The following is a 144179-nucleotide window of genomic DNA, read 5'->3' on the forward strand; positions in this document are numbered from 1 at the left end:
TCACTTTATTTCAGTTGAAGTGAACGTATGCTTTGCCTCCAATTTCAGGCACTTTGAGTAGGTCATTGACATCTGGCTGGGCCAGCTGACAAATCCTCCATGGATTTACGTGGTCGCTCCTGAACATTTAAAGCAAGGTTCCAACATCCATTTGGCTGGTTCAAGTCCCGTATTCATGTGTATTAACTTGGGTTTGCTCAGTTTCATGTTTTATTAGGCAAATGCTTTGGTGGTCAGCAATTAGTGACTGGTCTTGGGTAAAGAAAAGTATTTAATATTAAACTATTGGTATTTGTTCTTTAGCTGCTCTCTTGTGAGTGGCCTGATTTACTGAGATTCTTCCAAAGAGAGTTAGGAATGGGGGAAAGATGTGGCTGCTTGGATGGATAACTAACTGGCTTGTGTATTGTTGGCTTATAGAAGTTGGATACTCTGAGTTTGACACACACTAATAAACAAATGCAGGGGATAGTGGCACAGGTAGAAAATGCAGTTCTCTTCCCCACATGTCTATTGTAGTTCCACATAATAGTCATTATATCAAATATAGGCAATTCCTATGCTGCTAGATTTTTTTCGTGTTAGCACCATTTCTATAGCAACAGTGCAAACTTCCATATTAAGGCATGATGTAGAGAATGTCGTTGAAATGTTGTCATCACAGGTGTTAAAGACTGTACTCGTCTCTGACAGCTGAATTTTAAATCACGCTAAGATATTGTGTGTCTTGTTCAAGAAAGATCCTCACTGTCTATTAACAGCTTTACAAAAAATATGTTAAAAATGTTCTTCTAACAGTATTTTCTTCTTCCTGAATGAGAAAGTCAGGCATTCAATGTGGGAGGAGTTTTGCCTTATATTCCCCTATATGTAAATCTTAGTATTTACATGTCTTACTGTACAAAGAAAGTGTGCAGTTGAGGCAGGTGTATGTACTGAGTCTTTAATTCTCAGGATTTGGAGGCTGTTAGTCAGCAACAGTTGGTACTTTGTCATCTCTGGCTTGTTAAAAATCTATCCTAGGATGGTTTGATCATCTTGGTTTTGATTTGGCTGTTCACAATTTTGACTCAATACCTACAGAAGATTATTCAATGAGTTGCATGGATATTTGAGTTCTCTTGACATCCACATGTGATGTGTAGGTTAATACAGAACATTCAGTCTAGATCCTCAGTCTCAGTTTTCATCACTGGTGTTTCTTATATGTGCTTTTGGTGCACGAGTTGTGGTGGTTGTTGGTGACAGAGTTCCCGTAGCCTCTTGACAGTAGCAAAGCTCATGCTGTCAGTTGTCATCTGTGTTTCAGAACTTGGAAGTGTGCAGTTACGCATGAAACTTTATTTAAATAATTTTCCCAAATCTTTTTCCTGTGAAGTACTTTTTTCTATTCTGAGAGAAGGTATGCCACCCACAGGGGTCCATTTGTAGATTGTTTTAATAATTGTCTTCAAGTTTGTCTTCTGCTGGAATTTCTAGTGTTGCTTTACTTAAAATAAAAACAAAATTTAAAACTAAGAATATAAAAGGCAGCTTCTAGAGACTTTTCACAGTGAGTGTTGTGATATTTTCGCTGATGTGCAGTCTATAATAATTCTTCCCTATTCATTTGTTGTTTGCAGAAATGAAGCAAAAATGGATGAGAGTCCCTCTGAAAAGAATATTTGGTTTATGCTAGCAGCATTCAGTGCTCCACTGTTGCATGCTCTGAAGTACGACTTGTCTGTTCAGAATGTTGTCCACAGATCTATGCTTTGTTAGTTCCACTGATAATTGTGCCTGCACATCGAACCCATAACAAATATATTTTGCAAACTGAGCATTAATTAATCAACATGACACTAATAATTTACTACTTGTCTTGTTTGCAAACAAAATTGATAGCTACTGATAGGGCCATGTGATGGGGGTCTTGGAAAAGCCAATTGTGGAAAAGTTATTATAGAATGGCCTAATTAATGAAAAGTGCTTCTAGTTTAAGTCATTCTTACTTATTTTTCTTTGCCCTCTTTGTACATTTTGTTCATGGAAACAAAGATCAGTAGTTCCTGTCTTTCAGAAAGGTCTCTAGATTATGATTTCTCCTGTTTTGTGTGTTTGGGATGAGGAGGGATCCTCCTCTGGTTCCTGACTGAACGACCCTGGGTTTCTTCTTCACATATTTGAAGAAATGCTGCACTAAACTGTCAGTAGGCTTGAATTCTGGAGAGAGAGACTGAGGAGGGCAAAACCTTATTATACTTAATGTACTTTCTGTGCTAAAATAATTTGGTTCCCTAATGCTTACCTTTTTGGCGTAGGGAAGGAAAAACAAACCATACATCGTAACTTCAGATGTTCAGTCTGTTCTGACAACAATTGTAAAATAATAGCCGGATCCAGAGGAATAAAACATTCTTCTGTGCAATGTTCTTTTTAAAAAACTACAAAATGGAATAGAGTCTTGTAGGTGATCTCTGAAGAAAGCAGCTCTGGGAACCTGTTAATTTGTGAGCAGTCTGTGAGCAGAAACTTCTTAAGCTCTTGTGCAGTTAAGTTTTTTAGTGAGTCTACATTTTGTCTTTAACACTCCAGCTCTGCTGGAGGGACCTTTTGTTGGAAGAAAGCAAACCTCTTAACAACCCCAGGCTAAACTTAAATAGCATGTACATATGTTCACATTTTTGGCTTACTCCATCTGTTGCCTGCAATGATTTTTTTCCTTATGCTTGATTCATGCCTGCATTGTGTGAGGGCCAGGATCTACTGCTGCTTGCAGCTGTGTATCACTGCTAGCGCTGAAATTTGTTGCCTTCTGCTATGGTATCTACCAGTTAACGCTTGGCTATGAGTCAGTCTGCTGAGTGTAGCTGGCTTTTGAATGGTGGAAGTCAGAACGATAAGGATCTTCTTCCTATTTGTGTGTAACTAATTTTAAAAACCTTCCATTTTGAGCTGCAAGTTGATTACGAACTGAGATGAGAGCTTGATTTTTGCAGGATTTGGTAAACAAGTAGCTTGTGCCCTGGAGAAGGATATTCTGGATTTCTGAGGTTTTTTCATCTCATCTGAGGAAATGGAAACTACAAGTTGCACGAACTCTTGAGATTAAGGAGGAGAGCACTGGGTACTGGCGCACCATGAAGAAGGGATCTTGATAGCTGGAAACTGAGTAAGACATGAGACAGAGCCTCACTATGTATTACCGTAATGTTATACACACCTACTCCCCCCCCCCCCCGCCCAAGTCAGAGAATGAGGTGCATACAAGCAGCAATAAGATGATTTTGTTGTCCAGAATATGAGCATACAGGATAGTAAGAGTGCTCTGTAGGTAGTGTCTTCCTAAATAAGAGCAATTTCAATAATTGTTCAGGTAAAGCCTTTTCTAAGGTAAGAGAAGAGAATCTAAATTAAGGACCATATTTAAGTGAAGGGGGTTTTTTGTATTTAAAACTTCATTGTCAAACCTAATAAAATGATTTTTTTTTTTTTCCCTATTTGTTGTTATTCTGTGGGTTCTAATTTCATCTGTCTTGGAGCTTAAACAACTGATACTACTGTGACTTGTGCAAAAGGTGCTTAGGGAAAGAGTGGATGTGTGATGTAACTTTGGTTGAGTTGTATGAGTATAGAAGTGCTTTGATTTTGCAGCAGGACTAATCAAATCAATTAAAGGAGTCTGTGTTGGGTTAGCTATACTGCTGATGCAGATGCCATATGACATGACTTTTCAGGAAGGAGCCTAGTATAAACTGAAGCAGCTACGTGTTTTTGCTTTTACTACTGTTTTCTGGAAACTGTTCAAGAACTGAATTGCTGTATTCTGATTTTGAGCATAAATTTACATTTTATTCATACTCCTGGTTTGTTCTCCTGATATTTAAACATGGCAAGTGTATCCTGGTGCAGATCTCAGTTTGTTAGCATAAGCAAGCTGATGTCTCCTGGTTTCTGCTCCTGCAGTGGAGTCTTCAGAGAATCTGAAAGCCCTGCTCTGCATATATTTTGTTCAAAAATCTTTTGGAAGCCAGGTGACCAGAACTGCATAGAGTACAGTGTCACTGTCTCTTGTGATATGATTGGTGGTAGTATTTGTCCATAACTAATGCAAACATCTTGATCTCATGTGGCTACTTCATGCTTACAGCATTGGTGGCAATCATTTCCAACTGATGTGCTGAAATTCATAGCAGAGATTTTACAGGGATCAACCCATATGATGCTTTAATGATTGACTTTCATTTTTCATTCTTCTGTCCATCAGGTAGTTTCATTTGTCCTGTATTATGTTGCTTTCCTGTATTTCCAAATGTTTTATCGTTCTAATATTTGTACTGGTACTGCGTATTTAATAACTGTTACTCGTCTCTTCCTACTTGAATATTATGCTCCTCTATCTCTGTTTTCATCATGTCTCTACCCCGTGCATGTTGTCTTCTTGTGTCTCTTACCTCAGTCTTCCCTAGTGGCAGCTTATCTCAAATGCTTTGCCAAGGTTCATGCGTCTGGAGATTTTGTAGTATGTGAAATCTTAGGTCTGGGGTTTGATTATCTTCAAGGACAAATTTACTGCAGGAGGATGGGTTTATATTAAATTGCTTGAGCTTTTATGTCATCTGTATTGTGGAAGTTTCTATTTTTATCATTTTTGCTGTCTTACATTACCTCTTGTTATCATGCTTACTGAAAACTGAATTAAAGCATGTGTTTAGGTGGGTTTAATTTTTCTCTTCTAATGCTGTGTACATACTATCTTCTTGCTGTGCAGTAACCTAGTTGGGTTTCTTTGGTTTGGCAGGTCGAGTGTAAAACTGAAGAATATAGTCTAGAAGGTGTAATTTGCTTTGACTTGACAAAATCTTTCATAGTTGGATGAACATTCTTTGTCTTGTTGCCTATTTCTGGCTGACTTTCTGCTTAATTGTGGAGCTTTTGTGTGTGTTGTTTTTTTGTTTTGGTGTGGGGTGTATGTTTTGTCTTTTTTTAATGTGTTTTGCTTTGTAGCTTTTTTTGTTTGGGTTTTTTTTCAGCAGTTCTCTGCTTTTGCCTGTTAGACAATAAGCTTTCTTCTCATGCTTTAGACGTGTTTGTAGCTTTACTTATCTGTACATAGCTCCTGTGGACTTTCAGAGGTTCTAATGGGAAGTAATTAATAAAGAAAAGTGCCTTCTGGGGCAAAAGGAAGCCATGCATTGCTCTAAGTCAGGAGCATTAAAAGCCTAGTGGTCTGCTCAGACTACCTTGGATTTTTTTTTTCCCACTGCAGTACCTGTAATGATTCTCGTTATCACAGTGCAGCATTGTGCTGCTTCCTGAGTCTTTCCTGTTGCAGAACAGACAACATACAGCCTGGCAAATGAATGATTTTTCTTTAGTATTATGCCTTTAGTAATATTTAGTATTATGTCGTATGTGCCTTTGCTAACACAGTCCTTATGTAACGCAGACCTTACAGGTCGTCTAGGCATATTGAGGTGCATGTGCACCAAACTTCAGGGAAGAACTGTGAGTGTGATGAGCCCTTGCTCTGATGGCAGATGGCATGAGTACTTCTATATGGTGGTGGATGTAGTGCCTGTGTGCTCCGGCGCTTTGTCATCCCTATTTAACCTTCCTTGGTGCCTGCGTATCCCTGGGGCACCTTGAACCGGTTCCAAACAGTTAACTTGGGTGTATGGCAGCTTGTATGCAGCTAGGGTCATACAGCACCACTGTGGAGCTGAACGTCCAGAATTTCCACCTGCCAGCTTGATAACAGGCCAGCGAGAGGTGTGCGAGGCATCCGTGCTGGGGGTTGGGTCAGCAGAATTTCCTGTATCCCCACTTATTCAAGGTGCAACACGTTACTGAAGTCAGTCTCGCAGCATCTATATAGTGATCTTACGGGAAGTACAATCCATATTCTATTCATCTAAAAAACCAAAAAAACCCCAAGAATCAGACCAAAAGGTATTTCATAACTGGGTGCCTTATAAAAGTTAAGGAAAAAGTACTTGGAGAATGCAGTGAAGTGGCAGTATCCTAACATTGTCATATTTTTAGTATTGTTGGATTTATTTTGGCCATGTTGTTGTGAATTTTTAGCAAAGAGACTTTTACCTCAAACCACTGAGGGGGGGAAAGCACACAGGAACCCAACACCCAAAACCATAAGCGTTTCTGGGTGTTCTTCATGTGCAAAATGAGTAATTGTAGTAGAGACTCGCTCTTGTAGCCATGTATGGTAAGGAACTATAGATTAATTGGCTCATTTTGTGCTTAACAAGTTATGATCAAAAGGGCAGTGAGGCATCAGGGATACTGAAGTGTTTCCCCAAAGTACTTCCAGACATAAGGATCCAACATGGTACATATTCAGTAATATGACAGTTCACAGAATCACTAGGTTGGAAAGGACCTTCAAGATCATCAAGTCCAACCATTAATCCAGCGCCACCATGTCCCCTAAACCATGTCCTGAAGCGCCACATCCACACGTTTTTTGAACACTTCCAGAGATGGCGACTCCACCACCTCCCTGGGCAGCCTGTTCCAATGCTTGACCACTCTCTCGGTGAAGAAATTTTTCCTGATATCCAATCTAAACCTCCCCTGGCGCAACTTGAGGCCATTTCCTCTTGTCCTATCGCTAGTTACTTGAGAGAAGAGACCAACACCCTTGTCGCCACAACCCCCTTTCAGGTAGTTGTAGAGAGCGATAAGGTCTCCTCTCAACCTCCTCTTCTCCAGACTAAACACCCCCAGTTCCCTCAGCCGCTCCTCATAAGACTTGTGCTCCAGACCCGTCACCAGCTTCGTTGCCCTTCTCTGGACACGCTCCAGCACCTCAACATCCTTCTTGTAGTGAGGGGCCCAAAACTGAACACAGTATTCAAGGTGTGGCCTCACCAGCGCCGAGTACAGGGGCACGATCACTTCCCTACTCCTGCTGGCCACACTATTGCTGATACAGGCCAGGACGCTGTTGGCCTTCTTGGCCACCTGGGCACACTGCCGGCTCATGTTCAGCCAGCTGTCAACCAGCGCCCCCAGGTCCCTTTCCGCCGGGCAGCTCTCCAGCCACTCCTCCCCAAGCCTGTAGCATTGCATGGGGTGGTTGTGGCCGAAGGGCAGGACCCTGCACTTGGCCTTATTAAACCTCATACAGTTGGCCTCTGCCCATCGATCCAGCCTGTCCAGATCCCTCTGCAGAGCCCTCCTACCCTCCAGCAGATCAACACTCCCACCCAACTTGGTGTCATCTGCAAACTTACTGAGGGAGCACTCAATTCCCTCATCCAGATCATCTATAAAGATATTGAACAAGTTGCTTGAAGAATTTGAATTTCTGTTTCATGGAACATTCTACCTTGTGTTCACTGGTTAGAAGCAATGTTAATTTAGAAAGTGCCAAACAGTGCTGGAAAAAAAAAATACACTCTAAGAACCAAAGGGCTCAGATCCAGAATTAGAGTTCAGTCAGTGGCTCTAGGATTTCACTGAAGTGTCTTGAGGTCCTGGTGTGCGATAGTTGAATCTAGCTAGGCTGTACTATGCATGGGGGAGTGAAGATTTGGTGAAGCCCAATACACTTCTGTTACTCATTTAGAAAGAAATATCTCTTTCTGTATGGTTTGTCAAAATACCAGTGAGAATTTCCACAAGATCAGGAGCTCACGTTGGTTGAATCTGGAACTGGTCTTTTGGTTCTTACAGTCCTTTGATTCCCAAAGTCTTTGGTAGTGGCTTTGCATTCATAGTTGATGATTAATCCATGCAAGGCACTTCTGTTTTCTTCATTGGGATCTGTGATCAAAAGAAATGACATTTTGTACTGACATTATGAATAGGAACAAAGAGGATTATGGTCATCATGACTCCTGAGCCATTCATAAAACCGTACTGTGGTTATGTTTCCGCAAAGCTTTTGTACTGTTCTGGACAGCAAGTTTTTAATGTGATTTTAGGGTCATCTTTTAAAATGCTGTTTGTACAGTGTATTTTTGGGATAGTGTTTGACCCAAGTTGAGACAAGAATATCTCTGGATTTTTTTTTCTGTGGAAGGGATTCGGGCTTAGGCTAGTCAAATACTCTCTGACCAGGTTCTTTTAGATATTCCACACATGGAGAGTGTAATGTTTAATATTAAATTTACTGATTTGAAGATCGTTGCTGTTACACAGGATTTCTGATTTGAAGTGATGCAAAATATACTAAAATCACAGTACAAATGCAAGTTACACTTAGCAAAATACAGCAGTTGCAATAAAAGGTTCAAACATGACACCAATGTGATCCCTGTTTCTGGTCCGTAGAACATGCTCACCATCATGTTGGGTGTCCCCAGTCACCAGGAAGGAACACGTGGGTTGAAGCCAGGTCAAGCCCGTTGCTCTCTTTGAAATTCCTATGTTAGTCGTGTCATTTTTGTACTCAGTGTTGGGCTGAGCCGCATACCCACTGCCCCCATGCTGGTCTGGCTAACTCAGGGAGAGTCACTTTTTTAAATGAACTCAGGGAGAAATATTTACACCGCTGGCTGATTCACTCAACTGTAAGATAGTCAGTTGATCCACTCAACTGACATAGCTGTTTATCTAAAACAAAGACCACCCTCTGGTCCCCTTTGTGCTGAGATAAAGTCAGCTGCTTTGCAACAGCTGTGGTCAGTCACACCCTGCATTATTCCCTGAGCTTCATGGGCATGATGCCCTTGCTCATCTCCACCGAGCTGCCTTCCATTTTGGGGGTTTATAGGTCAGTCACTGTAATGGAATGATCATCTAATACAGCCATAGGTGAATTTGCGGAACTCAGACTCATTGAAGACAGCAGACCCTGCTTATTCTAGATGTTTTCATTCTTTGGGTATGAATCTTTTTACCGGAGATTTTAGTTTGCTTTTTGCTGTACAGCATGCATGGCATGAAGGAGTAGGAAGATACCGCATAGTGCATCCAGGCTTCAGGTTGGCATAAATGCATGCTGAAAGTGTTTCTTTATGACGCATAAAACACTTAAATTCCACATTTAATGCATTTCTGAGCACAAAGACGTTTATTAAATTGAAGAGGAGAAACAGACTCAAGTTCAAATTTCTGAACGTAATTAATTTTTTGTAATTGGATATACAGGGTATGCAGTGAAAACGAATGTGTGATTCACTGTTGCAAGTGTGGCGACAGTCATTTCACATATCCAAGTCTGGTCTGAACAGCTCTGATGTTGATCACTCTCTGATATTGCTGTTTACTACTTATTTTGGTGTTGAGCAGACTCATAGAATAGTTTGGGTTGGAATGGGCCTTTAAAGATCATCTAGTCCAACCCCCCTGCAATGAGCATGGACATTGGTAACTAGAAGGGTAGTATAGCGAGCAAATGATTTAATTATTCCTGTGTTAAGATTTTTTTCAATATTTGTCTTAAATGATACACTGGCCAAAGTGGTTGCTGTGACTTTTCACTGTTATGGGAGTGGCGATGTTCTCATGTCTAATGCAGCTTTCAACAGTGCATTTTAAATGTTGCAAATTCTGGAGCTTTAAAGGTGATAAATGTTAATTTATAGCAGTTCAGTACTAATTCTGCCCCTTACTGTTTCTCTGTGAGGTGGGAAAAAGTAGAAATATATTGGAACATAATATTGTAATGTAGCAATGGGTACAAAATTAACATTGTGTGGACAGCTTTGTTATGATACAGCCTGACTGGCAGATGTTATATTTTGTAATTTCAGTTTCCTTTGCAAACTCTGCCAACTCCATAGGCTTCTATGCTATGTGTAATTTCTTTTAAATAGCACCATCCAAATCCGTCCCGTCCCCGTCGTTCCCCCCCCCCCCACCCCGAAACTTCAGCTTCTACTTTTCCTTGGTCAGAAATAGTTCTCCAATTCTCTCTCTTGCTGTCCCCCATTAGTATGGGGCAGGGGAAGAATGGAAGTATATGTGAGGTAAGGGTCAAATGTATAACCTTTCATTTAAGATTGGCTTTGTATAATACAATTATGGGTGATATAGTATGATGAAATTGTGCAAAGTGTCAATTTTTCTTATAATTACAGTGGTTAAATACTGATTTATAAAGGGTAGTTTTTTCCGCTGAGCAGAAGATTAAATTGTCCAAGAGTACCATTTTGAACATGTGGAGAGCTTGAAACTGGTTTTGGAGATGAGATACCTCTGTCCTCTACTGTCACTACATAAATGAAAATTATGACACATCAGTTAGTTTTATTTTCTTGCTTTTTAGTTCGCTAAATGAAAAGAGTACAGGAGAGAGGCACCGGGGAGCTAAGCATTTGTCTTTATATGGAGTATTTTTCCAATCTGAAGGGTAATTGGGATTAGAAAGGACAGGACAGCAGTGACAGTTGCAAGCCAAAGATGAAATGTTTTTTTCCCCTTACACAGTCTGTTAGTATAATACACTTAACTGCACTTAGGTTTTAGCTGGTGTTTTCAGTGGAGGAAACACAATCTAAATTATAGTGTATGCGCTGGGAGTATAATGTTGAAGTGAAATGTAGTCTTTTCTGTCCTGTGAATGAGACAGTCCCATCAGTTTTTTAAAAAAACAAAACAAGAAAGGGTAGCATGTGAATGGCAGAAGTAGAAGTACAGCCTGACATAGTTCAGAAGGGGACTATTAATACCCAAAAATACCTAGAAGCTATAGTGTTAGGCTTAAACTTGCAATGTGGCTCTCTTTCAGTTGACCTCCTTTTTGTATTGCATTCCTACAATGACACTTTAAAGTTACTGCTTTTTTTTTTTTTTTTTTAGGATATATTATTATTTAAATACTGCAGTTTCTTGCCTTCCAGGCATGTTTGTCCGACATAGCTGGTTTAGGTCACTTGGAGATAGATCTTTTCAGATTACTTTATTTTGTTTATTTTATTATGTAGAGGTCGTTATAGATGGTCGTTATGTAGAGGTCATTATGTAGAGAAGTATGAGATGCTGTAATACTATTCTGTCATGTGGTATTACTCAGTTACCTGTCACCTTCTCTATTTATTTGCAGACTGTGTAGTAGTTCTGAGTTAAACTACAGACCTAAAGGGAATTTCATAAATAATAGCAAATTTGGGAACAGTCGCACTTCTTATAAACATGCACCTATGAAAACTGATTTATTATCTTTTTCACACTAGAGGGCACTAACATGTCATGAAATTTAAGCCCAAACTAATTTTTTATTCTCTCTGTAACACTTGGGTATTGGGTGGTCTTGCTGGTTTTGTAGTGGATGCCAAAGGTTTCCGTTTCTTTGCAGCCTTTTCTCTGTAGAAATGACAACTAAAAGTAGTAGTATTGTTGCAAGGATGCATCGAAAGTTATGTAGGTGTTTTCTTCACTAAACAATAATTTTGGTAATTTGTGGAGAAAAAGGTAAATTCCGCATGTACTTTTATATTGCTTTTAATGTAATTTTCACTTGAAGCTGGTGAATAGGCATACTATAGGAAAATCATTGGAAATAATAGGAAATTATTGGATAGCTTCTTATAAAAATTATCTAATAGAGTTAACATCTGGAATAAAGTTGGTAATCAAAGGAAAAGAATCATACGTGAACTGATACTGCAGGTCTAATGTAATGCATACATTTACATATTGATACTGGGTAGAAAATAGGGTAGAAAAGAATATGAAAACCTATACTGCCAGTAGGTAATGGATCGCAATGGGACCTTGAGTTGTTTCTGTTGATTTTAAGTAGGTAATTTTGGAATATGTGTTTGAGTCTAAAGTTTGGACTTCAAAGTAATGTAGCCATTTTGGAAGTACTTTGTTTTTGTTACAGATTTTAGATACGGAATCTTATTTAAAACATGTGAATAAAACGATTTCTGGTTACTTTTTGCTCTTTGTAGGAATGGTTATTCAGTTGCCTTGGAGATGATCCTGCTGCTGTAAATGTAGGGCCGAAGATTAGTGGTGTGGGCAGTATGGACCTAATGAACGGACAGTCAAGCAGTGTTAATATTACAGCTACTGCTTCAGAGGTAAGGATTACAAATTCAGTTATTGGATACTTAAGACCATAAGTACTCAATTTTTTTAAAATGCACCAAAATGTAAGTTTTTCTTTTAAGAGATCTGGCACAGCAGATTCTTGTTTTGTGTGGTAGTTTCATATGCCTCAGTTTAGATGCAAGTAACTTAATGTTCTGACCTTTGTATACCGAAATAAAGCATGAGCTAGCATTTATAGCCTAGCCATAGCCAAAGCTCCCTTTTTTATGTTCTCTTCCATCATGTCTAGACAAGGAAGCTTTTCTTTTCAAGTGTTAACAATAATGGATACTCTTAGTGCAATAAGCTGGGCTGGCAAGGCCTGTGGGAAATGTTCTCTTCTTTGACAGGTACTTGTGTGTGTCGAAGGGCGGTCTGACACGGTAACACCGGAATAAGGTTGTTCCTTTTGTCTCTTGGACTGTATTCGGGCATTGGTATGGGTCGCCTCCTGCCCACCAAAGCTTCTGCCCTCTAGAAGTGAACAGCTCATGAGTTAAGAGTGTGTGTATCAGCCAAGCAACAGAGATTGGCCTCCTATGCTGTTGCCTCTTGTTTTGAAGTTAATACAGTTTTCCATTTGTCATCTGCTTCTTAAGGAAGAGAAGGGGTAGGGTGAAGTTAGTACCAGAACTTCTTGAGTTCTTTTTGCTAGGATCAAGTGAGGAGCTGTGGAGAGTTGTGACCGATTCCTAAATTCTTAGCAATGTTGGAGGGTTTGCAAGAGCTGGTTGATTTGGTTTTGGTTTTTTTTTCTTCCCAAAACTCTTGCAGATCGCTCCCTCCAAGTTTTTGTTGTGTTTTGTTTGGGTTTTTTTGTTAATGCCTTGTAGTACTGGGATTAAGGGAACTGAAAATCTGTCTTCAGTGTATATTGAATGATCTTTCCAGACACATTGTTTGCCCTTCTCTAGGGTGACTGAATGTATGCTTTGGCTTTTACAGTTGTACAATACTAACCTAAGCTTTCTACTCAGGGGAGACAGTTACTTTATTGCTGATGCATATTATTTTTATTGCTTTTTGTCAGTGTGAAACACTTTTACGATAGTGGATTTCAGTTTTGTCTTTTTTCTTTCATTCTTCATTTGTCTTCTGTTTAAAAGACAAGGTGTTCAAGACCACTGCAAAGTCTGTAGGGATGAGAGCCACAAAGTCCTGAAAACAGTTGCTTCCTTGAATCAATCTTTGGACCTTACCAAAGATGTTTGTTTATGTATTTACACATGTGTTTTGATAGCAGAGCTGCATGTGTGCTATGCACTTGCATGTGCATATGGAAATGGAAAGTACCACAAACAAGGTGAAAGGAAGACTGGAGTGTTCTGTTACTGAAAGGAATCAAATTATCTCCAGCACAATTTCATGAGCATTGTCAGGATTTAAACAAGAAAGCTGGCATCAGCCTCCAAGACTATTGTTTGTTCTTCTACAGATTCTTGTACTTCCCTTATCATTGTTTTATGAATCGTTGACCATTTGTTGGCATGCAACTGAAAAAATCTTCTTGGAGGAAAGCTCACTTTTTACTTAACAAGGTAGTCTTGAATGTTTACATGATGTCTGATAAAATTGAGTAGAACATATTTTGGCAAAGTCACATGGATCTGCTTTCAGCAAGTGGTATTTTTTTATTTCTTTTTCCCCTATCTTGACTAACCGGGAGGAGGGAAGACTTGTAACTGAAATGTTTCTGTAAGTATGTTGGTTACTGAAAATGTGCCTGTCTGGTTTGGAGTTTTTGGTGGCGTTTTCAAAGTCAGGTTTTTCAGAGGAATGGTGCTGTTGGAAGAACCTAACTAAAACTGGACATGATTATTAAATGACTACGATTTTCTTTATATGTCCTTATAACACAAGCGCTTAAAAATGGACAAGAATTTATTTCAGCTGGCTGAATTCACAAGGAGTTCAAATGTTCCTGTTCCTGTGAGTGGGAAGCAAAAGTCAAAAAATACAGTGTAGCCCTAAAATACGGCCTTGCTAGGTTTTCAGGAGAAGACGTTGGCTCGGTAGAACCATTTGCTGGCATCAGTGACTGTGTGCTATCTTCCCTCCTGCGCTGGCATCAGCAGACATGATGCAGGTGTTACTGAAAGTACAGTGTAACGGTGCTGAAATTTGGCTCCCACCAGAAGTGATCTGGTGAAGCGCTCGTTCATGTGCGTGTTGTGTATATGACGCATACCTCTGGTCTTGAAAACTTCTAATGCTAGCAGTAAAATTACACAGACTGTTAGAAAATGCCTTCATTATGTGGGCCGAAGTCTAATCTTCGCAGCTTTCTATGAGGTATCCCCATGGGATGGTGCTTAGGATAGAGTGCTTAAGGATACATCAGTCTCCAACATAAGACTAGGCAGGTCTTGGTTTGTGCTCAGTGTTTTGTCGCTGGTGAGAGTAAGATCACTGCACCAGCACTAGTTCTCTTTCTCTCAAATCTCTACAATCAAAGTATTAGCAGAACTGTTGTGGGAGCTCGGCTAGCACGTACCTCAAGGCTATGCTATTGTTGAAGCATGCAGGTGCCATACTGTACTTCAGGCAAACGTACTTTTTGCTGGAGGAGTTAAACTTGACACAGTTACTGACTGTCGAAACTGGTCCACATGTCTCATCTTATTTCTTACTTTCTAGTTGAGAATTTGCTTTATGCCAGGTTTCTGAAAGTGGGAAGAAACTAAGCAGCAAGAAGCATGCATAGCCTTTCAGGTCTTTGGAGGAGAGTGTGGGGCAGCAAAGTGATTGCATGTTGTATACATATTTCTGAAATAAGTATGCCTTGGGTTCAGATGTGAGGCGTACATCGGGATGTGACATCTCAATCTCCATGTGAAAAAAACCTTCTTTCTTGTAATGACTGAACAGAATCTAGGTTTGCCTCTATATACTAAAGGAAATGATTACTCATAACACGGATGTATTGTTTTCATATGTTCATATGAAACCAATAGGAAGTGTTCATTTCATACAAAGTGTTAATTTTTTGAATCATACTTGTATTTTGCAGGGAAGCTAAATCTTTATGTTGTAGACAAAGATTCAAAGAACAATATTCTAGGATCTGGTATTTCTTGCAAATGTGAATTACTAGTGTTTAAAAAAATGTTTATACTGTGTCTTCAACAGGAACACATACGTAGCTCACAGTGTAATTTTTGTAAGCTTTAATGCTTCCAAGAGAAACAGGAAGGGATTGATACTGCTCTTCGATGTTAACTATTCCTTTGGGGCACACCTAGTCTTTTTCCTCACCATAGTGGTGTTTTTTTTTTCTGCTTGAAATTCAGTGTGACTGTATTGTTACTGTTGTTAATGTTCCTGTCAACAAAATCTGAATTTAATTATGTGTTGAAATGTAGCTCTTGAATTCTGAGGAATATCTTTGGGATCCATTGAAGCCAGTTTTGAGAGTCTCTGGTTTTAGTGGCCTTTGTCAGGAGAAAGTACGTCCTGTGACTGACTTTTAACTGATAATTTTCCCAATAGAAAATTCTGTGAACAGTGATGTTTGAACAGGAATTTTGCTTTTGGGAGTGTAAAAACAAAAAAGAGGAGGTGAGAACCAAAATATCATCAGTGGTTTTGTTTGTTTCTGCAGAAGAGTAGCAGCTCTGAATCCTTGAGTGAGAAAGGTTCAGCTGAACTGAAGAAGAGCTTTGATGCAGTGGTATTTGATGTTCTAAAGGTTACACCAGAAGAATATGCGGTAAGCAATTTAAAGTAATTTTTATTACTTTGTGTGTGAATCCTCCCGGCAGCTTTTCCTCTGCTTCCCCATCTGTGTATTTTTTTGCCGAACTTGTCATCCATGGGTTTCAAAAATGGATCCTGCACTGTAGTTTTTCATTGTCTATATTCTGTTTAATGTTAAGTAATATTTTTGGCCTATGGTGTCCAGGCATTTTTCACACACTTACATGTAACATAGACCAAAGATTCTTAAATCTATATGATCCAGCTTAATTCTGACATACATATTTTAGTTGCAAGAGTGTACTTGTGCTTTTATTTTTTTCTGGAGGTGTTCTAATTTTTAACTCTGTAAATTCTTACATCTAGGGGATGTTTTCTTTTGGGTGCTACGGTACAGTATAATGAGTTGGATATCCTGCAGAACCAAGAACAAATGAGTAAAAATATTTAACCAAAACATTGGGTGGTTTTTAAATTTTTTTACCCTACTTGTAGAGGTTAAAATGACAGGTGGTCCCTCTAAGTGATTCAAGCATATTACTAGAGAGATTGCTAACAAGCTATTGCTCTTACTGCATTTATAATTCAAGTGAGGGGATTCATGATGAGTTGTCCTGGGGAATTTATCGATACACGGCAGTATGTATCACAAAATGTTCCCATTAAGTTTGTTATACTTTTAATCATTAATAATTATTTCAGTTAACTATTAATGGATAAATTGATTGTGGTGAGCACACTGAAAATTTAAAGCATTTGGATTATGAAGTGATACTTACACATTAAATTCTTCTTGGATGGTTAATGGGATTTATTCCTGACTAAGGTTGAAGTCATGTGGTTCGGACCTCTTCCTTGCTCTGTTGTCAGGAGCAGCTGGGCAATGAATCACCTACTTTTCATGGGAAGATGTTTTTGGGGCTGGCTATCCTTTCGGTTTTATCTTACTGTTTCTCTACATAAAGGAAATCTAAGTACTTGGGAAATTTGGGGCTAGGGCCATGAATTCAAGTGGAATTAGGCATTGAGGCCAGAGCAGCTACAGGTTCCTTTGAATGTCTCTGCTATTTAGCCAGTGTTGGATGCTTTTGAGTAGAGAGTAGATCACTTGGTCTCTGTGGAGTTGCTGTCACTCACTTGACAGCAAAATACACAAAGGTGCTTTGTTTTGTATTGCATTTCATAATCCTTTTGCTCTACTGTCTAATCCTTCATCTCTAGTGTGCAGAAACCTTTTACTTTAATGGGTGATATAAATGTTACGTACTTAGTAAATTTTGATTAGATAAAAATCTTTATTTAAATCCGGTAGTTTTACTGTTTTCATATTATGCCTCAAACTGGGTAGAGTTCTACGCTCAAACAGGAATCTTTTAATTAAGCATTTCACATTACAATTGCAAACCTGTGGTTATATTTGTGGTTTATACTACCTGGTATAATTTTCCTGTTTTCTCACTTGCCCAGAAGAAAACTTCTTTACTCTTAGCCTTCTCCCTTCTAAAGTATCTAGTTCTTCATATCAGGTTTCATTTACTGTAAATAGATCTGAAATGTCTTATAGATAGAATTCTGAACAATTGAGCAAAATTGCTGGTAGTCAGTGTTCAGCCCTTTGGCAAGGTTATAATTAATTTCATTTCTTTTCAATGTTTTTGTACACAGCTGCACTTCTTTTTGTTAATGTTTGTTTCCCCAGGCAAGTTTATCTGCTTTTTCAGTAGGGCTTGCTTGCTTTGAATGCTGTCTTTTTCTGATCAGTCTTGCTGAAGGTTGCAGAAATAAGTAAATTTGCCAAAAACTTAGGTACCTGGGAGGTAAAGTACTTTGACCCTTACACTTGTTTTTATTGTATTGGCCATTTCCTTATTCTCCTGGTTTTAGCCCTACCATAGCAGAGAAGTATAAAATCTTCATCTGGGTTTCAGTGTTAACGTGAAGACTACCAGAGTGATGCAGTATGGCCAGGCTCTTGAGAATACCAGCACTGATGAGAATGCAAAACTGTGTTAGTAAGGTTTTCATTATAATACTGCATATGTACCTCTCAGACTGGACATGGATATGCTACCCATTGCTTTTTCACAGTGTGAGAAAACTTCTGGTTTTGTGATAGCTCTTGTAAAACGTATGCAGTGCAGCCTACTGACATCTGTGACTTAGCAAAGGCTGAATTCTATTACCAACTGCAGAAAGAATGCTGGTTAAAAAAAGCAAACAAACAAACTTTTTAAAGTGGTGAACTGAGGAAATAATTTGTGGGCTGTGTAAGTACCATATTCATGGAGAGAAAAGATAATGTGATAAAGCCAGTAAAACAGCAAGTTGCTGCACAAGATCTAGTTAGACAGCTGTCTAATTAATGCTTGGGAAGCCTTGGCTCGAATGAAAAAGAATTCCAGTGCATAGGTAGCATAAAGATGAGAGTTAACTGATACATCAACATCAGCTTGGGGAGATCTCATCCTGTACCTTGTATGATACATGGCATTTTGATCAAAATGGGTTGCTGTGTACAGACTGGACAATTACAATTATGCTGGAGAAAGAAGAGCAAAAATCTGAAAGCTAATTAAGTTTGAGAGATACTGGAAATAAGAGTCATGCTAGTGGTTTCAGTCCCAATATGAGCCACGCAGATGTCTTTTCAGTCCCCAGTCTTAGAGGTATCCCTGTTATTTCAAAACTCAATCTGTTTAGTCGGTTAGTGGGTAAGAGACAAATTGGACTACAAAAGCTATTGCTTGTAATCCTGTATTTTCGAGAAGCTGCTTACCAAGCCAAAGAGAAGCCCAAGTGTAAATAGTTTTGGTGATTTTATTTCCACATTCTTCCCTTTGGCAGTCATCTAATACAATCCCGAATGCACAGTCAGTGTGCCATTTCATGTAATGGTCCTTTGTTCAGTCTCGTGCTAACTCTCTAGCAAAAGTACAGCAGCCCTCCAAGGAGTCTAGTTTGAGCAGTAACGGAAATTATTATTGTAATATATGTGTAATAGTCCTGTTGTACTGTTGTTACCAGCCAGGTGTTTTAAGTTCTTTTAAGGTTGAAGGCTGCTTTAGAAAGGGCCAAGCTATAGCTGAAACAGGTGAGATCATCAGGCGTAGCTGCTGCTGTTGCAAATTTATAGTTTGCTTTATCCCCCTGCAGCTTACAAAAACAAAGTTTCCAGGGGATGTATCGAATGCCTGCATGTTTCATAAAGCTTGGGGAAAAAGAATCTCATTCAATGAGTATGAAGTAGGACACATTTGTTTTCTGCAAAGGATTCTACAGACAGCTTTCTAGCTGTAACTAATAAGGAGACTTGTCTCTGTCTTAAATACCTGCTTTTAGGCTGATCAGTGCTTGCTTCTTTATTAAACGGCTAAAAGCCACAAAACAAGTTGGTGCCAGGATTACCCACTGGTGTCTGGCCCTGCTGATGGAGCCATTCAGTGTGTGTACAGGGTGGACACAGTTGCAGTGAATGCTGCCCATTTTCGTCGAAGGGAGAAGTGTGGTTTCGAGTGTACAGGGCACAATTTGTGGGGGAGGGATATGTTAATGGTGCAGTGGCAGTAGAAAGGGGGGTCTGGTGAGATGGAAAGAAAAAAAGAAAATGCTTTGGGGACATGAGCTCCAAATTAAGATGCTGGCGAACCTCAGGTTGAAGAAATATTTATTTTTTGCTTTACAGTAAATTCTTATTCCTTAGACTGCTACTGTTTAATTATTTGACTGTTTATTACTTTTTGACTCACTTTTCCATTTTATACTTCAACTTAGCTGTGGTGATGTAAATATTTGAGGTAGAATTAAGGGAAGCGCAGCTGTATAAATCCATTGCTTTTTTCCCCACCTAGTTATCTGAGAAGGATTCTTTATTCTTTGCCCTAAGCCTCTGAAAACACTGCAAAGTAAGTTCGCCTTAAGACGTATGTGCATTTCTTTCTTTTTGATTCCAGTTAGGCTTTGTCAAATGGATGTTGGTTAAAAAAGAGTATTGCTTATTTTGGAAGCAATACATAAACTTTATTTTACAAATGCTTAGACAAAACAAGAAGCTTTTTTTCAGAGCTGCTCTTATGGTAGTTAAACATCAAAGTTATCTCTATCTGAAGAAAGAGCATGAGCATGTGGTTTTGTAAATGAGGCGGGTCCCAAAAGTCATGGAGCCACGTTGCCTGTGTAGTAAGTGCAGAAATAAGTTTTGAGGTATGGGAGGGTTCAACAAAGTCATTTTTTGCCCCTTCAGACAGAACAAAAATAACTTAAACTGGCCTGAGACTCCCCCCAGGAGAACTCTCTCTCTTCTGTGGGACTCTGGCAGATTCACAGTCCCCTCTGAGAGTTCCTGCACAGCTACTGGTGTGAGTTGTGCTACGCGGTTCCTGGCAGTAATGTTGGTTTTGGCCTCTCCTGAGGCTGGTTGTCAGTGGATTAGGGAGTTTGAGGCAAGTCTATCTGTCTGCATCTGAGAGCAAGTTTGAATAAAGTGAAGTACTGGGCCCTAGGAGCTTCTGATGAAGAAGGATTTCTGCTTGTATGTGTTCCTCTTAGCTTTATGTTACAGAGGAATATTAAAGACTAAGTATGCTCCCAATGAGAGCATGAAGAAGCAACTTTATTATAACGTGTGGAGGAACTATTAATGATAAAAGTTCTGGAGCAGACTTCGTGAGAGAACAAGTAGAGTTTCAACACAGGAACTTAAATCCCCCAGTGTTCATTTTGGACAGCAGAATTATTCTCCTACTGATGCAGTGCTTAACAGAGGCTTAGCTATTTTTTCAGTGAGGAAAAGTATTCTGGCAGCCCGGAGAGACAGTGCTAAGCCAAGTTGGAAAGCTTAAATATAATTCCTTCTAAAAATTCAGATTAAGGAACAATTTATGAAGTGCTGCTTGAACCAACATGGCTTCAAGGAAAATCAGTTTATGGCCGTATTCTTCAGTAACCAAAGTGTAGACATTTTATTTTTTTCATCTCAGACAGAAGCTCAGTTTTTCTTTTTCACAATGAGAGTCTCTGTCCAGGAGTTCTATGGGAAGTGCACTGTCCTCACAGTAGGTACATGGCAGGAAAACTTGTAGTACAGCAAGTTGCCTGACAGAAGGAGTTCATGCTTGTGAAGGTCTAGGGATGAGAAAGGTGGGATTGTATTCCAGATCAAATGGAAACTTTCGTATAGGGGCATGGAGATGAGCTTGATGCAGTAGTGTTAACTGCACCTGGAAGTTGTTAAGTTACAGGGGTTTATGGAAGGAGGGTAATCCATATGTGTTCACAGAGAAGGAATCGGGGAATATTTTAAAATTTCACTTGATTGAGCTTCTCCATATTCCTCAGAGAAGCTCAGTGAGATGTCGTTCTTAACCATCTGATTGTAAAATTTCTAGCCTGGCAACCTTGCCCAAGAAAGAGGGGTAAATGTCTTTATCTGTATATGAAGCTGTGTGTTAATAAGCTTAGTATTTTGAAGTACTTGTTAATGAGTCCATCATCTCATCACATAGGAGAGCTAAAACATTTTGTGGGGGACTGTCCCCAGGCAAGGTCTTTCAACTACATGCAAAAGCTCCCATGGCTGTGCAGGGGGTAAAAAGTTATCTTCCAACTACCATTCCAGTGTCTTACTTGGAAGATGATCATTCACTGTTTTTAAAAGATGGTTTTCTCTTGTAGGGTTCTTCAAGTGATTGAGGATTGTGAAATGTATTAGTTGTACATTAAAAACATACCTCTTCTAATTATATTCTAGAATTGTTATCTTGGATCTAGGGTAAACATAAAGACAGAACTTCCCTTCAGCTTTTTCATTGCCTGAGCAATGAAGAAGTTCTTTAATATATAAATATTACCTCAACAGACTTCTGGAAAGGTAGAAGATACCAAGTTTCCCTATCTTTGTGTAATCAGGATGCTTATTTAAATGATGAGAATAAGTTCAAGGTTTTGTATTGCACAGGTGATTTTAATTTTTTTTTAGTATATGCAGCTGACAACACAAAAAACAGAGAGGTTATGGTTGGCTTGCTTCATGTAACAAGTTGTTGTGAACACTTACAATTTTTGGTTTGAATATTAAAACATTAAACCACATTTAGGAGAGGGAGCTATCCAGAATTTGTATTGGCTGGGATAAGGAGCTGGAATGAGAAAAGTTAGTGCATTGTATCTCTTCACTGCAGAAACCAAATTAGTGGCTTGTTTATTGGGATTTAAATTGTCCATGATTTGGTCATGGCAGAAGTTACTTTTTTGTAAGAGTTGAGCAATGGCATCAAACACAAGTATCATGATTATTTTCCAAGTTTTGTCATTCCAAGTGCTATTAATTAGAATGCCAACCTTTTGGTTTGCTTTATTTTTTATTTAGCAGTGAGCAAGCACCCTTAAAATGGTAAAATCTCAGTTAACTGTTAGACTTAAAAATGTGAATAAGTTAGGTTTTTAAAATTTGTTAAAGGTATTTTTAAACTCTTACGTGAGGTACACTGTCATATCTACAAACCCAAACGGCTTCTTATCTGTCAGCTTAGGTATTCAGCTATCAGTTGCTTGCCTCTCTTGAACTGTGAACAATTTAAGTGCTTGGAACTCTTAATGGAAATTGCGAGGTCTCTAAGAAAGGAACCTCAATAAGGGATGTTTCTTGAACAAGTGGTAATGTGATATGATGTTACTGAAGATGGATATTAACTTTTGGTGAAAGCAGCAAGATGTGTAAACAAGCAAAAAAAACCCCAACCACTCTAACATCAATGTGATACGAGAAGGAAGAAGTTTCTCTGTTAAAACTTTAACACGGCAGAGAGGAAACAGTCTAGGAGGTTCCTGGAGTGTGTGGAGGATAACTTCCTGATGCAGCTGGTGAGTGAGCCCACGAGGGGAGGTGCCTTGCTGGACCTGCTGTTTACAAACAGAGAAGGACTGGTGAGAGATGTGGTGGTCGGAGGCCGTCTTGGGCTTAGCGACCACGACATGATAGAATTCTCGGTTGTGAGGGAAGTAAGGAGAGGGGTCAGCAAAACTGCTATCATGGACTTCCGGAGGGCAGACTTTGGCCTGTTCAGGTCACTGGTTGAGAGAGTCCCTTGGGAGACAGTCCTGAAGGACAAAGGGGTCCAGGAAGGCTGGACAGTCTTCAAGAAGGAAATCTTAAAGGCGCAGGAGCAGGCGGTCCCCATGTGCCGTAAGAAGAGCTGGCGGGGAAGGCGACCGGCCTGGCTGAACAGGGAGATTTTGCTGGGACTCAGGGAAAAGAGGAGAGTTTATCACCTCTGGAAGAAGGGCCAGGCAACTCACGAAGAGTACAAGGATCTCGTTAGGTCAAGCAGAGGGACAAAATTAGAAAGGCAAAAACCCAGCTAGAGCTCAGTCTGGCCACAGTCGTAAAGGATAATAAAAAATGTTTTTACAAATATATTAACAACAAAAAGAGAGGCAAGGAGAATCTCCATCCCCTACTGGATATGGCGGGGAACATTGTCTCCAAGGACGAGGACAAGGCTGAGGTACTTAATGCCTTCTTCGCCTCAGTCTTTAATAGCCAGTCCAGGTATCCACAGGGTATTCAGCCCCCTGAGCTGGAAGACGGGGATGGAGAGCACAATGTACTCCTCATAATCCAGGAGGAAGCAGTCAAGGACATGCTAAGCCACCTGGACACCCACAAGTCTATGGGGCCTGATGAGATCCACCCGAGAGTACTGAGAGAGCTGGTGGAGGAGCTTGCCAAGCCACTCTCCATCGTTTATCAGCAGTCCTGGTTAACAGGGGAGGTCCCAGAAGACTGGAGGCTTGCCAATGTGACGCCCGTCTACAAGAAAGGCCGGAAGGAGGATCCTGGGAACTACAGGCCTGTCAGCCTGACCTCTGTTCCAGGGAAGATTATGGAGCGGTTGGTCTTGAGAGTGCTCACAGGGCATCTGCAGTACAACCAAAGGATCAGGCCCAGCCAGCATGGGTTCATGAAAGGCAGGTCCTGCTTGACCAACCTGATCTCCTTCTATGACCAGGTGACCCGCCTAGTGGATGAGGGAAAGGCTGTGGACGTTGTCTACCTGGACTTTAGTAAAGCCTTTGACAGCGTCTCCCACAGCATTCTCCTGGAGAAACTGGCGGCTCGTGGCTTAGACGGGTTTACTCTTTGCTGAGTGAGGAACTGGCTGGATGGCCGAGCCCAGAGAGTTGTGGTGAACGGCGTTAAACCCGGCTGGCGGCCAGTCGCAAGCGGTGTTCCCCAGGGCTCGGTTCTGGGGCCGGTCTTGTTCAATATCTTTATTGATGATCTGGATGAGGGAATTGAGTGCTCCCTCAGTAAGTTTGCAGATGATACCAAGCTGAGTGGGAGTGTTGATCTGCTGGAGGGTAGGAGGGCTCTGCAGAGGGATCTGGACAGGCTGGATCGATGGGCAGAGGCCAACTGTATGAGGTTTAATAAGGCCAAGTGCAGGGTCCTGCACTTTGGCCACAACAACCCCATGCAATGCTACAGGCTTGGGGAGGAGTGGCTGGAGAGCAGCCTGGCGGAAAGGGACCTGGGGGTGCTGGTTGACAGCTGGCTGAACATGAGCCGGCAGTGTGCCCAGGTGGCCAAGAAGGCCAACAGCGTCCTGGCCTGTATCAGCAATAGTGTGGCCAGCAGGAGTAGGGAAGTGATCGTGCCCCTGTACTCGGCGCTGGTGAGGCCGCACCTTGAATACTGTGTTCAGTTTTGGGCCCCTCACTACAAGAAGGATGTTGAGGTGCTGGAGCGTGTCCAGAGAAGGGCAACGAAGCTGGTGAGGGGTCTGGAGCACAAGTCTGATGAGGAGCGGCTGAGGGAACTGGGGTTGTTCAGTCTGGAGAAGAGGAGGCTGAGGGGAGACCTTATCGCTCTCTACAACTACCTGAAAGGGGGTTGTGGCGACGAGGGTGTTGGTCTCTTCTCTCAAGTAACTAGTGATAGGACAAGAGGAAATGGCCTCAAGTTGCGCCAGGGGAGGTTTAGATTGGATATTAGGAAAAATTTCTTCACTGAGAGGGTGGTCAGGCATTGGAACAGGCTGCCCAGGGAGGTGGTGGAGTCGCCATCTCTGGAAGTGTTCAAAAAACGTGTGGATGTGGCGCTTCAGGACATGGTTTAGGGGACAGGGTGGCGCTGGATTAATGGTTGGACTTGATGATCTTAAAGGTCCTTTCCAACCTTAGTGATTCTGTGAACTTAGTGGGGTGGGTTTTTTTTGTTCTTAGAGTTGCTTTGTTTATATTGTAATGTTCTTAATAGCAATTTAAAATCTTCTTAATAATGAACATAATCCTGAACTCTGGCATGTGTGGGGTTTGTTTTTTTCGTGTTAATATACCATTTAAAATGTATGCATTTGTCTTGATATGTGAATTCTGGTGTGAAGTTATAATAACAGTCTGTTTCATAAATAGTGGGTATTGATCCTATCTTGAAGTAATAGTTGGTTTCGGAGTCACTACTGAAGCAAGTAATATTCTAATTTAGCTAAGGCAGTTCAGGTTGATTAAGATGACAAATTCTGGAGGGCTGGGAAGAAAGACAACATTTATTTTTAAGCATTCTCTCTTCTGTGCAAACAATGAATCTGTTTTCTGGCTCATTTCTATTGTGCTCTTGTTCTAATCATGTTTTAGTGAGGAGGATTTGCACTGAAATGTTAATAACTATTGAAATGTCTGGGTCCTTTGTAAGGATGTTTTAATATACCCTATATGCAAATTTTATTCAAGTGCCCATTCTTTTGGCTTCACCTTCTCCACCCCACCCCAACCAATTTTCTAATTCTTTTTTTTTTTTTCTTGAGAAGCATAGCGATACATTGACAGGCACATATTTATCTAAAATACTATACTTCTGAGAAAGCTTGGTATACTTTAGCAGATAAATGGGAGACTAGAGATGGGATTCTATGGCTGGTGTTTCAGGACTGGGTTCTTTGCTATGGAAATCAAAAGGAAGAGTTAACTCTCGCTGTAATGAGTGACTGCTCTATGGTCAGGATTGGATGAGGTGAGAAAGATGAATCCACGCTTTCCCTGTGTCTCGTGTTCTTTGCAGGTAAGAAAGTATAATTCACTGCTGCTTTTGCCTGCACAGCCATGGGTATGTGGTTAGATGATTTACAGAACTGAGATAGATGTGCTCTTTCCTAGTGAGTGGGAAGTTTAGAAATGACATGCCCCCCAACCCCCCTCAAATATCAGGCAAGTTTGTCCTACAGAGTAGTACAGACTTTCTGTGCAGTGTTTAGATAAGTGCTGCTGCCCTCACAGGGAAGCCTTTTTCTTAGGCATTCTCAATTTATCATCTTAAACTTTTAAGTAAGACTTAGAAATAAATAAGTGAACTTGTGTCTTTTAGGATAAGTGTTCTCTGAACACATCTTGATTATTAGCTTCAAGTCCATTTTAACTCTAGAAGTTAGCTAACTAGATTTTCCATGCCACCTTCTTAAATTTCCTGCTTTTGGAGAAAAATCTTGTCCTCCTACTTGTCAGATGTCTCTCCCTGCTCCAGTAAAGACATGCCTTGCCTATTTGTTTCCTCAAAAGAACCTTATATCTGGATATCTCAAATAAGAGGGCATACTATTAAATTGTCAATATGATGCAGTATTTGCTTACCCAGGTGCAGTGTAACACAACCCAGAATGACACCTGTGACATGTTTAGAAGTGCAATATAAAGATCCAGCTGTACCTGTCACCTTTAGCAGCGTTTAGTCAAGCATGTTGTGGCTTTCGGCAAGGTGGTACTCCTGTCACTGCCCGAAGATCCTAGTCCTTTCCCAGATAACCTGCTCAGGTTAGGAAAAGGTGGGAAATGGCACAAAAAATTACCAGCATTGTCTGTGCATATGTTTAAAATCCTTAAAAAGCAAAGTTTTATTAACCACATTTAGAGTAGCTTGTCTGGGTGCACTTTCACAAATTTGTCCACTTCCCTTGCCAGAAATGACTTGTTGTTGTCAGTACTTTTTGTGGCAAGATAAAACTACCCCTCTTTAAAAAGGCTTCCATGTGAAGATTTCTGTATTTCTGACCTTGGTGGTCTAAAAAATAATGTTGAAAGAGTCTTTAATTTTAGGAAAAGAAACTACTCCTTCAAGAATGTGTCACTTTTTTGTAGGCCTCAAAAGAATAGAACGGTTTCAGCTAGCAAGGTTGCTTTCAGTTTGAAAGGCATCTTTTGTTTTTGGCAAAAGTTCATGGTATATTTTTACTGTAGCTGCTGTGGGTGCAAGGGAATAGAGAGGTTATGTTGAAGGCAAAGAGTATTCTGGCCTACTGTATTCCTGAATTTCCATTCTTACTAATCACTGCTGCTTAAAACAAACTTTGGGGGGTATGTCTGGCTGATCATTGCCTTCCTCTAGACTTTTAGGGTACGGTGTAATTTGTGCTGCCGAGACAGATGCTGCAGCTGATTGTTAAACCACATTTAAAAATGGTAGTTCAGGGATGCACTTTTAAATTGGCACTTAAATAGTTTATGGATATTAATGAAAGGTAAGTACAGATCATATGCCTCATACCACATGCACAGGACCAAGAATGTCTTGTTTCTGTAAAAGTTTGTACGGGATTTACTGCTACAGAGGGGTTCAGACATGCACATTTGTGAGTCTCTACGGTCTTGGTTGTAATTGAGTATGTGCATTCAGTCAAATTCGTCTGATTTAATATCACTTTAGTCCGAGACTAGAAAAATCTAATATAGCTTTAAAACATCATTGGAAGAAGGAGCAGCTAACTAAAGCAGAGCCCAGGAAAGAAAGTTTGTAAAAAGCAAACTCGTGAAGGGCTTGTTACTTCTATGATGTTGTACTGCAAAATACCAGATGATTGTGTCCAGTGTGTCAGTTACAGAAATTGGAACTGATTTATATAATTTTTTTTATGGTTGTGCTTGCTAGAATTCATAGCTGATTTAGAGGTCAAGGAGATCTGCTTCAAAATGTAGATTCGGTCATCTTTGGCAAAACTTCTCGTCTCATTAGGGCAGGTACTCTCATTAGAGCAGGTGCATCTCTTTGCTCTTGCTTCCTTTCAGCTATAGTATCCTAGTTAAATTTTTTTCTGCAAGGTTGACTTTTTCCAAGAAGCTATTCTGCTATCCAACAATGTAATTCCACGGAAATTACAATTTGTGAGGGTCACAAAGCTGTCAGTGTGTACCATAGTGTGTGTATAAATGGGGGAACTGCTGTTGTCAAGGAAATGGGGATAAAGCTCTGCAGCTTGCATCTGAGCAAACCGAATGAGGTCTCTGGATTCACTGTTAGAAGGGTACTTGTGATATCTAACTCAGATGGCACTGGTATTTCTGGGCTACTTATATACTCTTTGAAAGAGATGGTCTCTTTCTTCTGGATACATAGGCAGACAGCAACCCTGAATTGTATGCTTAAAATAAGGCTCTGTGAATATGTTTCAAAATGCAAAACCTGGTATTTGACTGTGAGTTCTCCTTTACCCTTTTCAAAGCTAAACAGACATCCCAGAATAGAAATGTACTTACTGGCTCTGACTTGCTGGAAGTGAGATGGTTCTATTTTATTTTAACTGTTGCTGTGCAACCGAACAGTTACTTAGCTTGGTTTTTCAAATATGGTTCAAGTATTGATTGAAAAATTTTAGGGATGTTTCAGTAGAATTGCATAAACATCTAGATTGAGATTCAGAGAGTGAAGAGAAACTGCCCTTGAGCAGCTAAATTTAGTTCCTTGTATTTTTGGATAGCTTTGTATATAGTGTTTCGAAGTTCAAGCTCTGACTAGCATACGTAATTTCAGGATTATGCTCCTGAGAATAATTTCTCATAATTTGCTTACTTCATTAAATGCAAAGTTTGGAGCAGTGTTCTCTGGTTTTGCAGGATGGCTCAGTGGTAGGAGCTGAAACCTCAGACGTTAGGTACAAAATGAATGTCAAATAATAAAAGGAAACAGAGCAAATATAGTTCTCATGCAGGACAACAATTTAATGGAATGCAAGGTTAATTTTGAGCTTAACTTATGATATATTTTTAATTTCAGGGTCAGATAACGCTGATGGATGTCCCTGTTTTTAAAGCAATTCAGCCAGAGGTAAGTAGTTCATTGGTTTTGTTTTCAAATTTAAATGAAAAAAAGTTATGCCAGTGTATAAATTCTGGAACTGTGAAGTGTAAGTATGTCAGTAAATCTTAGCTTTTGTCCCAGTTCGTATAGCTTTGAAGCAGATGGTTTTATAACACAAAAATACCTGGAACTAATTGTTTGGGGAATGAAATACTGGAATTTAGAGATATGTTCAGCTAGTGCTAGAGATGAAGTATCTGGGTTTTAATGTTTCTCAATGACAAACATCTTGATTTGACTATTCTGATCATAGTGGTTTAGATTTCAGCTCCTGATAGCTCATGCCATACCTCCTCCTGTCCTGTGTTGCCCTAACTGGTTCTTATCTTTTTGGAAAAAGAAAAAAGGCTGTAACAGCATCTTGTATTCAAGATGGGTGTGATCTGTGGATATATTGGGATAATACACTGATGATTTGTGTTCTCTGTTTTGTTTTTATATAATGCGATATTCTTTTCTGATTGCAGCATTACTTGAACTGATGTTTTCAGAATCTCCACAGTGACAATAATAAATGATTAGTTTGTTTATCCTTATTTCTGTATGATTAGCATTTTCCTGTGGGCATTGTTTTGCATTTTTGAAGGTTTATTTTTCAGTTTATTGTCCACTTTATCAGTAGTGTGGAAGTCTCTTTCAGCTCATCAGTCACCTCTAGACTATCCTAAGCTATTTTATTGGTAGCAGGCTTAAGAATATTTTGCTTCAGGTGGAGAAACCTGCTGAATCTCTTGGTTATGATTATTGATTTCGTCATTTGTGTACCCACAAACCTTTTGAAGGCTTCCTTTTGATCTGTACTTGAAAATGTCATGAGTTAGCTTTCATGATTTCAGCAAGCTATTTCCCAACTTGTGTAGATTTGTGTGGGTTTTTTCGTTGGGGTTTTTTGTTGTTGGGTGGGTAGGTTTTTGGTTTTGGGGGTTTTTTGTTTGTTTTAATCCTTCAAAGAGCTTCCCCTTTGATCTCTGGCTTTTTTTTTTTTTTTCCAGGCATACTTAGAGTCTTTTTGATTGGCAGAATATGTTTATCCTGATCTTCTAATAGGTTATCTTTTTTTTTAAAGTTCGTTTCCAAAACTTTAAAGCATTTTACCCTTTTATTTGATTCTTTTAAATATTTTCCTCATACGTGTTTGTGTGCTTCTTTTTCTGATGTTAAGTGTTACTGCTATGCAGGGTTCCCCCTGCCCCTGAGTGTTGAAGTTGAATAAGCTCTGGGTGCTTTTATGCAGTGCCTCATCTCTAGTTACACTGAGCTTCAAAGGACTGGATACCAGAAAATCAAAACACCAATTTAACTAGTTAGGACTTTTCCTAATGATCTGCTGATAAGGAAATTCTACTGCTTGAGGTTGATGGTAGTTTATTCTTTGCAGTCTGCTTCCAGCACTGCACAGGATGAGCAGTCAGCTATTTAACAACCACAAGGAAGCAAGCAAGTTGTATCTAGTGACAGTGATCCAGTACTCCATACCTCATCAGCTGTTGCTCTTTTAATGCTGCCTCTTGTATCTCAGATTGTTGTGTGAGCAGACCTACAGAAAGTCTCTGGGAGATGAGAAGAAATGTCAAGAGAAAGTACACTTAATGTTGTTGGCTGTTCTAACTCATTATTGTAAAAAATGGAAGAGAAAAGCAGAATAAAATAATGAAACTTAAGATAAAAAAAACCTGTGAGAGATTGGTGAATATATCTAGAAAGTAATTCCTTTGAAAAAAATCGGTATGTACTGCATGAGAAAAATCCCTGTGATGCCTTCACTGGAAAATATCCATATGAGGAAGGGTAGCTGTTTTGACACTTCTCAAATGTTTGCAGAAAAGCAGTTGAAGGCACTGACAGTGTGCAAGCATTATCTGTCCATCAGTGCCCCTTCGCAGGTAGACAGAGGTCTGTCATTTTGTATCTGATGTGCCTCTAAATTGTGTTGATCCCCTATGGAAAAGGGGCATACAGATTAAGTCTCAGGTCAGAAGCAGCTAGATGCAATTAAAATGCTTTTCTCCTGTTTTGCAGGAACACTCAGTTTGCCTAAAGGTGTCTTGACAGCAGATTAATGAAGTGTTGTAGGTTTTCGAGTTTCTTTGAAGTATGTACCAGACTGCGTGCCATATCCATGTTTTGATTCAACTTGTAAATCTTTACATGTACCTTGACATGTGCATTCAAACACTGTTGAATTTGTAATTAAAAGAACAAAATGGTGTTGAGCTGATTTCGCTTGCATAAAAGGGCTTCTAAACTGAGGCTTTAATGAGTGACTAAAAGGCATTGATAGAATTTGATTTTTTTTTTTTAAACCATGCTAGTAAGTACTCTATTTGGAATCAAATTTTGTAGCTCTCATCTGCATGCATGGTGGGAGATGATGAGCAACATCTTTGCCAATGTGCCGAGATTTAAAATCTGGGTGGTTATTATAGATTGTTGTAATTCACCAACAAATCCGTGTTGTACAGGCTGTGAATCTCTGTCTGCTTCCCAAACTCTGTAGAATGGTGTATGAATGAATATTTTTAGCCTTTAATGTGTTTTGATTTGGTTTCCCAAATAAGGGTGCTGCAAGATATATCCCAAGATGCTTAATTTTTAAAATAGCTGGAGATGTTGTCACCATCTTTAGGGTGTGTGAGCAGTATTCTTTAAATACCATAGTTTTTCTTTATCTAAACTGTTGTTTTGCGTCATCTTCATTGCGTTAAAATCTTTTCTTAAACTATTGTAGGTTGGTTTTGTTTTTTTTTAAAGCAACATCATAGTTTCATCTTAGTTACCTTACAAAAAACAGAGCTGAATAACACTTTTTACAGCAATATATAGTAATTTTTTTAGCATCAAAGTCAATGAATGCACTCATAGCACACACTTATATACTTCTGCAGCCTTTTGCCTTTATCTGTAGCAAACGAATTTCCTTCTTTCTGCCTATATTCAAATTTCCTACAGATATTGTGGGTTCATGAGTGTGCTAGAGTTCCTATGCATCGCCCACTACAATTTCGTGTTTCATGTTCTTAGGAAAAAAATGGACGAGGGGCTTAGCGTAGCCCATATAGCTTGGGAATAAGGTACAGTGGGTCACTGCACATTTAGGGCAAGGCAGAAGCATGTGCTTGAACAGCTATTGTGGCTTACACAGTATATAGTGACATGGTCCTCTGCCTGAGCCTTAAGCAGACTGTATCACTCCAAGTGATACTGGAAACCACCTTTCTTGATCATTAAAAATGCCTGCAAGGTGCTTTTGAGGAAAGAAAATAGAAAGAATTACTGTTTCTTTCTTAATTAATAATTAGTGGGCTGCAGTATAAGAAATGAAGGTAATGAAGAACACACCTCTGCTACATAGACTGTCTGCATGAAAGCAGCTGATTTGCATTTTAATTTTTGGGAAGCACAAAAAGGTGAAGTTCCCCAAGTCAATCATCTGATTTCCGTCTGTTCCCTATGAATGACAAGTGGTGTGTTGGTTTTTGTTTTCTTGTAGTAGTTGTGGCTTTCTAGAGAGGGACTATAAAGCAAAAAGGTAGTCATAGACTTGCTCAGTTGTGCTGCTGCTAGCTATGTTAACTAAATGCCAGATGTCCCCTTGCAGAACACATTAACTTGCTTTTATTGGAAAATCTGATTACTTGTTTTACATATTTTAATACAGTCTCCAAAATTATTTACCCATATGTACTCACATTGAAAATCTTTACTGGGTTGTTGTCTTTAACTTCTTTATCCCCTCTGCTTCACTAGGCTAGGCAGTGAAAAAAAAGAAAGAGTTCGCTTATTGAGTGTTCATCTCTACCTGTTGTGAAGTTGTATAATGGTTCCACTATTAATCCTAGCTTTTTTTTCCCTCCTATTTTTGAAACTTTCACTTTGACCCGTATATAAAGATTTTAATGAGAAGCACAGTCTTTCTGCCATGTAGTACAGGTTATAGTTTGAGTGTTCCTGTAGTATTTTGTTAAGGAAAAGAAAATTCTGTAGATTCAAGAAGCAATGAAAACCAAAATGAGTTATGATCCTAAATGTTTCAGTCTTGCACCTCATTTTAAATAAATTACACAAAATAAGAAATTGGTAGTTGTAGTGATGTGGCTCCTGTGCTTGAGTTGACTGGCAGACTAAGGAAATAATCCTTGTGAATACTTCAGGTTTGAAACTTGTGGTGGGAAAAGCGCAATTCTAAGGAAGATCAAAGAAACATGCCTGAATTAGAGTAACGGAATAGGCAGCACAGTCTCTTTAGTGAAGAAATAAGTATTTTTATATAAGAATGGTTTCTGAATTCCAATTCAGCAAATTAGTGTGCTTTATTGCACTAGTGTGTGCAGAGGCAGGTCCACACTCATTAGGACTGTATCCTACTTCTCCCAGCCCAAATGCAGTGAAGGCAAAAACCTTGGTGGCTTCTCTTCTGTTGATGGCACCTTAGGGTGGTGGGATGAGCAGTGTCAAGGGAAAGGAGTTTAGGCAAGCAGGTTCTAGCAACGGGGAAGAGGGTTGTGAGCAACAGTTTCCCCTGAAGCAGCATGATCCGGTAATAATGCTGAGAAACTGTGGGCAGGCAGCAAAGGGAAACTGCTTTTATTTTAGTTTATTTAGTTTATAGCAGCTATTTCTGCTGCCTCATTGTCTAGATTTCCATCTTTTTACCAAAATATTTATTCTCTGCCAGTCATTTCTTTCCCTTTCCATTCAGAATCTCAACAAGATTTTTCTGGAGGGGCAGCTTCGGTTGTCTAAGTCTTCTGTCAAAACAGGGAGACCTCTTCTTTGAAATAGTGATGATAAATATATATATTCATATGTATGGTTCACGGTCTGAGAGTCAGATCTTGCATCTGTGCCCAACTGATATTAGACCTCTAATTTTGAGTGTATAAATACAGATTTGACCTTAACATTAATACTGTTACTTACAGTCTAAACTTTCTTGGTGATGTTTTCTACTTAAAAATTACCATTTCTCTTGATAATCACATCAGTGCCACAAACCTCAGTGCCAGCTAAACCAGGTCTGCCTCTGTATGTAGCACGTCAGCCCTTAGATGTACAGTGCCAGAGCAATGGGTAACTTCTGGCTGGAATCATCATTGTTTTTTTACTCTGAGAATTGAAATAGTATGAGGACATGCCCTGAATTATTAAGAAATTACCATGCTTTCTCTAAACCTGAGACAGCAACTAATTTTTTTTCTGCTGTTAAGGAAGTGTAATCATCAGGTGCCAGTAAGGACGAACCACCTTGTGTTCTCCCAAGGGCAGCTGTGATTGTTACTCCAATGGAAACTGCAGTACTGGGAGATGCTGAGGGATGGAGAATGTAAGCAAGAGTCTCTTGGATGGCTTCCTTCTCCAATACCCTGCTCTCCTTTGCAACAGGAGCAACTCGGGGCTGTGTGGTTGTCTTGCAGATAGGAATGCACACTCCCATCTCCTTCTATGCTGAACATGCCAGCATTTTCCAGGATAGGTTTTGGTGGCAGAACTTCACAGTGAAATTTGAAGGAATGGCCCTAAATACAAAGCTGGAGACTCTGCATTCTTCCCTGCCTGCAGGCAGGAGTGTCTCAGAGTCTTCTCTAACAAATACCAGCATGCCACCAACTTCAAGTGGAAGAATTCAGGGTCTCTCTTAACTCGTATGAGTCTCTTCAGTTTTGGGACACTGGTTGAAAAGATGTTAAGTTCCTGATTTAAAAAAAAAAAAAAAAGCAAAACCCAAACCAAAACACAACCAAACCCCAAAGAACTTTAGAGCTTAGAATATGCAGATACAAAATTCTTTTAAACTATGACTGTCTTAAATGGCACAATTATTGGTGACACGTTGAGTCATCTTACCTGTGTTGTGTGGTAGCTGAATGTATAGTGTGATGCTGGTTTCAGTAAGTAGTTTTCAATACGATGATCAAACTTTAGAGTGGAAGATGTGGAAAGAAAGCATGAATAAATAAAAATGAAAGGCTGTACTTTGCTAGTGTGCTACTTTAATAATTAAGCTGTGTTGATTATTTTTCTTGGTAGCAATGTGGAATAGGTTGTGTGCTGTATGCATTTGCATCTATTCTGTATGCTATTGTATACAAATAGAAGAACAGACTTTGGTACATCTAGTTTTTATGATTTTAATTAAAAACTGCTTTAATGAAATTAAGTAGTAATAAACAACAAGGAAGATGATGTAGGTGCCCAACTGCTGACTAAGTTTTACAGACAATAAGAGGCACTGTAACTTTAGTTATAAAGTAATGCTTTTTCAGGCTTTACAAGTAATTTGTTAGATTGTTGAGGCCTACAGTTTTTAGGGTGACTTAAGTACAGGAACTATGTGATTTTTTTTTTTTTTTTTTTTTTTTAAATCTTTTAAGCAGGTCCTCTCTTTACTTTTACTCCACAAAAATGTTTGTGCTGAGTGTTGTTCAAGTTAAAATGGGCCTTTTGGAAGGGAAAACTGGAAATAGTGTTTCTTCTATTGTTGCTGCAAAAGATGACAATTTTCATATTGCTTTACTGCAACATGCTAAGTTAAAATAATGAGACATGTCTAGATTGAGTTAATGGGGTATATCTTCTCAGTAGACTTAAGTATCTTCAGAAAGCAATTAAAAACAGAAGAACATGCTGCTCTCTCTAGCTCAGATTGACATTTAAAGCAAGATTTTTCTGTGGTAACAAAATGGATTTTGAATTATTTCACTGGTTTCTAGTAAGAGCTGAATTAAAAAAAAAAGTCCCTAATTCAACAAAAGATATATTGTAAAAGTCCAGTAACTCAAGACAATTCAGAAGTTACACTTGTGGAATCTCAATTTACAGAAGAAATCAGAAAAAGGTGTAACTATATATTTATTACTTCAATGTATTATTGCTCTGTTAAGATATTTTGAAACTTAAGATTTGTCTCTCTATACGCTCTTGGCTCTGAGCATATGCTATTCAGTAATTTAAAAGAAAATGCATTTTCATCCTTGTTCTCCCAGGAACTGGCAAGCTGTGGCTGGAATAAAAAAGAGAAATACAGTTCTGCACCAAATGCTGTTGCTTTTACCAGAAGATTCAATCATGTGAGTTTTTTTTTTTTTCCAGTGTCGTCATATGTATGTGTTTTAAAAGTCTGGGGAATTAAGTGTTCTGTCATATCACCTTTATTACTGATTGCAGCTGATTACCTGAAAACTTAAAGTATCTCCTATAAGGAGTTCCTTATCTTCAGGATATACAGAGAGACCAAAACAGTACTATAGAAATAGCTGTATTTTTGTTTTAAATAGCAGTTATTGATGAAATGAGAAAATATTAAGTGGTGTTTTTCCCCGTGAATGCTGGCTGTGCTTTACATAAAGACAGAATCATAATTATAGATTAAAAGCTTACCATACAGGGTTTCTGGAGTAGCAATTAGGTGTAACTTCTTTCTGTGATAGTCGAGTGTCTTTTGTTCCACATAGATGTTTTTGTCCCTAGAAATACAAACCTTTTGTCAGACTGGTCACCTTTTTAAGGTGATCCGGGGCCAACTTCAAAATTTTACTGTACAGAACTTGTTCTTTAACTCTCTATTTGGCATAATATTTTAGGTAGTGTATTTGAGGTTTATGGCTGGCTTCCTTAAAAATTTCTCTGTGTAAAATGAACCTTTTAAATAAGATTGGAATCTTAGCTTTCTCAGCAATGAAAGCTGTAGGATTCCAGCTATGTTGTTAGCCAACCAAATCTAGAAACTGAAATGCTTTTTTTATGTAATGCCATATTTTTTATTTCAGATGAAGTAATTCCATTACTCTCATCTCTCCTCTTGTAAATGTTGAATAATGCAAGCTCTATTGCAGACCTATCTTCTGTACCCAGTCTCAGATCTACAGACATCTTTGTTAATCATCTGAAACTCAGGCCAAACCTCTAAGCTTTTCAGTTTGTCTTTTTCTGTCAGTTGTTGTGTACTTTCTCACTTTTCATTATTGCTCACATTCAGCATATGACCAAATCCTGTTACTTCTCATCGACAACATTTAAAATATTTCTTAACCTTCTAACGACCAAAGTGCTTGTCTGGGCATGGGTTTTGGACGCTTGCCTGGTTCTCATTTTGACTGAAGAGAAAATGTTACACCACAAACTTCTTGTGACCATGCTGTCTATTGAAATCTAGGGGGTTTGGCTTGGGGTTTTGGTTTGGGGGTTGTTTGTGGTGGCTTTTTTTGTTCTTGCTTTTAGTTGAAATTTTCCTGATCTGCCTTTTGAAGTTGCTCCTTTATTGAACTGTATATACAGCCTGAGGCTACTTTTATGCTAATCTCACCGATAGGCCAGCAATTCCAACATTTGCTGTCTTACTCATGTAAGTTATTTCTTCAAAGAAACATTTTGTTTTGCTGACTATTCCAAAATGTTTTTGTAGGAAGGGCCATGTTAGTCAGTGTACCTCATCAAGGACCTCACTCCTCATTTGTTGTTGTATAATATACTAAAGAACTGCAGGAATTGGCTAAGCAGAAAGTGAACTTCAGACATATTAAAGAATTAGTAAAATATGCTTAGCAGCAAGAAGGAAGGAGGGGGAACCTTATCATGGGAATAAGCAATCAGCTGTCTGCAAACTGACAATTTGTCATTACAGAGCTGCTGTTTATCTAAGTTGTAAAACGTTAAGGACAGAGGGAGGGTAGGTTTGCTTTGTACAGCTGGCCAGAACCAGGATACCTGTACTTTAAAAGTAGCTGTTAAAGATCTTAAACGTTGCTAAAATGCCAACTCTGTTGTTAAATAGGGTTTAGAAAAATTCTCAATACAGAGTTTTTAGATTAACATATAGGAATTCCATCATGCCACCAAAATCCCATTAGTTTATTATTGTAATGCTACCTTAAGTCTCCCCTTCTTAGTCATCTTAATGACTTTTTAGTTGGTTTTATGACCATTTTTGATTTTTTTTTTTAAGGATATTTCTTTATTTTACTCTGTGGAACATTTATCAAATCTGTTCACTGGATTATTAATTGATGGGTGATATTCTTGGTTTTGTTCAGTCTCAGTTTGTATAAAACCCCATATAAAACTGGTTATATGCACACAACAAAGGCAATAAGGAGAATAAGATGCTAGAAATACCTGCCTTTGAGTAATACATTTCTTCATAATAGTTGGTAGTCCTGTTTCCCTGGAAAGCATTGCTCCCTGCTAAATGGAACCTTACGTATTTTCATTGCCTTAGAGTGCATGTTAGATAGTTGTTGATAGTCACTATCTTTTTCATCTGTCTTTATTTCCTTTTACTACTATGCTTCATTTGTTTCAAGGAACTAATATTTTTGATTCAAAGACAGGTCCATCTGAAAGAAATTATAAAGCTAGATGACTAGGTCTGTAATGTCTTTGAACTTGTTCAATATGTTTCAATGGACTAAAAGACTTACGTCACTGTTTAAATTTTTTCAGTATGGTAAAGGAGAACCTTGAATAAAATGCAGCGCTCTGACTTTGAACAGTTGTCTGGAATTTATTGTACAGTTTCTCTCCTGCCTCCTTTCCCTTTGGCTTTGCATCTGAAGACCTTGCTAGAAGCGGTGCAGTTCAGAAAGGGACTAAGAATTATTTCTGAACTCTCTGTAGCTTTTTTGGGGGGAACACCCAAAGAGCAATAAACATAAAACCAGAATGTATTAGCTTTAAGATTGATGCCATGAGAAGTGGTCTAGCGTTCTCTTTGGATTGCATTGTGTAGACATTCGATATAGTGATATGTACACAAATACAGCTGCAAACTTTCTTGTCGTTAGGTTTGTGATTAAGCCTCACCCCATTTGTGTGCTTTCTCTGCAGCTGTAAGAGTTGGATGTGCCCCTCTATCAGCTGACAGGTTCCTTCACTGAGAATATCTTTACTAATGATTTGCTAAGACCCTTCTTAAAGTCTTGAAAACTTTGTTTTCTGTCATCCGTAAGCTCCAGTGACGACCTGTCCATCTGACCGGATCTGTCCCTGGTTTTCTTTTCCTTACTGGGTTTCAGATGTTGTGTTGGCTGCTACAGAAGATTCCCTTAGATGCCTGTTATTGCTGCTTTTAATGTCTAGAAGAAATACATTACCAGTAATCTGAATGGTCCTTGGGATACCCCCGAAACAAGAACAGTGGCAAAATCTAGAACATGTCTTTGCTGTGTCAGTGAGTTTTGTGGAGTCACCAGTGCAATCAAGACAGGTCAGTTTGAGGCTCTATTCCATCAGTTATCTCCCAAGAAATGAAAAAAGGTCATCCTTTTAACAGGCAGCCAGTAAGTAACTTGAAGCCATTGCAATTCACCATTCACCAAATCACCTGGAACAGGACAAGTAGGTTCTCTTTCTATTTTTCACATTGTCATCACCATCACATTTGGATGTTGCAGTGCTTAGACCGTCTCTTGGACTGTATTTAGAGCCAAAAGATTTGGAGGCACTTCTAGGTCGTCTTTCCTATTTCTTTTCTTGTTTGTTTCTGCTCTCTTTAAGGTAACATTTGAAAAACGTGGATATAGGAGACATGGTAGCCTGTAGGAGAAACTTTGCCTTGAAGAGTCAAAGAATAGGTAATAAAGAAGAAACAAGTCCAGCTATTTAACATCTACTCAGATGCTGTGTTAGTTTGTCTCTAACCAATTTTCTGAGAAACTGCTGCATGCAGCTTTGGTGGGTGAGGGACATACCATTTGCAAGAAGCTCTTCCAATGAGTTTACATCAGCCTTTATTCTGGCTGGAAAGTCATCAGTCTTACCTTCATATAGTGGGACATGATCTGGGAGGGAAAAGCAGCAAGTATTGTTTCAGTCACAGGTTCCTGTTATTCATGTTAGTACCTCAACTTCTGACTTACTGAGAAAGTACTTTGGATAACTTTGTGGTGTGGGCCTACGGTTCCAAATGTATCATTGCGGAGGACTTACTCCATCAGTAATGTTGTATTTAGATTCACCGTCCTTTTGGGAGCAGTGGAACTCAAGAATTCCTGTGGGATAGACAGTGGCAGCTGGGAATAAGAAGGTGTGGTGGAGTAAGCAGTTTTCATTTTCCTTGCCTGGTTTACATTCTCGGCGTTGAGTTCTACCCCAGGTGCTTGCTCAGCAGAGTGTAGTTCCCACTGGGAACCTACCCCGCTTACCCAGAGTTTCTAATGCTTAGACCTAAAATAAGTAATCAGGAAAATCTTTGCAACTTTTGGCTTTATCAGGCATGAATAAATTTCACCAAACTTTTGTTAACCTTTGAAATTTCACTGGGTTTAAATTATGCATTAGGCATCTGTCTCTCTTTTTTCCCCCAACTTGCCAAAAGAAAACCATGAACAGCTCTCACTTTGTAAGTAAAGAGAATATTAAATCACTAACAGCTGCTTCACAGCAAATTGATCTGCTGATAGCCTTTTGGAAACAGTAATGATTATGTGCAGTTGATTGCAGTCCACTGAGAATGAAGTAGTGCATTTCCAGCATTAGTTATGCGATAATTATATGTGGTGCCTGTAAAAACAGATCAAGTTCAGGGAAGAGAAATCAATTTAATCATTCCATGCCAGGACTCTTTTATTCTTGGAGAATACGTTGCTATGTGGTACTCCATAGATCTACAGATCTACTATTAGGTATTGTTTTTTAAATATCTAACTTCTTTATGTAGTTTAAAAAAAAAATTTGACCTCTGCCTTTTTCAGACTTCTTCTGAAAGTTAGTTGTATACTTGCATACTACTGTTACTGGTAAATCTGTCAGAGCGCAGAATTGTCAAGTTTGCTTACTTACTAAACCATTGTTCTTTACCTTTTGAAAATAAGTAACAAACAATTTCAAACAAACAAGAGGCATTTATTTTTTGAAGATTGCTGCTAGGCATTGATAAAATGTTTCATAGTTTATGTAAAGGTAACTGTTGCTCTCCTGGCTGTAAGATTATCTGTATTAAAAACCTCCTTCTTGAGGTTTTTATTTAAATGGGAGTGGAACTGTGCTGCCACAGAACTTACAATATTAGAGAAACTTGTCAACTAGATTCAATACATTGGAACAATTTGAGGGCAAAAGATCCTATTTAAAAAGGCAAATTTTTTGTTTCACTAACTCTGTGAAACTGTGTTTTAGTTTTTGGGGTTTTTTTAAACCAAATGCAAACATTATGTAGGAGAAGAAATTTGTCCTAAGTATTGTAGTGTTGCTGAGTCACAGTGAAGTGTGATAGTGAAATTTTACTACGGTTATCAGAAATTAAAGAATGGACTGTGGAAGAGGTTAGTGTGCTTCCTTTGAAAACAGAACAGACAGGGATTCTACCTTAGCTGTAATGGTGCAAGGTCAGTACTGTCTGTTTAACATTACGTGCTTTTTGTGTAGCATATCAGAATTTTTTTAACAGATATTTGGAAGAACGATCCGGAAACTCTATTAAAGAGAGGGCCTCAAATTTGCCTGTCTACTAAATAGCACAGAAAGCACAATTAGTTTTGGAACCGACGACTATGAACTTAAAAGCACCAGTATAACAAAATTAGTATTTCAGATAAGGCAAACATGAGATAATTAAAAAGCGTAAGCTGTGACTCAAGAAAAGAGTCATTCAAAAGTTAAGCATGTTTTTCTAGGTTGACCTTAACAGGGAAGAATATAAATACACAAATATATGTCAAGGGCTAAATGCTGTCTTGAACTGGTATCAAAGGCATTGATGCCAAAGGCTGTGGGTCATCCAAGAGATTGATGTTGGTGGGACAGTGTGAGAAATAATAACGTTTAAATGCAGTGAGAGAGGACTTGAGGCAAAATAACAACAACATATGTATGGAACAAATTTGTATTATTTAGGTGAAGAATGAACTTGGATAAAATAAAAAGTGGCCTATTGAAACAAAAGGGTTTATTAAATTGTTTATTTTTTGATATTTGGAATACATTAGATCATAGTGCTGTCTAAAGATAACAGTTAATAGACAAGAACAGCAAAAAACAAATGACAATGGCAGTATAAACACATCAAAGAGCAGTGGAGGTGGTTGGAGTGGAAATAATTAAGTGTGTTTAATTCTTTATCTCCTGCTTACTCTGTTACCGAAAGGACTGGATGGCTCTAAGCTTCGAAGAAAGTTTGCATTTTGTTCTGGTTTGTTTTTCCTGCAAGAGCTTGGAAATGTTGAGACTGGGTCTGGCTGGGACTGGGACGGAAACCAGGCTTCCTTGAGTAAATGAGTACTTGTGCAGCACGGTGCTTATGTCGCTGTGATACTAATGAACTTTCATAGAAGTCAGGGCCAACATAATAAATTATTTGGGTTTTTTTATCCTTATGAAAATGAGCATTGCTCTGTATTGTGAGCAAGTGTTTCATAGCCTGGCCTACCACAAGCAGTCTCCTATTACATCAACACACTGTTAACTTGAGACCGAAGAGATTTGGGATTTTAAGGCATAGAAATATGTGTGTTGTCTCTACCTGATTCTTTATGATACAAAAATCTATGTTAAAAATCAAATTCCCTTGATCTTCAAAGGGAAAGCATCTCCTTAGAAGCTTATTCATCAGTTGAGGGAAAAGTTGATTTTCTCAAGCTGTATAACTACAGCAGAACATCAAACTGAGGTTTAACTTTTTTTGACAGTATTTTGAAGTACTCTCAAATACTTTAGCATTTATGTATTCAGTACTTACGTATTTTATAGTAATGCTGTTTGCACAGAACCATTTTTTATATTTGTCAGGGTAACACAGTTTATCTGGAGATACTTGGCTTAAAAAGAAGAAAAAAAGAAAGGAAAAAGAAAACTGAGCTCCATTGCTAATTCTTTCCTGGCTAATACAGCCTTAGCCAAACAGACCAAAGGAAAGCAGTTGTTATGCAAGATGTTTGTGGGGTTTTTCTTTTATTTCTTCCATTTTCTGGTTCCAAGAGCTGTTGTGTTTTGACATCCCAGTTCTCATCAGATCACTGTAACATCACTGAAATTGTAATAACTTTGGAGGTGCAGGTCTTCCCATGCTATTCTGTATAAAAAGCTGTCATACTGTACAAAGTGAAACAGGATAAACAGGGTATCTCATTTTTTTTTAATTGAAATTTTAGGCAGGAACCTGAATACATGCGCAATGTTAGTTTAGAAGTAGTTTAGTATCATACTTAAAAATCAAAGCCGCATGATGGGTTGAAAGATGTTTATGTATGAGAGCATGCATTTCTTCATACACTGTTTTCAGTAGTTTTGTAAATAGCAGTCATGCTGTGTCTTGCCAGTCATTCGTTTTTTCCGAACCTGTAGTGAATACATGAATAACATCTGCAGTATTTGTTACCATCTGCTAATTCTTTGCTACTGTTTTATTAGTTATGAAGGTGTTTATTTTCTGTCATTCTTTGTGCTAAAGTATGTGAGGGCAGAGGGTGTGGGGGGAGCATAGGAGAGAAAAGATTAGAATTTAGACAAGTTACCAAAACATTTTCTAAGTATAGCTTTTATGAGGCATTCATGTAACTATGAAATGCAGCAACCATCCTTCATACCATACTGAATACAAGAGATTTTTTTACACAGCAGTGAAGTTAGTCCTGTAAAACTTAACTAATTGTTATGGTAGTGTGCTTTATATTAGCAGGTAATTGGCATAGCGAGCAATAGGAGTACATACTATGAACTCTGGATTGTAGCAGAGGCTTCTTATCTTATGTTCCAATTTTGTTCAGATGATATGGCTCTGATTGTTATTATTATTTTGAGGTGTTGAGAACTTGGAAATGTCAGTGAACTGTTGAAGCTGTTCAACTCATCTGAGAACTGGATAGTGCAGCTTTTGAATCTGTGGAAAAGTAAAACCAAAGGATATAACTCAATTTTAGTTTTATGTTCCTTCATTTTGTAGATTTTCTTAATGAAATTTCATCATGATTTTATTTTCTTGGGAGAACTTTGAAGTTTGAGAGTTTTCCCATTTGCTTTATGTTTGTGAGATTGCTGCCTCAAACGTGGCCTGAAAATGAGTCTGTTTGCATAGGTTGTACATCACTTGATTTTGCTGGGGTTTTTTTGAGATGTGCTAGCGGCAGAAGGGTTTTCCTCATTAGAAAAACAGATCCAAATGTCTTTGTATGCAACGAATGGATGCAACAGATTTTACAAAGAGAAATTCTAGCCAGCCACACTCTTACTGAGAAAAGCAGGCACCAGGATGTGCGCTCTCCAACAAGAAGCTGGAGTGCATGGCTACCGGTTATGAAATGGTGAAGGTGAAGAGAGTAACAAGATAATAGATTCAGTTCTTAATATAAGTCGGATTTCTTAATTTGATTTAAGCAACTGCTTGACCATGTAATAATAAAAGGTATCTTGGGTAAGAATGAGCAGAATAACAGAGCAAAACACTTTGAAGAAAGGTGTTTTTTTTAATTAGTATCTGTGTTATATTGTTTGGGATTTTATAGTGTAAGAATTTGCATGTTCTAGTATGTATTCAGCTTTATAGTTGGCAGTTAAATGCTGTGAGACTTTTAATATATTACTAATGAAATAAAAATATTAAAAGTGTAATGTTGAAGCTCTATTTTAAAAAGGCAATTTTTCTTCTTTTTAGGTAAGCTTCTGGGTTGTTAGAGAGATTCTACATGCACAAACTTTAAAAATAAGAGCTGAGGTTTTGAGCCACTATATTAAAACTGCGAAGGTAAGAATTTGGAGGGGGGAGGTGGGATTCACCATGATGAAAATTCTTACACTTAAGTTGGTCAGTTCAAAAATATACATGGGTAAATATTTATCTGATACCTGATTTAGCTGTGGTTCTATCTAATTGACGTGACTAGCTGTTTGGCTTCTGCATGTAACAAAGTTGTCAGAAATAGTGACAGACCAAAGTCCTGAAATGGAAGCCTTTGTTTACAAAAAAATAGCTTAACTAAGGAAATGCAAAAATGCCTTATCTCAGATACTGTTTATTAAATAATGTAATTTACTGGATATGTTTTCTAATGCTGGTTAAACCAAAATGCTGTGTCTAGAATCTGTTCAAATTGCATCAGTGAGAAGAGAAATAGTTTGCTTGCTTTTACTATTGGAAGGAAAGAATCTGTTATCTCTTATTCCAGTTGTGGCATGAATAATATCAACTTAATAAACATTCTTTCAAAAATATACCTGAACTTGGAAAGCATTTTAGAGCTCTCCATCCTGTGATATTTTCCTGAAAGCCTTTAGGACTGATATTTGTACGAAAAGGGTCAGCAAAACTTGACTTATGTGTACGTGAACCAAAGTCCTGGCCGTTGACACAGAATCCAACTTCTTCATTGTAGTGTGAAGAGTTTCAAGTTTTTGCTCTTGGACAGGGCCGACACTTATTACAGCTAACTTCTGTGGCCACCTCAGATTACCTGCAAGAAAAGATGTAAAATTTTCAATTACCTTGGAATTGATTTTGCAAATGCATTTTTTTGTCTTGATATGCACATTTTTAATGAAGTAATATTTTACGCCTATGGGATTTGACTATAAATTTTGGGCAAAGCAAGCTAGTTTTGTAAGATTCGACAGGCTTTGCTCAATAACCATGCTGTGGTCATAAACTGTTAAGGATCTCTTTTAAATATCCTTTGATATCTGGTGGGCTAATGTATGTTCACCTCATGTACTTTTAAAAATCAGTTCCTGGTTTTTTTTTTTTTTTTGAAAAGTTTGCCTCATGATCCATGTCCCTCCATAGGAGAAGGGAGGTTCACCTGTGTGGTCATAGCGCAGACCCGATTTTGGAAGCCAAGCAGGGTCAGACTTGGTTAGTACTTGGGGGGGACTTGCCAGTGCTGGATGTTGTAGTCTCTGTGTTGGACACAGCACCCTGAACGTGCCTGATCTCATCAGGGGACTGCAGACAGCAGTGTCTGCTGAAATGCTGCTGGTTTTGAGACAGTTACGTTCTCTAACGATTAGTTGAGCTTTGCTTACCTATGAGTTGTAAAAATCACAATTACAAAGAGCAAGAAACTATATATGGGACAGTTTTTTATATATCTTAATTTACTTTATCTATTATCTTGGCTTTGCTTACGTATGGTTGCTAATATGAAGTTACCGCAGTTAGTGACATTTGAAGGATTTTCCGTTTACACCAAAACTATTATCAAAGCAGCTTGGTGGCAGAGGTCTCGCTAATTAACTTTTCTTCAGAGAAGCTGTAAATCTACTCTACAGGGAATTCTTTGTGCCGACAGCTATCTATTGCATAGCCTTCAGTCCTTTAATGGTATCTTATGCTATACTGCTTTATGCGTGGACTAATTGGACTTCATAGTTGCATTCCCCTGAAGTTCCCAGGCTATGATGATTGGTTATAACTTCTGTTTCAATGCTGGCAGCGGCTAGGAAAGCCCTGATTTTTTTTTTATTTTTATTTTTTATTTTTCATCATCTACATTGTCCTTTGGGACAGTCAACTTTATTACTTTGTTTGGGGGCACATGGGGGGTTATTTTGGGGGGTTATTGTGTAACTGGAGGGACAAACACCAGCAGTACTATTCAGAAGAATAGTAGGAGTATGGTATATGACAAATGTCCTCACCCCGTGAAATATTGATTGCCCTTTCCACACAGTTAGTAAAGAATCCTCCCAAAAGAGGATTACGAGAAGGAAACACTTCTTCAGCAGATGTGGAAAGACTCTCATTCATCAGTAAGCATGCTGGAACCATAGGGTTCTGGGCACCCAGACTGAAATTGCTACTAGGGTGACCTGACAGTAAGCATTAAATGTGGCATTTCTGAGTAATACCTACGAGGACTTTGTTCTATAAAAGGCTGTTGGTTTTCTGGCAGTGTGTTAAGTGGAGAGAGAATCGTTTGCCCTCCTCCAAAATAATTTGCCAGAAAACCATCCTCGCAGTATTGCTTTCAGCCTTCCCAATATAAGATCTCTTCTGATATTCAGCATTTATTAAGAATCAATTTAGTGTAACTTTTTTGTCCTGTTATCACATGAAAGGCTGCCTAATCAAGAAAACTTGGGTAAGCTGAGTTCCAAGGAGGACAAAAACTTCCACCATTTTTTTGAATAGCAAGAGTTCCTTATATTATTGTATCATGTTTCTCGCTGGAATCCTAACCTACCTTGGTGAATTTTCCAAACGGGTTAAACAGGGTTTGCAATACTGTGATTGAGTATCCATTTCTCTTTATCAGTCTTTTTATTAGGTGTAAAACCTCAGTTTGCATGTGCCACCAAAAATCCTTGCATGTGGTTCAGACCTCCAGGTGCTCATAGCTATTGGAATAATTGATACTGCAGAAGAGCTTAAGGAACAGCTTTTTCTTCCAGACCATTTTTAAGCTTTTATGACAGTAGTACCAGCAGTTAATTGGCCAAGGCAGATTGATGGTTTTGGAGGCAGAGGGAAAGAAAGAAGAGAGGAGGGAAATTCCAAATATGTAAGAAAATGCACTCATACGCAGTGTTTTGTAGAGTTTTAAAGAAAATTCTTTTACTCTGATGTCTTCTGTTTTCAATTTTGATTTCATTGTTCCTTTCCACTAGTTAATTTTAGTGTCATACCCCCAAAATTGTCTTTCAGTGAGACAAATATTCCAGGTATGCGGCTCTGACCATTTACCTGCTTGGTTTCGTCCTGCAACAGTACTTTTTGGGTGCCTTGATGCAGCCTTGGTAGCTACATAATCTTGCAGTGCCAAATGCGTTTACAATATTAAATACTGCCACGATGATATCATTCACAACTGGGTTATCCTTTTTGGCATGTTAAGTTTGAAATTCTCTTGACTGCTATGAAAGGAATTTGTTGGGTTTGAATGTCAGAAGATTTCTGGCACTTTCGATATATGTTCCAAGATGTATGTACATATAGCTTTTTTTTTTTGAAGGGCTCTCTCTGGACTATAAAACAACAACTATAGTCTAAGCCAAAACTGTATACATGCAATAATGAAAAATTAGGCGGTGCCGTAAAAGCAGTATGGGTGCACAGCAGTTCACTGTACCTAACTCTTCCATTTTAGAGCATGCAAGATTTCTTCATTTTTAGATTGCTCTTTATTTTGTATTATTGGCAGCATTTGGAATGTTGCTTATTGTATATACTTTTGTCCTCAGAAACTGTATGAGCTGAATAATCTGCATGCACTTATGGCAGTTGTGTCAGGCCTACAGAGTGCTCCAATCTTCAGGCTGACTAAAACGTGGGCGGTAAGTGAGCAGCGGGACAATGGAGGGTTTTAAATTTATTCTTAGGAAAATACAATATTCTGTAGCTTGTTTTCAAGAATGCAATAATTATTACAGATACTTTTAATCTTCTTGTACTACGTACATAATGTTTCTAGTGTCTCTTAAGTCTATGATTTCCTGTTGAATAATTTTTCCATTCTCGCATAGAAATATTTTCCTTTGAAAAATAGTTCCCTGCAAATTCTGCTAAATGCAGAGGCTTCTAATTTGGCCAGAAGCTATTTTGTATTTAGTTGCTGGAAAATTATGAATGCCAAAGTGGGTCATACTTTAATCGTTTAGGGGTTTATACTGCTGGAATTTTTTTTTTTTGCTATGGAGAGCAGATGTCCAGAAACTCTTGATTCAGTTTCCATAAAGAGATTTGTAGTTTCTCTGACTGATAACTAAATCTAGCAATTTTCCTCACAGTTTTCAGAATTATTTTCGTGGTTAAAACTGCATTACACAACATATTTGCAGGTCTGCTTTTGTACGGTTATGAATGAAGGCAGTCTTTGGAAACACTTTTATTTGACATGTGGTGGTTTTTTTTTTTTTACTGGAATCAATATTATTTTTGTGTAATTGTATCCTTGATCAGAAGAACATTGGGAATGACTTTTGCTCGTTGATACTCCAGAGCTGAGAAAACACAGTGCTTGATTCTGCCATATATTGTGTAGTTATCCATCTGTATAACCAGATGAACTGTGACATTTTCAAGTGTGAAAAAAATAATCAGATGACTGAAATACTCCTGTGCGAGGGATTCGTATAAATAGATCATTAAAAAGAGCTAAAACTTTCGCTGCAGATGTGTCAACGCATCCTCACATGTTACAAAAAGTGTTTCTTTGGTAACTAGATGACAAAGTTTAATTGATAAATGTTACCAAAGTTGTACATAATTCACTCCTGCTGAGATACTCAACTTCTGGCCATATTTTGCAAATGTGCAATTAACTAAGGCATCGTTTCAAAATACCAAAAATCCTCTAAGGATATCTTAATGAAGTTAACACTTCAAAATGATCTCAGGGAGAACTTCTGTTTTTCTAGTTTTGCTGCGTCAATGAATTGATGCCTCAACAGTTTTACATAACTGATGATTGGGGATGGAGGATATTGTGTGACTCGAAACAAATGTCAGCTATAACCATATATTATTACAACCATATTAGTTACTACCGTAATTATGCCATTTGGAACTGGCAGTCCTCAGTTTCTTTTCCTGCTTGGTCAACCAGATGCAGTTTGCACTTACGAGGTTTATTTGTGTGCTGTCGGCATATGTATCAGCTTTTAAAGTTTACCTCTCTTCCAACCTCTGAAATGCCAGGTAACTTCTCCCACATTTCTGCAGGTGTTTAATTTCTCATACATTCCCAAGTGAGTCTGTGCTTTTCATCATCTCATATAAAGCCTTTGCAAACTGAAGTTGCGGGATGGCTCGAGCAATGCACACTGCAAACTAATTTAGATGTCTTTCTCTTGGAAGTTCAGTTTATAAATTCTAGATGTAATTGTAACCCTTTGTCTTTCTGTATATTAAGAGCAAGAAAAGACATATGAGCAGGCACACCAAGGCATTATTTGAATCACCAAGTCGTTTTTGGAAGGTTGCTGTGTAACTTGCTCAACCTTCAGTAAGGAAGGATTTTTTTTCTCCATTTTTGAGATAGTTTGTAGCAGCCCTCAATCAACCAGACTTACGAAGTCAGGAAAATAGCCACAAGCATATTCACTCACTAAAAAAAAAGTCACCTTATATGGTTGGAATCTAGAGTTGAAAGGAGCTATTAAATATTTGCTTGGTAATCTAATGTTCCTAAAAAAGTCAGAATTCATGTCTTCTGACGGTATGTCTGAATATGTCTGAAATTTGTCTCAATTGCCTGCACACCCTCTGAACTCTGGAGAATAATAAATGCTTCTAATGTGTGATTTGCCCCATTCAAAACTTTAAAGAATTGTGAACCTTCCCAAGAAAGTGAATAGAACAGAAAAGAATATTCTGCTTCTCTCTTAATGTAAAGGAAGTCTGGATGACCAGCTAGGACTTGGGGAATGTAAGCAATAATCACTAGACCTCTGAAGTTAGGTGAGTGAATCCTGCCCCACTCTGCCAGCTCCCTGAAACCTCATCTCTCCTTTCTTGCATTTCAAAAAGGTTGTCTTCAGTGCTGGCACACTATAATTAGAAAACAACGAGCAGTCTGGAAGGCTCTGAATCCTTCCCTGCTACTGTAAACTATAAGCCTTAGCTTTTGTTGTCTCTGCATATGTACCTCTCTTTACTGTTCTTTGCATCCTTTGAGCCTAAGAGACAGAGGAATAAAAATTATTTAGAAAAAGAAGTAGCTCCAAAACTGAAGAAATAACAGCTGGGTCCTTCCTTGCCCTCAAAGAAACACTTTTAATACTGTCAGGTTCTCTCTACTTTTCTACATAATGCAGCAAGGGGAGACATGATGTGAATTGCACCATAAGCCCAAGGGAAAGTCATACAGGATCAACTTGTTTAGAGAGTATTCAAAGAGCCTGAAATGATATATCAGACTTGATTGTGCAAATCTGCATGTTTTGAGGAAAATAAAATTCGTTTCATTCAAGTCTAAATTTAGACCATTACTATATCTGTTAGTCTTGTCTTACCTTCCAGTCTGCAAAACTACGAAAGCCTTCCAGGCACCAAGTGGCGGCAGAATATTTTAGAATATTATTAAAGGCAAGCTAATCTAGGCTGATTAAACTAAAACCATCTTTGAGGAGATAAACTTCAAAAGAAAAATGTCATGTTCCAGTGGTTGGGAAGAAGTCATGCCTGTCTACTGTTTCCTTGTTGTGGAATTGGCAGATGTCTGCAGTTTTAATGAACAAGAGATGCTGTTCGTCCAAATATTGGAACCAAAGCTTAAGATGTAAATTAATTGCTGGAATGTCGGAGACCAGTATGTCCTGGGAAACTTTTTAAAAGCGACTGACTTCTGAAAGCCGGTGTTCAGTTTGTTCGTGTGTTAGCTATCCTGATGAAGACTAGATATAGGAAAACTAAGTAAAAAGAGCAATTATTTCAATAGTGAATTTACAGCTTTAGGGAAGGAACATTTCGCTTCAATCATGTTCACATAGTTTGATCTTTAACTGAAAGAGAAAAGGGAATATGCATAAACCTTTAGTGATCTGACCCTTGTATTTTTTACACTGTTGGGTATCTTAAGGGGGAAAAACTGTGATTGGGACTAAAACACTGAGTCATCTGCCAGAATGTTTAGTGGGAGCATCTTACAACCTTCTGGTATAATCCTGGTTCTGAATTAAAATTAAGCCTTTATTGTGGTTTTGCAGCACTAGTTCAGTGGGATGTTTTTAAAATAACTTACTTTCCCAATCCTACAAAGAGATCCTAGTTGCTGTTAATTCCATCAAAGGAAAGGACTTTGGGGCGGGGGAAGAATGGACAATGAAGGAGATCCATGACCTTAAGTTTTGTATTGGAAGTGGACATTCCTGTAATATTAAGAGCCAGTAAAATTGCTAGTTGGCAGAACAATATACACAGCTTGTATTCAAGTGCCTTCTGTGAAGAAAAATGGATTAAATACTTAAGTTTTTTCCAGATATACACAGAGCCCTCTACTTGAACATCTGCATTCCGTGTTTTTAAAATTGCAGTTTAGTTAAAGATATTTATTAGATCTTAATGGTATTGTTTTGCTCTTTGGAAAACTATTTGTTGAGATAGCTCTCAATTCAAGAATAAGAGCATGTTTTGGAATTCAGATTTTTGTGAAGCTAGATTAGTATAAAATTTCTCAGTGTATCTGCCAAATAAATATTAACTTGTGGGTAATTAGAGTGAATAAATTACTGGTTTGAAATATTGTAGATATGGACAGCACATGAAATTGTGATATGTGTTAGCTGGATTAGTCTTTTGATAACTTGTATTATTTCAGAAAGATCCTCCAGGATACCAAAGTTTTGCTTGGTTAATTTTTTAAACGCTTTATTTAAATTTAACAGCCAAAATAGCTCCTTTTCTTTGTAAACTTTCCCAAGTACTTACGCTTAATGAGTAAATGCTGTAGTTTTGAAGCGGTTTTATTTAAAAAAACAATAACAATAATGGAGGGGTAGGGGTGGAAATCCTGTGCTTATAAGGATAAAAGATAAGTCATAATGATTAAACTTAAGCTCATCTGGGTTTGTTTTTTTTTTTTCCCCTCCTAGTTATTGAGTCGGAAGGATAAAGCCACCTTTGAAAAGTTGGAGTATGTTATGAGTAAAGAAGATAATTACAAAAGGCTTAGAGACTATATCAGCAGCTTGAAGATGACTCCTTGTATTCCCTATTTAGGTAAGTTGAAGTATTTCTAGTGGCAAGCACTAATGACAAACATACTTCGCCAGAAATTACACAAATTAACACCATCTTTTAAGCATGCATGAAACTATTTCAATACTTCAGTAAAGAACCATAACTACTGATTGATTCTGGATAGTATGTATATGGCAAAAAATAACTTCACTAGCTTCAGAAAGAAAATATCTATTAAACATCACAAACACTTCAGGTTTTACATACAGTGTCAGTTTTCTAGGAAATTATTTTCCCATATGTTGTATAGATACCCTGATTGACTTCTGGAGAAGTACTTAAACTGTTATGCCTGCTAGCACTCTTAAAGAGCTAAATACTTGACTGTTACAGTAATGATGGCTTTTAATTTATGAGAAGCTATAAATCAGCAGCCTCTGAGATAAATAAGTGTAGATCTTGGGCTTTGCAATACGCTAAAATCTGGAGATATTGCTGCATTTAATTATCCTAAGGTGACAAGAGAAACTGGGTTGTTATGACTGACTCAGCTTTATGGAATAATTATAAGTAAATTATATTCCTGTGTATCTGAAAACTAGATAAATATGTTTAATATGTATTGAGTTTGTTGCCAGGCTAATCTAGAGTAATCTAATGTGTCTCTGTTGGAAGTGATCAGTGTGCTTTTTTATGTAGCTTTTTCCTTGGTATCATAACATGTTGATAGTCACATAAAGGGAATGTTTACCCAGTTTTTTCAATTTCTGGAAAAAAATAGTTGATATTTTTTGCAGATAAGAGTTGATCATAGAATCATTAAGGTTGGAAAAGACCTTTAAGATCGTCAAGTCCAACTGTTAGGTGATTTTACACCTAAAGTCAAGATGACCTCCTGTGGTCACTAAGACTCATTAAACTGTTATCTCTTCCTGAAATTTGGTATTTCCTTTACTCAGCTGGGCAATTAACTTTTTCAAAACTAATAACTTGACAGTCATCTTTATGCTGTTATCTATGTGTCTGTCACAATATTATTCCAGTTGCTTTGTAGGTTGATATGAGCAACACCACCATCAGTGATATTAGAATCTAAAATCATTCTTCTAAAATGCGTATAATCAGGTTTTGTGGAATTGGGTGAATTTTACTCACTTTATACTTAAATAGGAAAAAAAAAATACTTTGCTGTGGAGAGCTAATAATCATTTTAATGACAAGTAGTCTTATAGAGTTCTTCATTCTGTCTTCATTTTTTACTTCCCAATTACATCCATCCCGGTAACATCCGTCATTTCTAACATGATTTTAACAGCTCTTAATTTCCTATATTTTCAAGTATTCAGATGTTTGTGTCTAGAATGGAAGAATCAGCATGAGCCTATTTTGTCTGAAGTGCAGGTGTGGAAATTATTGGTGTGGCATACGGCCACATGTTACCCTGTTTGTTGGCACGGCTATTAAAACTAGGCCTAAAGGGGCAAAGAATAAGCCAAGCATAATGTAATGTGATTAAACGTAACTTTGTAGCTTTCCCATCATATGTACGCTTATAGTATGTGTGTGTGTATATATATGCACTGTGTATGGTTCTGAAATGCAGTTTCTAGCTTTCCACATGCTTTTTACTTATATGCCATGATTTTTGAAACATGAAGCCAGGTTCAAATTGTTTTCTTGCTGATGATAGAAGTCACAATCTGCTGTCAGATTTTTTTAAAATCTCATGGTACTCTGACCCTTGCTGTTATGGTGGTCTTCTAATACTGCTGTACAGAGAAATCTTTATGCTTTGGTGTATTTGTCTGACACTTTAAAAATACTGCCTTACTGTGTGCAAGTGTATATTTAAAAAAGGTGGAATGCTGGAGAATAATGTTTTAAGTTTTGTTCAGTTACAGATGTTTTTCTCAATACATTAGCAACTTCCTGTCTGACTTTTGCATTAGAATAAGCTTTGGGCTTGACTTGATAGTTTTTTGAAGTGAAATGTGTATTTCTTTTCTGTTTGGAAAGAAAGAAATGCTCTTTGCTGTGACCTGCTGTAGCTAAAGAATGTGTCATGACCTGACGTCATATGGTATCGGTTCTTACTAATGATGTGAAGAATGTCCTCAAGCCTTTTTTAATTCTCCAAAGGAATAGCAAATGCCCACTGGCGCATTCCTTCTAAAAGTAATTTTGTAAGGTTTAAGTGGCAAAAAGAATAAAATTGCCTTGAAACTACAGTCATGATAAATCCACATCTATTTGGAAGATCGGCTGTTGAGTACAATTTTTCTCGTTTGATCAAAGCTTTAATCTCCAGTAAGACCCGAGTAGATTTACAGGTGTATTATTTCTTAAATTTCCTTCCCAAGGCATATTTACTAATGCAGGAGTCATACGGAACAGAAGTAACTTAAGTTGCTTGTTTTACTTAGTGTTTTAAGCTTGCCAGCTATAGGTTATAATTCCTAAAAGGATCTTTTTCTGCTGTTACTTCTGGTATAAAATCGTATATGGGAGTCATGCTGCTCCTGGTTTAAAATGTGTAGAACAGTCTACCTAAAAGTCTGCTGTGTGAAATCATGACCTGTGTCGAGGAGGGGGATTAATCGTAAGTTCCATTTCCTTCTGTGGTAAAAGAAGGGGTGGGATGGGGCTTTCTTCGCTGTTGGTGCAGAGTTGTGCAGAGCACAGTTGCTGTGCTCCCCTAAAATGCTCTTTAGAAGAGTGCAGAGAATCAAGCCCGCCACACAGTTACATTTGCCATTGCATATCCCCTCCAGAGGAATACTGGCACTGGTTGTGAAGGACCCTGTTTGGAAGGTCATAGTGAAAGTGAGTATAGAGAGGAATTTTAGTTCCGATTTCAAGGGTGAATGTTTTACCCTTCGGAAGTTATTAGGTTTACCCTTATGCAACTGAATATTGAACGTGGGTGTGTAATTTTTTTCATAACCATCTTAGCATTTATGCTTTATCTTATAATGCTTTTTTTGGTAGTCTTTGCAATGGGAATGGAGACACAGAAGTAGAGATTGTTTTCTTGTAACCACAGCTCACTCACTGTGGACAAGATGAAGATATCCTTCGACATGTAACTGCGGAGGGGGAGGGAATAAAAATGGTTTTCAGCTCCTTGCAGCAATAAGTCTGATGTGATTCCAGAGGTCTAGAAATGTAGGTGAGAGCAGCACATCAACATTGTGGACTCAGTAATGTAAACGTGAGTGCCGAGAGCTATGCAACACCAGTAAAAATGTTCGGCATTAGGCCCTCATGACATGATGCGGGATATGTCATCGCTGTTGCATCACGCGGCCAACTAAAGTAGCCAAACAATGGCTGTATCTGTGATGTTATATTTCACCTTGGGCTAAAAACCCATTCTCAAAGGGAGTCTTATCATGGAGTTCTGATTAATTTCAGATTGTACAATGAAACAATTGAGCCATATCTTGAGAAGCAAGATTTTTTTATTTAACTAAGCAGTACTACCTTGTGAAATATTTTCTTATAGCTGTCTTTCAGGAATTATATCGAGAAATGGGAAAGCTGAAGACAGGTTATTGAAGTATTCCTCTGATGAATATTCAGCTACTGCAGTGATAATGCTTGCAATAGACTTCGGAAATAGATGCGAGAACTGTATTTCAGGTTTAGTACAGGTTAAACTTTTTTTTCAAGGTCTGCTTGGTTAAATTTGGACTGATTAATACAGGAATGGTGAAAGCTATATCCTTCACGGACAGACTGCTTCTGAATATCCAGTGCAATAAGCTTGAGGAATGCTACAGCCTCTTTTGAAAAACTTTTCTAAAAAAAGTGTGACTTCAAAAGGTCAATGTTCTCTCTCATTTACCCTGCTTAGAAAATTCAACCCAAAAGCTAAGAACTGACAGTTAAAAGCATTTGAAAGTAGTAAACTATTGTATGAACAGTTATTATTATCATATCAAATTATTGTGAACCAACCTGAAAAAGAGATGCTATGCTTTTAAATCGGCAACTTAAAATGAAGTCTTTCCTTTCGGAGCAGCACATTTGTACAGTCTGAGCTTTTGTGGGTATATTTTGTAATAATGTTTAGTTAATGTCAACTTGCAGCTTCAAATTGGGGGAGACTCACTTTTTAGATGTCTAATATATAAGATTTAATCTGAAGACTGGGTGCAAGCTAATTCAACTTAGGAGTTTCTGCAAAGTATGCCTTTCACTGACTGCACTGAATAAACAAATGCTGTTTTTGTAGTGGGCAAGAGATTCTTGTGGTAAAATAAGATCTTTTTCCAAAGAGAGGAAATCTGTTGGTTGAATGAACTAAAGCTGTCAGAAGTATTAATTAAAGGAACGTAGTGGAGGGCATTTTCAGCTTTTAAATTTACCTGAACAGTTCTTCTATCCAGCTACCACAGGAAAAAAAAAAAGTAGACTATAGTCTGAATTTCAAGCATTTGTAATTAAAAAGCATGGTATAGAACACTCAGTCAATGAGGTCTGTATGATACTTGTAACAAACAAGTAGTCCTTATTTGAGGAACAATTTCAGAATTGTAATCTTAAACATTTGCGTCAGTTAAAATCCTTGGAGTTCGGGAAAGGAATAGGCTGGGACTGATTTCTCGCCCTACCCCCTGGGCAACCCCAATTAAATATTGTTGAAACTTGTTAGCTTTGATCTCTGACCAAAGATTTAACTACAACCCTTGCAGCCATACCTTATCCATGAAGTTTTATCTACTCCAGAGAATGTGTTTTGAAAGCAGAATTCTGTTTTCTCGCCTCTGAGCTACAAATGATGTTTTGCATTACAATTGGTATTGACTAATTTAACATAGCAAGAATATTAGATTATTCTTTTAGCTATTAGGGTTTCTTACGTTAAATAGGGACTAAGTTCCTTAAAATCCTGAAGGGACATATGAGGTGCCAAACAAATGCATTGGTTACAGTTCAGAACAGCATATTCAGCTTTTGTGTAATATCAAATTAAGTTAGGTAACCTATGTGGCTAAGTACTATTATGAAATACTTCTATATACTAGGAAGAAAGCTTTAGTTTCAGAGGCTCTGGTACCTAAAGTGAACATTTTGTTGTTTCTAATTTTGGAAAGATCTTGTTTTGATGCAGTATGTTTTATGGCATTTTTTTAAAGGTTGGAAAAGTATTTTCTTAAATCACATATTAATTCCAGTGTAAGTCAGATAACCAGAAGGTAAAAAATTTAATGTAGACAATATTGGAGTTGTATACATGTAGGGGAAGGGAAATGTGCATGTCATAAGAGCAGTCCATGTTCGGAGTGGCAGGAAGAATACACTCAGGAATGATTTCTAATCTTGGGTTTACTATGTCAGCAGAAAGCTGTGTTGGAGGAAAACTTCAAATATTCAGAGACTTAGTCCTTCTCTAAATTAGTACGTGTGAACACTTGTTCAGCCAGTGTCACTCCTAATTGGAGCAGGAGAGGGGGTCTCCAAGTGTCAAGTCATGATTTTAATATGAGGACTTCTGTTTTGTCATTTAAGTTCGAAGTATCAAGAACTATTTTTGTTTAGTTAGGATGTTTGAATATGGAGGTAGAAAGTAAACAAAAGTACTGAGCAATTTGGTTGTCTTGAGTTTATCGATCATTGCATACAATTGTTTTTCTTATGTTAGGAACATTTTGCCTAAGTGTTTTACAGAACGTAGGATATGCAGATGTTAAGGAATTCTCTACACCACTAAAATTTTGTATTTTGTGTTTAATTCACCACTTCATGTTGAAATAATTATTTGTTGCAAAAAATTGCTGGTAAAGCTAGAATGTCTTCAATTTTTTGTGTAGCTTGTTGGAGTAAATCTTAAACAGTAATGTGAAGTCAGATTTTCATTGAAAGTAATACCAACATTTTTAAATAAATTGTTAAATAACTAATCAATTTTCACATTAAAGCAAGACAATGTCATTTCACATATTTACATTTAAGGGTTATTAAGAGCTAACCTGAAAAAGCATAAGCTTTTTAAGTGAAAAAGCTTATATCTTGTCATCTATCTGGAATTTTTTACCAGCTTTAATGACTGTTTACATAAAGTATGTTGGACTTGAATGAAGATAAATATGCTTTGCAAGCACAAACATCTGCTTTTGTGAATGTGTGTTTTAAAAAAAACACTGTCTGTCACAGTAGAAGAGGTTTCTAAAAAAAAAAGGAGGGGGGAACACAACAGGGGGGGAAAAAAGACAGGAAAACTGTAGACCTGCTTTTTGCAGGGGCAGATTGTGCAAAATAATGATTAAAAAGTAATATTTTATTTTTCTGGAACTCAAGTGCTGAGAAGTTTATACGTGATCACTTGAGCATTGTGAGATTTTCCTCCTCAGTCTATAGGTCTGATCATCATCTGAACTGCTTTCAAGGAGTAGGAACCTCCCCGGTACTCAGCCCAAAAAATTCCATCCTGATACTTGCTCCTGTAGTGGCCTCCTCTGTACCACACCCCGTTAAGGTTAGAGTGGGCACACGCGTTGTACCACCAGCCGCCTTTGTGAAAATGAGCACAGTTTCCTGTGGAACAGAAAGGAATAGGTGAACTTCAACATTTAAGAGGAGAAATAGAGATTAGCAAACATATTGTTTCATATTCTGGCTTAGTTTTAGAGGGAGCTTTGAAGCACTTCATAGCCTCTTGTGGTCATATCAATTGCTGCTTCTACCTAAATTATAAATTCTGTTATAACAGCAACCATTGCGTGGAGGAGTGATGATTAACACCATATTTAATGTGACACCTGAAAACCGAGGAGACCAACTCTTCTCGGACTACCAGCAGTGCTTGTCTGTGATCTAACATTCAAGGAACTCGGATTATGTACTGTTTAGAAATACTTCAGTGGAAGCAATGTGAGTTGATACAGTCCCAAGCAGCACACAGAGCCACAGTTCCACAAAGAGCTGCTTGTAACTTATGTATTTACTGTTACAGGCTTGTTTGAGTTTGCAAGATTTGTCCAGCTTTATGGTTATTGACAGCTGAGAAAAAATGAGAGGTAAAAAACAAACAAAACTCTCTTGCAATTGAAGTATTACACTCCCCAACCTTTCTCTTATTGCTAAGGCTTTAAGGGAGAAGCTGGAGGGAGAGCGTGGAAATGAAGCGGGGGGGAGGGAAAGGTATCTACTTTAAGGAGAATGAAACAAAGTAATCTGCCTGTTTCTCAAGTGTAGTTCCTTTGATGCTGTTCAGAGGCTTTAGTGCATGGTGATTATTGTTTTGTGGCCACAGCACTACGCTCTGGACAGGTATTCAGACTGCAGAGAGTCCCATGCAAGTGACAAAGATGTCATCTAGCTAAATTTAAAGCTTGCTCAAGAGTGCCTGCAGTGAAAGTGATAGAATTTGAATTTCGGAATGGTGCAGGGGTTTGAAGGGGCTCTGTCAGCGTGACTTTTATCATTATCCATTTGAAGCATCTTTCGATAGTTGTTTTATCAGAATTTACATATCTTTTTTGTATTGTATTCTTTTTTTAAAGGTGGTATCACTAATGGAATCTACAGTATTCACTTTTCACATACATACTAGTTTCCTTACCTGAATACATATCCCTGTCTCTGTCCAGTGTTGTAAATTGCTTTCCGTTATGCCATATCATGGAATCGCCAGCGTTTCCTTGGTATGTTCCTAAGCGTAGCCTGTAGAATTCGCTTTCGGGCTCCAGGCGGAAACTGCTGTATTCTGCATAGACTTTCTTATTGCTCCAGTCCTCTAACTCAATCAATAGTCTGTAATTATCCTGATTGGTAAGCATGTAAATATTTTCTAGTCCCAGCCAGTACTCTCCATCAATGTTTCCAAAGCCTTTCTGTACAAGAGAAGATCGGAAGGAAATGTTAGCTTACTACTACTTCTTTGCGAAAACATAGTATAAACCAGTGGAACTTGGGTACTAAAAAGCTTTACACTTCTGAATGACTGCTCAACCTGTGCATTTAAATGCTTTATTTTGCTGCACTTGGCCATTTACTCAGTTGGACTGCTAGCCGCATGAGGTACAACCAGAATAGATAAAGGTGGCAAAAGTGTCTATTTTCTGTGATGTCCTCTTCTTTTTAAGATAAAGGGAGAGAGAATAGGGAAACTGAAACAATATCTTTCTTGACAAAGCTAAGGGGATCTGTAAGGATGTATGAATAATGGATTTTAAGGGGCTATATTTCCAGGTTGGAAAAGGTATTTATGGTTCAACAGTCTCAGTGTTCTAGGTAAATAACTTTTTGTTGCCTTCTTGTATGCAACTACTGTTGTTTTTCACTGTAAATTTAATCATATAATCCATCTGTGCTCTTTACTAGATTTATTGGAAATTAAATAGAAAGACATCTTTCCTTTCTAATCAGAGACTACTGGTATGGTAGCTGTGAAGTGATGTTTCATGTCTGCTGTCTCCTGTCCCTGAGAACCAGTGTTGTTAATGTTTGGTGTTTTAGCTAAGGTAGGTACATCACCCGCCATAGCTGTCTGTTGTGCTTCCTAGTTTCTGAGGTCTTCCTACCCTCCTTCTCAGGCTGTTGATTATGTAGGACCTACAGGTGATTTCCTGCTTCAGATCACTTTCTAGGGCAATCTCTTTCCAGTAGATAAACAGTCTAGGCTCCTAACTCTAGCTGCAGTTTTACAAGTGGCTTAAGTTGATCCGGCATCATGCTGCTGCTGCCAAAAATGGTAGCAACGCTTTTCTCCTGGCTCATGGCCACATTCGCAGTACTTCCCTGGCATCAGCGTTGTCACTGTGCAGCCACACAGAGATTGGGAACAAAGTAGAAATGTGGGCATGGAAGACATCTCTGTTGTCAGTGGTGCAGCCCTTAGTTTAAAGCCACTCACAGAGGTGCACTGTTCAAATACTTGAAGTTAGGTGACATAAGAATACCATCTTCAGCCATGGCGATTTAATGAGAAGTCTCTTGGGGACAAAGTCTTGCCCAAGATTGAGCCATTATTACATACCATTTTTTCACTCTTCTATATTTTCTTTACTTTATGTTCAAAAATGTTTATGTTGCTATATAAGACACTCTGTAACTACTTTGTAATATTTTTAAAAAAAAAACAACAAACCCAAAACCCAAACCAAAATTAAACAAACAAAAAACCAAACCAGATAACAGCCACCCACTTTTCTGAGAAGACTTTCAATAACAGTTACTAAGGGATGATTAACCTTTGAATGATTCAATTCCAAGAATGCAAAAAGTTAAAATCTTCATAGTAATTTTTTGTCATTTCCTTTGTATATATGGTGTTATTTTTCAATTACTAATTGAGTTAAATGTGTCTCAGTTATCTCTTCAGATACAATGCACATGCAATTCTAGATACGTTTAAAGTGAGCACAGCATCATAGGGAAAAGCTTGTGTCCTATATGTATGAAGTCAGCACATGGTTATTATTTAAAAAACCTAGCAAAACGGATTTTCAGATTTCCTGTCTAACATGTAATTACTCCAAAGCAGCATGCATTTGTCATCCTATGTATCATGCCTGCTAGTGCATAATATCACGGTAACACACAAGAATATGTTTCCCTTCACCAGCCCTACTTCTTCAGATTTCTAACCTGATTTTAAAGGTAGAAATTATTTCTTTTAATTCATTATTAGGAATGTGTTGAAATTTAGGCCCTGATCCTGCAAATCTATTAATGTGCTTAAATGAATAATTCCAGCAGCTGAGATTGCTTATTCATAAGGGAGACAATTAAGCTTTTCAAGTACTTAGTGTAATTCTCAGTGTGTTAATAGAAATCATGTGTTTAGTTAGGTCTTTGTAATACATGACTTCCCAGTCACTTTCTAGAATAAAATGTGTCTCCCCAGTTGTTGTGTTGTGCATTACACTTGCAGGCTATTTCAGCCAATAAGTTCGTTAATAAGTTAAGTAATGCATTGAGTGAAATAAGACATTCCCACTGAAATACGCTTGCCTCTGAAGGATGGCCACTCTTTTCAGTTACCTTTGTTGATAAAATTAATTTCACTGTCCTAACTTGAGCAGCTGTGTATTTCCAACTCTTCAGTGCTTTTCATTCAGTACAAACATTTGCAATGAAGAATTGTACTGGAAGTGTTTGCACCATCTTGATCGCAATAGATAGTGTCACTGCCGCACTGAAATGAAGCAGCTGATTTTCTGCATCCCAGAATTTACCTTGTAACTGTCCCAGTTCCTGAAAAAGTTGACAGATCCATCCGTCCTCTTCTGAATAACTGCCCATCCTCCAGGGTCCAGGCTGTTCTCACACCATAGTTGCATTGGCTCGTTACTGTTTTCAGGTTTGATCATGTAAATCCCGCTGCTGGAATGACCAGCTTCCTTGGCTTGTTGGCAGTCTTTGAATGGACCTTTTTGAAAAGAAGTACTGTAAGCATTCAAGCTTGGCTATGCAGTGCACATTGTTCAAGAGTATTTTGTAATGGTCATGGAAAGTCAGTAAGTCAAGGTAAACCTACCATGGAAAATAGTGTAAAAAAGTTACTGTCTTTAGATTAATTGTGTGTATATAAACAAACATGTCGATATCCTATGTATATATTTTAAAAAACAAAACAAACTTCATTTTGCTACACAGATGATAGACTTCAGTTACCAACACCCAATTTTTAACTTTGTCTGCTGTGTCAAAGATTTATACTGTGACTCTTGATATTCAAGAAGTGCATTATGATTTTCATGAACTATTTTCTCTTGCACCACTTTTACAAAAGGTAGATATCAATTTACTTTGTTGTGCTAGTGCACCCATTTGAAACTGGTGAAAGTTTGAAACAAAACACACACAAGACACCCAAACAACCCCCCCACACATCTGAATACACAAACAGTTTGAGAGCTGCTGTGAGAAATATTTGCTGCCAAAGTCTACAGGTGCAGAATTTAGTGAAAGAGTATTCTTATACCATGTAGCTTTTTTGCCTTTATGTACTTACCCGGTTCTGGGATCAGCCTGTTAACAGTGGATAGGAATGTTTTTAAATTTCATGTGTCAGCCTGGTGTGCCATGTGTAGATGGATACTGATGAAGAAAATGTGCAAGCAAAGAAGGACTTCTGAGCAGCTAAAAAGGCTCACATACTTATTTTCAGGGCTGTGATTCTACAAAAATGCTGTTGCTGTTGACAGTGCTGCTTGAAAGCTCTATTTTAGACCATGTGAATTGTGGTTTTACAAATACTACTTACAGAAGAGCAACTGGTTATTCTGTAAGAAGCATGCAGCTTACAAATCTCTGAAAACTTTGCCTAGTTTGCCTTTCAATTTTTGGTAATGTTTTTATTTTCTACTGTTTCTAAATGGATTTATGTTCATGTATCCTTAATTCAGTTGATTTAAAGAGAGGCTGGTTATTCACTAATGAAAAGGAGGATATGTTCTGATGGCTAGTTAGTGGTGGATGCCCTAAATGTATTTGAGAAGTCATACTCCATAAATCTGAAAATAAATTGCCTACAGCTTTCCTCTCATTTCAGAAGGCTCATTTCCTCCAATCTGTGTGGAAATTCCGAGAAAACTCATCAGTCACAGAAGAAGCTAACGTGCAAAGAAGTATAGGAGGCAGTTGTTCATTAATCAAAAATAGAGGTCGAGTGAAAGTGATTTTTAGTGCAGGTTAAGGTTGCATGAGAAAATCAAATTGAAAGTAGGTCTTTTTTTAGATTTTAAAGTAGTAGTTGCCAGTTGCATAAGTGTGTAACTAGAAGAAATCCATAAAGCATTTTGTATTAAGTAGAGTGCAAAAAGCACTAATGAAGGTGCCTATTGGGAGCACTGGCTGTGACAGTGCTATCAGGAATGCTGCGGACATGGAGCTGTTGTTGTTACTGTACTGTCAGTGTTTGCCAATGTTTTTGTCATTCTTGCAGTGCATGCAGTAGTAGCTTAGGAAAGAAATTCTGTAGCTTTGGTGTATCAGTGGTTTTTCTCTTGTTCACAATTAAAATTTCCACGCAGATTGTGCACATTGCAAAGTTTGCCCAGTGGATGGAGGATTTCCTGCGCTAAGTTGGGTCTCCTTCCCTTTCCTTGAACTGTCTAAAGTAAATTGGGGTGCTGGATAACTGAACAGGGAGGTTGTTCTAGAAGAATTACTGTAAAGCAATTACTGTGTTAGGAAAAGCGTAAGCAGATGAGTAATTTTGTAATGTTAATTGAATATTAAGAATAGCTTAATTAGATCTGCTGTGTATTATTTCACATGATTTCTACTGACGGAGGAATTGAGGACTCATTTTTTCCATGAGAGACCCAAGCAGATGTTTGAAGTGATTTTAAGTAGCTTTTAATGCAGCCAGAATTGTGCTAGTCTGTTTATATAATAGACTTTTTGATCACTTCTGAAATGCAGCTGGCATTAAAAGCACAGGGTGCAACTTGTTTGCTTTTTGATGATCAGATTTATCTGTGTGCTTATCATAAGTTAGTGTTGTAGTAGAGGTAACAGACTTCTGCTCTTGGTGTAAGGAAGTCCAACAAATCCCACCCTTTTGGTGCATAACCTTGAATCTTTTTTGAGAAGTAAATTCCTTGCTATATGTAATTATTTTAAGTTTGTGGTATAGGAACCAATCCATTTCTTGTTCAGTGGAAATGCTGAGACTTGGGAAACAGTGTAAGATTCTTCACAGTGCTGGTGTGAGTGGAGGCTCTCCAGCTAATGAAAAAAACCATAATTATTCTGTTCAAAGTTTTGTTATCTATGTAAGGAATAAGTATCTCACGCATATCTAACACTAAGTTGCTGACACAGTTATAACTTAGAAATAACTCTCTGAGAAGATGATCTGTTAAGAATTTCACTTTTAAATTTGTGGTTTACATGTATGACTTAGTACAAAACATATTCTGTTGTAAATTAGATGTAGTAGAGAAGGTCAGTGATGGAGTATTTTAAGTTGGAAGCTTAATAAAATGATGGCTAAATCCTATTTCAAGATGCCAAATGTTATCTTGAGCGGATGATATAGAAGCTGTGCTTGTGTATGCTTCATATAGAGGATTTTTTGAGCAATGGTAGAGGCAACTTCCAAAATAAATATGTGGGTTTTTTTTTTAAAAGAAGTTACATTGTTAACTGAGCGGTATTGGCAGCAGAGTGAGGGGTGTGGATGTAGGTGTAATTTTCAAGTACTGTTTCTACTTGAAGTTACTTTTTGCAACATAGAGGCACTAAAATTTGGGGACACTGGTTATTATTCCAAGGATTAAGATAATTGTGAAAACTATAATTCACAGGAACATTATTCTTCCTCAACTTTTAGAGACATTTTAATGCAAATTAAACAAAATACTCTTCAGAAAATAAGATCTTGTCGTTCTGTTCCCCATACATTTTGAACTTTACCTGCCACCCACAATATTAAGATGCACATTGACTCTCCTGTAAACTTCTGCTGCACGCAAGTATTAGTTAGGTACAACTTCATCAGATACAATGGGAGAAGGTTTCTACTTGTTTGTCCAGTTGTTTATTCTGTTAAAACAAAGTCTTTGATGAGCCTATTTCTAAATGGGACTGTTTGGTTTTCATTGGTCTTTCTTGACATCTTCATACATTATGAATAGTCATCTTCTTTTAACTGGAAAGTTCATTTTTCTATGTTATAGACAATTTTGGTTCTGTGCACCATTAAATATGCTTACCTTAATTTAAAAAATCAGAGATAATAACTGAGCATTGTGTTGTTAATTTAGAAGTTTGGGTTTTGATGATTGATGCTCTACCAACTGTAGCAATTCTCAACCCTCACTTTCCCAGGACACTGCAAGAAACACTTAAACTTCAAACTCAAGAATCTAGTATTAAATAAAGGAAGTTGAATAATGTTAAAATATGTGAAAATATTCAGTGCTGTTGCTTTATTTTGCATGTACAGCAGGCATATTTTGAGAGAGAAAAAACATGCATTTATAAAAAAAACCACTGAGGCATGAGTTTTCTGGGAAACAGGAAGTCACCATTTTTTAGAATTATACTTTTGCTGTCTGACCAAACATTAATGCAGTGCTTTTATATTAGCTGTTTCCTTTGTGTCATGATGTGCAATTTAAATTCTTATGACATCTGGCATTTTACTTGGGCTTGTGCCTGAATTTTCTGGAGACCCTGAATAAAAATAGTTGTTCTTGACATCAGCAGCTAGTTGTTTGTAATGCTATAGAACAGTCACAAATAAATGTTTGTCTTCATCTTAGGTACCAAGTTAAACTTCTAACTCTGACTAAAGGCAATTTTAAAGCAAAAAAAAGAAACCCCCAACCAAACCCTTTTTCTGTGCAAGCTAACAGAAGCTAAGAGCAAGCACTTTAATGGAAAACAATGACTTGTTTTTCTGGATCCTTTTTTTTAAATTGCAATTCTGTCAAAATTTTAATAAAGTGAGAATCATGATAGAATTCAGGGCAGCTCAGAGGTAGTTAATTTTCTTGACACTAGTTTTGTTTCTAGTGATGAATGAATTTATCTAATGACTTGAAGAATGTAACACGTGAAGATAAGATACAATGTCCTGAATGTATTTTCATAATATTTGTGGTATTAGTTTAATTTACCATCCCCTACTGACATCAAATTACTAGGAATGTAGTTACTCATTTTAAATTTTCAGAGCTGAGTGCATCTAATTGGATCCAGCCTTGATTCAATTATCCTTTCAAACTTACTCTTGAATATTTCCACTTAGAGACTTACTGCAGGACTGTGTTGGTGGATTTAGATGTTTGTTTTAAAGCTGCTCAGAATAGGAGGAGTAAAATTCTTCTAGCAGGATTAAGTTCTGGCAAATGTGTATGTGTAAATATAAAGAACAAAAAAAAATTACTTCATTTATTTAAGATTAATTAGTTTTTCTTATTCACCATTGCTGGTTACTGTAACAGGTAGCTAGTAGGCATCTTCAGAGAAACAGGGCTAAATACTAGAAAGTATGAGCTAATACTGAATTTTCATTCCCACAACCCAAACCCAGCTGGAGACACAAACCCCAATACTTTGTGACTCAAGGGTGTAAATTCTTCAGATTGAATTTCTGAGTATCAGCTATTTCAACAAATGCATCTTATGCAGCTATAGCTTAAGAATTAGACTATCTGGCAAACTAAAGCTTTCCTGGGGCAGGGGGGCAGAGAGAAAATCAGAATTGGGAGCAAGGGCTAGCTGTACCAGATATTTGCAAATTTTTCATTCTGTTTCTATAGCCACAACAGTTTCCCTCTGAAATAGAGAAATCTCAGGTTAGATAAATAGTGATAGGTAACTCACCCTCATTAATTAAAGCCAGTGGTGGTACTCTGAAAGGACTCTTTGTAGGAGAAGTAGCTGGATCAGGTGGTGGCCTCACATCTCTGTCTCTGGGGTAACCCGGGTCTCGCTGTATCTCATTACCTCCCAGAAGAACGGGGGTGTATGGCTGGCTGTTAGGAATGTGCTGTGGCACGACTTGAACAAGAGGTGGAGACCCATGGGTGTCCTGTCGCGAGAAGATCCTCAAGCACTGCTCTTCCAGCAGCGATATAGTCACAGACTGATTATTTACAAGATCAGTTAGTGCTGCATATTTTACTTCGAGCTCCTTGTATTTTGTTGCCATCTTCAACATCTCTGTTGTAACATTAAGGACTTTGTTTTCCAGTTGGGAAAGCTCAAGTGAATTATCACGCTTTCGAATTATCTCATGCAAGAGTTGCATGTAGAGTTGGGTGACCCGAGAGTTCATGTTACGACTTTCTTTCCTCAGTAATTTTACTTCATTCACAATGTTTCCATCCACATCCACTACCAATTGCAAAATGTCAATCTCCCGCTTTTGCTTGGACAGGACATCCTTCAAGTTCTCTATGTCCATTCTTGTGACTTCATCTTTTCTGTTACCAGTTCCTGGTGCGTTAGTATTCACACAAATTGGCCCTGTGATTTTTTGTTCCGGGACCAAGAATGTGTAACCACATTTCTTCCCTTCCTCTCCACCGTCTGCGGAACGAGGGTGCCTCCGTTGGGATGTTTTATTAGGCGTAGATTGTTCTGTACAGCGCCCGATAGACAACAGCAGGAACAACAGTACACCCAAAGTCCACTTAAATAGCTTCATTTTGAAGCAAGTACGATGACTGCGAGAAGAGACTATTGAACAGATAGAAGAGAACATAATTAAATTACAGCCATAACTAAGGCTTCTGTACTGCTTAAAATACCTGAAATGATGGGTTTGCCATGCTTACGTGTATGTAGACAAGTCTTTGGAATCCGTTACTTGAAGATAGCTTTTGTTAGATTAGCTTCAAAGAATAGCTTTCTATTTTGAGCAGCAAACCTTAACATTTATGTATTGGATTTAGTAGAAAAATTGTTGCAATGGATAAACTTTTAGAAACAATGTTCTGCTTAGATTATGTATTATGCTTTCATTAAAAATTTTGCTGCTTAGATCTGTACTCACTGCAATTAAATGCATGAGGTTGTAGAACATACAGAGTGCTTGCTTTCATGGAAGGAAAGTAGGGAGACAGTGATGGCTTGATAGTATTTTCAAAAATATTTATATAGATTTCGGAATTTGGATTATATAAGCCTTTCTGGTCCTCTTTTAGCTTTATATATGTATACATAGATGTATAACTTGTTAAATACTATATACATACCTGTTCTTATATACGCACATACATTTTTCAAATTTATATACACAGGTATAGATATAGTAGACTTGAAAAATACAGACATATCAAACACTATTTTTGGACATTAGTGTTAGGCAGGAGATTAGTGTAACATAGTTGTCTTAAGCATTGCAAGTTACATATTCAAGTAACTTTAAATTTGTAAGGAAAGCCTATAGTGCTGTTTGCTTTGCATTTGTGTCCCTACCTAATTGCCTTTTGGGATAAGCATGTAAAATTGTTGTCACACTATTTTTGTATCTGTGAGATCATTTTTCTCCAAATAACACTGCAATATCAGGTGTGTTATCAACGTAACACCACACTGAAGTGTTTCATTCACCTTTTGAAGAAAATAATGTCTTTCTTTTAACTCTGTGTAAAGAATTAAAACGCCATGTTAGAGTTCCAAGAATGTTTTCAGACACACCTGGGTTTTTAACTTTTTTTAAAAATATTTGAGATGATAAACAAAACTAGCACTTAAATCAGGCAAAGCCCCCTCATTTTTCATGTTTTATTTGCTTTGTCAAGCAGATCACTCTTCCTTCTTATCTCAGCTGTTGATCTGGCTTTCCTTTCCAGGCTACTATTAGTGGTTGTTCAAGGTCTTGCACAGTGGCCTTTGTATAGTTATGAAGAGACATAAAGTAAAACCGGAGAAAGTTGTTAATTTTCATGCTGTTCCTGCCAAGTTCAAGTTTAAGTGCATTTGGCAATCCTGAAACAGTCACCCTGAAGGAGATACAGACTAGTGCTGCTCCCTTTATGTTCACGTTTACATGATAAGGTGACTTTTGTGTCAGGTTACTTCTCCCAGTTCTGTTACTGCCTTTAATATTATTGCTGCAAATGATGTCTGCTCAACCTCAGACTAACAGTATCAAGTCTTTATTTTTTGGCTTCACTAAGAGCAGTGGTTACAAACTTCAAACCATGCTGCACATGCAGTCAGGAATTATATCTAGGAATCTTGATCAAATGTTCCACTGCTGCCTAAAAAAATAACTTTTTTGTTTGGCTAACAGTTGTATTGCAAGCCCTGCTTCTGGGAGGGGAAGAAAACGCTTGCTTTTAACAAATACTGAAAATCATTTCTCACTCTACATAAATGGAGGGAATACATAAAAGTTTTAGAATGTTTATATTAAAAAACTTATTTCTGTATGTTTCACTGTTAATATGTAGTAATAAGTATTTTGGTGTCTACTAGTAAATATTTTTTTCAAAAACAGAACTTGGTTAAAAGTTTTGTTAACATTTCTCTGCTGAAAGTGCAACTTCTGTTTAAAAAAAAAAAAAAAGGTAGGAAAAAGTATCACTTTTCTCCAGAGCTAATTGTGTATTTTTCTTTGGTAATTTCAGCCATTTAAAATATTAATCACTTGAACAGTGCACAAAGTTGGAAGTTCATTAGGTTAAATTTTCACATGAATCATGGTAAACACATGGGAAACGGGTTTGCTTATAGTTTCTAACTTGACAAGGATGAGCTGAACTAATTGTCTGAAGCTTGAAACCTCTTCACATCTATATTATTTTTCAATACTTTACATTCAGAGTTTGTAGATGCAGGGAAAGTGAGTTTATGGCGTATGGTTAAGGATGAAGCCATAGTACGAGTCCAGTATTTTACTGTTTTTACAGTGTATAATAGCTACTTCATAGTCCAAAAAGGTGAATAACACTTTAGTTCTTGGTAGTTTTTAAAGACGCTATACAGTTACTTAAGTAATGAATGGCTGGGGGTTTTCCCCACAGCAGCACATTTTTCCCCTGAAATACATTAAAACTTAAATGAATCCTTTAAAACCAAACATTTTGCAATGCAGCCCTCTTTCTGATCGTGTATTCTGCTGCAGTCTGCTTTCTGCATTTCTTTTAATATTATATGTGTTCATTTTGAATATTTATGCTTAGGTGTTAAAGTTAGAAGATCTGTGTCTTTGTATGTGCTGTCAGACCATAAAATGAATTAAATGGTCTACTATAGCATAACCAAATGCAACAGCTGCATAAGATTATGCCCTAAAACTTGGAAATAATTCAAACGTCTTGTATTAAACTGAGACATTCAGATAAGCATGGATCAGTTCCTTCTGAGAATCTACCTGGTAGGGAACATATATGCTTCCATGGAAATTTTGATGGTGAAAAAATTAAAAGTCTTACCATGTTGCTTGGCGTGTTTGAGCAGCTTAATGCCTAACTTGTTATACAAGAATAGGTTCCGAGTAAGATATTTACCTGGAGTTTTAATCAGCTTAGAAGGAAATGAAAATGCTGTTTCAGAAATTTCCTGATGTTCTGGGCAAGCAGCTTAAAAAAATAGAAACTGTTTATCCAAAATATCACAGAATGATAGCCTAATATGTAAGACCTAAAAATGACAAATATTAGACTTGGGAACTAGTTTTAGGGTTTTTTAATCAGACACGTTATATCGCGGATTCCCAGGTTTAGGTGTTTAGGTAGTGTCATAGCCACTATGAGAGAAAGCGGTTGAGGCTCAGGGATCACTTTAGACAGAACCACAGTCTCAAACCCTTCCTGCAAGCCTAGAGTTGCTTGTAGTGAGTGGGGCTGCTGAGATACCTGAATGCAGAGTTTGGAAAATAAGCGAGAGATTGTGTTTCCAGATATGATTTCTTTAAAATGCGTTATTTAACTCTATGAACTGTTGTGGTTTTTAAATTAGAATAAGCTGTCACTTCACTTGGTTCTGTGGTGTTTCTGTGTCACCCAGTTTTGGGTTTCAGGTTTCTGCAGAAGTGGCATTACGTATGTTCTGGCATGCTGATGTTTTATTGCTTCTGCAGGAGAAAATGTGCACCTATTCATAGCAACACAAACTTCATCATCATCGTGTCAGAAATACTCAGAGCTGTGGATAGGGCTTCGATACCATTTTACATTTAATGCTGTTCCTTTTCTTCTGTTTTTTTTTTTTCTTTTTCCAGACTGGTCCCCATGCAAAAAAACAATCAAAAAACCCAACCCTTGTTTCCAAAATTAGTCTTTGATTCATCACTTTTAAAAGTCTTTAAAGGAATAAAATTCCAATTTAAAAGAGAAAAATAAACCAGTAACTGGTATGTTTAACTTTTGCTGAGAAACTACTGTAATGTGGGCTGTGTCACCCCCAAAAATATTGTATTGCTTACAGGTATTAGAGTTGTAGAGATGAGGAAGTGTGGAAGCTAGTATATATTTGGCATTTTTTACCTTTCTACACAGCAAACTATTTGTTCTTTGTTGTACTGCTGTGGCTCTTGCGTTCAACAGGGTGTAGAGTTTGGAGACCCACAACACAAATTAGAATCTGGTCTTTCAGAGCTGACGAAGACTGCTTCTCCCTGGGCAGGGTAGGTTGTTACAACTGAATGTAAGGGAAGTGTTGCAGGTAAACGTGAATATAGGATTTCCTTTGTATGGAAAACGCCGTATCAGTACATATCTTTTCAGAATATTTATTAAAAGAATATGGTCAAATGATAAATACCAATGGTGCTCTCTCCGATAAACCTCCGTTTATAAACATGTAAAACAGGAAGAGAAATAGGGGTTTTTTTTTTAGAAAATAGATGATAATACTGAGAATAAAGACCCTCTGAACATGGTGCCAGTTCATCTGAAAGCTATGTTATGGATGTTACATGTATTTAATTTTCTGTTAAGCTTTGTCTAAGCAGCTAAAAATAAATAAAATCATTTGTATTCTCCCATCTCAGAATAAGTGGAGATTTGTATGGGTTTTTTTAGCTTAAAACTGGATCCACAACATTAGAGCAGTAATACTGCTATGAGGTAAACCACTGTTATTATAGAAGAAATGTTCACATGGATTTTAGATGTATCTGTGTACTTCTGAAGTTACTTTCCCTGATATAAACAAGTGCTTTTCTGGTAAGTCACTCTGCCTTTGCTGAAATAACAGGATTACTTTCAGTTGTACTGACTGGGATCCAGGAATAATACGTTCTTTGGTTTTGTTAGTCAAGTACATGATGTATTGAGTGACAGAATTCTAATTCTCTGAGATTAACAGGGATCTGAATCATTTGAGAAAAAACAATCTAAAAATCTTCAAGGGTTTTTGGAGTAGTCATTGAAAATGTCACTTCTGCAGAGAATTTCTAAGAATCTATCATTTTTAGGAGAGGTTTCTAAATCTTGTCATATTCATTCTTAAAACACAGCAAAATATTGTAATATTTCCAGATTTTTTGGTGAATTTTTTTTGTGAGGGTTTTTTACATCTGTTTGCAGCCATTGTGTTTGCACCATTTTAACAGGCACGTACAATGGAGTGGTGCATTTTGCATTCGGAAATGTGTTATTTAGGGGTTCCAGAATTTTCTGTAACATAGATACTGAAGATGTGAAGAATCTAGCGATGTTTGCTATAGGAAGTTTTGTTTCATTCATTGGTGTATAAATTTAAAGGACCAGACTAATGGGGCAGGTTACAAACAACTAACTGAGCCCTGTAAAACAATAATGAAAATCTGATAAAGCTGTGTATATACTGGCAGAAGTTTAAAGATTCAGAATTTCCACTCTTTGAAGCTAATTCCTGTAAAATTTTAAATGGCATATTTTTCCATCATACATCAGATCATTCTTGTGGCACTAGCATAATATTAGTAGTTCATTATTTGTTTAAAATAAGCATTTCAAAATTTGACCTCTAAAGTTGGTAGGCAACAGAAAAGAGCGTTAAAACCTTGCATATAAGCCAGTTTATTGCTTTAAAGTTATTGACTCAGCTGTTTTCATTTGTGAAAGATTTAGGAATTGCTGTAAGCAGTGTAAATCAAAACCTTGGCTAATCATGAATGAATGGAGACTGATGTCCAAAGCACACAATGTAGGCTTCGAATGGGGATTTTGTCATTGTTTAGATTGTTCTCTTTAATACGTAAAGAAGCACAAAAGGGTAGTAAGAAGAAGGGCTCAAGAACTTGGAAAGAATCCATCTTTCTTTTGTGTCAAGTCTGCTTCAGACTTTTTTTTTACTCTCATAGCTACTAAACCTGAATTAAGTTAGCTTCTGTAACACTTTGTCTCCTCTTTTAGCATCACCCTTTTCATTCTCTCTTAATGCATCAGACATTTCTGAGAATTTAATGCAAATATGTAACTTAAATTCTTTTTTGTTGTTCTGGATTATTTACTGTATTTTAATTTCCAAGTCAGCATGAAGAAGGGCAAAAAGTAGAAAATTATGTATTAGCAATTCTTAGGGTTTTTTATCTGTACTTTTGTTTTCTGTTTGTAAACAGCTTTCTTGTTTTAATCCTTGACTTGCAACTGCATCCTTCCCCCTTCTTCCCCCCAAGAACAACTGTAACAAAACCCTCTATTTTCTGCTTAATATAGTGTTGCCTTGTATGTTGCATTTCATGTTTATGAAATGAATCTTTTATTTAGAAACAAACAGCTGCTCAACTGAGGTACAATTAAGTTGCCCATTGTTCCACAAATTGTTAAAGGAAGGCATTAGTGACCGTTGCAGCAATGTCTTTGGATTTTCAGCTGCACAATTGTTTGTGCTACAAACTTGATTGTATTCTGAATCCATGTATGACTTTAGTTTCTTGGTTGGTTGTACAATTCAGACTACTTCTACTGCTCAGAAGTACCATAAATAAAAATTTCGTTGAAACGATATACAATGATTGCTACTTACAGATGTGCATTGATTTACTTGACGCTTTTTACAGTGGTTTTATTGAGGTATCCATTTTCTAGTTCTAGCAATGCTAGGTCTATGCTCTGGTGTTGGGTGAAATCCAGCTTCCCTGAAATCGATAGGATTTTTGGCTTTTGCTTTCTGGTAGGATGAGAATTTCACATTAATATGTTCACAATACCCAAAATACATCCTCAGCAAAGAATCAGGTAGTACTAATTTTCTGTAAATCTTCTGTAGATTGTTATCTACAGTTACAACTAAACAACTGAAACTTGTTCATCCTTACAACTGGAATGAGTTAGTCTCTGCTCTTAGGCAGAGCCCTTTTTAATTCTTTCCAAGTTTCCACAGTCTACCAAATGCCACAAAAGTGAGTTTTATATTTTAGTTGTCAAATATTTCTCAGACTGAGAGGGATTTCTTTCTTCACAATTGTATGTTGAGGGAGATGTATGTAGAATTCACAAACTGCTCAAAATTAAACTTGCAAGTAAGAATAACTTTAAAACTTACCAAGAAAAAAAATCTTCCAGCTGTTTTGCTTCTGTGGTAGATGGAAAATCCAGAGGCCAAGTTGCTTTTTCTTCCTATATTACCCGATGCTGTGGATTGTTAATCTGCAGTTGGAGTTCAAAACTGCTTTTGTCTTTCTCTGTTAGATCCAAGCTGTACTGAGGAATTGGGTTTCTCCATGCGATAACCAAGCTAACTAGCTGTTTAAAAAAAAAAAAGTAATGTTCCAGTATGTTTTATTCCAGAGGAGAGAAAGAAATGTTTTTTGAAACTGCTGTGTTTCACTCTTACATGCAGAAGTGCACTAACCAGCTACAGCTGACCCAGATTCCATATACATCACTTCTGGACAGTTTTTTTTAAACAAACACACACTCGACTTAGACGTTCAGCCCACCTATGATGTCACCACGAACACACTGAGAGCAGAAGAAACTCCTCCTTCGGATTTCCTATCCATACCCTCCAGAAAAGGAGGGGGTAGGGAGGCTGAGAAGTTAGGAACAAGGAAAGATTGTTTGCCAGTAGAAGGGAGGGTACCATATGGCAACAGACTGTGCAAGAGTTCAGCAGGCAATTACAAATCAAACATTTTTACTACGCTGCCTAAAGATGCCTTTCAAGTTATTACAGTACTGGGCTTCATTTAGAATAAAGATTCTTTCAGGCTGATAAAACTCAATTTGTGTTGCTGGGAATAAAAGGGGCAGCCTGGCTGGATACAACAGGAAAAATGAACCATTTATAGTCTAGAAGAATGTTCAACAGAATGTCGCATTCAATTCTTGATGTTCGCTTAATAAGAAACAGTTCCAGTTGTTAAACGCATGAAGTCTCCGATACATGTGGAAAATGTTAAAACTGTGTGTGATGGCTTTGGGTAGGTATCAGAATATTTGATAACATCTGACTGGTGTTAGAAGTAGCGAAGGCCACAGAGATTATGCCCTGTGAGGAATGCAGAATACTGCTTTTAGTTTTGTCAATAGTCAGCCAGCACGTAAGTCCATTCAGTTTGCTTTCATTGATCTTTTCCGTTTCTTCACAAAGGATGTGCCAGTTACACTTGAAAGAAAATTACTCTAGTATGCTTTCAAAATTATTTTAGACTTCACATCGAATAAGTTTAGAGAACAGCTCTCTGCAGAAGAGCTCTTGCTTTAGCTAAAAAGACAAAAAAAAAATCAATGTTTAATTGAGCAAGTCATTCAGAAAGATAATCCTACATACACATTGGTTTATAAAATCATGCATAATATTACAGGTGCTTGTTCATAGTGAATTTCCTTAATTACAATTAGTAAACATAATTTACTACTTTCTGTGGAAGGCTGAGCAGGTTTGGGATTTTTAAGGCCTGTTTGTACATTGCTTAGCAAAGTTAGGTTCAGGAGAGCTTATGCAGTCTAGATACTCACATTTATATTGCGATGCTATCTGATGTTTTTTATTATCATTTCTATTTTTTAATAAACTGATGTTAACAGAATAGAAAATTGAGAAATTTAATAGTATATCAGGTCATGTGTAATACCTTTTTATTCACTTTTTTATATGTCACCTTTCAACCACAAGTATTTTAATTTGTTTCTGTGTGTGTGCGCACATGCGTGTGTATGTGTTGATTTTGGAGTAATGCCCAGAGTTTCCCAACTTGCATTTGAGGACTGTACTCGTTAGGTGCTATACAAACACAACTGCTGTTCTTGTGAGGTTGTATTAATAGTCTTCCACCTGTAAAGCCAAACTTCGGGTTATAATTCCGATTATACAAGGCTGGGAGTGAAGCAAAATACAATTTTAGAAATTCCCTGTTACTGCAATAAGTTTCTTTAAAATATTATTTAAGTTTGTGTATTTTTAAATTTTGGTATCTTATGGAAGATGCAAGGGATGAAGAGTAATTCCTTTCAATAGCAAAGTTGGTCAGAATATGTTTCATTCAGTTGACATGAAAATGGCTAGTCTTTGAGTGAAGCTCAAGAAGCTGAGTTGAATTTAGAATTAAAACAAGTGGTTTATCTACAGCATTAATATGTAAGGAGGAGGATTTTCCTGTCTGCGCGATCAAGGATTTGAAAGAGTAGTAAGGTTACAATGGTGGTGGGGAAGAAAGCGGGTAGAAGGGACTTACCTAGAAGGCTGTTGGATCTTTTGGAGTTGCGATTAATACGAACTGCAGGACTTGTACCGTGTTTCAATCTGAGTGTACTTTTTGTCTGGTTAACTTTTCCCATATTGCTGCAAGTTGAGTTTGAGCTTCTATTCAGCTTGAAGAGTTATAGATAATATGATTTTTTTCCTTCTGTTATTTTTTAATTGCTGAATTGGAGGAATGAATAATTAGTAATTCTAGTAATTAGTAAATCCTAAAATAATTAGTAATTTTGATCATGTATTTTAGCCTTGTGTGTTTAGTATGCTTCCTATTTGTCAAGGGAATAATTAATTGGTGATATCGCAGAAGATTAGGTTCATAAGTAGTTGTACATGTCCTTGTAATTACTTTTATTAGATTTAGAAATGATGATACTGTTAAATTCGAAGTCTACTAGTACATCCCTGGTGTGATTCAGGAGGGAAGGATCCTCTCTACCTCCCATTGTGATTTGTCGTATAGAGAAAGAAAACTTGCACACAGAAACTTAGCTGTACTCGTACCCTCAGCATCTGTGAACACAGCTGAGATAAGGTTGACAAACCTACAGATTAAGTGATTGAGGAGGGTGCAAAGTCAATCTCAGACAAGGGTGACACGGTGATGTACTTTCCTATAAGTCCAAGCATTATTGCTGTTCTACTCTGAGGTCTGAAGGCTTCTTGGAGATCTTGTCAAAATGATTTCTCAGGTAAATCCAAAATAATAATCTGAGGCAATGCTATTGTCAGCTGGCATGCACCTTGGTCAATGAAAGCAAGAATTCTGCAAAATATTGTTTGATTCCCACATCACACTCTGCCTCCCGCCAAGTGAGACACTAGATAAAGAAACTTTTCTTTCTAATCTTATTCAGGTATTTATCTGTCGGACTTGACGTATATTGACTCTGCCTACCCATCAACAGGGAGCATTCTGGAAAGCGAGCAAAGAACAAATTTAATGAACAACATTCTTCGAATTATCTCTGATTTACAGCAGTCATGTGAATATGGTAAGCTGTATAAATATTGCAATATTAAAGAGAACAACTTTAAAAGGTTTAATATTTTTCTTCTGTAATACTGTGTAAGAAAGGCCCAACCCATTTGAATGCCATTAACACTCTCCCTCTCAGCCCAAAGGTCCAAGTTTATTCTACTGTTGTTGGTTATGACAGAAAATCAGCATGAGGAGACAGAATAAAGTTGCTCTTTTTTACCTCATGCACATTTTTTAGTCCATATTTTCTGATGAAAAATATGGAATACTTTGTAATTAACAGTAGTTTTACTAGTAATGTTATAAACTTGTATCATTGTGTTTCATAATTTTATGACTACAAATTCTAAAAATAATAGGATTGCTTTTGGAGTAGTACTTTTACTGGAGGTAATAAAATACATTCAGCTTGTCTTTTGGACTTTTATAGTTCTGTTCATAGATCAGATAATGTATTTGTTCTTCAAAGGTGGTCTCCCTCACAGTCCTCTTCGAGTTCTAGTAAAGTCGTAAGGCTGTGTTTGTGACGGTGGAATGTGAATTAGCACAGGATTGTGGCTTCACTGAAAGCTCAATATAATGAGCATGTAGGCTGTGAAGAAGTCTCGGATACAATCCTCCAGGTTCCAGGTTTGGGACTTCAGTTTGACCAGGGGCACTCTCTCGCTTTTCCCTGCTACATCCTCTGATAAGCCTAGCAGCTCTAGGGGGATACAAACCTGGCTTTATGGATGTGGGGAATGTCAGCTGAATGCATGAGAATTGCTATGAAGGACAAAAATTTCAACATCAGTAAGGAATGTAGCTTGTACCTCCCATCTCACATAAAAAGGCGAGAGATCTGATTCTGTTTAAGTAGTTTCTGGAAAATGCTTACCAATGAACGGTACAGTGATAATGAATGTCATCTGTTTTCCAGATATTCCTCTGTTGCCTCATGTCCAAAAATATTTAAACTCAGTTCAGTACATAGAAGAACTACAAAAGTTTGTAGAAGATGACAATTACAAGTGAGTATGAAATCCTATAACTGACTGTAACTCATTAGAAAATAACCTTTATAACACAAAACCTGTCACACTTACGATTGCACTTGTATCGGGGGGATTATGTGTCTCAGATGCACCAATTGCAAGTAGCGAGGCTGCAGCAGGGTCCTGTGCTCAACACAATTTTTAGCACTGGATATCATATCTCCTTCCTTTTCTATGCCTGGCTGCATCAAGCCCTGACTTTCAGGTCTGTCTGTTCTCTTGTTTGATCAGCAGACCTCTCTGAGTGTTCACTAATGAAGACTCCATACTTAGGTCTCACATGTAACACTGTTCAGTCAACAAGATGGATCCCATTGGAGATAGCTAATGTTATTTTTTCATCAGAAGAAAGTCATCTGTGTGTCCAGTCCCAGGTTCTTACCAAGGGTGACTTAAGGCTTTCACTTTCATATATATTTCACTTCCATTTTACATTTTTCTCCTTGATTAGGTTATACAGTGTGAGTAAAATGTAAATACTTGATTTTTGAGAGGCAAGATATTGTCCATCTGTGTCTCCGCCCATTCCTTCCCCAAGGATACTGCCCCAAACAGAGGTTTCTACTTCCTTAATTAAAATATTATTACTGTATTAAGTGATTTGGCATCCAGCAAGACTGGGGGATGGAAATCTCTGCAAGAGACAGGAACAAGCCCTGAGGATAGGAAAAAAACCTAAAGCAAATCTGTTGCATATGAAGAAAGTTTTTGTTCACTGGCTGATCTGCTGGAGGAGGTTCCCCACCCGTTCCCATCCTGCCCGCCCTGGAAGTTTGTCACCTCGGTTGTGTTGAATTGGTTGCTTGTGTAGCTACATTCGAATGGTGGGAGGGGTATGCGCACTAGAGGAACAAACACGGTTTACCATTTAGTAGCCCTAACTTGAATTTACTAAAAGGCAGCAAGTTGGGACCCTTCAGTTTATGTCAAAGAACAGTTAACGAGAGCTCAGACACTTGGCTTCCCTCCATGTGTTACAATCTTTTAAGACTTGTGAATTGTTCTCTGCATTACCATAGGCAAGCATCCAGCTTTACCTTTCCACTGAAATGTTCTGTAGCCTGATTTTGAAAGTATTGCTTGCTTATCACTGAGAGTAAAGTTCTGTGGTCAAACATTTAAAGGAAGAAAAAAAAGAAAGAAAAAAAACCCACCACCCAAAAAACAACACCCAAACTCAAGTTTCTTAACTGCAGTGTCTGCTTCTTAGTGGCATATTGTTTTCATGAATTCCACACTCCGCCTGCCTCTGCCTTCACTGGGTAGGACTCACTACTCGTGGGAATTTTATTGCTGAAGGAGCTACAGTCACTTCATCCTGTACAACCCACGTTTTGATAGCAGGGAAATGAATGGAGACAATTGCGCGTAATGCAGAAGCATGGCTGCTATTCAGAAAGTCTGTTTTTATACCTATGGGTTTTGTATGTCTCCAAACTGAATTTTTTTATGTGGGAGGAATGTACTTTGAAGAACTATTCTTACTATAAGTGACTACTATACTTTTGATCCACTAAGGTGCCTGCAAAAAGGCTGAAGTTAGAGAACAGCCATTGTGACTTGAGTACATGTTTTTTTTTTTTCTTCCTAAAGGATTTTACTTAATTTTACAATTAAATTTTAAAATTGTAATGAATCATTGCTAAAACTGTCTGGAGATGAGAGGGATAGGAGCTGTCAAACTTCAAACTTTTTATCCCCAAAATTTTCCAACCCTGCTAATTTCAAAGATTCTGGGTCTGCAGGCTGTGTGGACAAGATATGTTTAATGATCCTGGAGTTCTTCGCTCCTGGAATCTGCCCTCTTTGTGGTACTGTTGGAAACGGCATTAAAAAGTGCCTTTTATAGAAAAAGCTTGAATTATGGATGTCGTCACGTTGATAATGTATTTTCCAAAATGCGAAAAGAAGTATTTTGGCTTTTAGACCAGTAAAGACAAAAGGCTTGGCCCAGCACACTAGCATACTTCATGGAAAAATTTAAAATATTAAGTGTAGTATGTATGAATATTGTAGCCAAGGTGGGGGGCAGCTGTATACTTTTTGTTCTTCCCAGTTTTTATGCTAGAGTAGTGGTATCGTCACAGAGTTTCACGTATGTGCTAGCGGTCCCAGGGCTGTGTAGGTCCTGGCTTACGTGTGGTAAGCTTTTGTTTGCCCTGGAGGGTGGTGCCAATGCCGAGCAATGGCCTCTTCCCCTGCTCCTTCCACTGGGTGACTTTGCCATAGGTCGCTAACAGCTCAGATTGAGGTTTTTGCTGTCGCAGAGGGTGAAGATGGCAACTGGTGCCTGTTCGGCTGCAGAAGAGATTGCAGGGCTGTGCTGTAGCCAAGCTTTTGTTGTTCAGTATCATCCTCCTTTCTCATCCTCCTTCAGCATGGTATTGTAAACCTGTCCTGCTCTATATGAACTGAAGCAATAGACTCATTTGCTACGTTATGCCCTGGCGTGTCATTTTTTGAACCTGGGCCCTGATGCAATAGTAAGGTTTCCGTTACCCCTACCCAACATCCCCCTCCAGCCCCCGCAGTGTTTGGAAATAATGTGTGCTAAAGATAACTACGCACAGTTGGTATTAACTTCATAATATTTCTTGCAATTGTAGAAACAAGCAGCTTTCAAGTTTTTCAAAACCTTAATTTTATATGCTTCTACTTCCTGATAAAGTAATTGTTCATGTTTCTTTAATGCAGACTTTCATTAAAGATAGAACCAGGGACCAGCACCCCCCACTCTGCTGCTTCCAGAGAAGATTTAGTAGGTAAATGCTTAATAACTGTGAGAAGACTTCAGGTTGTGAAATGCATTATTTTTGAGTTGTGAATGTGGAAAGTATTTGCCTGTGGCTAATAAAGAAGTGTGAAGTATAAACACTGTGTATTTATAATAAAAAGTCTAAAGGTGATCTGTAAAGGAATTCTTTCAGGGAATTGAGTCAGTTTTTTAGGTTCTTGTATGTATTGTGGCACTAACTTGTTAGTGTCATTTGGGGTGAAGAGGAATTAAATATTCATTCTTTGCATCTAGACAGAAAGGCCTTCATCTAAACTTTTCATGGTATAATATGCTTCCAAAAATGTACATTGTTTTTAATCAATGCCGAAAGTGGTTGAAGGTAGCAGTTTCAAAACATAGAATCAGTGGGCCCTGTTTAATGTCAATGTAACTAATGCAGCAACCTTTAGGACTTAGAAAATACTTGTAACTAGATGGTCTATTTGAAATAAGTGTGTTTATTTTTAATCCTGTGCAAAAAAACTAAAGTACAGGGTTTTAATTATCAGTATATCAATGAGTTTTATTACAGGTTATTGCTTACAAATTGAGCTTAGTAAGTTTTGTGCAACTCTTCCACAATTTTCTTACAAGTAACCCTGACAGTAATTCTAAAGTTACTTGGGAGTAATGTCTTTTTTTGTTCCCAGGCTCTGAAGTCGGAGCATCTCCACAAAGTGGACGGAAAAATGTTGCAGCTGAAGGAGCCTTGCTACCACCAACACCCCCTTCGCCTAGGAACCTGATACCACACGGGCATAGGAAATGTCACAGTCTGGGATACAAGTCAGCATTTTATTTAACTTGAAAACCCTAAGCTTTGTGATGTATCACCTTTCAATACAAAAGCTTTGCTTTTTAAAAGTAACATGATTTGTACAAAATACTTCACTTAGAGAGCAATTTGTAACAAGAGAGCAAGCTCAGTAGTGTCCAAAGGGAGGAGAATTGGTCAAAATGGGAAGACTGTGCAGCTGTTGTGATGATAAGAATAGCCAATGAGTTAGCCAAAATAGGCTCTTTCTGAATGACAAAACTATCACTTACAGCAACTCAATGCCAGTGTAATTCTTTCAAACACAAACCGAAATGAGTACTTTATTGGTATTTTTATGATGAGACCTCCTTTATAGGCTTTCGTATAATTTTGTATAGAAATGGCTTCAGCCTTTTTTTTCTACATAGGTGTACTTCTAATTAATATCTTAATCATTGTATCATCAATTCCTTTGTCACCGTTTAAAAATGCAAGATTGTAGCTCTTCAGTAATTCATTTCAACTTATATTGTGTATTTAGCTTTTATCAGCTAAAGTTCAATTATGTAAATGTTATACTAAGACAAAAATATCTTATGATATTGAAAGTAATTTTTAAAGTACTTCTGACTTGCTTTTTGCACAAAGATTGCTGTGCAATTTTAAGACCAGCAATTCCTATAGATAATATAGTTTATGCACAATTGCTTATGACTTGAGCCATGATTTAGTTTGCTATTTGGAACACTGCATGCAATCCTTCAAGATGTTGAAGCAACAGTTCTGAAGGGTATCAAAGATGATGATGTAACAATTTTTATCCTTGCTCATTTCTAGTTTCATACACAAAATGAATACGGCTGAATTTAAAAGCGCAACATTCCCCAACGCAGGACCAAGGCACCTACTGGATGACAGCGTCATGGAGCCTCATGTCCCATCCCGAGGGCAGGCAGAAAGCTCCACCCTTTCTAGCGGAATTTCAATAGGTAGGAACTGTAAACATACCCATGCAGTACATGGTCTTTTAATAAAGGTTTTAGCATGATTAGTTGGCAATTGTACAAGCAGTGGTACTAGTCTAAAATAAAAACTTTATCTTAGAACAAACTGAGAAATGTAGGTGGAGAAGGGCAGCGTAATTTATACAGCATGAACTACAAGCGGACAAATTATAAAAAAGCAGATTTTTGGTTTTTATATCCTCTTTAATGATACAGCTGCTGTTACTCTTCCTTGATGGGCGTGGGGGGAAGCCCAGGGCACCATTTCCTGTTCTCTCTCTCCCCGCCTCCCCAATTCAATCCAAATTAAAAATGTCTTATGGTATGATTTCTGTGTAAAATGCCATGTCAGATTGGCAGTGAGAACTGTAAATTGCTGACAGTCTTTAAGAGCATAATTTCTAATTACTCCTTCCTTTTGTCAGGAATAGATAGCAATTTAACTTTCAGATATTTCAAAATGTCAGAATCTACTTCATTTCAGTAAGTTATTTGTCTTCAAATATTTAGGGTATTCTTTTGAGAACTTTTACTTCCTGAGTTTCTTGCGTGATGGCAGTTGCTCTCTTTTCCTGTTACACACAGATCCCTAAAGTGGAGGGAGGGCAGGCCTCACAGATTCACCTAACTCTGCAGCCAGGGTTGAGAAATGGAACCTCTATCACAGTCCTTTTTCTCAGAATTATTAGCTTGATAGAATTTGATATTCAGTGTTTATGCATTTATGGTAATACAGGATTTTTGTAGTGTTATGCATTTCTTTGAATAACTTAATTCTAAAATACAGGTTTGTTTTTTAGCCTTCATGGAGAGAAGCAAGGTCACACAGTTTTAAATTATGCTGTTTTCAGGAGCTGTTCATGTATTTTCTTGAGGAAAAGGACATATTCTGAGCAAACATTACATACATTTTTCATGTGGAAAAAGCAAAATATCTGGACACAATAATTTAAAAACTTATGTTAATAAGTAAATCTGTGGAACTAGCCTAGACCAAAGTTTGAACCCGTTCAGATCAGGCAGCTTGCACTATTAAATGTGCATGGCCTGTTGCTGTTCTCCACAGGTTCTCTGCTCTGGACATTTCAGTTTTATCCAGCAGGAACGGTGCTTCTCATCAGCGTACAGACTGCTTGCATTCTGAGGGATTGCGCAGTACAGGAGTTTAAAGCTCCTCATGAATACTACCCTCCATGTGCAGTCCTCTTGGCATTATGTTGGATTTAGGGGGGGACAAAAACCCAGACTTTTGTCACCTTTGTTGAGATGTAGCATTGCTCTTTTCTCAGTGCAGTTTTTTGCTGATGTTTTCTGTCTAAATATCTAAGAAACCTTTCTGCTGTTAACCCTTCTTTCCAGGGTAAATTATTTACCTTCATTAGAGCCTAGCAGGGAAGGCTTGCCAGAGCTGATGGGCAGTTTTTCATGAGATGCAATTAAGAACCAGTCACCATCTAGACGTTTTGGAGAATACAGGGTTTTCCTACTTTGTCTCATCTCTGAATTTTTCAGCTCTGTTCTCTTGCTTAGCTCAGGCATGACCTTATTGACTTGATATAGTCACCCTTACAAGTTGGAACAAAATTGCCACTTTAGAAGACTTTTATAAATCGCTTGTAAAACAGCAACCTTATGCATTTTGTGTAAGATCAGCATTCGTGGTTCCACCTCCAACTTCCCCCTACTCAGATAGGGCAGTTTTATCACTCTTTCGACATTCTAGCATCGTTGTTATTTTTGCTGCTTCTTGTTTATGAAAATTTTAATGACACGAAAGATGAGTAGAGGTGCTAGAAGTATGTATGGACGAAGAGAGTAAGTTCTAGAAGCTTGCAGTATCTATTACTAAGGATTTCTTGGACATGTAAGTTGTCTGGCATTCTGTACTGCTGCTTCAGCAGGATTTGAGGAAGTTGATTGAAGCTGCTAAGTTCCTCCATCATGTTTGAAGTAGTCTGTTTACTTAGTACTTGGAAATAGTACAGTCACTGCAGCAGAGAGGAGGTTTACAGTATTCTACAACACAACTTCAAAAGACGGTCAGGAAAACTTCTGAGTATGTGTACTGAAAAGAGTGTTATTCCTCACCTTGCCCATAAATGTGGATTTAAACCTGTTGCTCTAGAAACAGGACGACCTTTTCTTAGATACAAGCCCATGTAAGACTTAACTTTTTGGATAAGTGATCCTTCTTCAAAACATGGATAGCATTTCTAATATGCCAGCAGCTTGAATGTGGCCTCAAAGATGACTGTAATACTACTTTAAATCAGTCCTGCGTTTTGAGGGCTCAGAGGTGGTCAGACTTTTCCAGTCCTTTCGTATTGGAGGATCTGATATAATCTGCCTCTACATCAAATATCAAAAAAGCAGCAATGTAACAACAGTGTAGATGTTTGTGTGCAGCACTGTATTGTTATGATGCTTTTTCTGAATCGTTAAGAGTATGTGAACTCGTACATATTTTTATCAAGCCTAGTGTCTGAGTCTTCTCTTCTTTGCTGTTAAGACATTAGTGTAGACCATTTACAATTCAGTGAAGCTATTTATAGGCATGTTATGAAGATTCTTCAGAGTACTGTTTCTTTTTCCACTGGTGAACACACGGACTTCTTCAGATATATAAGGACTCTTCCACTTGGATTTTTTCAGTTATCTCTGTGATAGAAGCTTTCAATCTGTGATAGAGATCAGTTAGAGCATCACTAGGCTTGAGTTTCATGGCTGGAGGAAATTTTCTTCTCTATATAAACATACTAAAACTGAGCAGTTAATCTGGTGGTGCCTGTGTCTCTAAACTAAAAACACGTATTCAAGTGATGACGGACAATTTTGATTATGTTGTGCTGGGAAAGACTGATGATCCATTCTAGGAATGGTGCATAGCATACCAAAATTTTTACATCAATGTAATTAATGTTTCAGATATAACAGATACACTAAGTTGGTATTTTTCCATGTGGTGAATGATTCCTAAAGTAGCAGCAATGCAGACAGTGAGGCAGGTATGGGACTTCCTGAAAATAGGCCTATCTGTAACATGACAGTCATGTTGCAGAGGTCTTTATCAGATTTTTTTCTTAATTTCAGGTTCTGCAGGCTGATTGTGTACATTCAACTTGTTCTGCAAAAACCTAGAACTCAAAAAAAAAAAAAAAAATTTAAGGATATAGTCCCCGTTATGTTAATTTCTTGTGTTTGGGTCAAAACAGTTCTTGTTCTAGAACTATGCGACTATATTCAGCAGACAGTCATACATTATGCTAGAGTAAGGGGGATGTACATCTGATTCTGTTGCCATTTCATTTTATAACATAGGTGCTTGTTGTCTGAACAAAAGTGAGAAATCTTTTTCCAGCACTGCCAAGGCGATCCTAATTAGAAGGAAGAAACACTTGACCAGTCTTGTATACAATATACGGGAATATGGGAAATGTTCTCTTGAGTTCAGGAATGTAACAAGAGAAAATAGTCTCTTCTAAGTTTTAGACGTTCAGAATTTAGAAAGCTGTGTTTAAGCTAGTCATTTGGAGCTCTTTGTATCACAGAGAGTTAAAATCTTCAAGGATATGATTCATCTCATTCTTAGATGGGTGGCTAAAAAGAGGTTGTATGACTTGTGTCCTTAAAACCTCACTTTATTTCTGTTGACTGCAAAGAGACTTTTGACAGATAACTCATGAGAATACAAACAGATGAATACCACTGAAAACGCGCCCATTTTGTGCAGACAATCCAGAATATCTGCTTTTAGTAAATTGGGACAGATGCTTTTACTTTGCAGTGCAAGTTCATTGAGAACCCCCTCTACTTGCTATCACTAAGTCTTAAAGCGACAAGATAGTTTTGTTCTGCGATCCTTCTGTTCTGGTGAGGTCACTCTAATACAGTCTTTCAAAAGAGTGAGTGAGCTTGCCCTTCGGAGGGCTTAGCATTGCTCTTGGCTGGGTTGGAGGAACCACCTGCACACTCTTATCAGCTGTATGTATTTGCCTGCTGTCACCTCCTCACCTAAAAGTAGGATAAATTAAGGTGCTTTTACTAGATCGTGGTTCCGCTTAGAAATAGCATGAAACTTTCTTTTATTCATAAGAATTTTTTTAAGAATATGTGGGTTTCTGATACTGCCTGCTTTTCTTACACTTTTAAAGTATTTTTTTCTTGCTTTAAGTGTATTCTGAAGTATCTTTGCAGCAATGTTCAGTTCGCTTCATTAATGTTCTCAGAAGTTTTGGATTTCCACCATTTCTTATTATTTGGCTCAGCTGCATTACTGAATTTCTTTTCTGAAGCTGAATTTGTTTACAAAGGCTAATTGTCCAAATAATTCTGTAGGGGTAAAGGGACAGTGTAAAATAGATCCCTCTTTTCATATATTGCTTCTGTGTGGCTTTTCTCCTCTTACAGCACCTAACGTGTGGGATGCAAAGTAATTTTGCTTAGAAGAATTTTTTTAAGGGTGGAGTCTCATATGTGTACCACCTAAGGATAAATGTTGAGGTATGAACACAGAAATACTTATCTGAAATTGAGAATGTAATTTTGGGTGTTTAAAAAAATCAAAGGTGGTCACATTTACAGATTGTGTTTGTAGCAGTGTTGGATGCAAATTCTTTTCTAACTTTGACGTGTTTTCTTTCTCAAACTATTTCTTTTTTTTCCACTTATTTTTCCTAATTACAATGATATGGACGAAAGCTCTGGAAAAACTAAAGCTCTTGAACATTTGCCTTTGTTTGTATGTTGCAATCACTTGAGAGTAATGTGAGCCGTTATTGTAAGGCAGTCAGAGAAATTAATGCTGCAGAGTCAAAGAAAGGTATTTTAAATTAGTGTGAATTAATGTAAGAAAGTGCCTTTGTAAGAACAGTACATTTTTCATACCTAAATTGGCATAAAATGCACACAAGAATATCAGCATCTTAATGAATTCCTCTATTAAGTCACCATCTTGAAGTACTTGAATTCTACAAGGGATTATATTTCTCTTTAAATAAATGAAGTATAGGTGTAGGTATACAGTGTATGCATTTACTTTCAGGTTTTTGGCAGCCTATACAGTAGGGAAGAACTCTGCACAGCCAATGTTTGTTTGATTCCTTACCCTGTAGTATACTGTTCAGGTGTTTAGGAGACTGAGTCAGCAGCAGTCTGCGTCAGAAGATCAAAGTTTGGGTAGGGTTTCAGGCAGAAGAAATATGTTTGGGTTTTTTAATATTCCATTTAAATGAGTATACAGATGCCTGTCTCTTCCCCTAAATGTGGATACCCTGTTCTGCTATTGTGAACTACTACTTTATTAGCGATAGGGTAAATATAAAAGCTGGATACTACTTTAGGTTAAAAATGCACATGTAGGTGCCCAGATTTGAGGGGAGGAGACGGATATACAGGAGTTCTAGCACCCCATTTCCTTCCCAATCCTCATTAGTCCCAAGGCATGTGGTCCAGGTGTTTTGCAACTAATGCACCTGTACAAACCTCCTGTTTCTGTCCCATCTTTATTTGGTTATTTGCTTCTGTTAGCTTTTTACGATGAAACTCATTATCAGTGATGGTATTAGAAGTTTGTGTTGATTCTCTGGCATCATACTGCTTGAGTCGTTTGCCAGTCTTCACACCATTCTTACTTGCTAAACTAGCAAGCCAAAGTTGAGCTATTTAAACTTTACAATAGTGAAATGATAATGAGCTAGTTAAATATATATGAGGATTTTCAGGATGGTCATAGACTGAACAAGACAGAACATAACTTTTAAGGCGTGGAGTCCATCTCCATGATGTTAGGTGGGCTACAGCAATTGATATTCAGGCCTCTTGACCAATTTTTTGTGTTTTCACATTAGAATTTCAAGCTCTACCAGGTCAGTCACCAGCTATAGTGACTAGAGCTCTGGAAACACTGTGTAACCGGAGCCAAGAGACTGTCAGTTGCAGATTTGAGAAGAGGAAAGAATTTTTAGTCTGAATACTTTTTAAACTCCTTGGGGTCGGTTTGTTTATATTAACACCTGTTTAACTTTGGGGACTAACTTCTGGATAAAGGAAGCCTGTGTTAAATGTTCAGTATCCTTGGACTTCCAGCAACGAGTGGATGCTGTGACCGGGGGGAATGGGTATGCAATGGTATAGGCATTCCCTATCGCATAACTAGGAACCTAGCCTTGCGCTGTTTGTGTGGCTGTAGCATAGATGTACATATATGCACACCTATCAATGTGAACAGAAAATTCACATCTGTATTCAGCCGCAGTACTAGAGCTCTGTGTAAACATCTTGAAACTTCTCAGATGATCATCAGCAGAGTTAGTGAAAAAAATATTTTGCTCATTGCTGTTACTCCTAAGGTAGGAAAAAGCCTTGCTGTTATGGGGTGAAGATAAACACAACTCTGATCTATTTATTTTTTAACTCTGTACAAGAAAATTTTAATTTTAATAGCAGTAGAGAAAACTAGAAAGATAGTGGCTTATGTCAAGTGGCTTCTTACATAAAACCAAAATTTGCGTAGACCATTACTTAATAGAAAGGATTTATACTACCTAAGATTTGTTATTAAGTTTAACCTGAAGACCTCTTTGAGGTTGTTGGAAAAACTCAAGTATTGAGTACATACTTGAGAAAGATTTAAGAAGATGATATATTTTTGAAGTAATGAATGAATGAAATATTTCCAGTAGAGGTGATAGTCCAATAGTGAATTTAATATTTAAACAGAATTTGGGTAGGCATCTAACTCTTAGTAAGTTAAAACAGTTCCTTTCACCTCTGTGTTGTTTTGGAGGGAGGGGTGTAATGTATATTCTTTTTTTTTTCAGGAAGGGGTTTTTTTTAGTATCGGAACTTCTGTTGTGAAAAAAAATCTAGAGTTTTTTAGAATCCAAAAAAATCCTGTAAGAGATGTTCTATATAGATGTGAGAGGGCTAGTCAAATGCTAAAATTCAATCTTTTCCAGTTTTTTTTTTTTAAACTTGTTTAAGCATCAATATAAATGTTAAATCGATAGCTGTGGTGTTTGGCACGCTTTTTTCTAAATTAACATTGCTTTTAAAAGTGTAAGTGGTAATTTCTGTATAGATTAAACTTTTTAAATGAAACTGTTTATGAAAGTCCCAAATTCCTTTAACTTTTGTAGCTGTACCGATACTGTAACATGGATTATCACCTTCTGAAAGATGACATTTCTTTCCTTATCTCTTTTGCTCTAGATTGCTTTGCATTTTTAAAAAACGTTAGCTTTTAAATGTTTCTGTGCTTAGTAGTGTGTTTGAAATATAACTTTCGTAGCAAAGCTGTTATAGTTGCCATCAAAATATCATTTCAGTTAAAATTTTGATGTATCAACCTATTTTAAATGTAAAAAAATTACTTGATACAGTATTGTTAGTGGATACTAGTTATGTTGGATTCTATCATGTGGCCTCAACCAAGCAGAGTTCTAGCCATATTGAAGTTGCACTTCTTGTTAATGTAAAGCTAAATCTATGCAGTAATAAGGAAATAGATAAGACTTTAATTGTCCCTAATAAATTCAGTGTTGGCTGGATTACTAGGGCAAATGGAAATTACTGCACCATTTTGCAGGACATACTGCTCCAAGTAGTAACAAGGAAAATTTCGGTTACGTGCAAGGAAAATTTTGTTTCACGTGCAGGTTGTGAAACACAGTAACAGGTTTCTCGGAGAGATTGTAGACACTGCATCCTTGAAGAACGTGACTAGATGAGGCCTTCAGCAATCTGATCACCAGCTTAGATTTGTTTCCAGTAGGACGGTGGACCAGATGACCTCTCAAGGTCCCTTCTGGCCAGTAACCAAACAAACAGGAGAGATTCTCTCTTTGGACAGGTCTGGATCAGGCCACCTTAGAAATGTTCCAGGACCTGCCATTCTGGACCATTACACTCGCTTAGAGTAATGCAGTCTGTGCCTTAGTTTGATGTGAGCGCACTGATAGTAGCAGCAGTTACTCACTTCCTGTTCATGCCATTCTCTTATTTTGTGCTCCTTGCTGTGTAGATAGCTCAAGAAATTCACTCTTGTCTTTGCAACAGTCCAGGATGCTGGATTCCCTTTCTTGAGACATCATCATACTTGAAACCTACCTTCCTAATTGTCATTCCACCTGCTAAAAGGATTTAAGTTCTTACTATAATATGCTCTACTTTAAACAGTCTTCCTCAAAGACAGTCACCTGGGAGGTCTTACCCAAAATACCTGCTTAAAGTTGTCTCTGAATTCTGTTACATCGTATTCTGTCTCTGCATTCCCAAACCACATTACTTGTTTGTTTGAAGGGACTTTGCATATTGCCTTACAAAGAGTGCAGCTGTGTTTTTGTTTGGATGAAATAAATCACTGAGATTTTCACTGTGATGTGGGTGTAGAATTTGCTGAAAATATTAAGTGTTTCTTCCAGGAATCTATAATCTTTGCTTTGGGATTTTGCAAAGACTTCTACTATAACAGCAGGTTCCATCTGGATAAGTTAATCCAACTGGTTCCTCCAGTTTTGCCTGGGATAATTCATGATCTGTCTGGCGGTATTCCTGTATAAAAGTGCGTAGAACAATGTGGACTTCAGTCCACACATTCTCTTACTTCTCAATGGTGCAGGTCAGAAGTAAATTGTGCTGAACACAAAAAACTTGATTATTTTTATAGTCACTTCTTACTCACCTGCTTTGTGGCACCAGAATGACTGTTTGCTGATAGATTAAATTTGTGCAGGCAGTCACTTGAAGTAAGAACACTTACTTCAGTAGTAACTGTGACTCTTTAATATGTTGTCCTTGCAGCTACAGAGGAAGTGTAAGTCACAGAACTGTACTTTTCTTTTATGCGCAAGCTACCTGCTGCTGTAACCTTTTAAGCAGTTAAATCCTTAAGGATCGATGATCTGAGAATGCAAATACTAAAATCTTGACACTTCCAGAAAATAATTAGTCATCTGTTGGGTATTGTACTCCCTTTCTTGCAGACCTTTATACCTAGCTTAGGAGCCAGTAGCTCCATTGGGACAGTGTCGTTTCGTCTATACAAGTCTCTTTTACAATAACTTTAGCGTGAACCAGATTAGGAACTTCCTTTAGGAAAAGTTCAACATAAGCCAAGACCAAATTATCCAGTATCCCTTAGAGATCATGTTAATATGAGGATGTTGAGCTAATGTTTGGAAAAGAGGCATCTAAATTGAATTGGATGGCACATAAAGTGTCTATTTTCTCTTGGATTTTGCAGGGAGAGAACTTTGGTCCATGCTGAGATTTTCATGGCTTTTGCCTAGAATTGCCCCTGCTGTGTGTGAATTTTTATTGCCTTCATCTTTACTCTGTGTTTACTCAGTGGATATCCAGACTTACCTTTGTACAGATCAGCTTTACTCTTCAGGGCACCACTGTTCCCTGCTGGTTTTCTGTGTGAAATTACAGGGAATTTGTTCCCATTTTCAGCCTTTGTTTCTCTGTGGGAACCCTTAAGTAAAGTGCATTGATTCAGATTTTTTTTTCCCCCCCTCCCAATTTGTCTGAAAGTCATTGTAAATCAGTTCTTCCTTTTATATATGGGTATTCAGGAGGCAGAGCAAACAAGCTGTCAAGTTACTGTGCCAGAAGGTGAGCTTTTAGCAATGACTGACATTGAATTAGGCTGAAACTGAGGAGTTGGGATTGTCTAGAGCCAAAAACATGTGTTGGGTTGAAGTGGAGGGCAACGATGGTGGCTGGCATGGGAAGCTGATCTGGTCTGAAATACGAAGAGCTAGTAAGACAGCAGCTTGAACATTGTTTATCCTACAGTTAGGAACTGAAGTTACTGAGTTGCAGATACCAGTACCGTGTGTCTATATTTAAATACTAATTTTCAGTTGATGGGATTTACTGTAATTGCAAAGTTAGTATGTTATTTATGAGCCTGCCATGAATGGACGTGTCAGATACTTGGATTTTGTGTTTTTCTTCTACTTTAAATGTTTAAAATAAAATACTTGCAGTAATGTTGAGTTGCTTTGTGAAGCACAGAAGGAAAAAAATACTGTTGTGATCTGATATAATAAGTTGGGGAGAGCTTTAAAAAGTTGCTTAAGGCTTCTCAGATTGGCAAAGCCTTCTAATATATTGGAGATTCGACAGTGAGTTTGCACTACTGCAAATTTGCACCTCTGTTATGACCATGTATGACTTCATAAGGCATTATTTAAATAAGTGACCTTTCTTTTTAAATGCCTGTTGTGTTAATCAGACAAATCCGTGTTCAGGATATTCTCTAAATTTTGAAAATGCCTTTCCCATGTATTAGTGCTCCTTTGCTTCAGTTTCTTAGTGTGCAACTAGACCCTGTCCCTTCAAATCTCTACCTCAGTTTAGGTGAAATTCCTGAATCAAATCAGAGTATTTTCATTGTAGTATTTTAGTGAAGTATTTTTTACACATTTAATCTTCAGTATTCTGAGGAGGAGAAACAGACATAATTGGAATAGATAGATTGTAGGTGATGAAATAAAGTATGATTCATTTTTATCTTTTTCAAGGTAGCAGTGATGGTTCTGAACTCAGTGAAGAGACTTCCTGGCCAGCATTTGAAAGGTAAGAAAAACTGCCGCACAAAACCTGCATTTCTCTATTCAGACATCACTGCTTACAATCTCTTGCTCAGTCCTGAAACTGATGCTTTATTTTAGTCATCTAGAGATCTTCTGTATGTAAGAATATTAATAAATGGTAGGAAGTTCACAGGATCTGTTAAAGCAACAGAGAAGTACCTTCTGCTCACTAGTAGTTAATAGGGCTTTTGTCTAATTGGGTGCTTACTCACTGCACACATTCTTCTAAATAGCTCAAACAGAGCACCATTAAACCCCTAATTATTCTTCTGGTTTTATATATTTGTATATCCTGTGTATGCTATTCATGTGACCTGTTTTTCACTTTCCTTGAAGATAGCCCTGAGATTTCATCCATTCTTGGACCCTTTGTTCTTGTCATTGACACTGTCACCTGTTTTGTTTCTCTCATCTGCTCCTTCACTTCACTGTTACTTGCCCTTGTGTTACATGGGAAGACATGACAATGCCCCTTGCTAATGTCAGATTTTGTGGTCCAGAATTAACATATTGCTCCTTATCCAGTACCTGCAAATCCTCAGGTGACACTGACCACTTCAATCCTTTTCCATGTTGTATTTGAGAATGTGGAAAAAGACCTGCTGCAATTTAATGTAGTAAAAGTTGGAGATTTCATCTTCCCACAGCTGAGTAAGAGGCCCAATACAGTGCATAGTATGCTTCTATAACTCAATTTCAGGTAATCCATCGGCTTCAGAGTACCAGTGGATGACTTTTTCTACCATGCTTTGAAGACATGTTTTGCAGAAATTATTGTCAAAGAACTTTATAGTCAGGAACTGTTACCACAAAGCTTATCATTGTGGTAACAGTGAATCATTAAGGTTGGAAAAGACCCCGTAGATCATCAAGTCCAACCGTCAGTCCAACACCACCTTGCCCACCACACCATGTCCCAAATTCTGCTTGAATTCATTGAAGCAGTTGAAGTTCTGTGTTACTTTTTGGAAGAGATCTTTGAAAATCTCTCTGTGCCAAAGGTGAACTTTCTGATACTTAATGCTATAAATATGATTACATACATGAGGAAGTGTCCTTAAAATTCTATTATGTAAGCAGTAAAAACATTCCACATGAGCATAGAAAGACAATTGGGTCAGAAAGAAAATGTCTATCTTGCATGTGCTCTGTGATGCAAGATGCAGTAGTCAAAAGGTTTTCTTGCTCTTCCTTCCCTGCTGCTTCATGGAATTAATCAAGTTCAGATTATTTCTCAAAGCTAAGAAGTTATATGGAAAAGCCTTATACAAACTGGTGAACTGAGTGCTTTTACCCCAAGTAGCATGAGAAACTTAAAAATTATAGTAAGCCTCAGGCTTAAGCTCATGGTAACAGTTTCCAGAATTGTTGTGCAGGCTTCTGAGACAAATCAGAGGTTTTTCATCCCTGTCCCAATGAGAGCCAGCTGACCCAGACTCCCCCAAGTTAAAAGGTTTGCTCCATGCATACAGTTATGTAGGAAGATTCCTCCTTCTCCAAATTGCACTTGCCTTCAGTACTTCTTTTTTCTCTTGAGAAAGCTCTTTGAGAACTTTGAAGTTGTATGTTTTTCAGGGTGAGTTCTCTTGCGTGCTTCCAGGGAGAGGAATTGCGTTCCTTAGGGACATTCAAAGCACCATACGTTAAATTCCTGGAGATGTGCTGCAACCTTTTGTCTGCTCCTTGGTTTATAAGATGATGAAACATGTTTTGGAATGTAATAGGTAATACACTGATATGCAAATGTCAAATGTTGAGATAACTAGAGAGGGTGTCTCTCTAGCTTTGATCTGCACAGTAGGTTTCCATTCTTATAAGAGAGTCTTATAAAGTCTTTTCACTCATATAAAAGAGTGAGGGAGAAGCATTTGTTGTCTGAAGCTAACAGCTACTGGAAAAATTGGGGTATATCCACTACTATTAATCATAGAATTGTACAATGGTTTGAGTTGGAAGGGACCTTGAAAACCATCTAGTTCCAACCTCCCTGCCATGGGCAGGGACACCTTCCACTAGACCAGGCTGCTCAAAGCCCCGTCCAGCCTGGCCTTGAACGCTTCCAGGGATGGGGCATCCACAACTTCTCTGAGCAACTTGTTCCAGTGCCTCACCACACTCATAGTGAAGAATTTCTTCCTTATATCTATTCTACCCTCTTTCAGTTTAAAGCCGTTACCCCATGTCCTATCACTACATGCTCTTGTAAAAAGTCCCTCTCCAGCTTTCTTGTAGGCTCCCCTTCACATACTGGAAGGCTGCTATAAGGTGTCCCTGGAGCCTTTTCTTCCCCAGGCTGAACAACCCCAATTCTCTCAGCCTGGCTTCATAGGAGAGGTGCTTCAGTCCTCTGATCATCTTCATGGCCCTCGTCTGGACCTGCTCCAACAGGTCCATGTACTTCTTATGCTGCGGGCCCCAGAGCTGGACTTGGTACTCCAGGGGGGTCTCATCAGAGCAGATTAGAGGGACAGAATCACCTCCCTCGACCTGATGGCCACGCTACTTTGGATGCAGCCCAGGATGTGATTGGCTTTCTGGGCTGCGAGTGCACGTTGTTGGGTCCTGTTGAGTTTCTCATCAACCAACACCACCAAGTTCTCCTCAGGGCTGCTCTCAACCCATTCTCTGCCCAGCTGGTATTTATGCTTGGGATTGCCCCGACCCATGTGCAGGACCCTGCCTTTGCCCTTGTTGAACTTTGAGGTTTGCACAGGCCCACCTCCCAAGCCTGTCAAGGTCCCTCTGGATGGCATCGCTTCCCTCCAGCATGTCGACCACACCACACAGCTTGGTGTCATCGGCAAACTTGCTGAGGGTGCACCTGATCCCACTGCCCCTGTTGCTGACAAAGGTGTTAAACAGCGCCGGTCCCAATACCGACCCCTGAGAAACGTCACTCGTCACTGGTCTTCACTTGGCCATCGAGCTGTTGACCGCAACTCTTTGAGTGCGGCCATCCAACCAATTCCTTACCCACTGAGTAGTTGATCCGTTAAATCCGTGTCTCTCCAATTTAGAGGTGAGGATGTTGTGTGGGATGGTGTCAAATGCTTTGCAGTAGTCCAGGTAGATGATGTCAGTTGCTCTTCCCTTATCCACTAGTGCTGTGACCCCACCATAGGCAGCCACGATTTGCCATTAGTGAAGCTATGTCAGCTGTCACAAATCACCTCCTTATTTTCCATGTGCCTTAGCATGGTTTCCAGGAGGATCTGCGCCATGATCTTGCAGGGCACAGATGTGAGACTGACTGGCCTGTAGTTCCTGGGGTCTTCCTTTTTTTTTCCGCTTTTTAAAAATGGGGGTTATGTTTCCCCTTTTCCAGTCAGTGGGAACTTCACCAGGCTGCCACGACTACTTCCTATGCAGTGAGAATGGGAATTCAGTATTTCCCAGTGATTTAGGAACAGGATCTCTGGGTAGGAGGGCTTAAATCTGCATCATATGCCTAACAGGAAGAAACAAGGTATGCCACACACAGATTCTGCAGGTAACAGAAGGAGTTGTAACAAATGTTCTTGGTTTTCCCGGCCTTCCTGTTTGTTGCTGGGAAATGCAGGAGGCATGAGAACTAGTGTCACTGATTGTTTATAAGTGCAACAGAAACTTAGTTTGAAACTTGAGAAAGAGCTTTCAGCATTGGGGTGTCCCTTTAGGCTAATCAAAATTACGTGAGGAACTTTAATTCTAAGTCCTGACAGTTTTGTAGCATGTACAAAGTGGCACCTCAGTCTTTTTGGTTGTCATTCTGAGTGTCTCTGAATAGATTTCCCTGAAATAGCTCGAATCCAAGAGCGATAGCCTCCTTGTTATGCAAAAAAACAAGCTTAAAGGTAAGAAGAAAACGTATTTCATTTGCATGCAAAATATATGTACACACAAATATACAGCTTACATTACGGGTTTCTTTCCTTCATTTTAGTTATTGTTTTATTTGTCTAAATCTTGAATGTATTTTTAAAAAAATTCATAAACTCAAAGATTTTTGTTATATTGAAAAACAAACTACGGCACATTCTGGGATAGTTTAGTAAATGGTAATTCATTAGTATCTTTCTGATAATTTTTCTTGCAGCAAAAGCAATAGTTCGAGCTGGTTTAAAAAAACAAAGCGACAAAATCAAACCGAAAACCGCCATTCTTCTTGTTTAATGCTGCTGACCTTTTCTGTATCCCTTCTGTGGTATTCGGAGTTCAGACTGAAACATGATAATGCAACTTGTTTAGGTTTCCCATTCTGAAAAATACTGCCCTGTCCATATATAAGCAGCTTTCCAGCTAATGCAAAGCCCCTCTCATAGGTGACAGATTGTTAGATCTATACTAAGGAGGTTGTGCCTGTAAAATTCTCATAGGCCTGCACTTAACTGCCTGCATCTGCAGAATTAGAGGTGATTTTGAATCTTTCAGCATACTACAAACAACTAGAAAAACAGATTAAAAAGCAGGAGGTGAGGACAAAGTGCCTATGTTTCTACTGGCTTAAATGGAATTCAGTTGACGAAGGGGTCTGATCCAGAAAAACAAGGTTCAATGAAGCAAAGCGGTATTCAAAAGGCAGGTCTAGAACACAAGTTGTGACTAGGGGTAACACTATTGATCACGTTAAGGACTCTAAAAAGTGAAGCTTATAGGAGAAGTTTAAAGCTTATATGAACTGGAGAACTGAAATACTGCTTTGCTTATTTCAATATCGCTCAAAACAACAGTATTTTAAACAGTGTCAGGCACATTTTGATAGTGCTTCTGATTCCTTTCAGCTTGGGTGTGTGCATACTCATAGAAGTTGAAACTGTTTTTTGGTAGTAACATCTAAAGTCAGAATTTAAAGCCAAGTTTTATTAAGATGCTTCCTTTACACGGATCTAATCTCTAAGAACTAAATGCAGACTTTGCTCTCAAAATGTATTATTTTTCAGTGCCAATAAAACACTTCAGTATTACGAGTTCTGACAAAGAGAACATCTGATGAAATCAAAAAAACATTATGTCTACCCCTGCATGCATTTTTCTAAATAAAATTATCCTTTGTTTCTTATGTGGAAGAAGTGGCTTTGTGATATGCACACAAAAAAAATTACTGTGCTGTTTTAGCAGTCGTGCTGTTTGTGTGAATAAAAGTATATGTAATACGTACAATTTATAATGGAATCCAACAGGAACAGGTTGTACCATTCTCTCGGTCCGGGGACAAGAGTGTCACGAAATGGCTATCGAGGCCACATGAAGGCCAGCAGGTACAATCCCCACTGCACACAGAGGTGTCAAACTTTCCCTCTGGTGTTGGTGATTTGGTTTGGTTTAATAATTAAGTGGGTGTTTTCTGATGTTCTCTTTCTAACTTACATGTCAAAATAAAGGTAAAGACCTTTTTCTTCAAACTTAAAGCTTTCCTTTTCTGTGACTTAATCTATATCGCCCTAAGGGCTTTTGTTCATTCTGGTCTGCAAAACCAAATTCTGAACCGTTGGATCTTTATCTCAAGGCTTAAAGATGTTTTACCAGAGGTAGCTGTTTAACTGCCTGCCACTGTGTAGCAGTGCTAGTAGTTCTCATGTGGACAACAAAGCTGCTTCTTGTGCTAATGGATGGCATGCAAGATATTTTCTTTGCTGGCAGTTCTGTATTGAATTTCTTTTCCCCTCCTCTCTGAAATCAGAGATATGGCTAAAATAAGTAACACGTTAGATTTGGCCCCAATTTATTATATATATAGTGTTATTTGCAAGCTGACGGAGTAATATAACTGATTATTCTGATTAATTAAAATACAAATTCTGTCTCCAGCTGTGGCACTGTAGTTGGGAAAGAGATGGCCATTAACTATGAAACTTTTTTCATGTTAAGAAGCAAGCATTGTCTCACTGAATTAAACTCATGTTCGCATCTATCAGTGTCCAAAACTGTCTCCATATCATCATCCTCAGTAGGTGCTGCAATGAAAATGTTTCCTAGATTTCCAATTTACTTTGAACGTTCATAAACGTTAGGGTGGATGAAACAGCAAATCCTGGCTTGCTTCAAAACAGGTTTCAAGCGCTGTTCAATGTCTTGCCTTTTCTAGAAAGCTGCTGGGTTCAGCAATTTAGTTACATGACATTGACGGAAATGATCCCTGTTGTAATTCTTTTCTGATTGAAAATGTTTTGTAAGCCAGTCAGCTTTGTAATTTTAATAAAGCTAAGTTTTCTTTTCACAGTGCTGTACCTGGCATTTGTTTTGGCCCATTGCTCATAGATCTATGTAGGGTAGATGATTAGCAGAGCACCAGATGCATTAAAACACCTTAAAGCTGTGGTTTGGGTTTCTACTCTTTATTACTGCTCCTGCCCACTCTTCTTGCTTTCAGATATTTTAAAGATTGTGCATGTTTGAGCTATGCTTTGGTTTTGATGTGCTGATGATTCCAGTGTTTCTAACAAAAAATTAATCTTTCTTACAAGGGCTGGAAGAGAGGTTTTTAACACATACAACAACTGTATGAATGTACTTCAAATGTTTGCTTTTTAAAATTAATTGGTTTTGTATTTCAGTTGTGTCTTGAGGTTTTTTTGTTTGTTTGTTTTTTAATTAAGGATTACCTGCTTGGCTAATTAACTTTTCTGGTCACTTTTGCTTGTGAGTCTAAATTCCACAACAGCAATTCCTTGTAACAGCCAAAGTCTTTTTCCACAATTAAGTCCAATAAATAAAAAGTTGACATTTCTAAATAAAAATACACATTTGTGTTAGTTTGTGGTAATGATTGGAAAACTACTTTAGGAGAAATATTTTTTCACACAAATCTTCACATGCTCCTTTCAGCTCCCTAGAATCTGAAGATTTGGCTGTTCATTTGTATCCAGGAGCAGTTACTATTCAAGGTGTTCTCAGGAGGAAGACTTTGTTGAAAGAAGGCAAAAAACCTACAGTAAGATTTTTTTTTTAATTCATTTTCTCATCGTCTTCCTTTGCCCAGTTATAAATACAAGAAAATGGCCATTGTGCAACTCATTCAAATGTCTTGAGATCTCCTCTGCCTTGCTGATTAAGGTTTAGGATCACTGCCAGAGTTTGCATTCTGCTGTTTGGTGGAATTACTCACTTTATACGGTTATACCCATAATCTAGGGAGTAGAAGAGAAGTGTAATGCTACATAACATTTCTTACAATTACTGATAACTTTAAAAGAGAGGAGCATGTTTTGCCTTCCTGAATGGTAGGTGGATCCTAACAGTTTATCAATAGATAATAACCCTTAACATGTGCATTGCAAATGTTTGATTATGAATTACAAATCGAAAGACATATTTGTGACACTGGGGGAATACCTTCTGGCAGAACATAAAATGGAAAAGGGACAAATGTACTCATAACTCAATGAAGTGTTCAATAAGGGTTGCAGAAAGTATAGAATAAGATGCAGAAAACTTTTGAGATTAGTGGGGAAAGGCACATGTTCTTTCTACTTTCTAGATTTTTAATGCATTCATAGGCCTACACAAATAACTTGATACAGCAACTTTGGGAACGTGGCTGATGGTTTGGCTGGACTTTTAGTGCTGTCATGTTGTTGCAGGATGATGCCTGCTATTTTACAGCTCAATATTATGAAATATTTCACTTCTCAATTGCACTTTTGTTGTTTTTCTCTTTTCTTCTAGGTAGCATCTTGGACGAAATACTGGGTAGCACTGTGTGGAACCCAGCTCTTTTACTATGCTGCAAAATCTCTGAAGGCTACAGAGAGAAAACATGTATGTATAACAGGCATATTCCAATATCATCTGCCAAAATTAAAATGTGATTTCCTGATGTGCATACTGAGAGTAGTTCAGGACTTGCATGATTTCTAGTCAGCACTATCCTGTCTTCTAGTCAGTCAGTCACCTCATACGGATATGCCCTAATGGAAATATCATGCACACGTTTATATGCTACACCAAGAACATCTGCTTTGCATATGCCATGAGTCTCTTTGAATTTGTTGGTCTATAAGGAAGGGAACTATGTCACTGGGTCTGTCTGCTTTTCTAAGGTAGAAGTCGTATCTTTTGATGATCTGAGTCTTGCAACGGTTTGTTGCTACTTGAAATCCAAACAAGCATTGATGTGGAAAGGCTGAGAAGTCACTACATACGACATTAAACATGTACCAATTTCATGTATGTGGTAAAATTAGCCTACGCTCTTTTTCTGTTTAATCCTGTAATCCGTTAACTACAACGGAGTACAAAACACTTCATATGTTAAGCAGAGAGCTAGCATATCATATTATTCTGTCTGTCTTTTTATTTGCTGCAATTTCATTTGAAAGAAGCTAAAAATACTTTGCTTATGTGGGGAAGTAATAAAAGGATTTTCTGTAGATGTTCCAGGGATGTTATGATGTGCGTAGTTCCTGTTTTCATTGGTTAATTATAATGGAACAGGATGCCGCCAGAGATTCTGTTAAGAAACTGAGTAAAATTTGAGATACTTGCATTTTTTTTTCCCATGTTCATTCACTACTTAAAACCACTACTTATAGTTGCCTTGGCCAGTGTTTCAGTTTTTCAGTGACAGTTGTCATAAATTAAACGTTTGCTTTGCATAAAGCTTACATAATTTTACAAACTGAGATGTACTTCTAGAGTCCTTTAACGGGACTATCTTATTTCTTTTTGGTACAAAATACTGTTTTCTTATCCTAACACTTTTATGTTTAGAGGGTAGAGATTTGAAGCTTAAGATTTCGGATTAGTAGACTCCTGGATATTTTAATTTTCTGTGTGGAAAGTTTGTGTGTAATGTTGTGTCAATCTATAAAAACTTGAATACTTTCCAATTCTATTGAAAGTAGTTCATTAGGAAACAGTATTCTAATACTCCAAGTAGTTTAATAGTAGCTAATTACTTGTAGAAATACTTGCACCGTTTCTTTGCCATCATCCCTCTGCCCCACCCCTGCTGGCTTTGATTGCTTAGGTGAAATCAGAACTGATCCTACTTAATTTGTCTTGCCCATTAAAACAACACTAGCCCAGAGCAAAGGCCAGCTAGCCCAGCATCCTGTCTCCTGGGTGTCTTTAGAGAAATGTATGTATTTGGATGCATTCGCTTCTGGTATCAGTGAAAACCTTATGGAAGGAGTCTGCCTCATTAAAAGTAAAGGTAGTTGGAAAGAGCAGACATGTAAACCAATATGAGCAGAAATGCGAAGTATTAAAGAAAAAGAAAAAACCAAGAGAGAACTTGTGCTGGCATTATGTCACTAACAGTTAGTTGCTTGTTTTTTCTGGAAAGATTGAGAAATGGAAAAGAAATTTTTTGTAATGTCAGACTTTGTGCTCCTGTTACTGATGTGTTGCCTTTAGGCTTTATGCCAAAAATGCATTTTGTTTTATTTTAAGAATAGAATATGCATTTGTAAGTCTCTCTTCTCCGCTGTCTATCAAAGTACTGAATGATGGAAGACTTTACCATACTTGTACCTATTCAATCAGAAGCTTTTTCAGTATTGTGAATAAATATTTTAAAACAATCTAAATAACATACAGGTTTAGACAACTTGGGAAGATTGCATAGCTGGTAATTTTAATGTTTGGAAATTAAGTATATTGAATTTTTGTGGTCCATTTGCTTATACGTTTCCTTCAGAATAACAATTTTAATCATTTAAGTGGTCTTGCCCTCTATTTAGGAAAAGTAAATGAAGTAAAAAGGTAACAAATGCTAACGTTCAAGTCTGGTATCTGATCTTCTTGAGTCTCTGTTATTGCAAAAGCCTTTACTTTTGTCTTGAAATGCAGTCATATTTGTTTAGAATGCTCTTTCAAAGATTATTTTCTGCACCTGTTGAATATTCCCCAAGTCACTGATGTGTTGCGATACCTACAACAACTAAAATACTAGTGAACAGGGACTAGTGCCTAAGAAGCTAAAATCTGTCTTTCATCCTTATGTTCTCCTGTGTATTTGTGCAAGGATGTGCCAGCAGACGAATAATGAAGTTTGCAGATGCTAGGAGACATTCAAGTCCATGATGCTGTCTGGGTTGCCCATCAGAAGCCTGCCAGCATTATGGCTTGCAAATAGCAGGCGGAGTTTGAGCATTGCAATGCCCAGGAAAGGGAGATGGAAGAGCAGTAGTAAAAAGCAATGACTGCTAGAGCAGATCCTTTTTTTTTTTTTTTTTTTTTTTTTTTAGCAGTTGACTCTATGAAATTGGACTGAACTATCCAGCAGAACCTTGGATTTGTCTGTACACAGCTGATGTCTTGCTTTTAGCTTTTTAGGACAGCGAACCTATTTTGTTCTCTTTGTGGATGCAAAGCATGTTATGAAGCTCAGACCTCTGATTTGGTTTCCCAGGTGCAGTCATGGTTAAAGTAATGTAATACCTATTAGCTACGGTTTGGGTTGTCTTTTATTTAAACAAATAGTTCACAGTGAATGTACATGTACTCCTGCTCCAAAGGTTATTATAACACAGAGTATAATCTTTATGCTGAAGTTAAGGTGGAAAATAACCTGGTAACTGCTGTGGGAGGCTGAGCTTGGAGGATTAGGGGGAGAGGCTCCAGTTTATTAAACAGCCTAATAGTAGGTGGTCAGTTACTGTTCAGCTAGTCTACTGGTGTACTTCTAGCCTAGCTGTTGATGGCTTAGATATCCATCCATTTCACTACAGGGTTATTGTGCAAAGCATCAGCTTTTGTTCTGGAGTCTGTGAAGATATCTTCTGAAGTGTCATGCTTCAGTGCACATTTGGTTGCATTTTCAGAAAGACAGTTAATCAAGAGAGAATAAACTGTAGATGGTCAGTCGTCTGTAGATAGATATTGCATGAGTGTATGTTTGCTGTACAAATACCATCCAGTGAGATCTCCAGGAGGTCTGTTCTGCAAAATAAGGAGATTTGAGGCTAGATCTAGGTTTTGTTTTGTTATTCTCCAGACTAAATGGATAAAAAGGATGATGCTGTCCACTTGAAACAAGTTTCTTTTTCAAGGATTGGTACATTTGAGATTTACCTAGCTAAAATATTCCAAGCATCTTCTGGAGCCATGTAAATATCTGTCTTTTCAGCTTCCTTTCTCAAGGCCTCTGTGACATGGAAAGGAACGCTGGCAACAAAAAAGTCAGCCTGCTATATAAAGTTTCCTGGCTAGAGCGCTCATGGTAAATGTATCTTGATTACAGGCATGCTTTTGAGCGTGCTGCTGCTGCAATTGCTTCAGGCAGCTGAGACCAAGGACTTGGAATGCGCCGACACTCAAAGCTCTTCCAGGCGTATAATAGACAACCTCTTTGGAAAATTACCTCATAAAAATCACAGTATAATCCAGCAGAAAGGGCAAGAAATCCCCTCCATTTTAGACACGGGCAAGCCAGCTCTTCTTCTTGTGCCAGTGGTCAAAGACAAAGGAGTGCCTCCAGTGGAGTGTGTATTCTAGATGTGAATGTAGTCCAAAGGAAGAGGATGCTGTAGATACCTGGATGTGACAAACTTTGTTGTGCTACGTATACTAGGAAAGACTAGCAAATATAATGAGCTTTGTATTTTAAATAGTGAACAGGTTGTAGTTATTACCATAGTAATTGCAAATTGTCTATAATGAGCACGTTAACTTCAGAGCCCAGAGATGCGGTACAGGGATATCTGGGAGGAATGTGTGTAGAATGCTTAGGGTTTTATCTCATACGCTGAAACAGTACCCACAAGCAAGCTTCTGTGATAAAACTATAGCTCTTGTGCACTTTTAGAAAAGGGCACTATTAAAAATAGCCATCATAAAATTAGTCATAAAGAAAGCATTCAGCCTGAAAAATGTGAATATACCAATAAAAAACTGTTTATAGTGATTGAGCTGGAAGAATCTTGCCAAATTCGGTGACAACATAGCATGCATGAGAGGTTTTTCCCTGTTTGTAGGTGCTTGGAAAAGCAACAGAGACTTTTTAAGTTCATGCCTTGTTCATTCCAAGCCTTCCATTGCATGTTACATTCAGAATTAGACCCATTTATTGGCACTCCAGAAAACTTGGTAGTTGTTGCTCAGGCACTTTCACTGAAATACCCTGATAAAGAATGCTGTCATTCTAGGAAGTATGTTCAGCCACGGAGAAAATGATTTGAATATTAGAAAGCTGTAAAATCTCAACAGGAGATGAGGAGGAGGAAATTTGTAGATGCCAAAAGGTTGGAGTGAAAAGTCTGTTTTTGATTCAAAGATTTTTCTATAAATGCCTTTGAGCTCAGAACAACAACAACAACAAAAAGTTACGTGAAGCCTAGCACTAGAGCTGTGTAGTTTTCTGTGAGTATAATAAGGGTGTCATTCCAATGGCCTGTGTAAAAAAAAAAAAAAAAAAAAAAAAAAGAAAAAAAAAAAGAAAAAAAAAAGGCAAAGAGGAACCAGGAACATTAAATTACAATGGAGCTTTCATTCCCTTCATGTTAACAAAGCAGACTTGCTTTTAGCAAGGCTCTATGCATCAGTGGAGAATGAGCTGCCCTGGGGGACTGTGTAAACATGGAATACAAATCCAGCCGTGCACGGGGATGGAAAACTGACATGTGTTTCAAGTGATGACGGATTGATGCTGGCAGGAGACGCTTTCCTTGTGTGGAGCTTTTTACTTTTTGGAGGAGTACCATGATTAACTAATTGTTTTGAATAAAATGAAAAAACAAGAGAGCTCTGGCAGTTTTGATGGCACGGTAATTTAATGTATTGTATACCTACTGTTATTATGCATAACTGAGACAGGAAAGTGCAAATGTGCTATTTTCATGAAACTCCAGAAATTAGTGCAGTTCAGTTGCTGATGTGTAACCTATTAAAACCACTTTGTGACTCAAATTTCCATGTCTCTAAAAATGCTTTGTAGGAGTGCTTGGAAGTTTGCATTTTGCAGGTCCCTTTTAAGTGTAAGTTGTATCATCTTATTCTTTGACGCCATGTCTTCAGTGGGTCCATAGCAAGTCCTGAAAATATAAATATATATATATATATATATATATAGTATAAGAACTCATGAGCCTTATTTTATTCTCCTTACTTTATTCCTTTTCCCTGTCTTTATTCCTTCTTTCAGATAAAATTTTTTAACTTTTTTCTTCTTAACTGGAATCTTCAAAGAAATTTTAGTTTCTGTTTGGAAAGAAGTTAAGTTATTCAGCACTCCCTGCAATGAAATGTTGTCTGATAGCACTTTATAATTTACTTCCTCTTCTTATGAGGTGTTACCAAATCTGTCCGCCTCCCAAAGGCAGTAGAGTTACTTAATTTTAGTATATGTGATTCTTCAGGTTTTATGAGGAACGATCTTTTCCCACAGTTTTATCTATAGTAATACCAAAAAAAGGGCATCCATTTTGAAGTTTGGCAGGCAGGTCTTTTCCTAAGAAGAGTCATCATCACTTTTACGCTTAAGCTATCTGTACAAGCATCCCTTCAAAGTTTACAGGCTTTTATGTTTCCACTGACGTTACACAAGTATCAGCTGAACATGACTGGTGGGAACTTGTGATGGAATGGTTCCTGCAAGTGTAACTATAGTGACATAAGGAGGGCAGTACACAGATGATCCATTCAAAAGTTTGTAAGGTACAGAGACTACCTTATAAATACTGAATTCTTCTAAGTACTGAATTCCTAAATTATTTTGAACTTGGTTAAAATACTTTTTGTTTCAACTCTTGGTCTAACAGTTGTTCATTTAAAGTTCTAATGTATTTTAAACTGAGGTTTAAAATGTAGCCTGTTGCACAAGTCCCAGACAGATAAACTTTTGTTGATATTCAAAGTCTGCAGTTAATCTATGGCATAGATTATAATAACTGACATTAGACTTGCACTGGAATTTTATAAATAATTATATTCCCATATAGAAAATATTCTTAGAAACTCTTAATGTTGCTTGCAATACCCTCAAACTTACTAGCAGTAACGCTTCCTTTTGCTGAACCAGAGTTCTAGATTTGTAATGGTAAAGCAATATTTCTAAAATGACACAAAAGACATTTGATGCTTAATGTTGTACATCTGCTGTGTGGCTTTAGTGTGAAAAGTATTCTAGAACTATAAATTCATTTTAATGAATAAAATGTCCCTGAGATGGTTTTAGATCTATTGTTTCTAATAATGTGATTGAAGAGAGGTCAAAATTACTGTGCTAGTAAAGAGTTTAGAACAGGGATTTCACAAGACAGGAGGAAGACACATCTGAGATGTACCAGCATATAGCAGAGTTGGACCTTCCGGTCAGAGAAGTGAGGTTAAGCACTGCGGAGGGTAAGAGTGCTAGGACCAATGAAAGAAAGTCTGTGTTGGACCCGTGAATGTGGGAAGAAGAGATCTGGCAACTAAAGACTTGAGAGAAACTGAATTAATTTGGTATTAGGGAGTGAATGGGACTGCCTGAGCAAGTAATGAGAGGTGAAGTGTGAGGGTCTACCAGTAGATAGCAAGGAGACCAGGGAGAATAAAGCTTGTGGTTTGGAAATGAATTAGATTTAATGGGCAAGGAGCCTGGAATGGAAAGGAGAAGCCTGAGAAGCTGAAAATAATACTGATCGGGTGAATGAAAAAGAGAGTGGGGACCAAGGAGCTGTCAGGAGAGGGGCTACTATAGCAGAGACAGGTACTGTGCTTAGAAGAGGCCTAAGTTATATGTCACTGTGTGAGTAACACCTTGAGCAGGAACACCCTGTCATTTTGAACATCTTCTCAATAAATGAGCGTGTTCTGCACACTTGCTTATTGAATCTGCGCCCTCGTTTGATCCATTTCATTCATCAGGTCGTAATATTTGATTACACCGTTGTGTTGTCTTGTCTCATGTTGCGTGTAATTACAGACTATTATAATAATTAATGCATGTTAACTTTGAATAATTATGCCACATACAAGTTTAGTTCTTCTGTTTATTAACAGTGGAGGGATTAGCTTTGCATTTGTTGATACAGGTTTTTTGATCCGTACACATGTGCAGTAATGTGGTGAGGAATGCTGTTGCATTCATACAGTGCAGTTTAGATGTCTGTTGACATGTTTTGAGGGATTGTGATACTAATTGTAATTTATTCTAAATATCATTTGTTGTGCTAAGTTCTGTTTTCACTAATTCCATATAAAATTCATAAACTTTCTTAATTTTATGAAGTGCTATGCTTCCTTTGAAGTTATTCTGTGTCTTTAACAGTGTCACTGAGACGAACTGCCCTTTTGAATACTTAGTCTGTGCAGTGCAGTCAGTCTGGCTGAAGCTTCTTGTTTTACTTCAGTTTACATCTCTGCTTGTATTTTCAGTTCAAATCCACACCGAGTAAGAATGTGTCAGTGGTGGGCTGGATGGTGATGATGGCAGATGACCCTGAGCATCCAGATCTCTTCTTATTGACTGATTCTGAGAAGGGTAAGAATGCTTAGTGCCAAGAGTGCAGTGATACCCGGAGTAAACATTTACTTTGCTGCGGTTTTCATAAGCAACTAAATGAAATTGGAAGGATGTTACCTTTGACTTACTCAGCAGCTCTCCAGCACGTCATGTTTGCCTCTAGAATGCTATGGGAACAATTGTCCATGGAGAATCCTTAGAGTCTTCATTAAGTTCTAAAACTCTCCAAACTAACAATTCCAGTTGTGATTTTTATTGGCAATATTCATCTGCATTCTTTTAAACGATATTTAGACCCCTCAGAGGCATTTTCACATATGTGAAAATGTAAGTAACAATAAAAAAAAAAGGTTCAATATTTAGCTAACACTAAGTGCTTGACCAGTCTCCAAATGAAGAAGAAAACCCAAACCATCTGTTTAAATGTAGCGGTATTACCAGGAAAAAACCTACTAAGAGATCTTGACTCTTCTGCAGAGAAGCCTTGATTTCCTTTACTCCAACATAGTGCCCTGGTTTCAGTTTAAACTGTGAATAAATTGTTAACTGTTCTATAGCACTTCAAACTGTGCAGAAAGAGCATCATAGAAGTTCTGATAAAGGAGTTTAACATTATTTATTGCTTTATCTGCTTCGGGTCTTAGTATATATTTCCAAGCATCTATTCTAGCACCACTGACATGTGGTATAAATTATGAATGCTTGTCAGCTTAAACTTGGCAACAGCAACCTGAAATGTTTTTGTAATACTTGGCCTTTCTGAACCCACACAAGCACTGTATAACACCAGACACTGAAAACAGTAGTCTGAAATGTATCAGTATGTTTAGGAACAATTTTCAGGTATTTTCAAATGCGGCTTTCTAGAGTGCATTTCAGTGCTATCTTGCACTTCATTAACAAATTATGAAATGATATTATAAATGAATTGCAGTAATGGCAATGAAAACAAACATTTTTGTTGTATGATTCTGAGAAATGTTTTGTTCTTTCCTGGTTGACACTGGGGTTAGTTGAAATCTAGAATGTTGGAAGGGAAGACAGGCAAGCTGAAGCTTCTCTCACAATAGGTCAAACAATTAAGTTGCACCTATGCCAGCCAAAGTGTAAAGTTATATGAACCTTCTGCTATTAAATCTTTTCATAATGTTTTAATTTAGAGTTGTTTTAATATGGTGTATATAGTATTGTTTGTGTTTATTTATCCTTTTTTTGTCTACCTTCCTCACTTAGGAAATTCATATAAATTTCAAGCTGGAAACAGAATGAATGCAATGCTCTGGTTTAAACACCTGAGTGCTGCCTGCCAAAGCAACAGACAACAGGTGAGAGTAAGATGTGGAAAAGGAATAGAAGCTGTTAAGAGCTCAGAACTGATAAATCAAGATGACTGAGCTGTGTATGAACAGCAGTCTACTCTGAGCAGCCTGTACATTGATTTCACATGCTTATTGATTTACCTCAGCTTTCCTGTTTGTCCCTTTGCAAACAAGTCCTTGGAGCTTCTGCAGTAATGAAAAAAGTCTTGGGGCTATCTTGAGGCTAATTTAAAGCAATTGGGAAAATCGAAGGAATGCTCTAAAATACCTGTCTGAGTGGCAATTTTTTTGTCATTGTCCATTTTAAAAAGGCTATTTTACAGTTACATAAAAAGCTGTAAACCGTAGCATTCAATGTCAATTCCAGATAACTCTCCTGTAGTGCCATTTTGTCAGGTCTTGGGCATGCATGTTTTCTGTTGTTTGTATGTATTTCTAAAACGTATAAAAAAGATAGTTTAGTCCTGGGTACATTTGGCAGACTTTGAAAGCAAAAGTAGAATTCTCCATGAATCAAAAAGGAAGGTAAGACTACTCCAACCCCTGTTAAATTCTGTTCCCATATAAATTCTTATTCACCTTTTTCATCAGCAAAATCCTTTTTAGGTTACCACTTTGTCTTCCTGAAATCTCCCTTGGCATATTTGTTCATGGAGTTCCCAGAGGAAGAGTACTACTGAATTTCAAGGGGAAACAAAAGGACCTTTACAGATCTTTATGTGTTTTCTTGTTCAGTTCTGCTTCTGAGAGAAATCTAAGGAATGAGGAGGGTTGCAGAAGCTCCCTTGAAAGGATTTGAGACAGTGCAAAGGAGAGAGGAGATTGTGTTCCTGGCTGGAGAACGTGGGAATAGTAGCAAATAGTGGCAAAGAGTTTGCAAGAAAGTGGTGACTTCCAGGCAAGCCTGAAAACTGCCCTCAGAGGACAGCTTTTATTCAATAAGGCTTAACAATGCTATTTAATGCAAACTTGTTTAAAAGATTCAAGCCCTAGCTTGTGCAAAAGCAGCAGGCTTAAGGATCTTGGCAGGGCCTCCTGTGGAAAATATGACAGCAAAGTGAAGATAAGTGTAGGAGATTTTAAAAGCAAAAAAGAAGGGGAGCATTAATGAAAAAAAACCCTACCACTAAGAGGTCAAAACCCTTGCTACCATAATTTGTTGTGTATTTTCTGTTTTCTGTCATGTTGTGTAGTATATGGGCTCTTGCAGCATAGTTGCCCCCAAAAAGCAGCAGTGCTTCACACAAACATTAGGTTACAAGGATTGGTTTACCAAATGATTTAAAAAAAAAAAAAAAAACCCTGTAAAATTTTCCTCTTGATCGTGATGTGACTCTTGAGCAGTGCTTTGCCTAGAGAGCTGTTTAAAATGGCAGATCTTGTTTGCTTGTTAACAGTGTGGCTGCCTAAGAAAGATTGGATGTTTAAACGTGCCTTCAATAGAGTAGAGCCACTTACCCAGTTGAATAATGTTGGGAACTATTTTCATAGATACTATTTTTAATTTTCACGGTGGAACTTTTAGCCCAGTTGATCGCCTTGCTTCTCCAGGTAAATGGTAAATGCAAAGCAAGAAATGCTTGCTTCAAATCTGACCAAACTGTGTATTTATTGACAGTTATCAGGAATGTGGTGGCTCTTTAATAACCTGAGTAAACAAGAGATGTTGCTGTCAGGCAAATTGCTGATGGGGAGAAAATAGGGATATAAACTAATGTAATGCAAACTAGCTTTAATCTTCATGAAAGGGAGTGATGTCTGCAGCAGGCATTCAGGTTTCCTATGGGAAAAGCCCAGGCAAGTGTTTATGCCTCATTTTTTTAAATCAGACTTAAAAATACTAGAGGGCCTACATCAATCACTGACCTGTGTGCCAAGAGTTCTCTATCTGGGAGTCAAGTGAGAAGGTTCTCCTTGTGTATTTTGGTGCTGAGATTTATCAAATTAAGGTTGTTTTGCTGACAACTTAAATGTCATCAAAATTAATAAGATCCATGGCCACATAATAAAGTGATAAACCGTGCAGCAGTTAAATATTTTTGTTATACCTGGGTTTTCTACAGTGCTAAGTATATTTGTACTGCTGAATAATAGACGCATTCCTCCTCTCCTTTTTTGAGACAGAATGAGCATTAACGATGTGCTTTTAAACAGGTGGCTAGTCTGTGAAGCAGTGGAATGTAAGTAGCTACTACCTGAAGTAAAATCTGCTATCATTTATATTTTTGTTTTCAGGTTCCTGCCAACTTGATGACCTTCGAATAATAGGCTAACTCAAAACAAACAAAAAAAAAACACCACAATTGGAACCAGCTTGTAATTGAGAACAAGGTCCTGATGAAAAATGTGCCAGCTGTATTCTGTGCCAGAACAGAGCCTGTCAACTTGATTTCTGAACTCTGGAGCCCTGAACAAAACCACTAATGGTTGGGGAGTAGAGTCCCCCAAATTAAAAATGGAGTTGCAACATGAATTGCCATGGACCATGCTTCGTTATATTCTCTGAACTCACCTGTGGAAACCACTGCCTTAAAGAGTGAAAGGAAAAACAACATGAAACACCAAATAGTGTGTGTGAAACTTCTGGCGGTGCTGTGCTTGAGTTAAATAGATTGTAGCTAGTTTGAGTTTCTTTTAACTTTATACTAATTTTGAAAATAACTCATCTTTTTAGGCATTCTTAAGAAAACAAGTAAACTGGTATTTAAGAGTTGTATTAGAAGCTATGTATGAACCAGGTAAAAGAGGTACTACATGTTCCAGAGATGATGTTTAGACTATACCAGTTCTCCTTGATGGGAGCTTGTCCAAGGCACAGTTAGCCTGGAGCAATGTTACTTCTCTCAGACCTACAAGTACAAGAAATGTAACAACTGCAAGTTTAAAATAGCAGGAAGCTTGCAAACCTTAGTACTGTATGGGAGCCACATTCTCTACGGGTGGCACAAAGGCTGAGCACTTCACACACCAAAAATTTTTTTGGTATGTTGTTACCTAATTCCTGGTTGAAAACGTAGTTCACGTGTTTTGGGTGGTCGGGGGGTGTGTGTGTGGAAGAGACAAAACTGAAAGCACTTGTTGGGTCAGAACTGAGTGTTTTCTTCCCATTTGTTTCTACACCTGTCGCTCTTCTACATACAAAGGTTGAATGACAAAAAGAACCAACACCTGGGTATAGCTCTCTGAGAAACTGTTCTTCTCTGGATATCTGTTAATTATCAGTTAGGGACCACTGTTAGTGTATGGTGTTTCAGAATATCACTTAAGATCTACATTTTAAAAAGATAGAGGCACAATTTCAAGCTTTCATGTTCCCATTTGGCAATAATTGATTTTAGTATCTGTCTTGGTCAAAGTAGTTGACATTGTGTGGTATTGATAACATGGCCTAAAGCAGATCTTACCCACAGAAGCTCTTTTGATATTCAGGCAAATAATTAATTTATTAGAAGGTAGCGTAACCTAAGGAGAGAAAAGGTGTGGGACTATCAAAATTCCATCCTTGACAGGAAGAATTCTTGGTCACTGAAATTACTCGCAGAGAAAAACATTACAGTTGTAAAAAGGGAGCCATGCTTTATATGTGTGTTTTATGCTTAAGACTTTCAATCTTGCTTTATTTGGGTTTCCTTGATGTCACCTAGATACAGTTTTCTGGATGATTAGTTTTTCTTTAATCTTCAAAAATACAGTCTTTGTAAAGCAAGGAAACATTGTCCAAAATATGACTCTGATATCAGAACTCTGAAGTCTGTGAAAAAGCAGTAACTGTTCCATTGATATTGTGGTTTAGTGGCCGTAAATACGCTTGCAGATTCCACCATGAATACTCCTTTTTAAAAAGAAACAAGCTACCTACCAGTCTGTGGCAGAGTTCTCTGACTATCTAATAAAGGTTTCTACTAGTAGTTATTATTTTGAAAATGTACAGTTTGTTTATTGCATCTGAGTAGAAGCCTGTAAATTCACTTATTGGTTGGTTGGTTGGTTTGTTTTTTCCAGAGTCAAATTAACCTCTTAGTGGAAATTATTAATTTTGGGGCAGGGCAAAAAAAAAGATAATACAATCTCACAGTAAAAAACTAAAACAAAACACAAAAACCCCAACTACTTGGTGATGTAGACTAAAGGGTAATAGGCTGTTTTACGTTTCCAAGAATTGTTCTTGTGAATTGGCTCTTGGAAGAGAGAAAACAGGAGAAGGATACTTCTGTCAGAATTACATCATGCGCACTGTGGGAATTTGCGTCCCTTTGCAATTTTTTTCTTGTCGTTGTTTTGATGGGGAATGAATATTCTGTTCTGATCCTGAAGTCACATATCGTGGGAAGGGGTTGCTGCTGCTGAATCCCTCTGCAATTCGCACATCTCCCAAGTTTAGCCGTGTTGGGTGCATAGTAAAGACAACATCTTCATAGCCAGCAGTGTTACTGTAGTAGACTTTGCACAACTTTAGTTTTGGGGTTTTTTTTCATTTTAAGAATTACTTAGTGTGTGTTTCTTCTCAACAGCTAAGTGTTTTTTTAACAATGTGTGTACTTTTTTAAGCTTTGTGGATAATAGCCTGTGGATTTTGAATTTTTAAATAAGCTATTGTAGGTTCATTGCAGCATAACTGTATCTGTTCCTCTGTTAGTGAAAGGAAACATGCAGCTGGGAGCCACAGCCTGACATCACACAGCTTTGCGAAAGACAGTCAGGTTGGAAGGTGTCATTTATTATTGGGTTTTTTTATTTTCCCAGCTGTTTTGAGTTAGGTTTTTATGGTAGAAAGATGGTGGGGAAAACAGTTCACAAATCACCATTTAGTGAATTGTTGCTGTTACCAACTTCCATTGTTCTTAGGCCTCCTACTCTTACTTTTTTTTTACCCTCAGATATGCTGTTTTTCGTGGGGGAAAAATGAATGTTGTGGGAGGATTTTCTTAAAATGTGTAGCCAGAATAGCTGGAGTGGTTAATGGCAACACGGAAAAAATTATTGGCACTTGTTACGATGAGTAGTTCAGTACTTTTCTATTGTTTCTCCTATTTAGCCACATAGCCCTACGGGGCAACACAGAAATACTGAAATGTTACATATTTTGAGATAAATGGTGCTCAGAAAGAGGTGGTGGTTTTGTTCCCTGAGGGAAAGCTGCCTCAGCTAAGCTTTGGAAAGACTCAGACAAGTCAAATACACTGTAAAGAATGTAGTAATGCTCTTTTTTTTTAAAAGGGGCTTAAAAAATTAAATAATTAAAACCAGTGCTGAGAAAACGAGGACAGCAGTGAGCTCATGGTATTCAGGTAAGACTGTCATCCAGACTACTTCAGATAGTTGGCAGTTTCTCTTTTGTTTTTATTTTTAATGTATTGTTCTAATTCTTTCTCTTGTTTATAACTGCTGAAATACTTCAGCTAATATTTGTCACTTTATTTCTTAATATTTTGATTTTGAAACTTAAGATGCCCCTTAAAGCTCCCTGTTTTGGAGGTGTATGAGCAAAAAGTATTCAGAGTAGATCTTCGTAGCAAGACTTCGCATGTAAATGTTAATCACTTGCTGACTGCTTTGTGAGCTAAACTAACAGTGTTGGGAAAGATTGCACAACAGGGAATGTCTGGTTTATGAAGTTGGTGCAGTCCATTAGAAATACATAACATTGCACTGGTTGTTGAATACTTACTGCTGACTTTTATCTTTCTGACTTAATCCATACTACTTTTGGCTAGGTTTTTCAAACCTGATTTTATTCCAGTGTTCTTAGAAAGCAAATAAGGAGATTTATTTTTGAAAAATTCTGATAATTTGAGTAAACGTAACTTATGCCAGACACTTATTTCATTCTGCAGGTATTTCATGCCAGAGGAATATTACTCAGGCTATTTATGATTCATTAAATATTTAGGTGCAAGTTACAGGCATTAAGACTACAAATACTAAATGAATGCACATAAATACTTGATGAATGAGCTTTAGCACCCAGCTTTAAAATTGCCTTACTGTTAGGTCTTTTAAATTACTGTAAAAATCATACCCTACTTAAGAAAGATCTGAAAAGGAAAATACTCTAACAGCAGACATTATTTGTCAACTCTGCAGGTGGCGTATTAAGCAGCTCCCTAGTTATGCAGATGTTTTAGCTTCCTGCTTGAGGAATCGGTGTCTCTTTTGGGGAATCAGCTGATTAACTTTCCTCCTCGTAACTGTAGAGCACCTGAACTTTTACCAAGAAAAGCATTTATAGAAGTATGCATATTTGAAAACATATTGGGAGCAAAAGAAGGCATAAAAAAACCACAGCAGGACTCTATTTGGTATCTTTTCCTTGCTAGGAGTAAATTAATCTAATCTAGTTTTTCTTGCAACAGCCTCCTCCTCTATTTGCATTTATGCATTTTTAACAATAGTCCTCCTCTATTAGTATCAGACATAACAAATGTTAAAAAGAAATGCTTTCCCTTCCAGCAGAATTAATTGCAGGTTTTTGTGCTGCAAAGGCACTCGAGGACGTGAGGTCCCTTTTGATAAAAGGCAAATTGATCTTGTGGTTTTGGTTAACTGTAGCAAATCTTGTCCAAATCAAGATAAGATAAATCATGGGATGTTTGTTTTTTTTGGCTCTGTCAGTGGCATTTTTCTTCATTCTCTGTCCTTTTTTTGGTATGTTAACTCACCAGCATTAGTAGTTCCAATCTTTTCCATGGCCGGCTGTAGTATGCTGCCTGTTGCAAGCATCAAGGCACCTGGGCTGGTACTAAATCCCATCAGTTCGTTGCTTATTCTCCTTACAAGGACAAGTTTTAAAAGTTTTGTTACTATTTAAGTGTTGCCCTTTTTCTTTAATTTTTCTCTGCAAGTGCCTTGTGCATAAGGTGATTTGGCTTGGGAAAGTTGTCATTAAAAGAAATCTGGACTAGTGGACATGGAATTTTTTTGGAAGTGTTATGCTTTTTTTTAAAACCATCATTCTAATTTGTAGTGCATCAAGAGGGTGAGTGCTTGCATTCAAGGAGGACTTTTGTCAGTGCCTTACTATTAACTTGAAGACAAATTCCTTTATTTCAGTGCTGAGACTAGCACAATGGCAGACTTGCATACTGTGTCCTTGATGTACCGAGGGGTAGCGTTCCTTACAGTCATTGCATTTCTGCAGAAATGAGTTGTTTTGCTCAATGTAAAATAGTTGTGGCTTGAGTTGCTTTAGGTTTGGGTTTTTTTCTGTATTTGAATAGCGTCTTTTTAGGAAAAATGCAGAAGTATTTGGTAGCTTCAGCTTGTTCAGCTTTTATTGGAAGTAGCTCAGACTTCTTCAAAATTAATTTATTTTTACTTTAGTATGTCTCTAAATAGATTGGGGGGGTGGAAATTGAAAAGGGTAGTCCAAGTCATGGTATAGACCACATGAACGTAAGAGCTCACATTAGAAAGGAGTTTGCTTTTCTCTCTCGCATTTGAATTTAAACACTGAAGAGCATTCTTATGAGAAGATTTATTTCTCAAAAGCTTTTTGTTAATGTAAAATAAATACTACAGGAAAAATCCGTTTGGGGAAAAAGAAGGCTTGGATAAATTTTACTCAATTCTTAATATCCCACGAGCTCAGTTTTGTATATTGTATTTCCAGTGCCAACACTATGTAGAGTACTGTCCTTCACTGAAACAACTGCTGGAGATTGCTTTAGTAGCAAGACTTATAAACTTTGGAAGGGGAAATGAAGGAATGTGTTGTTCTTAAGCAATTAAATATTTGTTTTCCTGGAACACATCTTTACAAAAACATAGCAGTTGTGCTGTAGTGTTGATAAATTCCAATGCTGGAAAGGGAAGGATAATTTGAAAATTAATCTTATGCTTTCTAAGAATGCTCAAAGACAAGGGAAGGGTTAGGTCAAAGGAGAAAAGACAAATTAGGTTAGTCATGCCTGTTGCAGAACAGAGATGACAAGTTTTCTTGAAGTTACATTGCTAAGAAAAAAAGTGTATGAAATGTAATGAAATGCAAGCTCCTGCAGATCATGGCATGGTTATAGCCTGTCAGCCTGATCCTGCTCTTGAATGACTTAAAAGCATCATAAATACTCCATTTCCTTTGTGTGTTTGATTGGCATATTATTTCTCATTATTTGGGTAGGTTCTGGCCTTCACATGTGTTTCCTGAAGGTGTTTCTTACCATTCCAAAGCTGTTCACAGGTGAAACTGAAAAGCAGTATAAACCAATTAAATGTTGAAATAAAGAGTTCTAGGGTGCCTTGTTTACAGGCACTTCTAGCTCCTTGTATACAGGAGCATATCCATTCAAATACTACTGTACTGAAGTGTGAAAAGCACCAGGAAATCATATATATGTTTTATAATAACCCTGTAAGGACCAACCATCACTGGAAGGGGGATCAAGGTTGTCATGCAGTAAACACAAGCCATTTTTAATATTCCCTGCTGGTGTGAGGCGTTACAGGGGTAGAGGGATTGCACTATGATCTCGCGGAGTGATGTGCAGTTTGGCTGTCCTCTAGCCCTCTCTTCAACTTTTTTAATACTTTATTCTCTGTGTGCGTGTGAAAATTGTGTGTTCGCATAAGCTAGTTTAAATGAAAGTACAGGTTTCAAAAATCTTTCCTACTGAAATAAATGATTTAAAAGATGGCTTGTGTCTGAAGTTTTAATTTCTCATTAAAAAAAATGCATTGATACTGCAACCAGGTTTTGCAATGTGGAATTTGGCTGTCTTTCAGAATGATGCTGAGATCAGCTGGGATTTTAGTAGCTTTTTTCAATGAACTTCTGAAATGTAGCATATAAATAAAATACACCATTGTCTGTTGGTACAAAAAAAATACGAAAACTACCAGGAGGATACAGTTCATTGAAGAGATTTATGTTTGGTTTCAGAGATCATTCTGCTAAATGATGTGTTTTTTCTCTCTCTGGTAGTTTAACAATTTTTTTTCTGTTGTTTCTGTACTTCCAGCTGTGATAAATTTCAACTCACTGAAAGCAGTCATCAGGCAGATTGGTTCTTAACTTAAGGAGCAACTACACTGAAGATAAACTAAAAATGAAGAATGAATGACTAGTATGCAAAGCCTTTTACTGCATTAGCTCTTTGTCTGGTGTTGCTTCTCTACTTTCTATGCCTTTTTAATTCTGTTAAACCTTACTGAACAGGATCATACAGCCCTCAGTGGGAAATGCTGTGGGGTCAGGTTGTGAAATGCTTGTCAGATTGTGAGCCTTGGGCGGCTTCTCTTTTTTTTCCTCCTTAATGGAACAGTTGATTTCAAATGTATTTACAAAGAGAGAAGGGATCAAATAGATTTTTGTAAGCCCCCTCTTTTCTTAATTCCAGATTACTGAGTTTGAAGAAATGCTTTGTGCTCGACAGTGTAAAAAGATAACAGAACTAATTAGCCACTGATTTCTGTTTCCCTTTTTTTGTTCCTTTTCAAAGCTCTTTTTGTTACTCACCAGTTTCTGGCAAACATTTTCTGATGAGCTGCTTTATTAACTCAAATGCTGAATCCATGCTCTCAGGTGGGAGCCTGAGACTGCAAGTTGAGGGGCACAGAGAGAGTGAAGTGATTCTTGGTTCAGATGCCTCTTCTCGGCAAAGACTTTCTCTCCTGTTTCAACTGCATCTCTCTCTGTAACAATGCTAGCGATTCCAAGTCTGGGGCTCTTAGCTCTATCTTTTTCCTGTGACTTCTGTCTTTCATATACTTTCTACCCTTTAAATACTTAAGGGCTATAGCATCTTTTTGCAGTGCCTGTTAGAAGTGGCTGGAGTGAGAGTTCTTTGAAATTTGTTTATTTTTCAAATCAAGGAACATGCCAAGGGGTCCTTTGGCCTCTTTCCAGACGTTCATGTCTCTTGCACTGTTGCTTACAGGAGAGGGCCTCCAATCCACGGAGTGAGAAGACAGATGGAGGGAAGGCACCTAACCTCTTCCTTGCTTCCCAACTGGAATAATTTTCACAGTGGGTATACTTCCTGCTATCTTTCGCCAGGTGCATATGCTAGTAAGTCCATCAACTGAATGTTTCTTTTGAAATTGCAGTATGAACGACTGCCTTGGTTTTGTAACTTCATCTTTGGGGTTTTTTTTTCTTTCCCCATGTGAAGAAACCACAGTGTGGGGAGAGGGAGCTTCGCATCTGCGGGAGAAACAGAGAAACCAAACCACAGATGCATGAAATAAGCAAGTTGAAAAGAGGAGATGATCTTTTCCCTTTTTTGTATTAAGCTTAGTTTTTGTAAGTGAGATTGCTAGGTAAGAAAAACGTAAGCGGATGATATCCAGATATAAGCAGATGATATCATTTTGGCATGAACTATGTGCCTTGATTGAATGGTGGGGAAATAGCTTTGGGGGTTTTTTAATAACTGCAAATAAATTGAATACAGAAGACTGAATCCATGCTTCTAACTTGTAATATTTTTATTAGTTTTCACTTAAATCGAGCATTGTTACTGAACATACATCTTTACATAGGTAATATTTATCTTTGCACTGGTATTTGCCTCTTTCAGTTCCCCATTTTTAATTCAGTTTGGTACTTAAGGACAAAATGCACATCCAAAGTAAAACCTTCTGCTTGTCTCCCTGAACTGGTACAAGAGACTGTTAGTTGCTGCTGTGCAAAACTAGCCTTTACTAAATGTCTTTATCTTGCTCTTTAAAAGAAGCAGTTTGTATGTAACGTGTACAACATGATAGAGTATGTCAGGGACCTGATGAAAAGTTCCAGCATACAAGATGTTGCAGTTTTTATTCTGAAACATTCAAAAGGGCCTGCTCACAGGATATCTGCAAAGGGAAAAATTGAAGTGCATTTTTTTCAGATTTAAAAAAAGGGGGGTGGTTTTATGTGTAGCAAAACACAAAATTAGTCCAAGCCTTTTTTTAAGCTAAAGAGAGACCTCGTACAGGAATACAGCCAGCAGCAAAGTGCTAATGTATCTTTCATTTTCTTTTCAGGTAGGAAAATGTTTTCCTTTCATTATGGAAAAGGGATAAGGAGCCGAACTGTTTTAAGGTCAAATAATATAGCTAAACATTTAAGTAATTCACTGCTTGTTGAAGATATACGTTACAGCCATGGGTAAACCGTGGCTTGTGTTGCTCACTACCTGACTCTGCAGAATTTCTTTAATGTTGTAGAACGACTGTCTGGAATATAGAAAGCGGCTTGTTCTGTAGGCAAAGATGTATGGAAGTACAGTGAGCAAGCGTGAGAAGAGGGAGCCATTGCCTCATACAGGAGCAATCCCAAAGCAGTGGCTTAGAGAAAAATTTATGGTATTGTGAATAGTTCAGTAGCATGTTATGATAGAACTGGGAAAAGCATACGCTTAATTCTCAGTTCCCAATGCTGAAACAGCAGTATGCTCTTCAAAGAGTATCAACGTCTATCTAAGATTTATTCAAAACAAGACAGTTTAAATAGGATAATTGTGATCTATTACATTTCTTGGTTTGGGGATATTTGGTATTAGCAAGCATTTTATGAACGTTTCACTTGCGCTACGTTTCCTATATACTGTGTGTAGACGGTTACTAAACGCGAGTCGCACCCACCTTGGTAATGGGCTCCTCATCAGTGTGAAATCTTAGGATGTTACACCAGCACTGCTTTTGTTCTCATACCCTATATCTGACACCTATATCGGAGGCTTCAGATGAAAGAGTAAACCTGCAGGGTGCAGATGAGGAGTGAACTTTTAGCAAGGTAAGTAACTTCTGACACTTAATGGCTTGCTTATGTATTGAAAGCTTTATAATTTCACTTTCTTAATTTCATCCAATATGATGATGGCTGTAATAATGAAAATGTTTCTGCTAATTTCTTAGTTTCCTTGATGTGATCCATCCAAACATATGCTAATGAAAATTAAAACACTTCTGATGATAAAAATGTTTGAGATCTATGTTGAAAAGTATGTTTAAAATAACCCTCCTCCAGAAGCTTACTTTTTAATGTTGACCATTTCAGTAATCTGGATTACCGAACAGGCCCTCAGTCAGCACAGTTGAGAGCTGTAGGGACTTCTGAGGTAAGATTAAATAATAATTTAAAAAGTAACACATACTAATGCCATTTCTAATCTTGTTTTGACCCAGAAGCCTTTGCTTGACAGCACAAGGGATTACATGGGAGCTCTCAACAGCCCCACCTTCTATTGCAGAATGAATCTCTTAAAGACTGGATAGCAGTTGAATGGCTCAAGAATCATCTTGGTCCTTTTAGAAAGGATCCATTTTTTTTCACTTTCTGAGTCGTCATATATGTTGAGATGCTTCATAGCCATCATGTAGCGTGCCCTGAAATGTATCAGGCGTAATGGCTTGGAGAGACTATATTCAACAGCACATTTGACATTCTTTTGTACTGAACCCCTTCAACACTCACTAGAAAAGTGCCAGATAGTAAGTAAGTATTGTGTTCTCCAGATATGTGCTCAGTTTTAATTTAACCTAGAGGCTTGCTTCTAGTAGTCTCTGAATACCACAGCTATAGAGAAATGAAGAAGATCCATTCGTGATGTCTCTTGCCTGCAGTACTGTACAGTACTGCAAAGCTGTAGGAGAGTTTTGTGACTGTCAGCTGGAAGCAAGGTCGTATGTAAAGCCCTTTGTGTGAAGCTTACATTTTTATAAAACCCAAAGTGTATTTGGGGAGTGGACAGAGGGAGGGGAGATGTGGTGCTTTTGGTACCTGTCGTAGAAAGAATGTTTTTCAAAAAGGGGTTGAAGCTGTGCTTGTAAGATGATAAAGAGCAGAACCAGCGTGGCCTGAACGCACCAACCTGGAGCGAATGTGAAATACGACCCAGGCTTGTGTTAAATCTTGGTTTACATCTTGTCAGAGACATATGTATATTATTAGTTTTTTGGGGGAGTGAAAATTCTTGATGTACTGTCTACATGTAAAGTTATTGCACACAGCTTTGCATTTAATTTGTGAGGTGTTGGAATAAGGAAACTATTTCAGGATTAAGGTATTAGCCATTTGGTTATCTGAGAATATCTGCTGGCCATTATACAGAGACATAGCATGCTTGCTGCTATGGTATCTAATAAATATTTACTAAACAACATCTTGCTTAAATCATATTCCTTGTGCTGCTGTTCTTCCAATCACATTTGGCCAAATGAGGGCTGTCAAATTAAGTAACTTGATGGTTATAAGATTTCAGGAGAAACTGTTCCTGGAGAGTGTGGTGATGCCTTACTGCCCAGTTCTTAATATTGGCAAGCAGTTAATATGTCCGCTCTTACCATAGGATTCATCAGTTGATCTCGGAGTGCCTTACAGAGGAAACTGGTATCATACAGTCCTTGTGCTACAGATGGAGAAACTGAGGCACAGCAGAGAAGTAGTGTGTGTTGTGCTCACTGTGCAACAGTAATAATGCCAGGCTGGAGATTAAGCCAGCTCTGCTGAGATTATATCCAGTACTTTCCAGTGGGTCGTAGATGCATAAAATAATCAAGGAAGAACTTGTCAGAGCACATCTGCTCCAGTGTTTCTGGAAAAAGTGTATCTGTTATCCTGATTTAAATCATAGCTTTTGACACTGATGATGTGTGGAGGTAAAGCCCATTGGTAGCCTGGCCGTGTCTCTCGGTCAGACCAAGAAAAATGTTGGGCGAACTAAATCATTTAAATCCTGGTACTGCCAGGGCTGTGGATGGGTGTATACAGAAGTGGAACCCCAGGGATTTCAGTGGGGCTCCATACAGACAGAACGATCACTTGCACTCAAAGAAGCTTATAATATCAAAACCACTATAAGAAAATAGTCTCTAGACAAAGCTCACTGAGCTGAAGTCTTTCCAATAGCACATCAGGTAATGCTCCCAAGAAGATGTGTTTTACTTAAGATTAATAATGCATTTGCATGACTGTGAGACAGCCTACTGCTCCTGTTAAGTTTTCTGCCAGTCTCAGAAGGCGTCAGCCTCTCGCCATTTTGTTTGCATGAAAGTGGCCAGGGAAAATAAGAGTAAAATAATTTCTTCAAATTAAAAAGGTAAGGAAAAAATGATTGATTAGGCCCAAGTATAAAAAGGAAAGTACACAAACCTCTTAATTCACCCCCATATATTCGTCTTTTTCAAGAGTAAAAGGAGAGAACAAATCCTGCAAGGCTTATACATTTATTATTTTCTGTAACTCGGTGCTTTGTGTTGCCTTTTCATCCTTGAAGTGCTGCTTTTTCAGTGCTGAATGTAAACAAGCAAATACAGCAGGGTTTTTTTCATCCTGCTGTGTATGTATGAAGAGCTTCCAAAGGAGGCTTGTGATGCATCAGACTGGCTCACCTTGAGCTCATCGAGTCCTTCAGTTAAGCATGAGTTCTTGTAATACATTGTTCTGCCTGTCATTTCTAGTTGGATAATGACATTGAATGCTCTGATGATATCAACCTGGTATTTGTTTCTTCAGTGTCAAGGATTTGCAATGAAAATGTAATAGGCAGTTAGATTAAAGTAAAAATATGCTGCTGGCAAGGAAGTAACAAATTGGATTAAGTCAATGCTGATTTGAATGTTGGTAACTAGATGAATTTTAATTTCTCATGGTTCATTTTAAAGAGCTATTTAGGCACCCAGTACTCCATATTTTAAGGTTATGTTACTATTTTAAATCTACTTCCTAATTCACTTCAGTATTTTAAAAATGTATTATTCCCACATTGTGAAACTTGAAGAGGCTCTTTACCCGTATCCTGGAACACAAGAGATGGAAAAGAAACCTCTAAAGTAAGAGAAGATTGTCACGCGAACAAATATGCATAAACTGGCTATCGATAAAAGATAGGTTTCACACCATCAAGGAGGGAAAGTTTCTTTTACAGCCTCTCAAAGGAACAGTGGGGAGCGAGCCCCTAACTGGGGGAGATTTTTGTGGGGCTTAATCAGATCGTGAAAGTATACTGCTCCGAAGATGTCTGCAATACCACGAGACAGCACTTGGCGACGTAGGAAGTCTCTTCTGGGCTGCGGTCTCTTACGAACAGTCTTGGAGACCGTTAAATATTGAAGGAAATGTCACCTTTAAAGGTGCTTCTTAAAATACCGTGTTAGTTCTAGTTTGTAAGCAGTACAAAATATTGGAGTCCAATTGCACTGCAGGGACAAGTATGCTTGGCTAGAATGGTGCAACACTTACTGAAGTCTGCCACTTTCTGGGAGCTCACGCAGTAGCCCAGAATTTCCTTAGGTTATGCCCCTTCTATCAGAATTCAAGTCTGCAAGATGAAAATTTTCAAGTTATGATGTCTGAACATCAAAGAGTTTGAGGTTTCGAATACCTATGAGCTTCTGTTTATCTTAATTTAAATCATGGGGGGTCTCAGCTACTCGGAAAATGCAAGTTTAACCAATGCAACTTCTCCAAAGATGGACTCTGTTTCCTTTGTTAGTATCATAAGATTAATCAGAACAAAGGATAAACAGATATCTTTGTACGTAGGTAATTACAAGCACAGAAAAAAAATGTTCTTTTATTTTTCCCTAAAAGATCAGGCTAAAGATTTGAAGTCACAATATGTTTCTTGTGGTAATCCAAATTTAAGTCATGTGAGTCGAGAACTGTAAGGATTCCATTAGCACACACGGAAAGTAGGATTGGATCTGTAAATGTATTGACAGTATGTCCTGTTCAAAGTATTATTTTTTTTTAAATTAAACAAAACCATCAAGTGGCTTTACAGTTAGTTGACAGTGCCAGCAAACTTTAATTTCCATTAAAACTGAAGTTGCCACGCTTTTCATTTTAAATGGAAATAGTGTTCTGCTGATGTCACTAGTGAGCTTTATTTTCTCCCAGTAAAAATATGTTTGTATTAGAGTGACTTTTGACAGGAAATCCCTGTGAATAGGTTTGTCTTGGTGATCTGCTGCTTTAGATGAAAATTGCTATACCAGTCAGCTTGTGGGAAGAGAAAACTTTTTTTTTTTTAATTTCTGTCAATTTAAATCCAATTTACACTGCTAGATATTGGAATAAATGTGGTATGTTCCTGCTTGGAAGCCTGTTCTGGGAAGAGGTGTCTCATCCCAATGCACAAAGGCTGCTTCTCATTTTGTTCTTTTTTTTTTTTTTAAGCAATACCTATCTTTTCTCCTGGAATGTGTCCATTAATATATGTGCATAAACAAATTCAGGAAATCCTCTCTTGTACCTGAGACTTCTGCTTCTCTTGTTTCCTTCCCCAGCCCTCAAAGAAGTCGCACAGCTGCGCCAGGCCACCCTCAGGACTGCTTTTGGGGATCCTTTTGGTCCCCATCTGATGCTCCATAGCAGCAGCTACTGGATTCATGTATTTGTGCTCAGTCTTTATGAGCTTTTCAGCAGAGTGTTGGGCAGAGGCACTTTTCTTCTTGCCTGCTTCAAAACCTGCCCCTTCCATCTGCCCTGCAGCAGCTCTTCAGGCAGAACCTCTCCAGGCATTCAGGGAATAGGATAAAGTCCATTTTTCTGTTGCCTTGAGACTAAATGCTTCATCAACGTGCAGTGGTCCTCAGTAGGAGCATTCAGGAAAATGTTGTTACCTGTCTTTTCCAGCCTTATAAGAAATGTTACTAATCCTAACTGAAAAAAAAAAAAATACAAGTTTAGATAACGTCGAGCATTTTCTCAGTTAATTCCTGATAATTTAACACTTCAGTTGAGTACAGTAGTGATTTTTTTTTTCCCTTTGATACAACTTTTATCCAAAAGGGATCACTAAATGCTTTACAGTTCATACAGAAAAAGAGAAATCTTTTCTGGCATCAGCCAACACTGAGCAACCAGTTTACCCAACTGATAAAATACAGAACCTTGTTTTGTTAGGACATACAAATCTTTCTGCCCTCAAACAAAAAACCCCATCCAGTTTAACCTGCCACTTACCAAGTTCGCCTCTGTTTTTGCAAAAATGGTCAGTGGGTTTTTAGTTATTTCAATGGACTTGACTTAGTCATTTATATTTCTCCAGAAAAGCGGTGGTTCCCATGGTGTGTATTTCCATAGCGCGGCATCGAAATTCAGTGCTGACTGTGCCTTTCTGTCAGTTATTTAGAAGGTACCTCACTAGCAAAGTGTTTGGAGTAGAGGTACATCTGTAAGAAAATCTTCTCTCACCCTGGAAGGGCTGGGAAGTTTGAACTCCGGAAACGTATTTCCATAATAGCCAATTGGTACGTATGTGTGTCTAAATTGGTATAGAATTAAAACTCACACATGCTTTTTCTAGAGCTGCATTTTCCTAGCGGATGGCAACATTACCTCCTTTTTGTTCTTAATTTGAACTCTCGGAAAAGTGGTGACGTACTTCCAAGTTTGTGCCAGTGAGATACAGCTTTTGTGGGATCTGCTAGCTCTTCCCCAGGGGAAGGCTTTCTCTCCTGCCTTCCATTCGATCACCATTTCCCTTCCACTTTGAGTTCATGGTGACCAAGCACAGCTTGCCGCGTGCGGGTGGTGTCGCTGGTGCAGGACAGTTGCACAAGGTGGGCTGTAATAGTGAAGTCCCTGAAAGCCCAGGCCAAAGACAGTTCTGTTTGTTTATCTTTTCTTATTTTTCTGCTTCCTGCTCTCCTCCTTCTTGTCTTTTTCTTTTTTTTAAGGCTGTCTTGATGTAGTATCATTTCAGATTGACACGATGAAGCAAAATCCCACATCAGATTCCTGATGATCCCCCCTCTGTTTTGTATTAACACTGAGAATTTGTTTCTGTTTTGTTTGTGGTCGAGAGGCTTTTTTCCCCTCCGCCCCGCCTGAGATTGTTCAAGAAATGTTGAACGGAGTGCTTAATGATTTCCAGTGCTTTCTCTTAACATTTTCGTTTTGGAGAATGAGCAATGCCTCCGCTGGGGACTTCCCTGGCAGATCCATGTCTGAACAGGCAGGGCTGGTTTCCAAGAACATTAAATTCCAGCTGCTTTTCCATCCAAGGCAAGGTTAGTTTAGTATCCCCCTTCCTCCCTGTGTCTTTACAGCAGGAGCTATTCTAGCCAACGCATTCGTCATGTTTCTGAGCCTCCCTGCTGCTTGATTTATGCAGAGAGGACTAGAGAGAGAGATTCCAGAGCTGTATGCTGAGTGTGAACTACCTGCAGGTGTGCAGCCGGGCACGATAGCCCGGCACGGCTCGGTCCATACAGACGCGGCTACGCTGGTTAGTCCCCCCACGTAGACGAACAGAGCGGAGATTATACACCGCACGTTCAAACGCACAAAACGTGGCGGTATCGGTGCCGTTACGGTCATGTGAATGAATCTTGCGAAATGCTGGAGAGTTGGCTGCCTGGGAGCAGCGCAGAGAGGTTGAGATGGAGTGAGGGATGCTGAGACGGAGTTGATTCTTGCATCTGATGTTGCTTTCCTCGTTTATGAAAAGCAGCAGTGAAACAGTACGCTGGAATGCTAAGTTAAACTGTAGATAACAGTATGTAAGGCTTCAGGAAAATTCACATTACCTCTCCATAATGTTCCCTGTTATTTTTCCACGTTGTGCAGTTTATGCACTATGTGAGGCGAAGCAAGTGACTTACGCCTGGTGGTTTGTTTGTTGTTGTTGGTTTTTTTTAAGATTGGTTACGCATATTTGGTGCCTGGCTTAACACTTCAAGGGACATAATTTTCAGTGGTATAATGGACTGTTTGAGTCTCTCTTGTCAGCTGGGAGTTTGAGTATGCGGCACGTTTGGAAATTCAACCCATCCTGACCTAGCAATTGGCAAAGGAGAAATCCAAACCTATCAGTTGCTTTTTAAACCGGAGATTTCTGCTTGCCTTTGTCTCGTCGACGTACCTCGTGTGCTCTTTCAAAGTTGGTTTCACATGTGCAGTCGCATGATGAAAGGCATTGCAGTGTTTTTAGAAACCCCAAATGTAGCCGGTCTCCAGCTGGTAAAATTGTCATCCTTCGCAGCCTAATTGAACTACGGAAATTTACCCGAGTAGAGGATCAGGTCCAGTGTACACAGCTGGGAACCAAGCTGAGCTCAGTAACTATCTGTGCTCAGTACTAAGCCCAAGCCACCTGGGTCTCACACATATTTCTCCCAGGTAGCAGCACACGGATCAATGTCCTCTTGTTCGCTTGTATTCGTGTCGTCCCCTGTTCTCCTTTCCCTTCTAACTAAGCGATGCCTCGCTGACACCTAAAGCGAAAGGCATCGTAGATGAAAACTGATTACCTTTTTCTGATGATTCAGAGGAAAACATTTCTGCCTTGACACTTTAACTTCTCCAACAATGGTTATAATTTGTTATGTCCCTTTTTCCTTGTTTGTGAAACAAGTGTGAGTAGGGGAAGAGAACAGCAATAGATATTTAGAGATGGTTGTTCTTCATTGATAGCACTATTGTAGGTGAGAAAACTTAAACGAGGTTTTGCTTAGGTCTTTTATTTTTCTGTGACTGTGGTCCTGATTTTTCCCAAAGCTTGTCTACAGTTCTGTACTAGGACCCAAACCACTAAAATGCTTTAAAGTCAATCCTTTTATGCCCCTGTGTATTCAGCTAGTACGGCAAAATGTTTTGTTTTTCTTTTTTTTTCCCAGAGTCTATGAGATCATTCAAGTATGGAGACTTGGCAGCTTCTCTGTACATACAAAGACGTCTGTTTGAATGTCGGACTGAGTGTCTTTCTGGCTAAGGATAAATTATTTGGTGTGTTAAATGAGGATTTGTTGCTTTATCTGGCATGAATAAGGTTCATTTATTATCAGTGTCCCATCATGATTTACAGTGAACTGCCGTTTTCTGTCTTTTGGGGTTTCTTTATGTTTTATTACATAAAAGCATACGTACTTCTTTTAAACAATTTGGTAATAGAAAGGATTGTAGTAGTGAGTTAATATGGTTGTAAGGCCAAGAAAAGACATTGCAAAACAGAAAATAAACAGGAGTAAATACAAAAGTAATGGTGGGATTGGAAAAGCAAGGTGAATGTTTGCTTGGGCTTTAACTGGTCATTTACATATCAGTCTGTATAGAATTGAACAGTTGCTACAAACAGTGTAATCTATGAAAAAGGTGGATAGGGAATTTCATAAACATGAAGGATTCTTGGTGAAGATAGAATTTACAAAAAAAAAAATTGAAGAAAAATTGTTAGTACTTTTTAAATTCAGTTTTGGTACCCAAAATGCCACTCAATGGAGTGAAGAAAAAATCTGGTTCTAAAAAGAACTACATACATGGTCCAGTACTTGTGGTTATTGTCAGCTCAGAAAGTGGGTGCATTTTATATACACCCGTGCCTCCTGTTTCAGAGAGACACTGGTCTGGACGTCTCCGTCTTGGCTCGAGGAGGAGTCATTTATGAAGACATCCGCTGCTTGAACTGCGTTTCATTGCCAGGGTCAAGTATGCCATCTGCGCTCTCTGCAGAGGGTGGGTGCTCTGCCCTGCTGAACTGCTTGGAATGCTGAAGGGATGGAATAAATGCTTTTTTTTGAAGTATATTTTATGAGTATTACAGCTTGATTTACAACATCTGGGTCTAGCTTGAAATAGCGTTACAAAAAGTAAAACATCTGTACATAGAAGCCAGAAACGATTAATAGAGGTTTATTTGCTTCTAAATCCTCCAGCATAGATTAAGAGCGTACACCACCTCTCTCCATTTTTGTGTTTAAGTTACACAGGCAGCTAGTCCATCTCTCTTGACATTTGTGATACTATAAAACATAAAACTGCCCTGGTTTGGGCCCCTTTATTTGCACACAGTGCAAATGGGTGTCTTCAGATATTCACCCTTGTTTCTTAAACTGGCAAATTGCTTTGTCTTTCACAGAGATTGTACACGTGCCACTCGCGGTGCAAGTATGAGCGTTTATTTTGGGCGGTATTTGAGAGATGCTAAAAGCACAAGAATACGGTAAATACATACAGTTTCCACATGCTGTTTGACTGGTTATCTGGTTCTGTTCTTCATGTCGAAAGAGTCAAGAAACCGAGACATTACTGGTAATCGCGAGGTGGGATGCGTTGTTAAAGCCCTGCGCTTACCGAAGGAAAAGCTGTTCATCCTTTGGCCGTGTTTCAAACCAGAAAATGTCAAAATCTCTGCAAAAGAGCCTTCTGCCTTTACTGGTAGCTTGAGAGGCTTGCAGAGCTGACTTCAGGCAAAGGCAGTACACTTTCCTTTTCTCAACAGAGGAAACAGAAGAGCACCTGCTTAAAAGGGAATACAGCTCATCGGTTTGTGGTCATCCGCATCTTTTACGGGGGGAGCTTCTCGATTGTGGCTTGGTCAACTGAAGGGTCCTGTCTCCGGTTCCTGTTTCGTCTCACTGTAGCCCTTGTGCTGGCAGGGCAAAATCGAAAAGAGGTGATACTGAGCTGAGAGTCCTTGGCTCGGCATTACCGGGAGCCCCGACGTTCAAGACCAGGATTTCATTTTCTGTTTGCACAACCAGCGCTGTGATAAAGTGCTGGAGTAGCATCTTGGCCTGTGTGTGTCAGGAGCTTGAGCTGCTGCCTTTTTTCTTTTAGCAGCTGAAATTTCTTCAGTATTTGCATAGTTTAATTTCCAGTGTACAATGTGTTGCAGTTAAGTCGATGTTGGAGGCTGTGAGATGAAAGATAAGCGAGTGGGACGGGAAGAAAAATAGAGCAATAACCAAGACCGCTGCCAATAAGAACTAAAGAAACAACACCAAGCTGTGGCTTCTTTGAGAGTCCTTGATCAGAAGTAATAAAACACCTCTTGAGTTGTTCTTCACCTACTGGTTGTAAATCCTCATGTAAAGCTGCCTGTGCTTCCCGCAGTCCTGGGGACCTCACAAAAGCCTCTGGTCTCCCAGAGTCCAGCCTGCCCAGCACGTGGAGGAGGTGGAGGAACAGAAATGAAGGTGGGGAACGTGGGAATCGCTGAATTTCTCACTCTCCTTCAAGGGGAAGAAGGGGAGATTTCGGTGTTGTAAAGGGCTCCCGTCTGAATGTGAAGTCTATAGGCCGTATTTTAAAACAAAACACTAGCACATTCAACGTTCCTTACTTTTGCTCCAAATCACTGCAGCTGTGGTATGTATGAAGCCGTTACTGTTGTGTCTTTTTTAATGTGTTTTAAAATGTGCCTGGAGGTTTGGGGAATTTCTTATTTCTTTTTTTATTTGTATTTTTTTAATTCCTGCTGAAATGCTCCGCTGTTTATATTTAAGCAAAACCTCCAGCAGGAATGAATAAAATCAAAGAGCATCATAATCTTGAAAGGCAGATTGGAGACTGACAGATAGGTCTGGCTGAAGGAGCCTTTTGACGAGGGATGGGGTCGGCGGGGGTTTCAGGAACAGAGCAGCCCCTTTCCCTTCCTATCTCTCCGCGCTCTCCCTTTCCCCCGTCATCTCTCCTGCCCCACGTCTATCTCCTCTGCGTGAAATGCATATCAAAGCCAGGGTTTCAGCAACAGTGGCGAGTTTCAGCAGCATCCAAAAAAAAAGCGAGGCTTGTTCAGCTGGGCAAGCCTGTCCAGCCCTTTGGCTGCTCGCTCCCTCTCGCTCTCCAAGAGCAGCCGCGCTGGCTCACGCTTGGAGAAGCTGCTCCTTCTGTTTTCCAGTGGAATATCTGATGAGATTTCAGTTTCCACACTATAATGCTCTTTAATTCAAGTGCAATTTTTAGCAGCCTGTTTTCACTCAAGAGTACAAGTAAACTCTGAGGGTTTGTTTTTTTTTTTTCCTTTTGTTAAACTCCCTGCATCAAGTGACCTGGTGTCACATGTTTTTGGCCCCGAGCGCGTGCAGTTTGGTCGGCTTTCCTACCTTTATCCAGGGAAGAATCCAACAAAGTGAGGCTCTTTTCACTATGCCTTCTCTATGTCCCTATCTTCCAAAAAAAAAAAAAAAAAGGCAAGCCAGGCTGCACGGCAGTATCGCAGTGTGTCTGTGATGGGAATGTTATGGAAGAAGCAGCTTCATTGCAAGGAAAAGCAGCAGATGGCAAAGGTGGAATAATCAGTTTGTGTTTTATTTTGCTTTCTTGCATTGTGCAGCAACGACCCATGTGGATTTTGGAGAAAGGAATATCGAGGAAAAGACAGGGGCTTGTTTTTTTTGGTGTGAGATCCCAGGCTTTCTTGCCTTTTTAGCCCTAGATATCTAGACCCCTGGCTATCTGAGAGAACTCTGGAAAACTTTCCAGGTAATGTTACCCCGGTTTAGTGGTGGTGGTAGCGCGAGCAGCAGTGGCGAGTCTGTGCTTAGATGAGACCATCAGTTTCTGGCATGTATTTACCATCTTGTCAAATAGTTTTAACTGATCGTGGAAAAAACTAGTGGGAGCTGCTAGGGCCTTGTTTATTAAGGTCATCTGCTGGTGGTGATGTACACAGTGATTTTTTGCAGTAGGCATTTTCTTCTGCTCAAATTTACTGTGGCAAATGAGAGATGATTTAACAACCTAGTCTTTATTTCAGGGACTGGAAAGATGCCGCATCCCTACTTTGGTCTGCAAAGCAAAAAACGTCATGCAAGGACAGTGGAAGAAAGAAGTCTTGATAGTCCTGCTGGTACAGGTTTAGATGGGGAGCTGGGAAAGAGGAACACAGGGTCGCGTACCTTCAACATACTGCGTTTCTACCACCAGCCTGCTTATGGTTTCTGCTCCTGTCCCAGGTCAAGCTAAAACTATCTATCTGAAATCTTTCCTATATGAGCTTTGCTCACGTGACTCTTTTGGCCAAAGATCAAGCCATTTCCCAAAAGCCTATCTTCCAGGAAGGGCTTAGTGTTGGCTTTCAGGCAGGTGTACAGATCTATAGCAGCAGACACCATTTTCTGATTTACACCATCTTCGTAGCATGCCTGCAAAATGGCATTCGGTTGGATTTTGAACATCTCTCAATGCTTGGAGATAAAGCGCAGTTGGAGCTGGTTCTTTGAATCTTGTCCATGGTGTTCGCATCTGGTAGTTTTAGCTGATGTAGTGCTACTTCTAAAACTAATGAGGACCTATATAGAAATACTTATTTTCCTCATCTTTAAAGGTAGCCCTAGCCTACAATATTCTAATAGATCTTCAAAATCTATTGCTGTTTGTCACATTAGCTCGTCACATTTTCAGTTTCAGGTGGCCTGTATGTTGTTACTTCACCTTTTTTGAACAGCAAACAAAGCCAAGTGCACTCTTTAAAAGAATTATGTGATCCCAGGGCAGGCAGGAGGACAGGAGGCGGTGATCCAGGGTGGCCCTTCCAGGCCTCCTTCTATCTTGTACTGAAGTAGAGAATAATCATTATCCACATTTCCTGCATTTTTTTAACTCTGAACTGGTTTCATTAGTATACCAAAGACTGCAGTCGAATGCGTTTCTAGGCAGAAATTTCAGTTGCCTTCGGTACTGGACTCTGGCTTTGCCTTCTAGAGAATTACAAAATTCTTCTATTCTCCAAATCAAAAGAAGTGTGCACGTGACAAACTTTTGTCTTATGTCAGAAAGCCTTTTCTCTAAGTAGTTTACTGTCCGTATTTCTGGCCATTGGATTAAACAAGATGTCTCCATTATGCTTCTATTTTTTTCATTAATTTTGAAGGTAAAGTTTATATATGAACAGCTGGTTTTACTGGCCTGAAGTTCTCAGCTGCCAAGGAACTTTCCTACTGATTTTAACTCTTGCAAGTGTGAGTTATTTCAAGAGTTCTTATTTGATTGGGCTTCTGTGCTTGGATTTTTTCAGATAGCAAAAAAAAGAAAAGAAAAAAACCACAAGCCAACCTGGGCCTGGAGCATCCTTTTCAGCTCAAGGAGCAAAACCAAAGGGGAACGTCTGGGTTATTTCTGAACTCCAGTAACGTGGACCTCCCTCATGAAAGAAGTGGAATGATGTCATGTTCAGCAGTGCAGGAGAGGATCGGAGCATGCTCCTACCAATTCCGCATACCCCAGAGGTAATGTCATGGGCTGACACCCCATAGTAAGGCAAAGAACTACCTGATGCTTACTTTTTTGGTATATAAATGTATGTGTGCATATGTGTGTATATATTGGAAGAACTACTTTAACAGGCTCTTAGGAGAAAAGAATTTTTAAAGGGAGTTTTGGTTTCTTGTGAATTTCTTTTTTTAATCTTTAATGAGTTCCTGTAGTGTTTTGCTGCAGAAGGTGAGGCTTTGGTCACAGGCTCGTTTGGAAGCTTTGTGCTTTGCTTTACTTTGTATTTCTAGTGTTTCAATGGATCAAAAAAAGCAAAAGCAGTAACATTTGACCTTCCAAAGCTGGTAATGTCTTTTTCCCCCCCCGCCCCCCTTTATCCTTGTCTTTTCATGGTGAAGAAATATTGTAAAACATTCAGCATTTGTTTCCAGGTGATCTGTTCTTTTTCACCCTTCTCCTTCTCTCCCTTGAGATGGAGGCCCCTGCCATCCTTTGAGATGTCAGGAATTTTAGGAGAAGATTTATGCAGCAGCATAAAAAGGCATTGGACCGTGTAGCAAGGGTCAGACATATGGTAGCAATGATTGTACACCCCAGTAAAGCAGCTTCCCTGCATATATTTGAAGACATTATGAGAAATCTTTCCTGAGTAGCAAAGTGCTTAAAGATACACCGTGTATTCTGATCTTATCAGGTACGCACCATGCAAAACATGTATGGGAACAAACAAATTTTTTTCTTGCCCAAAATAAGTTAGATACATTTCTGTGTGGAAATGAGATTAAAGTCCTTATTTTCTTTCTATACTCTAGCTTTTGAGAATAGGCAGCCCCTCGGGTCTCTGGTAATGTAGTCTTCACCTTAAATAGGGATTCTAAAATATTTAAGCCTCTCGTGAGGCTTCTTGTTTCATATTTGTTTTTTGTTGCTAAGCAATGCATTTATACCCCAAACTTAAAATTTACAACTCTCAAATTGTCCCTCAGCCTTATTCTCCAAACCTCACATCTGTAATGGGTTTTCCATCTGCCAGTTTTCCCAGGTCGCCCCATCCATCCTCAAGTCTGCAGAGGAAAAAGCCTTGTGGTTGAAGGTTGGTTGTGGCGGTTTTTTTCCTTTTTTTTTTTTTTTTTTTTAGCCTCCATCTGTAATTAATTTCTTGCAAAGCCACATCTGTCTGTTTGGGGCAGGGGAAGTGGGGAAGGGGAGGTAAAAAGTGAAGTCACTCTCTCCCTTTCCCAGTAAAATGCAGAATTTGGCAAGTGCGATTGTAGTTCCTTGGGGCATTTTAGCCTCTCCCTTCCCTTCCTTCTCCAACCCTCACCACCCCCTGCTCCAGTGCACAGTCACACATCTTACAGAAGGGTGAAGTGCTGCTGCTGCTGAGCTGGTAGTTCTCCCGCCTGCGTGGAGCTTGTGGGTTTGGTCTGTGCTACAGCCAACATCTGACACCACAGTGTGTTTCTACTACTGGGGTTGCTGCAAAAGCTGCTGGCATCCTTTGGAAAACTTCCTTCTGTCAATATTTGAATTTTCAAAAACCATGCTAAATAGCTGCCATGATGTTTCTTTTTTAAAGACTTAAGAAATAGCCACAGCGCTCCTAGTCAATATTCCTTCTCCACCATCACCTAGTGCAGCTGTTCCAAAATCTTTTTATGTTCTGCAGACCACCAGGTAGCTTCGAGGAGGAGCAGGGCTTGCTGTGAGGCTGGTAGCCTGCCTGGTGCTCTGCTCTGCTGTGGGAGGAGACAGCAGAAAGAACCGGCTGTCTTAGTCCAGCCAGGAGAAACCCACAGTGCAACGACTGCCCTGGAGTCTTGGTGAAGGTCTGCAAGATGCTCTCTTGCTCTGGAGTTTCTCTGGGGCGTTTGATCTTCCTTGCTTTCCCCTTGAGAACTGCTGCTAGAAGGAATACCCTCTTCTCCTACCTCTGTGCTGGAAATAGTTGGCATTGAACCAAAAGCCTGGCCTTCCCTCAGGTCACCTGTCCAACACCAAGTCCTCATCCCCTTGTGTGACGTGCCACCATCACATCCCAACTCCTTCAGCTTCCTTCAAACTAAAAAAGTAGTCATAACTTAGTAGAGGTAGCGGTCGTAATATAGAAAAGCTTTTGAAACGGGCTACAGCAAGGAAGGTTGGCCACTGAGTGGAGGACCCACAGACCAGTTTCTGACTAACTGTAATCTTGCGAATGACCATCTGAGAGCTGCTGAGCTTGTGAAGTGAGTATCAACTTGTTGGAGATCAGGAGTCCAGCTGCCTGTTCCCAACCTCCGAGCTTGTCTGCTTGCAGAGCGTGGGACAGATTCCCTGGAGAAAGTAAGCTGGTTGCTTGTGTGGGAGGGACATGAAAACCCTGAAATCTATGAGAAATCAGACCCCTAGGTATTTTTTGAGATCTGGGGTTTCATCACTTTGTTACTCTAATGCAGGTCAAACTCCAAGGGTATAGATTGAGCATCGCTATTGTCAACAGCACCAGCACCTCCATCCCACCCACCGCTCCTCCCATGGCACAACTGTGCAGCCAGTTGGTGAATTAGATGAGATAATTAATCTGGATTAAGTATATACTTACGTACTTTGTTGCCAGATGATTTTTAACCAAGGTCAATTCTGCAACTCGTTTTACTGCGCAGCCTCCCGGGCTATTGTATTGGCACAACTGAAGGGCTGGCATAGGGATGGGATGATAAATAGTGAGAAGCACAGCAGAGGCAACTTAAACTGGTGGTTTTGCTGAAAAACACTATTGCTTATCAAACTACTGCCTAATACCTAAAGGCAGAGCTTGTCCTCTGCAGGCCTAGGCACACAACGTGCTGCCAGTTTGTTGCCTGTCCCTAGGCAAGTGCATTCTTGAGTGTTGCTTTCAGGAAAAGTTCTTAGTACCGTTCAGAAATGCCCCATTTTAGAATAATATGATAAAGAACTGAAATGCTGACTAGTTAATAATTGTAGAAGCTTCCTGACCCAGGATTCATCCCTGTTGGATGTACAGCTGAGGTGTGCCTCCAGTAACTCCCAAATTTACAGGTTAGAAGGGGAGCTATTGTGCGAGTAGAAGTATTGTAGAAGGGAGGCTGGGCCGATGGAAACGGAAGAAAGCCGCTGAGAATAGGAGCATTGGTTCGGAGGGCGTCCTCGCAGAGCCCCTGCAGAAGAACTGAAGCTGGCTTGTGCGGTCACCTGGAGTACACAGGTCGGTGGGGATATTGTGTGTCGCACCACACATCTGCCACAGCTGCCAGAGTACAAGTGGGACCTTGTTTCAGCACAGCCATATTAGTAATGTGTCTGGAAAATAATTTTTGGCAAGGGTCAACTTAAACAGCTTTATTCTGCCTCAGAGTCAGCTCTCAAACAGCTTTAAAACACAGAATGGATTGCAGCAGTCTTGAGGTGCCAGAGATGCTCATGGTTGGGGCTATGTATCTGTCAAGAAAAGCCCTTGGAGCTCCGGATCACCTGCTGAAAGATCATCACCCAGCAGGAACTGGGAATCCCACCAGCAAACTGGTAGCAAACTTGGTGTGATGAATGTCAAGCCTGTTTCAAATCTCTCTGAAATCCTGCCGTTGTCCCCAGACCACCATGACTATGTGTTTCTATCTCCCCGTTTTAAGAAAGTTCAGTTTAATGTTGGCTATAGGAGGAAAGGGGGAGGTCTGTAACAAGTAGGCTGTAGTGGCAGCAGCTCTCTGAGGGCCAGGCTCGTAAAAATAATGTGGTGAGAAAATTAGTATGATTCCAGTGTAAAATGACCCAAATTTGAAATAACACTGACACCCTGTGGAGACCTATGGAGGGACATTCTGCAGGTCTTGCTGATCCTTGTTCCTGATACTAGAGACCAGTAATTAGATTCCTTCATGTCCTCTTCTAAAGAAAACTTTAATTTTTTTTCCAGTTAAAAATTTAATCTTTTTATAAATCCAATTAAAAAAAGAAAATATATAAAGGGTTTTTATATTAGAAATAATTCCTACCATTTTCTAAATCTTGTAGCTAAAACCACAAAAGCTCATTTGCCAAAAAGAGCATGCTGAGGAGTATTCTGTAAGATCTGAAGAATGTACCTGTAATGGGTTTTGTTTCCCAAAGGATGGACTTCTGCACAGCTAGAACCATTGGAGGGAGCTGCTCCACGCCGAGGTGAAGTCGGGATGCTAATCGTTTCCCTCCCAGTCTGGACTACTGTTTAAAAATGCAAGAGCAAAAAGGTTTGTCTGATTGTAAATGTGCATTTTGAATATGCGCAGCAGCAACTTTGTGTTTTGCTTGTTCTTGCTGCAAGTCACTTCGTTGACTGTCTGGCTCTTAGTAAGGCATCTTAAGACACGGTCGTGTGTTTGTGTTCTGTATTTACTTCTGGGCAGAGAGCATCCCAATTAAAAAGGGATAAGTTTCCCTTTTCGCTTCAGTTGAGCACAGGATCCCCGTTTACATGCAGGGTTAAAGATCAGAAATAAGAGGATGGTTATCGAGGAGGCTCCTGGCGATGTGAGTGCAGCCAGGCGTTGCGCGGGAGATGGTGGCAGGCTGGGAGCGCTCCTGTTCCTCAAACGCTGTCTGAAAGACGGTGAACCTGAGCACTGGAAGTGCACTACTCGCCTTGAGAATTGCCTCCTCCAGTTCATTTCCTCTAAGCATAACGCCTTTAATTCTGTCATGTTTGCCTTGTCTGCAGAAGGGAAAACTGAGCCAGATTGGGCTGAGCGGGGACAGAATGTGCAGTAGAAATGAGAAATATGAGTCATATAAACTCAATGGTTGATAAAGCTGTTCGCAAGGACGAGTTGATTTTTGGTTTTGTGGGTAAGCAAGGTTGGATACAGTTAGTGTTATACTGTGTTCAGGAATCATTTTCCCACTGAAGGAATGATGTTGGTTGAGCGGCCTTAGTGCTAGACCCTCGCTCCGTCTTTGGAGATGCCTTCCATCCTAGAGGAAGTTTGAGCTCTAGCGTATTGATGGCTTTAAGGATACCATCTCACTTCTCAAAATAATAGATACTTCAGGACTGTGGCCAAATTGCGGTATGGTTTTACTTAACTAACTAGCCATGTCAACCCTCCCTCAAGCTCCATACTTTCATCCCTTGCTTAGATCCATATCTAATATGGTATGTAAAGCTGCTGCATAGGGGAGCAGTAAGCTGGCCAAGCAGTCGCCTTGTTTGCAAGCGGGAGCCCTATCTCAGCGATCGGGGAAAGGATTTCTGTGCAGACCCAGCATGTCTGTTTGTATAAAGCTTTGAGATGAAAAGTATTTATAGACACTTAAAAAATTCTTACGGATTGATCCAGCTTCCAGGACTGGAAATGCTCATGGAAATAGGATTAGCCTTGACACGTGATATAGCTTAGCCCCAAAATAGCTGGGCTTGCTCTCTGCCCGTCCCCACCCCACCCAAAACCTCTCCTGGTTGTGCTCCAGATGCAATATCGGCAGCCCTGCCTGCTGCGGATGGGGTAACGTGGGCTGCCCCTCTGCCAAGCTGACTGTGGCCCTGAGGGTTGCCCTTCACAGAGGTGTATTACCTTTTGGTTTTCTCCTGAATTTACTGCCACTGAAACGGTGCTACAGCTGCCTTCTGAATGAAAGGGGAGAGAAATTCACCCTGTATTCTGCAGCAGTTGCCTACAGCCCTGAAAGGAAGCCATCAAGAGGGTTATCTTTAACGAAGTGTGTCAACTCATATCAATGGAGGACAAACAGCATCAATCGCTCCTTTTAAATAAAGGTTAGGTAAGTTTGGGTGATGTCCTGTCTCACCAGGAGAGGACTGGAAGCGTTTTTCATGAAAGCAACTCTCTTTCAGCCCTAGAACCGCAGCTGTTGTGTAAGCAGCCAAGTTGGGGTCAAGATTAAATAACTTAAAAAGAAAAGCTCCCCAAGTCGGTTCTCAAGCCTGTGTTTAAGATCCTTGCTCTCACTTCTCTCAAAACTGCTGAGCACGCTTTCACAAGGCTCACGTGAAGAACAAAGGACTTTCATACTGGCAATCAGATAAAACAGTCACACAGATGAAAAAATATCTGACTCTGCTGACCACCTGAAAAAGTGATAGGAAGACCCATAAGAGCCTCTGCACTAACTTGCTCTGCTCTCAAGTCAGCTAGTTATGATTTAAGTATCTTGAATTATTTCAGGCTAATACACACATACAAGAGAAGAAGAAAGGTATACAAAAGCCTGGCTGGCTTGTTATCATGGCACAGTGACTTGTTTCAACCTCTGAGTTGAACAGGGCTGGTCTTGTTATGAAAAGCTTGAGAATACTATTGTTTTAATCCAATATCTCTAACACTTCTATTATTTCTAGTGAGAAAGGGGAAAAAATCTCTGTACTGTAGGTATTGCTCCTTTTCTTTGGCACCTTCTTGCTCTGTGGAGGTTTTTTTCAAGCAAGGCAGCTCCTCTTCTTCCTTTCTTTTTCCCAGGCTGTGCTGAACCCTAGTCTTTTAAACAAGGCTCAGAATAATGCACACAGCTTTTACTCACCGGGTTCTACCTTCCAGAAATTGATTTGGGCCACTGATGCTTCATGAAACAACCAAACCAGACTTGCAATTTAATTTAAAGACACTCTGAGTCAAAAAAAAAAAAAAAAAAAAAAAAAATTTAATCTTCCGTTCCTTTCATGTGAAATGTGAAAGCACAGAAAAGCACCTTTAACTCCCTGGATTTTGTTTTTGCAGCGATGGATCTGACCGATTTGAAATGGCCACTCCAGTGCAGTTGTCACGTTTTTGGTGTATGTGCAGCTCTAATGAGATTTTAATGATCTCCAAGTTCTCTGTCTTCTCCCGCCACAGCCTCTGGTGGGAAGGATGCAGAGGGTAGTAGTTGTGCTCCACGGGAAACCCACCCCAGCCAACATCTGGGCTTCATTTAACTGCTTTTTATTTTGTTCTTCCAAGGGACCAGGACTCTTTCCCCTCGCCACGAGGAGGTTTGATCTATAGAGACCTGGCTGCTGCTTCTCTGGGGAACAAGGCTGGGATTCGGCAACTCCCACGCAGGAAAACAGGCAGGAGCAGGCACGGGGCCATCAAAGGTACACACACACAGACAGGTGCCCGTGGGGAGGCGGGAGGATAAAATCAGCTTGTGCAAAGCAAATTTGTGTGACCGCGCTATTCCCTTCCTGCTCAGGTGGAGAGGTGACGCCTTGGTGCTGCTTGTCAGTTACGCTGCAAATAAACACTGTTTAATTTGTAGTGACATTTAAAAGCAATTAAGGAAGCTTAAATGTTAAATGTATGTTTTTGTTTTTCCAGTTAAACACAGTTTTGGAGGAAAAAAAATCCTAAATATTTAATTATAAAAATGACAATCTAATTGTATAAATCAGCCTGACACTACTATAAAAAGATTTTTAATCTCCCGCTTTAACTTCATAGTTCTGGGTGCAGCGCTCTCTTGAAATACAAACACATGTAGTGTCTTATTGTAACCCTTCTACCCAGCGTTGTGTGGGGAGCAGTTGTGGTGTGCATTTCCTAATCTGCTTCAGGCAAAATCACCCAAGGTAGCTCAAAGCACCTGTACGAACGAACATGGTTGATTTTTCCCTGAAGGGGATGAGGGAGTGATGATGCAGAGCTGCTCAGCGGGCAAAAATTTAGTGCTAGTGACTTCATCTGCTGGTAGTGACCAGCAGCTGGAAGGTGTATCTCAGGCTGGATCTGGAAGGGGAGGTCTGTTGCCATCCTTCCCTCTGGACGGGTCCAGGAGAGAGGAGCAAGCCCTGCCTGGCCTGTCTGCTCCTTAGGTGCCAGCAAACCTGCTGTCAACTGATTATGTCACCTTGACTGAGTCATCATGTGTCACGTTTGCTTTTCGTGCTTGCTTGGGAGACTCCTGCGTCCTTTCCACGTTGTCCAAAGCCTGAACCCTATCCACCTGATCCCAGTAACTAAGGATCTGGCCTTTTTGACTATGTACTGAGGGACCCCTTTGCCATTTTCTAGTCATGGTGAAAGCTTTCTTGTGGCATCTTTCCACTGAACGATGACCTTGTGGCCCTTCCTTCTGCCTAAAGGTAGCACCACAAGGAAGGCGTGGGGAGG

The 144179-nt window shown here is 38.5% G+C and overlaps 2 protein-coding genes across 4 annotated transcripts; one reads left to right on the forward strand and one right to left on the reverse strand.

The window, feature by feature from the left end:
• Positions 1–11906: 11906 nt before the first annotated feature.
• On the forward strand, positions 11907–113727 carry RALGPS2 (Ral GEF with PH domain and SH3 binding motif 2; the record flags this gene model as incomplete). 3 transcript variants are annotated; one of them, XM_082002840.1, is made up of 19 exons in its annotated part: positions 11907–11978; positions 15590–15697; positions 28721–28771; positions 35788–35871; positions 44385–44474; positions 47906–47998; positions 52256–52382; positions 78251–78388; positions 79295–79385; positions 82104–82171; positions 82836–82971; positions 83780–83931; positions 94476–94530; positions 99707–99784; positions 101352–101457; positions 102192–102284; positions 109827–109932; positions 111148–111239; positions 113469–113727. In XM_082002840.1, the coding sequence occupies 19 exons, from the start codon at positions 11922–11924 to the stop codon at positions 113496–113498; spliced, it is 1755 nt and encodes a 584-aa protein (XP_081858966.1). In that variant the 3' UTR covers positions 113499–113727. The 3 variants fall into 3 exon arrangements, with proteins under 3 accessions (XP_081858966.1, XP_081858964.1, XP_081858965.1); XM_082002838.1 differs by having other exon boundaries at positions 11922–11978; positions 15569–15697; XM_082002839.1 differs by lacking the exon at positions 99707–99784 and having other exon boundaries at positions 11922–11978.
• Positions 58677–68460, reverse strand: ANGPTL1 (angiopoietin like 1; the record flags this gene model as incomplete). The annotated part of the gene is made up of 4 exons (XM_082003046.1): positions 58677–58883; positions 59911–60181; positions 62528–62721; positions 67635–68460. The coding sequence occupies 4 exons, from the start codon at positions 68458–68460 to the stop codon at positions 58696–58698; spliced, it is 1479 nt and encodes a 492-aa protein (XP_081859172.1). The 3' UTR covers positions 58677–58695.
• Positions 113728–144179: the final 30452 nt, after the last annotated feature.

This window comes from Phaethon aethereus (assembly GCF_964289735.1).
Source record: "Phaethon aethereus genome assembly, chromosome: 8".
Lineage (NCBI taxonomy): Eukaryota > Metazoa > Chordata > Aves > Phaethontiformes > Phaethontidae > Phaethon > Phaethon aethereus.